The 121,896-nt window shown below is 35.5% G+C and overlaps 12 protein-coding genes across 19 annotated transcripts; 9 read left to right on the forward strand and 3 right to left on the reverse strand.

The window, feature by feature from the left end:
- Positions 1 to 8,551: 8,551 nt before the first annotated feature.
- On the reverse strand, positions 8,552 to 10,270 carry LOC135843511 (uncharacterized). Its single transcript, XM_065361429.1, has 4 exons — positions 10,045 to 10,270; positions 9,627 to 9,847; positions 8,819 to 9,551; positions 8,552 to 8,689 (listed from the first exon to the last, which is right to left on the reverse strand). The coding sequence occupies exons 1-4, from the start codon at positions 10,073 to 10,075 to the stop codon at positions 8,616 to 8,618; spliced, it is 1,059 nt and encodes a 352-aa protein (XP_065217501.1). The 5' UTR covers positions 10,076 to 10,270; the 3' UTR covers positions 8,552 to 8,615.
- Positions 10,271 to 27,287: 17,017 nt separating this feature from the next.
- On the reverse strand, positions 27,288 to 32,283 carry LOC135842872 (uncharacterized). Its single transcript, XM_065360538.1, has 2 exons — positions 30,368 to 32,283; positions 27,288 to 27,557 (listed from the first exon to the last, which is right to left on the reverse strand). The coding sequence occupies exons 1-2, from the start codon at positions 31,971 to 31,973 to the stop codon at positions 27,547 to 27,549; spliced, it is 1,617 nt and encodes a 538-aa protein (XP_065216610.1). The 5' UTR covers positions 31,974 to 32,283; the 3' UTR covers positions 27,288 to 27,546.
- A 6,751-nt stretch (positions 32,284 to 39,034) lies between these two features.
- Positions 39,035 to 48,670, forward strand: LOC135844608 (uncharacterized). The gene is made up of 5 exons (XM_065362846.1): positions 39,035 to 39,120; positions 39,868 to 40,694; positions 40,793 to 41,011; positions 44,102 to 44,297; positions 48,580 to 48,670. Exons 2-4 carry the CDS (start codon positions 40,196 to 40,198, stop codon positions 44,281 to 44,283), a joined length of 900 nt encoding a protein of 299 aa, XP_065218918.1. The 5' UTR covers positions 39,035 to 39,120; positions 39,868 to 40,195; the 3' UTR covers positions 44,284 to 44,297; positions 48,580 to 48,670.
- Positions 48,671 to 53,471: 4,801 nt separating this feature from the next.
- Positions 53,472 to 60,202, forward strand: LOC135843506 (uncharacterized). Of its 2 annotated transcripts, XR_010558328.1 has the most exons (6): positions 53,472 to 53,550; positions 54,289 to 55,121; positions 55,232 to 55,453; positions 57,265 to 57,458; positions 59,239 to 59,411; positions 59,511 to 60,202. XR_010558328.1 is itself a non-coding variant. In XM_065361424.1 (5 exons), the coding sequence occupies exons 2-4, from the start codon at positions 54,623 to 54,625 to the stop codon at positions 57,426 to 57,428; spliced, it is 885 nt and encodes a 294-aa protein (XP_065217496.1). In that variant the 5' UTR covers positions 53,472 to 53,550; positions 54,289 to 54,622; the 3' UTR covers positions 57,429 to 57,458; positions 59,239 to 60,202. The 2 variants fall into 2 exon arrangements, 1 of the variants encoding a protein (XP_065217496.1); XM_065361424.1 differs by having other exon boundaries at positions 59,239 to 60,202.
- On the forward strand, positions 60,197 to 69,399 carry LOC135843504 (uncharacterized). Its single transcript, XM_065361422.1, has 8 exons — positions 60,197 to 60,443; positions 60,515 to 60,670; positions 63,149 to 63,351; positions 65,349 to 65,515; positions 65,613 to 66,201; positions 66,309 to 66,560; positions 66,632 to 66,788; positions 69,266 to 69,399. Exons 3-7 carry the CDS (start codon positions 63,336 to 63,338, stop codon positions 66,733 to 66,735), a joined length of 1,128 nt encoding a protein of 375 aa, XP_065217494.1. The 5' UTR covers positions 60,197 to 60,443; positions 60,515 to 60,670; positions 63,149 to 63,335; the 3' UTR covers positions 66,736 to 66,788; positions 69,266 to 69,399.
- LOC135843505 (uncharacterized) lies at positions 69,330 to 77,941 on the forward strand. 2 transcript variants are annotated; one of them, XR_010558327.1, is made up of 8 exons: positions 69,330 to 69,465; positions 71,047 to 71,213; positions 71,310 to 71,892; positions 71,990 to 72,241; positions 72,313 to 72,468; positions 73,566 to 73,766; positions 73,852 to 74,094; positions 76,565 to 76,703. XR_010558327.1 is itself a non-coding variant. In XM_065361423.1 (6 exons), the coding sequence occupies exons 3-6, from the start codon at positions 76,699 to 76,701 to the stop codon at positions 77,871 to 77,873; spliced, it is 897 nt and encodes a 298-aa protein (XP_065217495.1). In that variant the 5' UTR covers positions 73,574 to 73,766; positions 73,852 to 74,094; positions 76,565 to 76,698; the 3' UTR covers positions 77,874 to 77,941. The 2 variants fall into 2 exon arrangements, 1 of the variants encoding a protein (XP_065217495.1); XM_065361423.1 differs by lacking the exons at positions 69,330 to 69,465; positions 71,047 to 71,213; positions 71,310 to 71,892; positions 71,990 to 72,241; positions 72,313 to 72,468 and adding exons at positions 76,829 to 77,390; positions 77,470 to 77,670; positions 77,761 to 77,941 and having other exon boundaries at positions 73,574 to 73,766; positions 76,565 to 76,719.
- Positions 77,942 to 78,753: 812 nt separating this feature from the next.
- Positions 78,754 to 91,190, forward strand: LOC135843503 (coagulation factor XI-like). Of its 2 annotated transcripts, XM_065361421.1 has the most exons (13): positions 78,754 to 78,887; positions 80,378 to 80,511; positions 80,595 to 80,902; positions 81,069 to 81,216; positions 81,298 to 82,501; positions 82,804 to 82,921; positions 86,517 to 86,600; positions 86,696 to 86,805; positions 86,889 to 87,001; positions 87,072 to 87,319; positions 87,397 to 87,572; positions 87,864 to 87,982; positions 89,987 to 91,190. In XM_065361421.1, exons 5-13 carry the CDS (start codon positions 82,403 to 82,405, stop codon positions 89,988 to 89,990), a joined length of 1,071 nt encoding a protein of 356 aa, XP_065217493.1. In that variant the 5' UTR covers positions 78,754 to 78,887; positions 80,378 to 80,511; positions 80,595 to 80,902; positions 81,069 to 81,216; positions 81,298 to 82,402; the 3' UTR covers positions 89,991 to 91,190. The 2 variants fall into 2 exon arrangements, with proteins under 2 accessions (XP_065217493.1, XP_065217492.1); XM_065361420.1 differs by lacking the exon at positions 89,987 to 91,190 and having other exon boundaries at positions 87,864 to 88,074.
- Positions 91,191 to 94,372: 3,182 nt separating this feature from the next.
- Clbn (Nuclear export mediator factor NEMF homolog Clbn) lies at positions 94,373 to 100,915 on the forward strand. Its single transcript, XM_065363396.1, has 16 exons — positions 94,373 to 94,593; positions 94,680 to 94,851; positions 94,937 to 95,139; positions 95,221 to 95,357; positions 95,438 to 95,595; positions 95,673 to 95,867; positions 95,938 to 96,224; positions 96,297 to 96,395; positions 96,461 to 96,657; positions 96,752 to 97,127; positions 97,232 to 97,341; positions 99,424 to 99,529; positions 99,604 to 99,800; positions 99,893 to 100,032; positions 100,113 to 100,426; positions 100,507 to 100,915. The coding sequence occupies exons 1-16, from the start codon at positions 94,538 to 94,540 to the stop codon at positions 100,700 to 100,702; spliced, it is 2,943 nt and encodes a 980-aa protein (XP_065219468.1). The 5' UTR covers positions 94,373 to 94,537; the 3' UTR covers positions 100,703 to 100,915.
- A 418-nt stretch (positions 100,916 to 101,333) lies between these two features.
- Positions 101,334 to 108,301, forward strand: P5CDh1 (delta-1-Pyrroline-5-carboxylate dehydrogenase 1). 2 transcript variants are annotated; one of them, XM_065363399.1, is made up of 13 exons: positions 101,334 to 101,579; positions 101,656 to 101,723; positions 101,850 to 101,932; positions 102,247 to 102,386; positions 102,468 to 102,515; positions 102,602 to 102,816; positions 102,888 to 103,059; positions 103,150 to 103,337; positions 103,756 to 103,978; positions 104,170 to 104,348; positions 104,426 to 104,614; positions 107,122 to 107,240; positions 107,317 to 108,301. In XM_065363399.1, exons 2-13 carry the CDS (start codon positions 101,668 to 101,670, stop codon positions 107,412 to 107,414), a joined length of 1,710 nt encoding a protein of 569 aa, XP_065219471.1. In that variant the 5' UTR covers positions 101,334 to 101,579; positions 101,656 to 101,667; the 3' UTR covers positions 107,415 to 108,301. The 2 variants fall into 2 exon arrangements, with proteins under 2 accessions (XP_065219471.1, XP_065219472.1); XM_065363400.1 differs by having other exon boundaries at positions 101,661 to 101,723.
- Positions 108,302 to 108,454: 153 nt separating this feature from the next.
- Positions 108,455 to 110,590, forward strand: LOC135844983 (TAR DNA-binding protein 43-like). Of its 3 annotated transcripts, none has more exons than XM_065363402.1 (5): positions 108,455 to 108,706; positions 108,814 to 109,121; positions 109,199 to 109,365; positions 109,435 to 109,575; positions 109,658 to 110,590. In XM_065363402.1, exons 2-5 carry the CDS (start codon positions 108,887 to 108,889, stop codon positions 110,147 to 110,149), a joined length of 1,035 nt encoding a protein of 344 aa, XP_065219474.1. In that variant the 5' UTR covers positions 108,455 to 108,706; positions 108,814 to 108,886; the 3' UTR covers positions 110,150 to 110,590. The 3 variants fall into 3 exon arrangements, with proteins under 3 accessions (XP_065219474.1, XP_065219473.1, XP_065219475.1); XM_065363401.1 differs by having other exon boundaries at positions 108,455 to 108,693; XM_065363403.1 differs by lacking the exon at positions 108,455 to 108,706 and having other exon boundaries at positions 108,746 to 109,121.
- A 54-nt stretch (positions 110,591 to 110,644) lies between these two features.
- LOC135844981 (zinc finger protein ZFP2-like) lies at positions 110,645 to 118,033 on the forward strand. 2 transcript variants are annotated; one of them, XM_065363397.1, is made up of 8 exons: positions 110,645 to 110,784; positions 111,067 to 111,789; positions 111,860 to 112,038; positions 112,128 to 112,388; positions 112,519 to 112,989; positions 113,064 to 113,386; positions 113,491 to 113,738; positions 117,369 to 118,033. In XM_065363397.1, exons 2-8 carry the CDS (start codon positions 111,537 to 111,539, stop codon positions 117,377 to 117,379), a joined length of 1,746 nt encoding a protein of 581 aa, XP_065219469.1. In that variant the 5' UTR covers positions 110,645 to 110,784; positions 111,067 to 111,536; the 3' UTR covers positions 117,380 to 118,033. The 2 variants fall into 2 exon arrangements, with proteins under 2 accessions (XP_065219469.1, XP_065219470.1); XM_065363398.1 differs by having other exon boundaries at positions 113,070 to 113,386.
- Positions 118,034 to 119,395: 1,362 nt separating this feature from the next.
- On the reverse strand, positions 119,396 to 121,655 carry Syx16 (syntaxin 16). Its single transcript, XM_065361577.1, has 4 exons — positions 121,076 to 121,655; positions 120,826 to 120,988; positions 120,454 to 120,734; positions 119,396 to 120,381 (listed from the first exon to the last, which is right to left on the reverse strand). Exons 1-4 carry the CDS (start codon positions 121,391 to 121,393, stop codon positions 120,199 to 120,201), a joined length of 945 nt encoding a protein of 314 aa, XP_065217649.1. The 5' UTR covers positions 121,394 to 121,655; the 3' UTR covers positions 119,396 to 120,198.
- Positions 121,656 to 121,896: the final 241 nt, after the last annotated feature.

Genomic DNA, 121,896 nt, shown 5'->3' on the forward strand with positions numbered 1-121,896 from the left:
CCGCTGTAAGCGAGTCCCGTTTTCAGCTCTAATACATACATTTAATTAAGTACCACCTAACATCAAACTTTGATGAGGATCCTGCCATGGCCGATAGCTGGAACCAAGTGATGGTAGTAGCTATGTACTTCTGGTCTTTGGCGTGTGCCGCATCGACTTTCAACTTTCAATACATCCTCCATCACACCCTATATGATTTCCCACATTACCTGACGTAAAGATGCATTATTTGAATAACTACCTAAGCGGTGAAGGCATATTGCACCATATCACTCTTGTTTTTTTTTTTGGAATGATTTTATTTGAATTGTGTAATTTTACCAAATTTATATGATTTTGATTGGTTTTTCAAACACCAAATCTCACTTCACACATGTGTACTTGCATTTCTTTCAAAAGTCATTTTTATAGATATTATTTTGATAAATATGATATTTGGTCAATTTTTTGTAATTTTTAATTTATGTTTTGGTATTTTGGATATTTTTTTGAAAGATTTTGGTCAAATTTTCTAATTTTCTATGTAATTTTTGCCTTTTTTTTGTTTAGTTTTTCAGCACTTAAGCAGTTTTTACATAGTTTTGCTCTATTTGGTTGATTTTTCATCACTTTTTTGTCGTTTTTAGACATTTTTTGATGATTTTACTGTTTCTTTTTTAAATGTTAGCTCAAGTATGCTACTTTTTAGGAGCTTAAAATTTGTTGTAAATAACATTTGTTCAATTTTCTACTTTTTTTTGTTGAATACGTGAGCTACATATTTATGTACCTATTTCAGTGATTTTTACAAAAAAAAATTATACAATTCATAGGATGTTGCATAAACTTTAGCTCTGTTAGAATGTCAATATCAATTGTGATGATATTTATCATTTTTCAGGGTGTCTAACGGTCCTTCCGGTCCTTCCAGGTCAGTAAAAGTCCTTCTTTTTGCCTATTGGTCCTTCTTTTTCAAAAAGTCCTTCAAAAGTCCTTCTTTTTGCCCGAAGGTCCTTCTTTTTTCTGAATTTTCCAATAATTCTGTCATTTAATAAAAATGATTAATGGTGTTCTTTCACGTCTCATATTGTATCAATTTTCCACAGCTTTCGCCCTCGCTTCGCTCGGGCTAGATAATTTTTCTTTTCTTTTCTCTGACCGAAGTTAAAGGGTAGAAAAATACCTATGACTCCTCAAATTAAAAATAATGCTGTTTTACTACTCAGGAATTGTAAATTTTCGAAAGCTTTTGCCCTCGTTTCGCTCGGGCGTTTATTCATATTTTTAACTATGATAAATACTTACCTATAAAATTTTCTAAAAACTTTTAAAATTTATAAATTTTGAAGCTATGAAAATCAACTTTTTGCATAAAAAATGATGTTTACATTTTTAATTATCAATTTTTCACAGCTTTCACCCTCGCTTCGCTCGGTCAGATTGCAATTCTGCTACAACAATTTTCAAACATTTCCTAGAATGAAAAAATCAACTCGAGAAATTCCAAAAACATAATCAAATCAATGAAAAATTCAAATAAATTTTTTATTCGACATTTTTGTTTCCAACTTCCCTTTCTAAAAAATGGTTCGAACCACATCTGGGCAATTCATTGGAAAAAATCTTGGTGTGGAGGGGGGAGGGGGAGTTTGGAGTAAAAAAATTGGGAAAATCTAGCGAGAAAAATTGAAAGAATGTCTCAGTCTCGCCCCCTCTGCATCTCCCACCGCACATCGTTTCGGCACGCCTTTGAAAATAAAATGTAATGTTTTGTGTGAAAAGTTTTTTGCTCAGCTCCTTTTTATTACATTAGAAATTTTTTTAGTCACTTTTTTGATTACTTTTTGGTACTAAAGTTATTTTTTTGAGAAAAATTTGAGTACCATCCCTGATATTAAAATTGTTCATCAAAGTAGTTTCCCTTACTCAATTTTGATGTCTAAAAAGTAAGCAAGGGTACGTGAAGAGTGAGAAAGTATAACTTGAAAATATGTCGTACCTATGAAAAAAAAATGAAAAAAATAGGAAAAAAGTACGAAATTTTGTTTTTTGGATTTGGTAGTCATCAGACATGGAATTTATCAGGTCTATTTTGAATACATATTTTTAATTTTTTTGTTTCTTTTGAAAATTATAAATTTTCGAAGTTTTTTTTGGCAATTTTGTAAAAATGAATGAGGGGGGGGGGGTCAGTAGGTGCATTTTCAATTTTAAAAATGTCCTTCCAAAAGGTCCTTCCAAGGTCCTTCAAAAGTCCTTCTTTTTAGTTTTCAGATTTTGTTAGACACCCTGTTTTTTAAAAACAATTTTCAATCATACCTAAGTGTATCGTTTGCCCGATTCCTCAAAAAAATTTAAATGAATTTTCACGATGTTTTATGCAATTTTTGATAAGTTTAGTCAATTCTACTAAAACTTCATTCATTTTTGATCATTTTCCATTATCTTTAGGTTGATTTTTTGTCCAAAACTATATTTTTTGTAACTTTTGTAAAATTTTGTGGTGATGCATATTTCAAGATTTTCAACAATATTTCTTGGCATTTCAGACAATTTTTACATGTATACCAATTTTATGTGTACAATGCATCAACTTTCAACTTTTTGTGACGTTTTAATGAGTTTTTGAGCGATTTTTGCGACAGCAATTTGGCATTATACAACTGTAGTCTAATTTTTCTTCAATTTTTCATTTATTTCATTTTTAAAATTCAATTAATGGTTTTTTTAGGCTAGCTTTTTATGTTTTTCTTTTTTTAATAGAATTGTGGTATTATTCAATTTTGATAACATTTTAATAATTTTTATCCTGTTTCAAATGATCTTTTTTTTTTTTGCAAGATTTTGTTGAAATGATACAAGGTAGGTACACTTTTCCTCACATGATCAGAATCTATTATGTTCTTCTGTGCATATTTTAAAGATAAACATCATGTTTCATTTTCCGATTGAGGCGAAATGAACAGTCGTATTTAATGTGTAAGGAAAGATTTCATAGAAAATACAAATGTGCAGCAAAAGTTGGCACAATTTGTGCACCCATTTCGACGAATCATTTTAGAGCAATATTCTAACAGATAGTACTTTTAACACCATAGGTACACCATTCCTCTCAAGTTAGACCCTTTTCACTTAATTGATTTAAAATGATAATTGATTTTTTGAGGTACATCGCTTGGTGGTAACGGTTCTTCTTCTTCCGGCGTGGTCTCTCTGCTGGATGGGCATTTGCCTTCCCGTGATGAATTTCTGAAGAAAAATTGTATATTTTTTAGGAAGTAATCGAACATAATTCTTCTTGAAATTTCCAGAACAAGGCTATTGTATCAACTTCATCCATATCTGCTTTTCTTTGTAACGAACCATAGATGTAGGCGAAAAAAAGCAGCAACAGTAGAACGATGGTGGTCAAAATTTGCATCTGACGAAAGAAAAATATCATTAGTAAATGAAAAAAATAAATCAAAAGTCCTTTAGTTGTCTTATTCCGGTTTTTCTTTTCGAACCAAACTGGGACACCCTGTACTTTCGTAATTACAAATTTCAGGACTACTTTTCGTTACTTTTACAAAATCAGTATAAATGTCCCACCCCCCTTTTTTTAGTGTAAAGCATAAATTGCAAAAAATGGGTTCATTTTGAATTTTCAAAAATTTGCAAAAAACCAAAAAATCAATTTGGGCAGCTGAAATTTTGATTATTATGGGGTTTCAGACCACGTTCTTTCAAAAAATCGTGGTCCCGCTGGAATCGGAGACGGACACCTCATAGTGTTCCCTTGTCAGACCCTTCAGTGCAATTTTCTCTTGCAATTTTCGATCTGAAGCATTTTTGGCCTTGTGGCTGGAGTGAAGCAGGACTCCTTACTCCTCAACTATTTCTTAGATCAATTTTAAACAAAATGATCGATTTATGTGGCGTAAAATATCCAACAACATTTTATTCAATAACAATACCATTTTGTAACAACATTCATTCGACAATTTTCAGTCAGTTGATGTCTTCTCTTCATTTGCAATTTCATCGTCGGGTGTGGCTTCTTCTTCTCCCGTTTCTTCTTTAACTGGCTTTTGGACCTCTACGTGACCGTCCACGTATTCTATTGAACCAACAAAACATCATAAATTTTACTGGGTCCATTTTCACATTTCTAAAAAAGACGAAATAAAAAAAAATGGGAATGCGATTTTCCTTACTTATTCCTTCTACCTCTTCTTGCTTGATCAGTTTCTGATGCAAATAAGTAGCCAAACCAAGTACCAAGAGCAGAAGCAAAACTGCACCAGCGATAATAAGATAGAGCGTCGTGTGTGAATCTTTTGCCAAACATGCATCGCGATTTTTAATACTCGCTTGGGAAAATTCCAACGAACATTTATTATCAGGTTTACAATTTGGCGGATGCGTCACTTTAATGTTATACTTTTTTGTCCATTCCATTAACTGAAGGCATTTACAATTATCGTTTCCCAGCGACATTTCATGCGTGCTTATTTCTTCAATATGACAGTACTTTGCGAATTCGTCCAACTTGAAGTTAATCATATTCACGTGATCGAGTACTACCAGCTTGATCGGTGCTAAATCATGCAGTTTGGGAAAATTTTGCAAAGGGGTAAAAGTTACATCCAGTATTTGTAACAAATGTAAGTGCTCCAAATTCAGTGCACTTAAACTGACGTTGGTGTAGTCCAAGATTCGTACGGATTTGGGCACTTTGTATTCCGTGTCCTGTATTATGTTCGTGTAGGAAAGATTCAAGTATTGTAAATTAGTTAGCATTTCGAAAATATCAGTCCCTGTGTCAAAACTAAATCCATCTCTTATCATGTGTAAATCCGTCAGATCTGGGTAATCTTTGAACATTGTTTTATCATATTTTCCCACAAATAATAAATTTTTCATATACAGACACTATAAAATTACATATTATAGATCCGGTTAATCATTTGCCTGAGTTTATAAACATACATTAAATAGGAATAATCTTACCCTAAGTGTTGTTTCTAGGCCAACTGGCACTGATTTTACTTCAATTTGAACGTTTCCCGGAACTACCGAGCTACAATCCATGCATTTCGTGTCTCTGATCGTTCTCTCTGTGCAATCTTTTTTTTCAATTGTATACTCGTTACCATCTTTAATGAACGCATAATTTCCAAATTCAAATAGCACGAGTACTAACCAACCTGTCAACATGAGCGAAAATCAGTGATTGCTAGTAGAAGATACATTAAATAAGCTGCTGAGCTTTTTGCTACAAGGATTAAAATAAATTCGATTGTTGATAAAAATCAAAAAGTTGAGCTATTATCATCCTTTTCTTCGAAAAGTGCACCAAATAGATGGAGATGATGTATGAAATACATATGCTAAAAATATTGCAGAACACTTACATTTTTTCCAAATAATGCCAGTACGTAACATACTTCGATATCCTTTCCCTTGAAACGATTTTCATTTCAATAAACCACTTGTAGGTACTCGTAATATGTTTAAGGACGAGGATTTGAAAATTATGATGCATCGAACTGATTAAATATTTTTTTTTCGATTTCGACAATTTTCTTTCAAAATAAACTTTTTTTTGGGTTCGTTGATATGCTTTGTTTACGTCTTAAATTTCAGTAATTCTACAAAATATTGGCTGGTTGGCAGATTTTTCTAAATCATCTTGTTGTTTCACATAATATTTTTATGAATTTCTGGTTGCCCATTACGCTTACTGGGTCAAGATTTTTTGATTCATTTATTTCTTGAATTTCTATAAGTACTTATGTACCATTTTTTAAAAGTTTTTAAACTCTTTTATGCTCTTTTCATAAATTTCAACAATGATTCATTATGCAATTTTCGCTCATTTTACTCATTTTTACTCATTTTTTCTGAGATTTCATCAATTTTTTGTATTATATTGTGATTTATGTACCGATTTGAAATTTTTAAGGCTACTTTTGGTACTTTTTTAAAAATTTCATTGTAGGTATTTTTGCTATATCATCTAATTTTCATTTTATCTGGGGAAAACTTTTGATTTACATTTTAGGAATTATTTGAGAGATGATTGAATTTTGTGATTAAAACACCAAATTGTGATCTTCAACTTTTTTTCTCTTTTGAAAAATTTTCTAACATTATTGCAGATTTTTCTCTGAATTTTGTAGATTGTTCACTTATTTTTATTTATTTTCATGGGCATTTTAGAGTTTTTTATGACGATTTTGATGATATTTCATCAAGTTTTATTTTTCCCATCCTTATTACAATTTACCTGGTACAAAATTTATTCGGTGATATTTAATCTATTTTTCGTCATTGATTATCTACCTACAACACTATTTTGTTTTTGTTTTTTTTTGGTTGATTTTGTTTGAAATTTGTACCTAATTTAATCATAACTGTTTTTTTCTTTTTCAACAATTTTTCTTTAGCATTTTTTTGCAGAATTTTGTTCAATTTTGTTCTTTTATCATCATCTATCAGTCATTTTTATAGTAATTTTCAAGTTTTTACGATGCTTTGCATTTTTTTAAATTTATTATTATATCGTGATAAAAATTATATTTGATTTATTTTTTGTAATTTTTAATTCGTGTTTTGGTATTTGGGTGTTTTTTTTGAAAGATTTTGGTCAAATTTTCTCATTTTGTATCAAACTTTTGTCTTTTTTTGATTATTTTTTTTTAGCAGTTTTCACAAAGTTTCGTTCGATTATACTGATTTTTCATAACTTTTTTGTAGTTTTCAGTCGGTTTTTAATGATTTTATTGTGTCTTGTTTGTTTTTTTCAATGTTAGTTCAAGGTATGAAATTTTCAGCGAGGTAAAAATTTGTTTCAATGAGTACAAATAACATTACTTTCCATTTTTTTTTCTTTTGTTCAACTCGTGGGCTATCTATTTTAGGGATTTTTACACAAAATAAACTTTTATTGTTGTAAATCTGTCAACATAGGTACGTATTTTATGATTTCATAACAAATTTGAACCAATTTGTGAGCAATACATATGCTCAAATTAAGAAATAGCGGGTGCATCAGTTTAACAATTTTTCTGACACTTTGTGAATTTTGTCAGTTTTATTCAATTTCGATGGTATTTCATCTTTTTCTTTTGTCAATTCTCAATCTCACGATTTCTGCAAATTTTCATGTTTTTTATGCAATTTTTGCAAAATTTAACCAATTCTACTAAAATTTTATCAGTTTTTGATGATTTTTCATGATTTCTATCCAGACGATATTTTTGTATGTAACTTTTGCAAAACTTTGAGGTATTATTTCAAAATGTTGGTCAATTTTTTGAGAGATTTTATTTGAATTTTGCGATTTTTCACCATTTTTAACTGATGTATTAAAATTTTTCAGCTCTTATTTTGACGAAATTTCACTCAATTTCGTCGATTCTGAGTTTTTACTGTTATTATACCGATTTTACAATGCACTAACTTTCAAATTTTTTAAACTGCTTTTATGACGTTTTAATAGTTTTTGAGCGATTTTTTTTGCTTTGGCAATTTTGCGTTAGGTATTCAACACTGTAATCTTTTTTTTAAAAAATAATTTTTCAGGTTTTTCAAAATTTAATTGATGGTTTTATTTTCAAGCTTGCTTCTTATGTTTCTTCATAGAATTTTGGCATTAAGTATTCAATTTTGATAACATTTTAATAATTTTCATCCAATTTCAAATGATATTTTTTTGTAAGATTTTAGTGAAATGATACTTATTATATTTTTAAGAACTTTTTAACCATGTTTTATGCAATTTCTTTAAATTTTCATTAATTTTTGGACACTTGCGATTTTTACGCACCATATTCAGATTTTTCTTTAAGAATTGTCAAATTGTTTTGTTTTTATTAAATGTTCTACTTTTCGTATGGTGTTGGTTCTTCTAAAGAAGATGAAAATCGTGCTGGAGGTTTCAGAACAGCTCGGATCGGGTGAAATTGGGATTCACGAGATCAGTTATAATAAGTTGAGCAATTCTAGCAAATTTCAAAAAGTTCTCGGTAAACAGAAAAGTTTTGAATTTTGAAATTTTTTTCCTCATAAATAGAGGCGTTGGTCCGAAAATAAAAACACAATCTAAATATCCGCCAGTAAATTGGCTCAAATGTGAATTAAACTCTTCAAATCCATTTTCAGCTGCCCGAATTGGTTTCCACACGTTCTGGAGAAAACGCTCTGGGGCCTCCAGAATGGCCATGAAATGGTGAAATTTGTTTCGGGAGGAAGCAATATCAATTTCAGAACTAATTTTCAGGTTTTTTTTTGTATGAAGCATAAATTGCTAAAAATGTGTTACTTTTTAATTTTCAAAAATTCACAAAAAATCGAAAAATCAATCTGGGCAGCTGAAATTTGGATTTGGAGTTTCAGACCATAGACTTTGTGAAAATCGCTGTCCCACTCTTATCGGATACGATCAACTCAAATATGGTTCCCTTGCCAGACCCTTCAGTATACAATATTCCCTTGGTTTGGCTTTGTGGCTGGAGTGAAGCAGGAATCCTCACTCATCAACCATTTCATAAATCAATTTTAAACAAAATGATCAATTTATGCTCAATAAATATTCAACGAAATTTTATTCAAATAACAATAACATCGTAACAACATTCATTTGAAAATTTTCATTTATTTACAATTTCGTCGTCTGGTGCGGCTTCTTCCTCTACGGTTTCTTCTTTAACTGGCTCCTTGACTTCTACGCGACCGTCCGCAAATATTATTGAACCAATAAAAAATCATAAATTTTATGTATTAGGTACGTACTTATCTCACATCTCTAAAAAAGAAGTGAAAAAAAAATGGAAATGCGAGTTTCCTTACTTACCTATTCCTTCTTCTATTTCTCGCTTCATCAGTTTCGGGTACAGTAAATAAGTAGCCAAACCAATTATTGCAAGTACGATCAAGAGGAGAAGCAAAACTGCACCAGCGATAATAAGATAGAGCGTCTTGTGTGAATTTTTTGCCAAACATACTTCCCGATTTTTAAGACTCGCTTGGGAAAATTCCAACGAACATTTATTATCAGGTTGGCAATTTGGTGGATATTCCATTTTAATGCCATACTTTTTTACCCATTCTATTAACTGATGGCATGTACAACCATCGTTTCCCAGCGTCGTGTTATCCATGTTTATTTCTTCAATATTACAGTACTTTGCGAATTCGTCCAAAGTGAAGTTTATCATATTCATGCGCTTGAGTTCCACCAGCTGGATCGGTGCTAAATCATGCAGTTTAGGAAAATTTCGCAATCTGGTTTTACTTACAACCAGTTCTTCTAACATATGTAAGTGCTCCAAATTGAGTGTAGTTATATTGAGGTTGGTGTAGTCCAAGAATCGTACGGATTTGGGTACGTTGTATTCCCTGTTCGGTTTTATGCTCGTATCGAAAAGATCCAATCTTTCTAAATTAGTTAGCATTTCGAAAATATCAATCTCTGTTTCATCACTTAAAGAGTTTCTTATCATGTGTAAATGCGTCAGATGTGGGTAATCTTTGAACATTGTTTTATCATTTTTTTCGCCAAAGTTTAAATTTTTCATATACAGACACTATAAAATGACAAATTATAGATTCGGTTTAACATTTAAAGTGTTTAGTAATAAATTAAATAGGAATAATCTTACTTCAAGTTTTGTTTCTAACCCAACTGGCAACGAAAGTACTCGCATTCGTTTCTTTCCGAAGTTCGGTGTCGAGCTACAATTCATGCATTTTTTTGATTTCGTGCCTTTTTTGTATTCTAACGTTATCTCGGTGCAATCTGTTTTTTCAATGATAAACAACTCTGGAGTAGGTTCCTTGATCGCGTAATTTCCAAATTCAAATAGCACGAGTACTAACCAACCTGTCGACATGAGCGAAATCATTGATTGCTGGTAGAAGTAAGATAAATTGATTAAGCGGTTGAACTTTATGCTACGGGGATTGAAATGAATCAAAAAATTGACCTATTGTCGTCCTTTTCTAAGAAGAGTGCACCCAAATAGACGAAGATGATGTATAAAATATGTACATGTACCAAAAATATTGCAGAACACTTACATTTTTTCAAAATGATGCCAGTACGTAACATACTTCGATATCCTTTCCCTTGTAACGATTTTCATTTCAATGAACCACTTGAAGATATTATGTTTAAGGACGAGGATGTGAAAATTATGATGCATCGAAATGATAAAATATTTTCTTTTCGATTTCCACAGTTACTTTTTTTTTGGATTCATTGATATGCTTTGTTTACGTCTTGTATTCTAGTAATCCCACAAAATGTTGGCTGGTTGGCACGAGTATATCGTGATTTTTATGCCGATTTTAAAATTTTTATGGCTACTTCTGGTACTTTTTTCAACTTTTTATTGTACATATTATTTGAATCTTATTTCATCAAGTTTTCATTATTGCCTAGGTTGAACTTTTTTTCCTTTTTGTATTTTGGGAATTACTTGAGAGATGTTTGAATTTTGTAATCTAACGTGTGATCTGTCACGAGAAAACCAACCTAGTGTCCAAAACGTAAATTTTACAGGAAGGGCATTTGAAGTTTTGAGTCTATGTATCAGGCGATCTAAAATTTGTAGGTCCATGAAACTTGCACCACTTTTGGCCCCCATGAGCGCCAACATAACCTGATATTTTTTTTCAAAATCATCGCATTCAAGGTTGCCAAGACCAATAATCGAAATTTCTCAAAATCGATTTTTTCGATTTTTTTGAATTTTTTACCAAAAATGTTGCAAAAACTACCCGAGTATGAACAGGGTGTCTAACACTCCTATTTATCCTATATATCCTATAAAAGTCCTTTTATTTGCCTATGACACCTTTTTGTCCTTTTAGTGTCCTATTTTTCAACAATTTTATCCAAAAGTCCTATTTTTTTCCAATATGACTTTTTCAAATTTTCAATATTTCCCACTTTCTTTCCGGAATTTTGAACTTGTAGAAAAGAGCTGATTTGTCGACTTTTGTAGAACTTGAATCACACATTTTTGAGGGCTTCTGCCCTCGCTTCGCTCGGGCTATTTGCTTTTACTTTTCCCAATATGTAAATTATTGTTCAAATTCAACAAGAAATGTTCAAAGTTTGAATCAGAAAGATAAACTCCTCCTTCTTTACCAAATTACCGATTTCTTTTTACTTCTCAGCAAAACATGAATTTTTGAAAACTTTTAGCCTTGCTTCACTCGGGTTTGTTTGCTTTTCTTTTCTTTTTGTTGAATTGGGGTGTTGAATCATCATTTTTAAATTTTAAGATTTTGTAGCAAAATATAGGTAACTTATCACTCAAAAAAACATCGTTTTTATACCTCTCAAAATACTGAATTTCTAAAGCTTTTGCCCTCGCTTCGCTCGGGCCCGTTAGCTTTTCTTTTCCAATTTTAAATTTTCAAAAAAAATCATAATTTAAATTTCAAAATTTTGAAGCAAAACATTCGAAAAATTTGTGCTTTTTTCCAAATTTTCCATTAATTTTTTTACATTTTTTAAAAATTTGTTAGTTTGAAACAAGTTTTTTATTCACCAAATTTCATTACATTGACAAGAACCTAAATATGTACATCAAAAATTGTAATGATAAAATTACCTTTTCGACGTACGCTTGCTTGAAAATAATCTTGGGATGTTTGAAGCCATTGGATAAGCGAAAAATTTGAATGTAAAGTTTTGCCTCGCCCACTGCATGCCTCCCCCTCTTGAAAAATACCAAGTGTTCAAAAACTGTCCTGTTAAAAGTCCCGCTAAAATTCCTGTCGCCAAAAACTTGAATAAAAATTTTGACCCCCCCCCCCCCCAATACATTACAAAATTCCACAGTAATGCTGGAAAAATGACCTGCTGAAAGTCCTGCTAAAAGTCCTATAAAAGTCCTATTTTTTCATTTTGAAATTTTGTTAGACACCCTGATGAATTATTAATGAAAAATAAGTTATTATTATTAAATTTATCACGTTTTGTAACAAATTTTGTGAAAAGAGTTGATTTTTCCAGCTCAAGCCTTACTCAAATTCCAAAATATGGCACAAATCCTCCAAATGTGGGCCGATTGTTGTAAAAATCTGTATTTCGACTCCCCAGAACATACCTTTCAAGAAAATCAAAAAAAAATTTTTTCCAACTTTTACTGTAGTTGCTCTATTTTTTGACCTCAGATTTAGGGTCAAGAGAATCGTTCGCGAACGTTTCAACCCCCACAGTCGGATTCAGCACCCTAAGTACTACTAATATCCACCATAAAAAAGATATCGATTTTTTGGACACTAAGTTGGTTTTCTCGTGACAGATCACACGTTAGCTTCCTGTGATTTTCAATTTTTTTTCTCTTTTAAAAAAAATTTTCAGCATCCTTGCGGAATCTCTCTCAATTTTGTAGATTTTTCACCAATTTTTTAGTTTTTTATGACAATTTTTGTAATTTTTTCCGCCGAAGTTTCATTGTATGTATTTTGATGATATTTCATCACGTTTTATTTTTCCTAACTTTATTACCTACAATTTTTCTGTTAACAAATTTTGATTCGGTCATTTCTAAAGCCCCGTAAGAACAAAGCCCTAAATTTTTCAGGAGAGACAAAAAACTGTTTCAACCAAATTCTCATGCGTTAAAGTGAAAACCGATATCAAAAATGGAAAGGGCATACAAAAATACATATTTTGGGTCAAATTTGGATTTCAAAAATTTTTCCATCATCGCTATAATACGCCTTGAAGTGCGTGGACTTATGGGGGGGTCATTCCATGTCAACTCAACCAAAAAAATGCGATTTTGAAAGTCATGTCTTTCGATTTCGCTCAAATTTTTTTTACAATATCTACTCACCCAGTAAGTAAGAAAGCCGCAATCAGTTTGGTCCCAGCCCCTTCAGGGGGCGGGTGGGGGGGCTTCCATTATTTTTACATTGTCTCGAGGTACTCAACTTCAGCAGCCCATTCCTCCAAAACTATGATACTTCGATCAAAACTGACTTCACAGTTCGAAAGGGCATTGAATTTTGAACTTTCCAAATATTTTGAAATTTTCAAAAGTTGAAAGTTGAACTTTCAATTTGAAAGTTCAAAATTTCAAAATAACGCAGTAAGTGAGAGCTACCATTTAAAATTTTGAAAAAATTTCCATAGATGTACATTTTGATACTTTTTCGAAATCTTTAGGTTTCGAGATGGCACTCGTTGACGGAGGGGGAGCACCCCCACCCCCAATTTTGGGTGAAACTTTCGAAAGAAAATCTGGGGCATGTGATATATCGAATTGTATTTTTTCGGCAACGCTAAACACGAATTTGACTTCAGATTTTTAATTGGACCCCATCCACGGCCCCCGGTACCTCCCTAAAGGGGATAAAAATTCAAAAAAGTGTTTTGTTCGTACGACACAAGAAATAGTATGTTTTTTGTAACGCGCTAAATACGAATATGACGTCAGATTTTCGATTGGACCCATCCACGGCCCCCAGTACCTCCCCAAGGGAAGTTAAAGTCAAAAAAATGGTTTGATTCGTGTGACACATGAAATAGTATGTTTTCGATATCGCTGAACGCGAATATGGCCTTAGTTTTTCCAACTGACGATATTTTCTGTAACTTTTGCAAAATTTTGTGGCAATATTTCGGAATTTTCAACAATTTTTTGGCATTTCAGGCAACGTTTGAGGCTCAAAAATGGAAAATGACCATTTTCGTGTATTTTTACGTGTATCGCTTGAAATTTCATTTTTTTCTACAATTTTAACCTTGAAAGTTGTAACACACCAAAAATGACGAAAAACCACGTTTTTTGCTAGATTTTGATTTTTTTGAGCATGTTGCACCAATTTTTGAGCTCTACAAAAAATATATGTTGTATCTTTCAGGATGTAACTAAATTTCTGAACAAATTTCTCAGAGGGTGTCTTCTCCGTTTATTTCTACGAATTTTCAAAATTTTTAACCCCCTCCCCCCCTCCAAAAAACTCCTAATATGATATGACATTTTTTATATTTTTCTTATTGTATTGTTGGTTCGAAATTAACACTTATTCTTTTTTTTCCTCCAAAAATGTTTACACTTGTAAAACGATAGATAAAATTCTATTTTGGAAGTCAACTGCATCAAAATGAAAAGGGCCTAATTCAAGATATATTGTTCTTAGTTAATTTTAAGTAGGGCGAGGTGTTTATCCAAAGTATGCTTTCACTCATTCATTACATCGAATGAAACCACATCATAGGATCATACAGTTCCAAAATTGACCCAATAGGCTTAAGATTTTTTGCCTTTCTTGAATTTGGAGGATAATCGAATAAATAAGCACATCATTTCTGAAATGGTTTTAAGGGGCTGGGGGGCTAACGGTCAGTGAGTCAAAGTGAAACTTGTGTTGGTCTAATTCTAGGAAGCATTTTTTCATTGCATTTCAGGATTCACCAGGGGATTTCCTTGTTTTTATTGGTGTATATTATAAAGGTAATCATTAGGTATGTTTTATCTACCAATGGAGACAATTTTTCAAAAATAAAGTACCTATTCAATGTGTAAGGTAGCTTCTCATAGAAAATACAAAAAGTGCAGCAAAAAGTAGCACAATTTGTGCAACCATTTCGACGAATCATTTTACTACGTATAAAGCAATTCCAACAGTTTGTATCTTTATTACCTACTCCATTCTTCTCAAGTTAGGCCCTTTTCGCCGACCGTCCAAAAATGCATTCAGGTGATGATGATTCTATCATAAAATACTTTCGTTGATTTAAAATAATAATTGATTGGTATCCATTAGCTTATTCTTCTCAAAGTTTGAGACTGCGAGACTGCGACACATATCATCACGCATAGTACATAATATGAACTTTTCATGGATGAATCTGAAGAAAACTTTCTCCTCATTGATCTTGAGATTCTAATTCTTTTGAGGTTCGTCGCTTGATGGCGATGGTTCTTCTTCTTCCGGCGCGGTCTCTTCGGCTGGACTGGCATCTGCCTTCCCGTGTTGAATTTCTGAACAAAAATTATGTATGTATATTTTATTAGGTAATCGAAGATATTGCCCTTTGAAATCCCCAGATTAAAACCCCCGGCTCCTTCCAAAAAACAAATTGAAATTCGAACCCTCCCTACATCATTTTCAAGTCTATTGTATCGATTTGTTTGAAAATAAAAATTCGGTTACCTACAACTTCACCCATATCCGCTTTTTTTCGCAACGAACCATACATGTAAGCGAAAAGAACCAGCAGCAGTAGAACGATGGTGGTCAGAACAACTAGTAGTATGAGTAGTAAGAAGGAGGAAGGTGGCTTGCCTTTATCTAAACATTCTTGTCGTTTTCGTAATGCCTCTTCGTTGTTTGTATCCGGACATTTCGTATCTTTTGCGACTGGCGAAAAAAAAAATGTTAGTGCATATTATCTAGCTGAAGAAAATAAATCAGAAGTCTTTTAGTTGCCCCAATTCGATTTTTCAAGCCGAAGGCAACGTAGGCATAAAGCCATTGTGCTTAGGAACATACACTAGCCATGGTAATTTTAAAAACAGCTTTCTGAACTAAGCTGGGACACCTTGAAATTTGTAATTACGTACGTGAACTGCATGTAAAAGTACTGTCTCCGGTGAATACATTGGATTTTGTTACATATTTTTTCATCCATTCCAACATTTCTGTACATTTGCAATAACTTGTCTGCGTTAACAAAACAGATCTTCCAATTGGACTCAAATCGAGATGTGTGACCCTGCACACTCTGGCCAAACTCAGAACGTTTGCTTCGTCGAGTGGATTAAAGTTTAAGTTGACGTATTCGATTGGTGCGAGCGGGTTAATTACTGGTATATCTAGAAGTTCGTTGGATTCGGCGTTTAGAATTTTAAGTTTTTCGGCATTGTTCAGGTCGAGTTTCTTTGCGTAACATCCGATTATTTTTAGGATTCTAATGCTTTTGGGCCAGTAAAATGAACTGGAATCTATTAAATTTACAGCTTCAATGTGCACTTCTTGTAGTTTTTCCAGTGGTTTGAGTACGTATTTTTCCGAGATAGGGTTCGTTATTCTCGTCTGGTTGCATATTAAAATTTTCAGATTTTTGTACGGTTTGAATGAATTCTCGTCCATTTTGTCCAACCTCGCGAAGGATAAATCTAATTTCTGAAAAATAAATGTAGTGTGATTAACTTATGAATTATGAGAATGGAAACTGTAACGATGGGAAGCAAAAACTTTTTCGCCAGTTAGGACGTCTCCCCTGTAATTTTGTTTTCAAATTTTTCAACAATGGCGATCCGTGGTCGTAAATTTTAAAAATTGTTTCTTCGATTTCTTTGTTTATTCGTTTTCGAGCACATATAACGTTCTTGGTTACTGTCTATTATTTAAGAAAAAAAAATTAAAAGAAATGCTGTAAATCGTATGACTTGAGATCGACATTTTGGCAAAAAAATTCTTATCATGCGCACTAAATTTTTTTTGTAGTTTTTGTTTTTTACCGTAATTTCTTTATTGAGGTTAGAAGGAACCTCAGTAAAAGTTCGCTTGGTGCAATCGGCCTCAAGACCATCCGACGTGACTGTACACGGCTCTTTTTTCTGAAGGATGACACACTTTTCAAGCATCAAAATCACCATATAACCTAATGATGGGTAATTTAATCGATTTAAAAAATATTAATCAAGTACCTGTTAAGTGTAAAGTTATTTTATAAAAGTCAAAAACCATGCTGAAATTAGAATAATTTATCAAATTGTACGAAATTTTAAAAGATGAAAAGAGCATACCTATCCAAGAAAAATTTTAAGCTTTTCACGTATTCGATTTTTGCAAATTTTTGAATAATTTTGGTACATTTTTTGTTGGAATCCGAGAGTAAGGAGTTTTTTTTCAGCTTTGGCTCCTATTTCTCAATTTTTGATCAAAGTACTTTTGTCTAGCTCCGGCTTCAGAAAAGCTCAAAAAGTGCCTCTACGTTTATTTCTTTCAATAACTTCTCAAAAGTGCCTCCGAAAGCTGCAAGGATCTCCCGAAAATTTTATTCTGGATAATCTCCTGAAGTCTGTACCTGTAATTTCTCAACTTTTGATTGGACTGGCTGGGCTCCGATTCTACAATGTTTAATTCAAGTGCAGTGCCCCCGTACGTCTCCTGCTTCAAAGAGACTTGAGTGCCTTCACCTCCAAAGAAAAAAATTCCTCTTGTATGGGTAAGCCGTCTGGCCTTTCTGCACCCTAGAGCCTAGAGCTTGGTTACTAAAGTTACCTTTTTTCAATCTTTGAGAGGCTAATTTTTTCAAATTTCGCCCTATACTTCTTAAAAAAAAAAAAAAAAAATGAGAAAAAAGTTGAAATAGTCTCGTTTTTTGCTAAAAAATTCTGAAAAAATTTTAAAAGGTCATTTCTTTCCAAAATCTTGCTTTTTTGCCTAAAATATTGCCAAAAATTTCCAAAAACAGGAAAAATTATCGCCTTTTCAGCAAAAATTATCAATAATTGAGAAACATTTCATTCTTTATACAATTAATACAATTAAAATTGTAAAAAACTTGCTTTTGCCAAAAAAATAACTACCTCGCTTTTAGCAAAATTGCTTTCAAAAAAATGTCACTTTTTTTCTTAAAAATTGAAGGTAGACTACTTTTGAAACTTTTCATTCATTTTTCAAAAACTATCAAAATTCAAAATACGTCGCTGCTGTTTTTTTAAATAAAAGTTGCAGAATAATCTCAACTTTTTTGGCATAGATTATGAATTTGCCAATAATTGCTAAACAGTCTTATTTTTTGCTAAAATTGTCTATATGTTTTCAAATTTCACTTTTCTTCCAAAAGTAACCAAAGACTCGCTTTTACGCCAAAAATTGTCAGAAACTGAATAGGTCAGTTACCACCTTGAGAATCTAGACAGACGTGTTATTCATCTTGAACGGCTAAACAAGCAGAAAGACGACCTTAAGAATCCAGACAAACGGGTCATTGACCTTGATATGACAGTAGACAGACTCGTTATTGACCTTTAAGGCTAGACAAGAAGGCAGACGACCATGAGAATCCGGAGAGATGGGTCATTGACCTTGAGGAGACAGGCAGTCGACCTTGAGAGGACAGACAAATGGGTCATTGACCTTGAGAAGCCGGACGAACAGGTCATTGACCTTGAGATGACAGTAGACACTCGCTATTGACTTTGAAGGCTAGACAAGAAGACAGACGACCTTGAGAATCTGGAGATGTGGGTCATTGACAATTGAGAAGACAGACAATCGACCTTGAGAAGACAGGCAAACGGGCCATTGACCTTGGGATGCCAATAGACAAAACTCATTATTGACCTTAAAAGGCTAGACAAGAAGGCAGACGACCTTGAGAATCCGGAGAGATGGGTCATTGAACTTGAGGTGACAGTAGACGGACTCGTTATTAACCTTGAAAGGGCAGATGAGAATCCGGGCATGCGGGTCATTGACCTTAAAAATATGATCGAACTTGAGAAGTAAGAAAAGCTGATCATTGACCTTGAGATGACAGACAGACACACACGACCTTGAGAAGTAAGAAAAACAGGTCATTGACCTTGAGATGACAGACAGACTGGCACAAACGACCTTGAGAAGTAAGAAAAGCAGGTCATTGACCTTGAGATGACAGACAGACTGGCACAAACGACCTTGAGAATCCGGAGAGGTGGGTCATTGACCTTGAGAAGACAGACAAACAGACCATTGACCTTGAGAATCTGAAGAAATGGGTCATTGACCTTGAGAAGACAGACAAACGGGCCATTGACCTTGGGATGCCAATGCCAATAGACAAACTCATTATTGACCTTAAAAGGCTAGACAAGAAGGCAGACGACCTTGAGAATCCGGAGAGATGGGTCATTGAACTTGAGGTGACAGTAGACGAACTCGTTATTGACCTTGAAAGGGCAGATGAGAATCCGGGCAGGCGGGTCATTGACCTTAAAAATATGATCGAACTTGAGAAGTAAGAAAAGCTGATCATTGACCTTGAGATGACATACAGACTGACAGACGGATGGACAGACAATCTTGAAAGACTAGGGAGAAAAGTCAGTGACCTTGAGAGTCTAGACACATAGGTCAATGATCTTTAGAGGAAAGACAGACAACCTCGAAAGGCCAGGCAGGCGGACAGACAACCATAATTAAAGAGTTGGACATGTAGGTCAATGATCTTAAAGAGGCCAGATAGGCAGACAGCAGGCGAACCTTTGGAGGATGTACACTGTACAGATGGGTAAGTGACCTTGAGAGTTCAGACTCATAGCTCAATGACCTTGAGAGATAGTCAGGTAGACAGACAGACAGATGGATGAACGGACAGACGAGTCAATAGGCTGAAAACCTGATCGGGATGATCAGACCAGACTAGACTAGAATGAGATCGAATTTCAGCCAGGCTGCGGAAGATCTCAGCATAAAACTCAAGCTTGCTCAGTATCAGGCTGAGGACCTGGGTCCGGATACTATGGTTAAAAAACATTTCATTTTTTTGGAATTCACAAATTGATTGGAGATTTACCTACTTTTGAAGTGGCACTCCGGGAGTTTTTCAGAATTTACCTGAATGAATCGAGATTCGAGAGCATGCCCGATGAGCATCAAGCAATGTTACCGATTGCTCAAGTTCATTTCTGGTCTTTCCATGAGTGATTTGAAGTTTCTGGAGAAAAATGAAAAACAAATTTTGAAATTCAGATGTGAATCTTACTCAATGTGTAAAAATTTTAATCGTTGGAAGATCTAGGTAATGTCATTATGCTCTGTTCATCGATCCTTTCAAATTTCAAATACGTTACAATAATTCTAATTCTTATTTTACATAAAAAATTCTGTATACGAGTAGTCGATTACATTGATTTTCATAGTTACCGAATGCGAAGTGAATTAGTTTTTTCATGATCTTCGACGATTAGTTCTGGTTTGAAGTTCTTCTTGCATCCGGAAGCCAACCATTCGTGCGAAGTATCAGAAAAAATATCCATACATGACGAAAATCAGTCACTATTACAAACAGTTGAATTGTGTTTCAATAAATTTCCATTTTCAGATTTTTATGATAAAAATAATAACAACGCGAATGATAATATCCGAATATTCGAAATGATGTGCTGCTGAGAATTTCTCGATCGTTTGCGAAGTTAGAATGTTGAAAAATTTGATGAAGAAATATTCGGCCGTGGAGTGCGTTGTCAATGAAATTTGTAAATAACACAACGAACGAAAATAATGGACGAGATAAAAAAAATTGGGGTATTTGAACGATATTGACGCGAGTTACGATTAGATTTCTTCGTTTATCAATAGAATTCATTCGAAATGCGAAAACGTGATTGCTCGAGTGATGACTATAAGAATAATTAGATTGCTGGGAGGTTAGTATCTCTCCATCTGCTTGTATCATAAGCGCTCAGATATGTGCTTCGTGAGTATTTTTAAAAAATAAAATAACGTTTTATTCTCTCTCCAGGTTACACGTTAATTATGATATTGAATAGAAATCCGATGGTCAAGTCAGCAGATCATCAATGCACTCATGACAAATCGAAAGCATTGTGTATAAATCAAAATTTGACAGACGTACCCCAAGATTTAAACGTTGATATCGAAGTATGATCATCGATCAAGTACCCATTCAACTAGCCATTATTTTTATAAGTATAATTGGGTCTGAGGTGTATTAATTTATTGCAGCATTTATACCTGAACGGCTCGAGGATACGTACAGTGCTGAAAGGAACCACTTTCACTAGATACAAAAAACTGAAATCACTTACGCTTGTCAATTGCGTAATTAGGGCGGACAATCTGAATGAAAATACAAATACAGACGCGACCGTGTATCAATCGTTGGATAATCTAGAAGTATTGGATATGAGTGGACTGGATCAAAACGGGTTTCCTGAATACAAGTGGCCTCCGAATTTAAAAACTTTGAAACTCAAAGGTACTGCGATTGGAAACAAATTTGACGCTAGTAGTTTACTTAAATTGGAATATTTAGACCTCAGTGATACTGAATTATCATCTTTTCCCGAGTTGAACCCGCAAGCTCCGCTAAAAATATTAAAAATGGAATGTGTCCCTATAATGTTCACGGTCGAAGATCTCGCTTTGTACTGTCGTATTACGACCTTAATTATGACCTTCCATCCTAAAAGCGAATTGGGAAAACCGAAAAATTTCTGCGATTGTTCACGTGTTAGTACTTTCAAAACGAAAGTCCACATGGATGGACCGAATGTCGGATGTAAAAAAGGTGGGTAAGATGTTTTCATTGTTGGTAGGTATCGTTATGTAAGAAACCCGATTAGTGTACGACGTTCGATTACTAATTAAATTTCTCGGTCAAGATGAAACTTCTGCGCAAAACTGTGAGTTGAGCGATGCGAGTTTCTACGAATGTTTTCAAAGACGACGCAAATGTTTTGGAGAAGATATTAAAAGTAGCGGACCGCTGTTAATTTTTTCCGTCATATTTCTCGTGGTTTTAGTCCTGGTCACTTTAGCGTTGGCATATCGTTACGCTAGTCTTCGTTATCACGTCAAACCTATAAGTAATTGTTTGTTTATTTTTTGTATACATTTAGCCGGGTTTATCGCCTTCATCACCCCCCTATCTACTCCAAGTATACTTCTTTCCAAGTCACTAATCACTGAAATTATTGATATTATCAGCTCCTCCGAAAACCTTTTCAACCTAAGGTCACCTTAGTTTCATTTTTTCAATTTGGGGGTCTATTGTGGGGCTCGAGGACTTTTATCGAAAAGTAATTTCAATATTCGAATTATCAGAACCTTTACAAATCTAATATAGCGCAGCTCTCATCAACTTTTCTTTTGAAAATTTGTTTTTTGACAGCCTGCTATGGAGGCAAGAAACTGATATGAGAAAAATGAGTTTAAACTCAAAATCAGTACCTCTTATAAAACCTAACGAATCTCATGTCATGGGATTGTTCAGTTTTATGGTAAAATTTGAAACACATTATGGAGTTTGGGAAGCTCGTATCAAAAATGTACTTGGAAATTCGAAATCTGCACTATTGAAAACATAATAAACGATATGCCACATGATTTTTTCAAAATTTCAGCACCCCCCCCCACCCACCCGGTCAGTGGGGGCAAAATTGCAAAAATGGTCAAAGTTGTGCGATACATCGAATTATATGTTTTTGGAGGTGCTGAACACGAATATGACCCTATTTTTTTGATCCGATCCCTTGTATCCTCCTTAGCTCCTCAGTATTTATTTTAAAAGGTTTAGAGACTTTTGAGTGAAAATCTGATACAAGGTGAAAGGTCCACTTTTCACACCGAATACAAAAATCAAACGCTTTTATTCAAAAATCAAAAAAAAAAACAAAAACAAAAACATTGTCAGTGCCCTTTTTTGTCCCATTTTCTACCAAGTGGTTCTCAAAATGGCAACTTGAGACTCTCACAGGACATAGAGGTGCCCTATTTTGCTTAAAAATTCAAAAATAATAATAATAATAATAAAGTTTTTTTTTTTGGTTATTTGTCCGTTATCCCCTCTCTTTTTCTATCACATTAAAAACCTGGCTTTTCAGTATTTTTTCTTTTTCAAACACTGGTTGGATAATATGTAATTTTGCAGATGTCGAATACATCGATGAGACTGAAGAAGGATTAGAAGTAGAAGAAGAAGAAACGATTACGTAGCGAATGTGTTCTCGGAAGGAGAAATGGTCTAATCACGTGCAGTTCATTGCCTATAAAATGTTACTTCGGGTTGGAAAAAAATTCCAAGAAAAGGATAAAAAATTGTACATTAACGATGTACAAGCTTACATCGTAAGTTGTATCGTCTTTCGACGCTTGAAAAGTTATTGAATGTGTTTTTCAACAAGTTGAAAGATTGCTTTAGTCGAGATTGCTTGAAAAATTAGAGTAGAAGGTGAAATTGAAAACCGTGAATCGTTTTTTAATCTTTGAGGATCAATTTTGACCAGAAATAACTTTCTTTTTAAATGTGTGTGTTTGTTCATTCGGTGTGAGCCTGAGCGTTATTATTGTATGTACTTATGCTCTGTAGAGTTTAAAGTACCGAATTTTTTGTTAAGTTTGTATACCTATATACTTTGTGAGTCAATATATTTTTATTAATGTGTTATCGTGTTATTTTATTCAATTGCTGGGTTACGTAATCATTGCTTGTAGTTTTTTTTGTACGGAATTGAAGTGTTAGTATGAAATTTGGATAATATGAAAATGAAATTGGCGAAGAAAGAAGTAAAGAAATGATATGTGATATTGGATGATGAGAAATCGTAGAAGTATTTACATATAATGCCCTTTGGATACAATTTTAAACATACACCAAATTTTCTGGCTAAAAAAATCAAAAAAGCTTACAATAGAAAATTGATAAGGACAAGAATTTTCATGCTCGGGAAAATTTTCGTATTTTCAACAAGTTTTTGTACTTATTTTTGTTTTTTGAATTGAAAGCAAATTTATCAATGAAATATTGAGTATTATTAGTATCATCTAGCTAATGGAATGTTAATTTTTTTGTTTCAGGTGAATTCTCAATGACCTCGAGTGCTGCTTGTTTGGTAGGTAAGTTAATTACCTACATGTATACAGTAAAATTTGCTTAATGTTATAACGTTTGTCGCTGCCCAATTTAATAACATAAAGCAACTTGTAACACAAACCGATTGAAAAAAAGTGAATTTTTGTCAAAAATTTTTACATGATCAATTTTTTACTAGATAATGTATGTAGTTTCGCAAAAATTGTGAGAAAAGGTGTTGAAAATATGTTGAAACTTCAAAAATTAAAAAAAAATATATTAATGATGTAAATCAGAAAAAACTGAAATTTCAGAAAAAATAGGCAAAAACTGGATGAAAAAGTGTTGAAAAACATTTTAAAATTATATATAAAGATGCATCAAAATCATTTAAAAATGAACAATAGCACAGGGCTTCCTACCCGAATGTTTTCGGGTATGGCCCTACGGGTACAGAATTTTTCTTCTAGAGGAATGGGTACAGGTATTGGGTATACGGTATTCCAAAATTTTGTAGGTATGGGTTCAGGTACGGGTTTCCCATTCATTTTGAATTTTCTTCATTTTTTGCTATTTTAGACAAAATATGGACCACCAGTTATTAGCCGAGACTGCTAGTGAAGCTTGAAAATAAATTTCCATGAGATATGTAATCAACGCAATAGAGGCAAAACCAACATAAAAGATGTTAGCCCAAATACACAATTTTGCATACCTAAGGGTACGCATTGATTTGTACACTATACCACCTTGAGTGGTAATACAACTTGATGGGTTTGAGTACAGAAATTCATGAATTTTTGTTTGGGTATTCGGATATTTGGGTATGGGTTGGAAGCCCTGCAATATAGCCAATGGAATTTCTATGTAATGAGGTAAAAAAGTTTGGGACTGAACGATTTTAATAAGGTGCACCAGGGCAAGTCAGAATGCATTTCTTGCAATTTCAACTTTGACCAGCTGTTACTCCCCTTCTAGCTCACAATCAGAGCATCCTAGAAAAATTGCACATAAGTAAAATTGTAGTGAATTTAAGTCTCTTTGAGATTACTCTAACCAGATTTTCACTAGGACGCATAGTTTGTCCGCTATAATGCGAAAAACTAAGAGAATGAAAGTCTGTATTTGAAAATAAATTCAAAACAACAACAAAGTACGATTGAACCACAGACATCTAAAATGAAACTGGATCGTGAAGATTTTTACGCCATGATGAAGTAGGGGTAGCACCCTTAAGTCACCTTTAGTAGCACTTCACCAGATATAAACCTCTTGGCACTAGAGCAAGTTTTCTAATTTACCCCTATAGACACTGGACCTGCGTATAAGACAACCAACTGGCAGCCATCTTGACAAAATATCCTATTTACCCCTATAGACACTGGACCTGCGTATAAGACAACCAACTGGCAGCCATCTTGACAAAATATCCTAAGTAACGCCAATTTATCCCGCTGGGTGCTCTTGGCTGAGCTGTTGTCGAATTTTTGAACAAAATACATGCAAAATACAGCGCAGCCAAGAGCATCCAGCGGGAGAAATTGACACTACACAAAATATCACTACTGTCCCTTTTCCCCGTTGCCTGCAGATTGAAGTACAGCGCAGCCAAGAGCACCCAGCGGGATAAATTGGCGTTACTCAATTTTTCTTTACCATTTCAGTTCCCCTCAGCCTGCAGTTGGTTGTCTTATTCCGCAGGTCCAGTGTCTATACTTACCCCAAATTCTGACTTCCCCCGGTGCACCTCAACATTAATCCTTATGATGATATAAGCGACTACACTTACTGTACTCAATTATGATCTCAGCTTGATTGTTTCCCTGGTTGTTCCTCCCGTAACTGAAAGGGTGTCTTGTCTTATGTTTGTTCAACAAAGTTAATTCTTTTGAGGCTCAATTGCCTCTGTCAAGAACTATTCAAAAAAGTCAAAAATGCACTAAATTGATACAGGAAACAGGTGAAGAGGGATTGCAGGGCAAATAACCCCAAAAGCCATGAGATGACATTTTAGAATTGATGTGTGTTTATGTTCACAAGGTACCCGGTTCAAACCCAGTTATTAGCCGAGCTAACAGATCATGCACGCCATCTGTTAGCAGAATCAAATAGCTGAAACTGGCTCGAGCATCTATAGAGGTCAACACTGAGGAGCTTAGGTTCTCTAAACTACCCAGCTAGCTACCAAGGTGCTTGTGTAGATGTCACTAGTAAGCAAGCGGGAAACTACTAGTGGAAGCTCGAAAATAAATTTCCATGAAATACGTCATCAACGCAATAGAGGCAACACCAACATAAAGAATTGTTAGACTGTATACAAGCACGTAAGGTAATAGTGTTGAGGATGAGAAATACTCCTTAGCGGGTAAAAGATTACCAGTAGCCTTATACGGCTCTTTGTAATATCAAGAAGGAACTATTTGCACTTACCCCTTGCTAGCTCTGCGGCTACTACAATAGTGTCGGATTTGTCAACATAAATACCAACCAATGTATCAATTAGGCTCACTTACATGAAATAATAACACATTCGTTAGTTTCTCCAATGTAATCGGTGTAACAAATTACATTCTCTTAATTATAAGGTTTTCTTCAAATATATACATTCACCAATTTGTTCATTAACCAGATAGCGTAATTCGAACAGAGACACTATGCTCAACCGCCTAATCACGTCAAATTCACCACTAATTCACCAATGAAGACTTAATTAATCACAATGGCACAACAGAATCCTAAGATAAAGTGCTTGATTGCTCTTAATTAAGGTGCAGATTAACCGATCCCTAAAAAGGGCAAACAGGAGGAAAGAATACATTTTCAAACAATTAAGTTGAAGGAAAATGGACCAAGTGCTCAAGTCCACCAATTCATAGATCGCCTAAGTACTGGTCTGTACTACACTCACGTATCTACGACTCGACGAACGAACAAGAAGTGATTTCGAGATCGAACCTAGCTAAAGTTATACCTAAAGCACCTAAAAGTTCCTAAATCGATCTCGAAAGCTGATAAGCCCGCACTACTTTTACCAAAAGATGGGGGAAATATACTAACCAATCATAAAATAGATGTAATGATGCGAATTCTCCGCCCATGTGAATAATATTGGCGCGGACCCCCTGCTGTGATGGAATATTATCCGGAACCCCCTGCTAGTATTTGATAATATTCGAATTCGCAAGTACCTACACTTCACCTTAATAAATCAAACGATCCCTAAGTTGTCAAGACCTAAAGGATGGATTTACCAAGTTCTATAGGATCTTCCCCAACTTAAGAATCATTACGAGATGCACTGAGAGGACAGTGAGGCCATAATGCCACCTTACAGAATGTTAGCCCAAATACCTAATTCGGCATAAGGGTACTCATTGATTTCTACGCGATACCACCATGAGCAGTTATAAAGATTGTTCTTTCAAGTTATTTTTGGTAGTTTAGAATAACTTGTTCAATGAAGAATTCAATTTATTAAATTCAGCTTTGAATTTTTTTGTGCTAATTTCAAATCTATTTTATTGACTGATGGACAAATTAATTTTTTTTGAATGATTTCACGTGAATTTTTTGTGGTTTTTAGAATTAATTTTTTGATGTTTTTCTTGGCAATTTCAAATTGATTTTTTAGTGTTGATTTCTTAAGAAGATATTTTGAGTGCTGAAAAATGAATTTTTTCGGAATGATTTCAAGTGAATTAATTTGTGGCGATTTAGAATTTATGTAGGACTAATCGTATATTCGAATAATAATAAACACATCGAGAAATAAACGGAAATATATTCGTTATAAAAGTATAAAAAATATCATCAATCAAGAATATCATCGAAGTCGCGTCTATAAACTAAATCAACGAGGTAGTAAACAGGAGAGCACCCGGATAAGAAGAACAGCCAGGTAAGTATCGCATCGTAGCTGAGATTACTCCCAGTACTGCCAACGCCAACACACCCCTTTAATCTTAGCGGAGAGGCGGAGATCAATAACGTACATCGTAAACATAGGAACTATCGTCTTCGAATTAATAATGGCCTGAAATACAAAAATTATGTTACATATTGAGCAGACAGCTGCAATGTTCTTGAAATCGACCTGAGGCAAGAGCTTTCGTGAGGGCATCAGCCGGCTGATCTTCCGACTTAACGAATCTCAAAATAATCTTGTTACCCTTGACAAAATCTCTAACTATGTGATAATTGAGTTTAGCTATATGCCTGAGCTTGGGAGCTCCAGTTGTTTTAGCGATAGCGAGAGCAGGCTGACAATCACTATGAATGAGAGCTGGTCCATGTCTATTCTTCGTTAAACGTTCTAATAAATCTACCGTAATGACAGCATCCTTCGAACACATGGATAGAGCGAAATATTCCGCTTCAGCTGAGGAACCCGCTGGTACCGACTGTTTTCTCGTACGCCAAACAACCGGATCACCGTACGCTCGCACAAAATAGCCTGTAATAGAGCAACCTTCTTCTCCAGTCCCTAACGACGCATCGGTGTACGCATCTACAAATACACCTTCTTTCTTAATCACCCCTCTATAAGTTAGCCCTAGCTCTGCCGTTCCTTTCAGATACTGAAGAATTCTCTGAGCACGTTCCCAGTCTTCGGGCTGAGGATTACTTTGATGTTGACATAGCACATTCGTAGTGAACATAATATCTGGTCTAGTACCATTGGCTAGATGTAATAACGAGCCAGTAATTTCCCTAAACAAAGACTTGCCAGGCGTAGGCTTACCAGGATTCCATTCTGGTGTTTTCTTCTCTGACTTACTTTTCTTTTCACAATTTCGAGTTAAAGCTGGAGTATGAACAGCTGGCAAATTCAACGCGTTAAAGCGTTTCAACACACAATTAATAAAACTAGTTTGAGTCAAAGTCAACGTTTGATATTCTTCCGATCTAGCAATTTCCAAACCAAGAAACTTTTTAGGAGAACCTAACTCTTTTACTTGAAATTCCTCTTTTAAACGTCTAATCGTCTCAACAATCTTATCTTTACAATTACCTGTGATTAGGAAATCGTCTACATAAAGTACTAAAATTACCACCAAATGTTTCCTTCGCCAGATATACACGCATGGCTCATTTGGATGATTGGTAAACTGCATTTTCTTGGCTGCTTCATCGAACCTACGAAACCAAGTTAACGGACTAATCTTGAGCCCATACAAAGCACATTTTAAAGCACAAACCAGGCCTTCATCAACTTCCATTCCTTCAGGCGGATGCATATATACCGTAGTTTTCAATCTGCCATTAAGAAAGGCAGTAATAACATCTAATTGAATAATCGACCAACCTTCTTTATTTGCAAGCGCAAGAATTACCCTAACTGTGTGTTTACTAGCCACCGGAGAGTACACATCTCCTATATCGTACACTTCTCTATCTTTGAATCCACGTATAACCAAACGTGCCTTATATCGGTTTCAGTTTCGTCTGAACTAAAATCGAAAACAACATCTTTACTTTTCAATAAATCTCTATACGTAATATTTTCAATAAACTCAACATCTTTACGTTCTATAATTTTCCTCGAAGGTAACAAAATTCGATAACCACTTCTAGTATTGTTCAAAACTACACCTCTAATACCTCTTTCATCAAATTTCTCATAATCCTCTCTAGTTTTCTTCGGAATGGCCAGACAACCAAACCGGCGTATAAACGATAAATCAGGAGTTTCACCACAAAATACTTCATAAGGTGTCTTAAAACCGTTCGATTTGTGAGGAGTTCGATTGTAGATATAAACAGCCTGAGATATAGCATGGTCCCACAAGGACATTGGGATTCCCGAATCGCTCAGCATCGCTGTTGTCTTTTCGCGCAAAGTCCGATTGATTCTTTCTGCAACACCATTATGAGTTGGGGTATCCGGTTCAGCTACCTCTATCTCAATCTTCTCCTGTTTCAATAACCTTCCCATCTCACCTGAATATTCGGTACCTCCGTCCGTACGTAAGTACCGTACCTTAACATCTTTTCCCAACATTCTACGCATCTCATCTAAGTACTTTCTAAAGCAGTCAGCTGCATCACTTTTATAACACATCACAAATACCATTGCGAACCTCGAGAAATCATCTATAAATGTTATCACATACCTACGTTTACCTGGGAATGATAGAGGTGTTATAGGGCCCATCACGTCAGAATGAACTCGTTGTAAAGCTATCTTACTCCGCTGACGTTTCTTCTTCGAAGGGTTCCTGTGAACCTTAGCTAACGCACAAGGTTGACAATCCATAATATCCTTACCAAAAGTTACATTTTTCAAAATCGCCATCTTCGATTTATATAGTTCAAGATAACCTAGCGAAGCGTGCGCCAATCTCGTATGCCATAGAAGACCCAAGTTTTCACGAATCGTCGGAAGCGTTGGACTTGGACCTCCTCCATCAGCATTAGCTAACATAGCCACTTCATTTGGATTACGAACACGCAGATCACTGACCCAGAACGGAGATTGAAACTGAGCTCTAATAATTATGTCACCAGAATTTCCATCTCTGATATAAAAATATAGCGAACTTCCATCAAATGTCGCACCTTGTTGTACCAGCTGCCGTAAACTCAGCAGATTTTCAGAAACTTCTGAAGAATATAAGACATTTGTAAAAGTAATTGGCTTACCTAAAACAGTGTAAGTATGAAACTCACCTAACTCCTCTATACTCAGAACAGACTCCTGTCCTTTCTTAGCGCAATCTATTACCGCTGGTTTACTCAACTTTCTTACCTTGGAGAGAATTCGCCGCTCATTTGTCAAATGATAACTTGCCCCAGAGTCGATTATAAAATTGACTGACAGTACTGCTGTCATGAAACACTTACCCGCCGAGTTAAGGCAGTCGTCAGGATAATAATACTTCGAATTTAATTCGAAATTTCTATCGCCTCGGACCATCATAGATTTTCCACCGCTATCGCCTTTCCCTTGACCGGACCCAGATTTACCAGACTTTTCATCGGATTTACGCTCGGGGCAGTTCTTCGCAATATGATCGGTTACTTTTCTGCAGCAGTAGCAATAAGACCCATTCGTCTTGCAGTCTTTCATCGCATGACCTCTCATGTTACATTTTCGACACCTTCCATAATGGTTGCCTTCGGATGAGTTACGGTTCTGATAGGAATCTCTCGAGTCGTAATTGCGCTGATAGGAACCACGTTGATTGTCTTCACGTTCACGTCTCTCGCCACGTCGATCGTCGAATTGCTCACGTCTATCGCCACGTCGATCTCGATCATCGTATTGTTCACGTCGCTCCCCACGTCGATCGTTGTTTTGTTCACGTCTATCGCCACGTCGATTGTTTCGTAAATTTCTTCCTCTTCCATTCGAGTTCGAAGAATTGGCAGAGGCAAAATGAACCCCTGTTGAAGCCGCTGTTGAGGTTACTGCCTTGAGCTCCTTCTCAGTCGCCTCTTCGTCACATAGCCATTTTTTGATCATCTGGTAGTTGGTTTTACTCGTTCGGTTGGACATCGATATGTCGCTGCGCGCCTTCTTTATTTTATGTAACAGCATACTCTTTTTGAAATCGTCCGTCCACACCATGCCTGCTTCTTTACTTCGTTCGAATAAATCCTCCAATTGCCTGGTAAACTTCGACAGCTCGTCAATAAACGGTTCAAAACGTAAGTTCGTGATTTTCTGAAAGAGAGCTTCTCGTAAGTTCTCCGATATTGGCAGTTTCTCATTATCCAACCATTTTATGATTTCGGCCGGTTCCCTGATGTTTTCGACTAAACGCTGGTGGTGTTCGTCAAGGCGACCTACTATGAGTAAACGAGTAGTCGCTTTCCGAATGGAGTCATCGAATCTTGTATTCGGTCGCGGAACTGAAGCATCCACAATATCATTAAGTCTGCGTACTCTTAATTCGTCAAACAGCATCTGCCGCCAATTTCGGTAGCTACTTTTCTCCGTCAGCTTATAATCGATATTCGGGAACATAGAATTGAAGGTTAGCGGAGCACATCCAATATTTCCCACCGGTGGTGGCATCGGTACTGCGGAGGCACCCGTTGACATGATAGGTTGCCTTAAAGATGCGGATGTGGTGCTACTCGAAACCACATTTGCAGCAGTGGTATGTAAATTCACCAATTTATGAGCTGTCACATAACGACCAGCAGGTTTACTAAACGTTGTCACCGTAAGTCGCGGCATATCAGATGCGCTGGATGTAATTGATACTGATATCGGAACTGCCGAAGTCACCGGAACAGCAGATGTCACCGGAGGTGGTGGTGGTGGCGGCATGAAAAAGTAGTTTGGCAAATTGCCCACTAACGAAATCGGATTCGCATTCGAAATCGGATTAGAAATCTGATTACTTACTGAGCTGCTCACAGGAACACTGATTGTCGATCGCATAAAACTTTCCAGCTCAGCTTTGATACGATCCACTATAGGATTTATTATAGCCTCCATCTTGTCCGAATGAAGTTTACACAAGTACACAATCACTACCGAAATGTTAAAAAACAAGCAACGAATCGAAACCTACGCTTCTGTCTACCATGTAGGACTAATCGTATATTCGAATAATAATAAACACATCGAGAAATAAACGGAAATATATTCGTTATAAAAGTATAAAAAATATCATCAATCAAGAATATCATCGAAGTCGCGTCTATAAACTAAATCAACGAGGTAGTAAACAGGAGAGCACCCGGATAAGAAGAACAGCCAGGTAAGTATCGCATCGTAGCTGAGATTACTCCCAGTACTGCCAACGCCAACAATTTAATTTGGAATTTTTTTTGATTATTTCAAATGATTTTTTTTTTAGTAATTTTCAATACAATTTGTTGGTGATTTTTAGAATACTCCAATGATTTATGTAGAATTTAATTTTTCAAATTCAAATTCAGCGTAGAATTTGTTGTGGTCATTTCAGATTAATTTTCTAGTGTTGAATTGTGATGAATTTTTTTCAATAAGTATGACAACGATTATTTGGTTTTGAACTTGAAATTTTTTTTGTAGCAATTTAAATTTTTAGTGAACTTTTTTGGTGATTTTGAGAATGAATTTTCTTGTAACAAAACAGCCACGCGCACTGTGTGCAGCTGTCCAGATTCAAAAATTACTTCTGGGAAAATTTTGATTTTGAGGGGCACAAAAATATTTTGATGATACCGGTTCGAGTTTTTAGGTGCTGAATTTCTTTTTCATCCTGTTTACAGAGTTTTTTTTTCATGTTAGTACACAAACACATACCTACTTCAACTGAGTATTGTGATGAAGAATGAAATATGTAATAAATCTCCAGATACCTTCTCACACCTATGAAATATGATTTAGAAATTTGGCTATAGGTGAATATTTAAGAACAAAAATTATGCGAAATAAAGTTGATTTCATGGCTTCAAAAATTTATAATAAAATACCGCAGGAATTGAAAAATATAGCATCCAAAAAACTTTTTAAAAATAAACTCAGAAATTCGTTGCAGAGTTATTCGTTCTACAGTATTGAAGAAAATGTTGCAACTAGCGATTGATAAGTTCATTTTTTTCAAACTTTTCAAGTACATATAAAATATCCAAAAAATGGTTCCCACAAAACTAAGGGTACATGCAGCTTTCTAGGTCAATTTGGTAAAATTTTAATTTTTTCTATTTTTACCCAAAATTTGAATTTTTAAAAATGAACCGTCGTCGAGTCGAACACACCTATTTTTCAACGCCAAAAAAGCCGCGAAAATGAAAAGCCCAATGTGCTCAAAAGTAAAAAATTTATAAAAATTGTTGGCTGCGCAACGCTTTGTGCTCTCGAAATGATGTTATCATGTAATGCGATAAGAAAAATGAGAAAAAATTGAGATAATTCGTATCGAAAATACGAATAAAACAGAAATTTGCTCGGCATGGAATGAATTATTATTCGAGTTATGCATTTGAGAATAATCAGATTGCTGACAGGTTAGTAAATCGCTGATTTGATCAAAGTACTCGGTAGGTAGTTTGATTTTCACTCCCATATGAATGAATCTTAAGGATATGCTGATTCGTTCGTATGCTGTAAATGCCTGCAAAACACTTGAAATGATCATATTTTCTATTATATCAGCGTTTCTTGTCGGTTATTAATCGAGTATTTTTATTGCTATGTTTTAATTGAAAAATTGGCTCAAAAGGTTACATTTCAATTGTAATATTGACCAGAAACACGATGCTGAGTGTAGCTCATCCGTGTACCGTAGATTCGATCAATGGCACGTTGAGAGCCCTTTGCAATAACAAAGGATTACTAGAAGTTCCTCAAGATTTGAATGATACCATTCAGGTAAAGTATTAATGTTTTGAAATCGTATTTCGTGTATTTGAGAAAAAAAATCATGGAATGTATTTTTTCGAATCGATTCCAGCACCTGGATTTGTCAGGTAACAGCAAAATGCAGACCTTGACTGCGGACTCGTTGAAAAAATTCAAAAGCCTGACGTATTTATCTTTAAAAAACTGCAACATCAGTTCTGATATAGGAGCACCTTTTACCGGATTCAAACCTTTAGACAAGTTGGAAGAGCTCGACATCGGTAGATTACACCACGAAGGCGCCACGAAACAGTACGATTTGCCGAATAGTTTGAAAATCTTGAAAATGGATTACACCGATATCGGCGACTTGGTGGTGCCAGATTTGTTGAAATTGGATTACGTCGACTTGAGTGGTAATCTGCAAATGTCGAATTTCCCACTTTTTCACGCAAAGGCCCGAGTGCAAACGTTGATAATGCTCAATGTGAACGTGCCCGATTTAACTGTAATGAAGATCGCGGAAATTTGCTACCTGAAAAAATTAGACTTGAGTATAGCTTTTTTAGGCGGTAGCCGCTTACTTGAACCGAATAGATATTGCATATGTATCTTCATACATCGTTGGATAAAACAATTCAATATAGAGTCAAATCTGAGGAACAACCCAGACGATATGAAATGTCGTAAGCCAGGTTAGTAGGTCGTAGATGAAGTTACGTGATGTGAAAATATTTAAGAGTGTACTAGAGACTTATTACTCGATGAATTATTATCTTGCAGAAGCAGACTCGCAAAAAAGCGACCTGGAAATTTGTCCGAAAGACGATGCTTATCACCAAGCGCAGATAAGACGCGACCAGTGTTTGAATGTAGCCCAAGAAGGTATCAGTTGGTTATGGATTTTCGGCGGTGTACTTATTTTGCTTTTGCTTGGCATGATTATTGTGATGTTTATTCTGGATATAAGGATAGCCGCCCATATTCGATATGCTCATTCGGGTGATGATGAAATTTTAATACTATTTTACTAGGTACCTATTACTATTGTTTTGTCGAAGGAGGTTAATTTTAATGACTGGGTACTTTCTGCAGTATTGATGGGTAAAAACAAAGAAAACGATGATGATGAAGAAGCGCCGTCGGAAGATCAACCTTCGCAAGATGAACAAGTCCAACCTGAAGAGCAGAAAGAATAAAGCATCGTGGAAATACGAGTATGAATCTGCATCAGGGATTCTGTGAACTTCTGGTCTTCGAGCTGTCCACGTGATTTGAAAATTAGTGGAAATTGTGTGGACGACGGGAAAATATCGAATATGGATGCAATGATAGTGATGAGGGTTCCTTTGACACTTCACTATGGTCCTACTGAAGGGTTATGCAGGTGTTTTTAGACCTGAAGAACATTTATACTGGTTTTATACGTTGCAATCCGTGGCCAGCAGCGGTTTACTTACTCAAAAGTGAAATGTCGACTTGCAGAAGTTATTTCAAAACGTTTTATGATTGGCTTTGGTGATGAGTTGCGATTTTGGCATGTTGCTGTTTATCGAATTTTTTAATTTTTTAATCGATATGTCCATTCTGTATGTATGTCTCAGGGAATCTGAAAGTTTTTAATAGTTAGTTGATTTGGAAATATAAAGTCAATTAATTAATTCATTAGTTATTATATTCGAATTGCAAGCAAATTCCAAAAACATTTTATGACTGACAAGTTGTATCAAAACAGAAAATTGTCAAGTCATTCTTTAACTTTAAAATTTGACAAATTCGTGTTAATCGCTTATCTCGACAGGGATTAGACGATAATTTGCTTAATGAAATTTATCAAATGCTGTGTAAATGTTCAGTTTTAAAATAAATAATCGTCGTCGCCGTCGTTTCCTTATAAGCGGTAGGCCTGTTGGCCTGTCTGCTGCGGTGTGGAACCTGTTAAGGATGAGCCTGAGGTATCCGTGAGTTTCCTCCTTGGTCTCCCTCTGCTTCTCTTCCCCGTTGGTGTATATTGGAGGACCTGTTTTGGTGATCTTGTTTCCTCCATCCTTTTGACATGATTTCTCCAATCTTTCCTATACTGTTTTATCTTCTTCATGACTGGCTTCACTCCGAGATCTGCTGTTATTTTCTCAGATGGGACTCTGTCTCTGAGAGTCACCCCTGCCGTTCTCCTCATGAACTTCATCTCTGCTGCCGTTATTCTTCTTTTATCAGATTTCTTCAGTGCCCATACCTCGCTTCCATAAGTCATCATTGGTATTGCTAGGGTATCGTACCCCTTCAATCTTGTTTCTTTTCGCACCTTACTGCTTCTCAGGGTTCTATTTATCAGTCCTGTGACTCTCAGGAACTTTGCAATCTTTCCACCAACATCTACTTCTCCCTGGTATGATATCGTGTTTCCCAGGTATTTGAAATTACTGACCTGTTCAATGATTTTTCCATTTATTACAATCTTGCTTCTTACTGGCTCCTTTCCTTTGAAGGCCATTGTTTTTGTTTTCTCTGATGATATTCTCATATCATACTTTTCTGATGTCTTTGTTAAATTATATGTACATTGATCTCTGTAGGTCATCTTCTGTTTAGGCTAGTACTGCTTGATCATCTGCGAATAATACTGTTGATATTTCTTGCCTTCTGTCTGTCTTGATTCCTTTTGGCTTCATTTTCTGTCATTCTTTTATCATGTGATCCATGTACATGTTGAATAAAACACAAGGCAGTGAACATCCCTGATGAACTCCTCTGTTTATTTCTGCTTGTTCTGAGAGTTTATTTCCAATTCGTACTCTTATTCTAGTGTTCTTATATATGCTGTTTATAACCTTTCGCATTTTATATGTTATATCTTCATCTTTTAGGACTTCAAACAGTTTTTTTCTATTAACCCTATCATATGCTTTTTCCGTGTTTGAAAATGTTCATTTTTGTCAGTCAAAATGGATTTATGATCTAAACAAAACTGAAAAAATTTCAAATTTTTAGGTCAATGTTTAATCTCCCTGGCGAGGGCTTAACGTCTAAAAATCTGAAAATTTCAACTATATAATTTACGTTCATACGTGATGGCAAACTTCAAAACGATTACCTGAACTGGAGAAAAATTGAAATTTTTCGCGCTCTGGAGGTGAAGTGAGCTAGACAGTAGACATTCATCTGAAAATTTGTAATTTTTTCCACGTTTTGTTGAGATCACTTGCCCAATTTTTTTCTCTTTTTGCTGGTCCCGATTGAATTTCAATAAAAATTGAAAAACGATGGACCCTTGCGCCCCACTTATTGTGGTACCAACAGAAATCGCGATTGTGCGGAGTTTTCAACCTATTACGAGACTGAGATCGGTCATATCTGCGACCAGGTGTCTGAGATCGTGAACGATGTTCGTTGGTCAGCTGGTTGACAGATCTCGTAACTGCGGCAAGCTGAGATTGGAGCTGCTGCAACTCGTCGTTGGTAGTAGCACCAACGTTGCTCGAACTTGCGCCGGCAGCTGGTGACATAGCGACTGCGCAAAACACTCTGCTAGCGTACGTAAGGCATAGCTGCGTCTGCTGCCTTGGCCATTTTATCAGGGTCATTAATTTCACCTGCGGCCAACACCAACTGGACAGGTTCAGGTAAGCGACGTTTAAACAGCTCACTCAAGGTCGAATCTGTGAGCCTATTTTTAGCAGGCTCACGCATTTTGCGTAACATTTGTGAAGGTTTACAATCACCTAAATGGCAACCTTCAAGGAGCTTAGTCACCTGTTTGGAATCTGTCGGTTCATATTCCTTGTATAGGCGATCTTGGAGAACATCCAAGGGATCTACGTCAGGTGGCTTGTAAAGCAGGTCACCATCACGTGCTGCGACAGTAGGTGGTAGAGAGGCAGCTACGGCAAGGAATTTTGTCTTTTGGGTAGTGTACTGACCCAAGGGGGGTAATTCTATTCGAAAATTGACAGCATATACCTGAGGACTAGGCTGAACTGGCTGCTCATTTTTCTTCTCAGCATCATCATTCGGATTGGTCATTTTCACACACGAAAAAAACGAAAATTTCACAAAAAAAAATCGCTTGGAACATGTACAAACGCGAAAACAATCGAATGTAATTGCTACGACTTGAATAAATAAATAGTCAACAGACAGGCGGGTGTCAAGCGTTTATTAGAGGAACATAAAAACGTACGTAGTAATCGCGCGCGAGATATAAACAGATTGATTAATAGGTGAACTGTGTCTGTGGCTAGAGGTACAATGCCTCCCACTACGTCACAGTGAGCTGCGCGCGCAGATGCGCTTGGCAGACTGGCAGACGTGTGCCAGTTGACGCGTGCCAGTTGACGCCACAGTGAATATGGGACAATCTTCAAAAACCATATGAAAATCTTGACAAATTTTGGGCCCCTTGAAAATGTTTTGATAGAAATTTTTGATTTTCAACTGAAATAGTACCTAACCCATTTTAATGGATCTGATGACACCTTTTTTGAAAATTCCAAAAATCATAACCAAAATTTTAGGCTCAAAATTCTTCAAAAATTTTAAAAACACATTCATCCAAAATCCAAAATTGAACTTCTGGCCCGTGAAATTTTGAGTACGGGGTTTTTAGGGCATACTCCCACCTTATTGTTACGTTGGTTTTGTTAAAATAAGATTCTGATTTCTTTCTCGGATTTCGACCTCCCGCCCCTCCGCCCCTTCGTCCCTCTCTTCGACAGTGCTTTGTAAGTTTACAAGTAAATTTCAAGATCATATTTTTTGAGGTAGAAAAATTTGAAAAAATTCGGAGTCTGTGCCCACTAATACGTACCCGGTATCTCTATCTTCATTATCAAGTTTCAAGTAATTCAGTTGAAACCAGAGAGTCTGGATGGAAAATTGTTGCGCTCAAAAATCATAATTCAGTATAGAAATTACATGAAAAATCAAAATCTGGGTCAAAGGTCAAATCCACCAACTATTCAGAACTTTTGAGAAACAATTGGCTACCGAATAGTATTGTTTAAATAGCTTGAAAATAAATTCACAAACATGATGCGAATCTATTATCAACAATCAGTTTTGTGATAGTAAATTGATCTATCAATGATGAACATTATGAAATGAGTAACAAATTCTTTTCGCTTATTTATGATGGTGAGGTTGAGGTGCTTCACTACTCGTTTATGACTTTGTATTCAAGTATATTATTGGATTTATCGATGATTTTTTTTTTTTTAGGTTGCAGGCGTTTTGCTTCTCATGTTCTGCGGGTTTCAGAGCCACATTACAAAAGAAAGAATGGGCTCGAATCAACGAAGCGTAGTGACCGTACTGGGTATGTTGCATTTGATTTAAATACCTACATTAGCTATATGGAATCTTTTAGTTTGTCTTGAGTCGACTCAAAACCATATCCGAGTCGAGTGTTTTTTCACTTGTGTAAATTCTGCTATACAGGTTGTTCGGGGAGTGGTGGCACAAATTTCAGATTTGGATGTAACCGGGTACGCTCGATTGAAAAAAACGATATTTTGGAAATTGAAAGGGCAAAATACATTTTCAAAATCCAAGAGCCAAAATACAATTTTGACCTTTTTCTTATTCCAAAATTTAAGATGTTTTTGAAGATCTGAAATTGTAAATTTATTGACATTTTTAGCAAATCGAATCTTAGGTACTTACTCTTTTTAAGAAGTTTTTGGAGCTCGAAAATTGTTGAGCTTCAATACAAATTTTTTAAATTTTAGAGTGAGAAAAAAAGTGATCAAAGGTAACAAAATTTGTATATTTTTTGACATGGTTTTCATTTCCACATTCATTTTTTTCATCGCGATTTTTTGAAATTAAAAATCATTTGTAGCCCCTTCGATTTGCAAGTTAGGTAAAAAGGTCAAAATTGGGTTTTAGCTCTTAGATTTTGAAAACGCATTCTACCCATTCAATTTTCAAAATAGGCAATTTGTTTATCTTATGTTTTTTTTATTTTACTCATACACTGTAATATCCAAGTCTGAAGTTTGTACCACCACCACTCCCCGGACATCCTGTTTAAGTAATTTTGAATTCTAATTTGTGATTAAAGGGATAGCATCGAGTGAAGCCACCGCTGAAACACCTAATGAAAGCATGCCGATGGTATCCGGTACAGAGGTTTGTAAGTTTTGTTCCCAGAAGAAACACGAAGGAAACACAGTGGTGGATTGTACACAAAAAAGAAGTCCATTCTTTATTTTTCCTCTAGATGACTGTCCTAAAGACATGCATGTGAGTGGCGTATTACATGTATTCGTGTTTATCCATGATAGTTTCATTGACTGATCAGTTTCGTTTACTAATTTCACCCTATCTAGACGCTTATTCTTGATAAAGCGGAATTTAAATCACAAATTCAACCTTACGATGTCAGATATATGAATTACAGCAAGTTGGTCAATTTATACATGAGATCAGTAAAATCTGTATTTAATTTCACCGATCATTTTTTTGATTCGTTTGTCAATCTGGAAGAACTCGACCTATCTCAGACTAAGGTTGGAGTTCCCTCTAAGGATTTCAAATGGCCTCCATCTTTGAAAAAATTATTCGTCAACCATTGTTCGTTGGATTTGTTGCCGGGTATCGGAACTCTGCAAAAGCTCGAAGAATTACACGCAAATGGAAATCATCTTAGAGCTTTGCCAAAAATTAATCGAAATGCTTCCATAACGTTTATTGAACTTCGCGACAATCCATTAGATACGGTCGATGTATCCATATTGGCTCCTCTTTGTAAATTGGAATATTTAGGTATTAAAGTTTCAAACAGTGGAACACTGAATCAACCGGAGCGATTTTGTCATTGTGCCAGATTGAAAAAGTGGATTAAAATGACGTCACTTCGAGGCGAAGAAAAGTTGATATGCAATTCAGGTATAAAAATACCTTACCCATTTGATGAATACCTAGCCGTACACAGTGGATTGGATTATGTTTTGATGCAATGTAGGCCTATCTATTTTGATTTATAGGTAATCAAAACCGTGAAGAGGAATCTTGTGAGGAAGAACTCATATTCAGCGCTGATATATTGAACGATCATAACCAGTGTTTGAGTAGAGAACCGCCTCCTTCGTTATGGGAATTGTTGCTGTTCGCTTTGTTTTTCTCTATTCTGTTCCCCATCATTTATTTTGCGTATGAGGCGTATAATAGGTTCAATGCCGCCCATGAAGCACGTAGATCTGTTGGTGAGTAACTTTGGTGCTTCTGATATCCTAATTTCTGTAGAATAGCGTAGGATTATGTTGTACTATATATGTAGTTGGATCAAAAAAAAAAACAAGTTTTTGACCTTTTACATTCTATATTTGTATTCACCAAGTTGAAGTCGAATCGTTCAAAAATTGAGAATGCCAGTTCGTTTGAAAACTAAAAAATCATCTTAAATCAGGTAGGTAGGTAGCCAGAGTCCTGCACGGTATAGTTGAATCAACTAGTTATCTGTCGAAGCATTCGAATAAATCCAACTATGAGTTGCCAACTGGATAACTGTTAGCGGCGCGCGCATCAGATAGTTACTAACTATTCCTAACTGCGGTTACTTTGTGCGGTATGGTTAACTAACTAGTTGATCCAACTATTTCTCGTTGTGTTAGGAGTACATAGGCAAGGGGTGACGAGCATACCTATTTCCGTTAAGATTTCGGATAAATATGCTATAGGTGGGGATAATTCAACTAGTTGGAATAGTTATTCCAACTAGTTGAATAGTTATCTGAATAACCGTCCGACGATTATGTTAGTTATCTGCGCGTCAACTATAACAACTACCCTTGGACAGGTTAACGATTGCCTACGATGAGTCACCTCTATAGTTAACCGTAGTTAGCGTTGCCATTCAACTAGTTGTAACTATTAACTATACCGTGCAGGACTCTGAGGTACATGAATTATCAGGCGACGCGGTAGTGTTGCCCCCCCCGCCCTCCCACGGTTTTCGTAAAGCTCTTTAATACAAGTATGGAAATAGATTATACTCTTAAGAAAGTCATAGGATTTTACGTAAGTTTTACGTACTGCGCAGTGCGCGAGCACGCATCAAATCAGCTGATTGATTGCTCCACCGTGTGACGACACCAACCTGCCATGCGCAGTAGGTACGTAACACATACGTAAAATGCTATGACTTTCTTAAGAGCATACTCTATTTCCATACTTGTATTAAAGAGCTTTAGGTTTTCGAACCGTAGGTGGCAGTAAGGCAACACCGCGGAGTAATATTCTCAAACTATTTTGGACAGTTTTGGACACCACGCCAATGCAATTTTCTCGACAAATATGAACTTATTTAAAAAAGTAAGAAGACCAATGTTTTTATTTTTTAAGAACCTTTCAGAAAATATATATATATAACAATTGTTATACGACATACAGTTGCAAAGTGTCAAGCAGCATTTTCGCTGTTTTTTTGGTAATTTTCTTCGTACACACTTAACTCAATACCGAGAGATTGGTCGAACCAAATTTTATAAAATTTGAAATGTAGACTCCATTCATCATCTGTTATACAGTATAACAAAAAAATTGTCAAAATATTGAAAATTCAACCTTCACTCGCTCATTTGGCCCACTATAAATGTTAAAAATGTGTTGAAAATATCAAAAGGAGCTAGCTCTATCTTCAAAGCATATATATTTAAAATTTCAGCTTTTTCTGATTTGTAGTTTTTGCTGTAGCCTTGTCAAAAGATTCAATATTTCATGTATTGAATCATGAAATCAGTGTTGTCTCATATTGAACCAAAAAACATTGAACTGCTAGCTGAATACATTTATATTGCTAGGCATTTTATTTGGAATACCGGGTTTCTTCCAGATGAAGAATTTTTTTTTAATTTTTGTATTAGAAAATATAAAAAGTCATCATTATCACCTCTAATTTAATAAAAAAATTGAATATAAATAAATTTTAAAAAAATTAGACGGAAGTATTGAAAAGCGACCAACATTGATTTAACATATTTTTAACATATCAAAAATATATGTTACAATAGGTTTACAATTTCATTTTTGGTAACCATAAGTCTGCATTATCTCATGAATACGAAAAAAAATTGTATGATATCCCCAAAAAAATCTTTTAAAAGAATTCTTACCCTCGCCCGTGGCACTTGAGGGATATTCATGACCTTAAAAATTAACAGAAAACATTTCTGTAAATACCTTTCTTCAAAAAAAAAAAAAAAAAAAAAATTGAAAAAAGATAAAAATTTCAATATAAAATTTACTGATATAAAGAGAGTGTGACCCCGCCATTTAAGGCATTACAAAATTATTTAATTATGAATATTTATTTTAATAATGTAATTCAGTAAAATAATGACTGCATAAATGATGAATTTAATGTCAAAGAAAATAAAACAATTTTTATAATTTGATTGATAAATATATATGATTCAAATTTGTTATGTGTAGAAAAATCTACATTAATATTTTTCTAATAAAAAAAATAAAATTAAAAAAAGGGCGGACAAAAGCCTTAACAGTTTATTATAACTTAATTCATGAGACAAAATAATAAAATTCAATCTAATAGGTATACAGGTATAAAAAATGAGGAATCGGCTTTTGTCCAACCTTTTTTTAATTTTATTTTTTTTATTAGAAAATATTAATGTAGATTTTTCTACACATAACAAATTTGAATCATATATATTTATCAATCAAATTATAAAAATTGTTTTATTTTCTTTGACATTAAATTCATCATTTATGCAGTCATTATTGTACTGAATTACATTATTAAAATAAATATTCATAATTAAATAATTTTGTAATGCCTTAAATGGCGGGGTCACACTCTCTTTATATCAGTAAATTTTATATTGAAATTTTTATCTTTTTTCAATTTTTTTTTTTTTTTTTTTTTTTGAAGAAAGGTATTTACTGAAATGTTTTCTGTTAATTTTTAAGGTCATGAATATCCCTCAAGTGGGTGGGCGGGGGTAAGAATTCTTTTAAAAGATTTTTTTGGGGATTCGATTTTTTAGAAATTGCGTTGATTATAATGAGGTTTAGACATCTTTAATAAAAAAAAAGAGTCCAAATTCGAAATTAGCTCATTTGAAACCCCAACAAACCATCGATCACTGAAATTTACTGTTAGTGTACTCTTAATTCGTCGTGAGATAATAGAAGACGGGCTTTGAATTTTTTTAATTTTAAAGTGAAGGTCAGAAACTTGGTTCAAATGGCGTGGTATGACACAATTGCGCGTATAAGTAGCAAAATTCCAAGTAGGTATTGAAAATATTGCTTTAATTTCGTTTGCTTTTTAGCAAAAGCACGACCGCATTATCCCGGATCCCCCATCGGATCCAGTCGGTACAGTTCGGAACTTGAAGAAGAATATGAAAGCAATCACGAAAGTCAAGAAAACGAGGAAAACAAAAGTTACGAGTCGTTGTACATGAGTGATGATGGAGTCGAGCATTTGGAGAGTAATCGTGATCGAAGCTGAGCTAAATATGTTTGGTAAGTTTTTTTGTGTTGGAAATTTTGAAAATCGATAAAGAATTCGTCCACGAAGTGGATATTTTGCGCTTGAGGCTTGAGGCTGCACTCCTTCTTCAACTCCCCGCCGACCATACTTTTCAATTTTGCAGTAGAAAAACTCCAAGTTTTCAATGATGAGAAAAAAATGCTATGTATGTACTTAATCATGTTCCGGTTGATGTTTTTTCTTGACATTCGAAACCAGTTGAGCAGCACTGTTTTATATGTACTCGTATCTACATAAGTGTAAGAGGAGGTGGAAGGTTGTTTATATCGCCATTTTTTCAAGTTATTAAACCCTGGCATAAAAAAAATGTTCCAATCAGCACAAAATTTTTTGAACAGGACTAAGGAGAATCGAAAAAAGACTTTGACAATTATCATTAGCATAAATTTCAGACGTTGGAATTAATTTTTCGTTTTTGGTGAATTTTTGAAAATTTTTATTTGACTTATTTCTAATGAAAAAAATTAAATTGGCATCAAAAGTTAAAATTTTATTTGTTCCCTGTTTTCGACGTCCCAAGTCAATTTTTGATGGTTTCGAACCGTTCTGGACCCTCCAACAGATTTTCGGATTCTTCAGTTTTCGAAAAAACATCACTGTAAGTAGAGTAAAAACAAATTCTGCACCAATGAACTCGAATTTTCGATCTTTGAGACTTTTTCGATCAATTTAGGCACATGTCATAGTTTCAAAATATTGCTGTGCCACTTCGAATCCAAAATTTTCGCAGAAATTATTTTTGGAAAAAAAAAATGAAAAATTTGTCGTTTTTCTATTCTCAAACCAAAAAAGATGGAATTTGGTCTTTTTTTACCCATTTTGATTGGTCAATGACTCTTTTTCTAAAATGCAAGAAAACGTGATACAATTTCGTGCTGATTGGTAATCCTTCAAAACTGCTCAAAGAAGTATATTGATACATATAAATGATTCTAACTCATTTTGAAGGGTGCCATAGTACATTCTTCAGAATCCAATAAAATGTTGACTAATTTTGGGCTCGAAATGTTTTGAAACGACTCAAAGAAGTTCTGATGGGAATTTTTGATTTTCAGTTGCAATTTTAATTCATCCTGATAGGTCGTCGTCGTCGTCGCACTCCTTTACAGGAGATAGCGTATACTTCCATCTATATTAGCCGGTTTGTAGCCTATCTGATAGTTTCTTTCAGGGTCTTACAGAAAGAGTTCTCCGGTGAGTTTGTTGTTAGCAGCTCCAATCGTTTCCTACCTCTTGTCGTTCTTCCTTGAATTTTCCCCTGTACTGCTAGCATGAAAATACCGTTTTCTCATATTTTATGTGCTAAATACTTTAGCTTTCTGTTCTTGATATCTTCTACCACGACTTTCCGCTCCTCTCCTATTCTTGCTAATACTTCCTTGTTGGTAATAAAGTCCTTCCAGGAGATCCGTAGTAGCCTTCAATAGCACCACATCTCAAAAGCAGATACTTTCTTCTCGCATTCTGCACTCATGGTCCATGTTTCGCAGGAATACTTCAGAACAGTCCATACGTAGCATCTCATAATTCTCTTTCTCAGACCTAGACTCATCGTTCGATTTCCCAGCACATTGGCTAGGTTACTGACAGCACTTTTTTGCCATTCCAATCAGTGATTTAATTTCTTTATGATCTCTACCAGGGTTGGGCATCTATGCGTAGAATAGCCTATTCCACATTTTGGTGTAGAATACGTAAAATTTGATGTAGAATGTGTAGAATGCGAAAAATACGGTGTAAAATGCGTAGAATGCAGCAAAATCACCCATCTTAAAGCCAAAAAATTGTTTATTTAGCAAAAATGCGCTTTGAAAAATTAAAGTTCAACTTTTTTGTTCAGCAAATTAAATGTGAATTTGGATTTTTTAAAAATTATTTAAACTGATTATAAATTAAATGATGGAAAAAATAAAAGTTTTTTGAAAAAAAATTGTCTACACATTCATTCTATGCATTCTACACATTCTACGCATTTTTTCCAGGCTATTCTACGGGTAGAATGTCCATGTATTCTACATGGTGTATTCTACAGCACAACCCTTATCATGATTTCTACCATTGTTGTTAATCATCGCTCCAAGGTATCTGAATTGGTTTACATTTTCAATTTCTTGAGTTCTGATGTTGATTTTGACCTCTTTATTGTCTCCTTCTGTAAATCTCATAACCTTGGTCTTTCCTGCGATTATTTTCATTCTATATTTTAATCTAGCACTGTTGATTTGGTTGATCATTTTCTGCATCTGCGCTTCTGTCCCAGCAAGGATCACTTTGTCGTCTTTCTTTTGCCGTTGATCTTGAATCCCAATTGTTCGATTCACACTTCTCTCATTATTTCTTCTGCGTATGCGATTGAAGAACATAGGTGACAGGGAGCATCTTTGTCTCGCAACTCTATACCACATCCGTTCTCCAAGTACTCAGTTCCAATCTTTAATGTTTGCACTCTGCTCCCAGTACAGGTTCTTGATTATTCGCAGGTCTTTTTGTCATCGATATTGTATTTCTTCAGGATCTCCAACGTCCTCTCATGGTTAACACGATAAAATGCTTTCTCATAATCAACGAAGCAAGCAATGATTTCCCTGTTTGCATTCAGTGCTCTTCGAATGATCACTTTCAGCAGAGCAATTGCATCTCTCGTCCCTTTTTTTCACCCTACAAAGCTATAATTGTGTTTCGCTTAGATTTTCATCTGTCTTCTTTTCAATTCTGGCATTTATGATGGTGAGTAGTACCAGTGTGTCAGCAGAGCCAGACCCAAGAGCAAGTGGCCCACCTAGATATCCCATTTTAGCGGCCCTTATTTTGGGCTCCTCCATTAATCGGCCAAATGTTTTTCTCCTAATTTTTAAAGTGCAGTACACTGAGCATAGAAACTCATTCAGAAATTTTTTAAGCGGCCCAGTTTTTACCTAATCGGCCCAAATACGTTGCGGCCCACCAAGATTTTCTCGGTAACTTGGTAGGTGGGTCCGGGCCTGAGTGTGTGGCTCATTAATGCGATGGTTCTATATTCAGAGCATTTTTACGAGTTGTTCTTCTTTGGTATTGGTACAAAGTTTACCGCTTTGAAGTCCTTAGGCAGCATACCTTCATCATATATTTCATTTATTATCTTCAGCAGCTCCTTTTCATGCTCTGGTGTTAGATGTTTAATCAAGTCTACTGGTATGAGATCTTCCCCCACTGCTTTGTGGTTTCTGGCTCTCTTCACCGCGTTCCTCAGCTCCGCCCCCACATTTCAATTTGTGGTGCCTCCTCCATGGATGAAACTTGCATTTGAGCCAGACATGTGTCATCTCCATACAGTTCTTGTATGTAGACATTTTTTGAGGATGTCAAAAATCATGACCCAATAATTTGGACTTGGAGCTCACAATTATTCAAAAATGTTCAAAATACATTTTCATTTAAATAATATGTATTTTAATTTTTAATACCTTGCAAAATTTTCACCAACTTCTTCGATTAGTCTCGTGGCACTTTTTCAAAAATACCAGAATTCATACCTCAATTTTGACCTTCAAATTGTTCAAAAATGCTCAAAAAACATTTCAGCCAATGTTGGCAGATCACAAGTAATTATTTATAACTTCCAAAAATCATCTCATTTTTACCTCATAATTCTTCAAAACTGTTTGAAATAAGTATTGGTAAACAATTTTAGTTTTCTTCGGAAATTTTAATCCATTTCACTCGTAAAAGGAGGACAAATGACACATTCATCAGAAACTCTGCGATAATCTTGGCCCATTTTTACCATTGAAATTCTTTAAAACAGCACAAGATTTCGATTTTTTCTCGGATTTTGACCTTCTTCCCCCCCCCCACCCCGCTCCATCCTCCCACTTCGCGGACGAAAAATTTTGAAAAAATTCAGAGTGGTTGCTCACCTAATCTATCTCTATTTTCATTATCAAGTTTCAAGTAATAGAATCTGAATGGAAAATTTTGGGTCAAAGGTCAAATCCGCCAACCGTTCAGAACTTTTGAGAAACAATTGGCTACCGAATATGTCACGAACATGTGTATATCGACTCAATATTTATCAACAATAAGTTTTGTGATAGTAAATTTGACCTATCAGTGATAAAGATTACGATATGAGTAACAAATTCTTTTCACTTACTTACGATGGTGAGGTTGAGGTGCTTTACTGCTCGTTTGTGAATTTATTAGGTAGGTATGTATTTGTTCAAGTATCTTTTGAATTACCTAATCGATGGATTTTTTCTTCTTTAAATGTTGCAGGCGTTTTGCTTCTTATGTTCTGCGGGATTCAGAGCCACATTTTAGAAGAAAAAGTTAGCTCGAATCAACCAAATGTGACGACCATACTGGGTATGTTGCGCATTTGATTTAAATACATATGTATGTACATTAGCGATGGTATCTTTGTTTGTCTCGAGTCGACTCAGAACCATATCCGAGTGGAGTGTTTTTTCACTTGGATAACGTTCTGCTGAACAGTTCTTAATTCCAATTTGTGATTAAAGGGATAGTGTCGAGTGAAGCCACCCCTGAGGTGCCACTCTATACACCACCGGAAATTTGTCGGCTTTGCTCCTCGAAGAAAAGCCAAGCAAATGTCGTCGTGGTGAATTGTTCGAATAAAAGCCGCATTTTACAATTTCCTGTAGACTGCCCTAAAGATATGCATGTGAGTAGCTTATATGTAAATGTAGGCATTCGTGTTTATCCAATGATAGTTTCACAGACTGATCGGGGTTTCGTGTTACTAATTCCATCTTTTCTAGACGTTTCATATTGATCACACGAGCTTTTTATTCCGTGACATGCGACCAGACGACGTCAAATATATGAATTACAGCAAGCTGGTCAACTTGTACATGAGATCGGCTCAGAAAAAATCTCATTTTGAATTTCCTGAAAATTTTTTTCGAACCTTTGTCAGTCTGGAAGAGCTCGACCTATCCCAGACTGAGTATATGAAAGCAATAACGAAAGTCAAGAAAACGAGGAAAACAAAAGTTACGAGTCGTACATGAGTGATGATGGAGTCGAGCATTCGGAGAGTAATCGTGATCGAAACTGAGCTAAATATGTTTGGTAAGTTTTTTTGAGTTGGAAATTTTATAAATCTATAAAAAAAATCGTCTACGAAGTGGTTATTTTGCACTTGAGGCTGCGATCCGTCCTCCCTTCCGACGATCATGCCTTTAAGTATGAAAAAACTCCAAGTCTTCAATGATGAAAAAAAATGGCACTTAACCATGTTTTGATTGATGTGTTTTTTTTTTGCATTTGAAACCAGTTGAGCAACACTGTTTTGAATGAATAAGTAAGAGGAGGTGGAGGGTCGTGTGTATCGCCATTTTTTCAAACTATTAAAACCTGACTTAAAGGGAAATATCCCAAGCAGAGATAACATTTTTGAACCGAGCAAAGGAGGATCTAAGATAAGTATGGTGAATTTGCCCCCGAGAGCTTCCGGGCTGATATTTGCATGGAAGGTTTGTACCCTTGAGCACCTTCCGTCAGGAAAGTTTCAGACCCCCAGAACCTCCCCTTTTTGAGAAACCCCCTTTTTTATGAAATTAAAATTTGAAAAAATTCTCAGTAGAGGTGAACCGATTTTTGAAATTTTTTAGTATGCTGTAAACATCCACAAGAGGTAACCCCACAAACATTTTTACCCCCCTTCCCATATTTTCCCCTCAAAATGGCGTTTTTTAGCTTTGTTTATCTGTTTTAGCGATGAACATGATTTGGCACAAAAATGGGAATAGCATTTTTAGGTGTCTTTTTGACCCCTAGAAAACATATACCTACTTATTTTTTTCAAAAATAATTTAAGGTGGGCTGTGGTCAAAAATTGAAAAAACTTACAGAGGAGGTAAAAATGGATTTTGGTGTAAATTATTGTTTTTTGGTAAACGAGGTGTCCTTTCCATAAGAATCGAACCCCCGAACACGAATATGACGTCCAATTTTATATTACCATCGTCCACACCCCTCCAGTGCCTCTGCCCCCACCTCAATTTTTTTACTATATTAACAGTTGAGCTATTTTCATAATGTTGGTGTCATTTTCATATGACTCAAACACCCCGAACACGAATATGAAGTCCAATTTAATGCTACCCTCATACACACCCCTCCAGTGCCTATGCCCCCACTTCAAATTTCACTATATTATTCGTGTTCGGGGTGTTTGAGTCATATGAAAATGACACCAACATTATGAAAATAGCTCAACTGTTAATATAGGTATGTTGTAAAAATCGAGGTGAGGACAGAGGCACTGGAGGGGTGTGGACGATGGTAATATAAAATTGGACGTCATATTAGTGTTCGGAGGTTCGATTCATATGGAAACGACACCTCGTTTACCAAAAACAATAATTTACACCAAAATCCATTTTTACCTCCTCTGTAAGTTTTTTCAATTTTTGACCACAGCATGCCTCAAATTTTTTTTTTGAATAAAATATATGTTTTCTAGGGGTTAAAAACACATTTGAAAATGCGATTCCCATTTTTGTGCCAAATGCCTAGATCCAGCCTGCTGTCTGATTAGCCCCTCATCTATGCAGTCAGCCATGCGATTTAAAACGACTCTTTCAAAAATCTTGTATAGATAACACCACAGGGAGATAGGCCGGTAACTCTTTGGGTCATTTGCATCTTTGCCTGGTTTCTGTAATGCAATAACATGTGCCTGTCCCCATAGTCTTGGCATTTTTGAGGTTTCTATTCAAGTCTCTTCAACAGTTGTCATGCTCTTCAGCTATCTTTGCAGAAATCCAGATTTTCCACTAATTCCTGCCATTTTTTCTGTCTAGATTCTGCTATATCACTTGCTAATTGATTTCCTAGTTCAATGGTTTCCTCACTGAAGGGATTTTCATTAAATTTTTTAACGTACTCCTTGTATTGTGTCATGAGGTGCAGCTCCATTCCAGAGATATACTCCTTTCTTGCTCCCCTTGGAATATAATATTTTGAGGCTTTCTTAGTGGTTTCATTGAAGAGTTCATAAGGTGCACCGGGGCAAGTCAGAATGATTTTTCGCAATTTCAACTTTGACCAGCTGTTACTCCCCTTCTAATGAACCAATATGGATCAAATTTATTATGTAGGTTCCCATAAGGGTTCTTAACCTATGGTAAAAATTTGAGCGTGATTGACACAGTAGCTTTCGCTCAGTGGAATAAAATATAAACTGTCCTGACTTACCCCAATTGGGGGAAGTCAGAACAGGCTAAACTTTGCAGAAGCGTAGATCACAAACGAAGCGTCCTAGAAAAATTGCATAGAAACAAAATTGTAGAGAATTTAATTCTCTTTGAGATCACTCTCATCAGATTTTCACTAGGACGCACGGTTCGTCCGCTATATGTGAAAAACTAAGAAATAGAAAGTCTGTATTTTAGACCAAATTCAAAATAAGTTCAAAACAACAACAAAATACAATTGAACCAAAGACATCTAAAATGAAACTGAATCGCGAAAATTTTTATGCCGTGATGAAGTAGGGGTAGTACCCTCAAGTCACCTTTAGTGGCACTTCGCCAGATATAAACCTCTAGGCACTAGAGCAAGTTTTCTAACTTACCCCGAATTCCAACTTCCCCCAGTGCACCTTAATTTTCTGGTATTGGCAGTAAGTCGTCTATCTTTTCTTCAATTGCCTGTTTAAAAGATTCGCAATAGGGATTCGACAAGACAACTGTCACACTCTAGGAAATGGTAGTCAAAAACACCGGAACTAACGAAAGGTCCCGTTATTATCAGCAATTTTCAACAATTTTCTTTCAATTTTCACAACATTACATTCCAATGTTTATACTGGGACCTTTCATCAGCCAATCATAAATAAGGCGACACTAGCGCGGCACACCTCTGTCAAGTTCCTATTTGCCTTTTTAAAATTGAATCTTGGAGGTGGGTTTTCACATTTAATTGCGTGGCTAATGATCGCCTTAATTTCGCATATAATTGGCCTGTGTTGGGTTTGGGGAATTGGATTTGCTACTTGTTTGTGACATAGACTTGAGATTCGCTCCAAAACAAAAATGTTATCTATTTTCAGCATATCCCCAGCTTACACTATGGCTGTTGAAGTCTCCAACTATTATTCTCATTTTTGTGGGTGGGACATTGCTATTTTCTGTCCATGTAAATTCTATGTTTGGTGGTTTGTAAACTGATGAGATTGAACAGTCTCCCATGTCAATTGTTAAAATCTCGACATTATTTTCATCACAGTGAAGTTCTTATTACCTCCATGTTTAACTTAACTAGTATGGCACTTCCATATTTCTCATGGGGTCTATCAATAATAAGTTTCATTCCTTCAATTTTTGTCTTCCAGCTTTCTCTGCACCTGTGTGTTTCTTGAATGGCAATCACGTCTATGTTCAGGTTCTTGACCATTTCAGCTAGTATAACTTCCTTTGGCCCTGACAGGCCCTCTATGTTTATGGACATGATCCTTAAGGGAGGTGTCCTTGTCGGAGGTCCTAAGAAGAGCCGTTTCAACCCGGGTGTAGGGTGCATGATCAACGGGTGATGGGATGATTGGCTGGTAGTTGAACTACTGTTTCCAGGGGGTGCCAGCTTATCCAGAAAATTTATTCACAGTTCTTAAAAAAAGCATTCGCGGAGGCTCATCCCTTGCCCCCCCACTTTGACAGTGCTTTGTAAGTTAACAAGTAAATTTCAAAATTAGAATCGGTGCTCACCAATACGTATTTTTATCTTCATTGTCAAGTTTTATACATGAAAACCTTAGAATCTGGATGGAAAATTTTTTGAGCTCAAAAATCATAATTCAGTTGAAATGACACGAAAAACCAAATTTCGAACGAAAGATCAAATTTACCAACTGTTCAGAGTTTTACAGAAACAATTGGCTACCAAATAGTATTGTTAAATAGCTTGAAAATAAATACACAAACATGTGCATATCACTATTATCAACAATCAGTTTTGTGATAGTAAATGGACCTATCAGTGATGAAGATTATGAAATGAGTAACAAATTTTTTTCACTTATTTATGATGGTGAGGTTGAGGTGCTTCACTACTCGTTTGTGAATTTATATGTATGTATTATTCAATTATATTCGAATTAATCAAAGAATTTTTTTTCTCATAATGTTGCAGGCGTTTTGCTTCTTATGTTCTGCGGGTTTCAGAGCCACATCACAGAAGAAAGAGTGGGCTCGAATCAACCAAGCGTGGCGACCGTACCGGGTATGTTGCATATGGAATCTTTAGTTTGTCTCGAGTCGAATCAAAACCATATCCGAATCGAGTGTTTTTTCACTTGGATAAGTACTGTAATACCGGGTGTCCTGGGGAAGTGTTGGCACAAACTTCAGATTCGGATACAACCTAGTACGAGTGAAGAAAACGTAAGATGAACAAGTAGCCTATTTTGAAAATTGAAAGGGCAAAATACTTTTTCAAAATCTACGAGCCGAAATGCAATTTTGACCTTTTTCTTAATCTAAAATTATTTAAGATGTTTTTGAAGCTCAAAATTAGTAAATTTATTGAAATTTCTTGCAAATTGAAGATTGTTGAGCTTCAAAAACTTTTTACATTTAAGAGCGAGAAAAAAAATGTTCGTAACAAAATTTGTTCATTTTTTGATGTAGTATTACGTTCCACATTCAATTTTTTCATCGTGATTTTTTGATATTAAAAATCATTTGTAGTCCATTCAATTTGTAAGTTGGGCAAAAAATCATAATTAGAGTCTAGTTTTCTTAATTATTCAAAGTAATACCGATCCCTATGGTCAAAATTAGATTTTGGCTCTTAGATTTTGAAAAAGCATTCTACGCCTTCAATTTTCAAAATAGACAATTTGTTTATCTTATGTTTTTGTTCACTCATACCCTGTAATATCCAAATCTGAAGTTTGTACCATCACCAGTCTCTGGACATCCTGTTCAAGTAGTTTTTAATTCCAATTTGTGATTGAAGGGATAGTATCGAGTGAAGCTACCACTCAAACATCTAATGAGACCACGAAGATGGTATACTACGTTATACCAGTTTGCCAGTATTGCCCGCAGAAGAAACACGAAGGAAACACTATGGTGGACTGTTCAAACAAATCCGGAACCATAGCCATCCGTAGTTTTCCTCTAGACTGTCCTAAAGACGTGCATGTGAGTCGCATATTACATGTATTCGAGTTTATCCATGATAGTTTCATTGACTGATCAGTTTCGTTTACGAATTTCACCCTATCTAGACGCTTACGCTCGATGGAAGGACAATAGTACAACAAATTAAACCTGACCAGGTCAAAGAAATGAATTACAGCAAGTTGGCTAATTTATACATGAGATTTTTAAAACCTATATTTTATTTTCCTGAATATTTTTTTGATTCCTTTGTCAATCTGGAAGAACTCGACCTAACTCAGTCTATGTTTAATGTCTCATCTAAGGATTTCAAATGGCCTTCATCATTGAAAAAATTAATCGTCAACCGTTGTTCGTTGCTTGAGTTGCGGGGTATCGCAGCTTTGCAAAATCTAGAAGAATTACACGCGAATGGAAATTATCTTCGAGCTTTGCCGAAAATTAATCGAAATGCTTCCATAACGTATATTGAACTACGTGAAAATCCATTAGATACGGTCGATGTATCTATATTGGCTCCTCTCTGTAAATTGGATTATTTAGGTATTAAAGTTTCGAAATTTGGCAAGCTGAATAAACCGGAACGATTTTGTCACTGTGCCAGATTGAAAAAGTGGATAAAAATGGCGTCACTTCGAGGCGAAGAAATGTTGATATGCGATTCGGGTAAAATTACCTATGCTGATAAATAAGAATTTGATGAATACCTACCTGTCTACAGAGTTGATTGGATTGTGTTTTGATGCAATGTAGGCCATATCTATTTTGATTTATAGGTAATCGTAGTATCCGTGAGGAGGAATTTTGTGAGGAAGAACTCATATTCAGTGCTGATATATTGAACGATTATAACCAGTGTTTCACTAGGGAACCGCCTACTTCGTTATGGGAATTGTTGCTCTACGCTTTGTTTTTCTCTATTCTATTTCCCATCATTTATTTTGCGTATGAGGCGTATAATAAATTCAATTCCGCCTATGAAGAACGTAGATCTATTGGTGAGTGAATTTGATGATTCAGATATCCTTAATTTTTGTAGAATAGCGTAGGATTTTTTTTACTAGTTAGACCGAAAAAAAAAACAAGTTTTTGACCTTTTACATTCTATTTTGTATTCACAAGGTTTAAGTTGAATCATTCAAAAATTGAGAATGCCAGTTCGTTTGAAAATTGGACAATCCATACCTATGAATAATTATAGAATTTATCGATTTTTTAAAAATTTGCGTGGCTTATCGTGAGATGTAGAAGGCATGAATCAGAAAAATAAGTCCAAATTCAAAATTAGTTATTTTGAAACCCTAACAAACCATAGAGCAACACAATTTATCTATTAATTTTTTTGAAATTTGTGGGATTATTGTATGATAAGTTATAGAAGGCTCGTATCAAAAAATTAATTGAAAATTCGAAATCAGCGCTATTGAAAACATAACAAACGATATACCGCATAATTTTTCATTTTTTTGAAATTTGGGTGACCCCCCCCCCACCCCTCATGTGGGAAAAAATCGTAAAAATCGTGTGATACACCGAATAGTAGGTTATTGAAGGTGCTGGAAACGAATATGAGCTTATTTTTTCGATCCGACGTTTTCCATATCTCTCAGCCCCTGCCCCTGCCCCCACTCCACAATTTTTACAGCGCTATTTCTTGGATGAAACTGACACCGAAAGTGAAATTTGGTTCATGGCTTATTTTTGATCTTCGAAATAAATAGATGACCTTTTTGAGTTGTTTTGGAGCCTGTAGCAGATTTTCAGATTTTTCGGTTTTTAAAAAAAGTGATTCGAATATTTTGTATTTATGTTGGCCGCAGTGTTTTTTGGAAATTTGTGCCAAAACCGATCAGAAAAATCACAAATATTGTATATTTTGTGTTCTTTCAGTATTGAGTAACTTTTTGATCATTTTTATGACAATTTTTCCAGAATTGAAATATCCTCTGACTGATGAAAGCTCCACAACGTCTCGTAATCGCTATCAACTTATTTTAAAGGTCAAAAATAGGGTATCAAGTCAGTTTCAGCTTTTTACGTTTACGTCTTTGTAAACGTGAAATTTTTCATTTTTTTTTTGTTCTAAAAATAGCTGCAGAAAGTTTTGGATTTTTGAACCTGTCGATATGGGTTTCGGGAATTTGATTGGATAATTCAGAAATCCACTGGAGGCTTCAGGACGACTTGAAATTCCCGTTTAGCGATTTAGGAGATCAAAAAATAAGGAAACCGGATCATTCTAATTATTGAATGTTATCAAATTTCGAAGTGAGGCTGTGGATCTTCAAATTGTTTGAGGGGGGGGGGAGTAAACTATCGAATGACACTTTTCTAAGGAAAGCGAACTTGATCCTAAAATCAGAAGAAATAAGTAGGTATTAAAATTTTCATTTTCTGGGGTTTTCTTTTTTTTGGACCAAGAGGTCCGGGGGGAGGGGACTTGGCACGATTCCGTTTCAAGTTGAAGGGCTGAAATTGTCTAGCTTTTGTTTCATTTAAACCAACATCTTGAAAGAGTTGAAGGAAAAGAACAAAAAGTCGTGAAAAAAATTGCAAAAAAGTTCCTCACAGGTACATAATAATAAATATCACCCTTGGGGTCCTAAGAGCTCTTTATGTAGATAGTCTCCATATTCTAGTGCTCTCTTAATTCTTCGTTAGATAATTGAAGACGAGCTTTGATTTTTTTTTCATTTCAAGTGAAGGTCAAAAACTTAGTTCAAATGGTGAAGAATGACACAAAATTGTAGGTACAAGTAGCAAAATTCCAAGGTATTAAAAATTGTTTTTATTTCGATTGCCTTCGTAGCAAAATCACGACCGCATTATCCTGAATCGCCCATCGGATCCAGTCGGTACAGTTCAGAACTTGAGGAAGAATATGAAAGCAATGACGAAAGTCAAGTAAACGAGGAAAACAAAAGTTATGTGTACATGAATGATGATGGAGTCGAGCATTTGGAGAGCACCTAATCGTGATCGAAGCTAAGATGAAGATGTTTGGTAAGTTTGAGTTTAAAATTTTAAAAATCGAGTCTACGAAGTGAATATTTTGCGCTTGAGGCTGCACTCCTTCCTCCCCTCCCTATGACCATGCATATAAATTTTGCATCAGGTACAGAAAAACTCCAAGCCTCAAAAAACTCCATCGGTGTGAATTTCAGACGCTGAAATTAATTTTTCGTTTTTTTGACTAATTTTTGAAAATTCAATTTGGCTTATTTCTAATGAAAAAAAAATCGAAATTGATCAAATTGGCATTAAAGGCTAAAATTTGATTTGTATCCTATTTTCTACGTCCCAAGTCAATTGGTAATGATTTCGAACAATTCTGAAGGCTCCAGCAGATTTTCGGATTTTTTAGTTTTCAAAAAAACATCACTGTAAGTAAAAGAAAATGAAATTCAGCACCTATGAAACCAGATTTACAATCTTTGAGGCGCTTTCGATCGATTTAACCACATGTTTTCAAAATTTTCTTGTGCCGGTTCAAATCCAAAATTTTCTCCTGCAATTATTTTTGAAAAATGAAAAATTCATCGTTAGTAAATAATTCGTTAACGAAAAAAGTTAAAATGTGGCCTATATTCTACTTTTGACCTCTTGAATCGATTCGTGCATGGGTTTGAATCGTTCTGGAGCCTCCATCGGATTTCCTGAGTCTCCTGTTTTCGAAAAAATGTTGTAATTAGAGTGAAAATGAAATCCAGCGTCTATGAATTAGAATTTACCATCTTTGTGGCTTTTTCGATCGATTTTGGCATACATTTTTAGAATATTTTCGTGCTGGTTTGAATCCATTCATTTTCACCATGTTTCCAGCATCTTTTCGAAAACTGGAGAATTTGAAAATCCGCTGGAGGCGTCAGAACGGTCTGAAACCATCACCAATCGACTCGGTGGGTCGAAAACAGAATACAAAACCAAATTTTTGCCTTTGATGTCAATTTGATCGAATTTTGTTTTTTTTTGTAAGAAATGGGCCAAATTTAAATTTTAAAAAAGTTGTAAAAATCGAAAAATGAATTTCAGCTCTTGAAAATTTTGCTGATGGTGCATTTTCGGGCCCTCTTTCGATTACCTTTCGTCCGGTTCAAGAATCGTTGTGATGTTTGAAATTACTACTTTTTACTTGTGAAGGTTGCCCCAAACCATCACCAATAGTTTAAAGTGAGATTTGAAGAGGGGAAAAAAGTCCAGAATTCCGCTCACTTTTTTCAATAATGCATCTTATTCGAAACAAAATTCAGTGTTCTTAAAGTTTTATCACTCTATTTTTTTTTGAATTCGTCGTGAGAAGAATGTTTTTTTTTTTTTTTAAATTGAAATATTTTATTTTGAAAAATATTTGGCTATCAGTGATTCAAAAACATGTTACCTTTGTGAGTGAGCAGTTATCAATGCAAAGTTGTGATATTTCGATATTAACCGAATCAATATGTGTAAAAGATTGATGTAAATGTAGAATTATATTAAAGATACGTATTGAATATAGCTCCAACGATATGAAAGTCTTGATATGGGCAGTAAATCAATAGCATGTATTGCAGGTAAATATACATAAATACCTGTCTTACTCTCTTGTCGTGAAAATGTTCATAAATCGTCACCCTTCGTGACTGATTATTTTACAAATTGGCCTATAATTGTAATTTGTCAATAATGAAACTTCTACGATGCTTCATTTGCCATTCATCTTTACTTACCCGCATCCTTTTTAACAAATATATGTATAATTTTTATTGTGCATAAATAATAGTTTGTTGTTCTGCTCTGTGTCAAGGTACTATGTTTCTGGCGACATTTTGGATAGAGATGCGATGTATAGATGAACCAGGACCGATGTGTGAAGTTAAACATATGAAGCATCATGATCATACTCATCTTCTGGCAAACTGTTCAAATAAGTACAGTGGAATCTCTAGAGTTCCGCGAGATTTAAGCTCTGAAATAGAAGTTGGTGTAGTTTATTTGAGTGATTCTTATCTCAATTCTTCAAAATTTTTTGTAAATGTGTATTACTAACATGTTAATCATTTTTACTCTGTACTGAAGTGGATGACAATGTCGGGTCTGATTTTAAACGAGTCAGAAATCTCAAACGATTTATTCAAACACTACGTAAAATTGAAGAGACTTGAAATACGCGATATAGAAAATTGGGAAAATCCGATGGTGTTTCACGAGGATGCATTTTCGAAACTCGAGAAGTTAGAGAAGCTAACCATACATGACACCGTATTCGACAAAAATCCGGATTATATATTGCCTCTAACTTTAAAAAGATTGGAATTGACTAAAGTAGGATTAGAGCAACTCGTCAATACCAAATCATTGACCAACTTGGAGTGTCTAGATTTATCGAATAATCGAATAGAGCAATTTCCAAAGCTGAATGAAAAAGCTTATAAGCTAAATACTGTTATCTTGAAGGATAATCCTATTGCTATGATCACAGTGGAACAAGTGGCGCCCTATTGTTTGCTAACCACTTTGGATCTGGCATTAACGAAAGATGCCAATTTTACCAAAACTGGTGTAGATTTTTGCCCCTGTTTAAGACTTCTCAATTGGATGAAAAAAAAGGTGCCCTCGGGTGAAGGCATCAAACTGGAATGCGGATCGATTGGTAGGTAAGTTTTGATGATAACTCGTATTTTACGAATATGTTTGTTTTAGTCAGACGGTCAGATTGAAATTATTATTCTGATTGTTGGTTCGCGTGTTTTACTCAAGGTAGCGGTGCAAATGCCATACAACTTGGGAACAGTCAATGCCCGAACTCGACCACTTTCACCGAGAAGGAATTGAAATTATACTCGGATTGTACAGGTACATCCGTTAACCCGGCCGATTCGCCGTTATGGGAGCTGTTACTTTACGCGGTGCTTTTCTCGGTCCTTTTTCCTATTGGGTATTTTGCCAACGAAGCATATAATCGTTACTCTGCGCGGTCGGAGGAAGCTTCTCATGTTTCGCACAATACTGGTGAACTGTTTTTTATTTTGGAAAAAAATTGCGCCGAAGAATTTTTGTAGTTGATTCGAATGATTTTCTAGGTAAACGACTCAAACGTCGATTAGCAGCTCACTGCAAGGAAAGTTACGAATGTGAAACCGATTGCGAAGAGGACTGCGTGGAAACTGAACAAGATGAAACTTGAAACGCACAAGTGATGCTGCCTTGAGATGATGAACATCAGCTGTGCTCGCTTGGTGAGTTGCAGTGTCGTATTTAGTGTGTTTTTGACGTGGTGCTGTACCCTTGGTAGGTGGTGATTTGAGTTTTTTTTCCTTGAAAGTGAACAAAAACGATGTAGAATGATTTTTCGTTTGTTGATCTCCATAGCTAATTTTTTTAAAATTTGTGGAATCGCTGCATTTTTTAGATTTTTTGGATTCAAGTAGATGATTGCAATTTAGATTTTTTGGATTAAAGTCGATGATTGCAATTGAACGAACGTGACAAATTATGATTTTTCATTTCGTCATTTGATTACAAAAGTATCAAAATTTTTCAAAAATTTGTGAAACCACTGCAAGTTTTGGATTATTTATATTGAAATTCTATTTTTTCATTAAAATCAAACAAACACGACGGGGGTGATTTTTTGTTCTTTAATTTTATTTTTTACCAAAAATTGAATTTTGGGATTAAATTTGGACAAGCATGACTAGAGATAATTTTTCATTTGTCTATTTTTTTTTTTTTTTTTACTAAAATGTGAGAGTAGCAGGAGTAGGTAGAGGTGCCCAATTTTTTGACAAATTATAGAACCACTGAATTTTATTGATTTTTTTGTTTATTTTTTGACGTAGTATTTCTTTCCGCATTCAATTGAAAATCATTTGTAGTCCTTTCAATAGTACTACCGACCCCTATGGTCAAAATTAGATTTAGGCTCTTAGATTTGGAAAACGCATTCTAACCCTTCAATTTTCAAAATAGGTCATTAGTTTATCTTATGTTTTTGTTTACTCATACCCTGTAATATCCAACTCTGAAATTTTTACCACCAACCGCCACTCTCCGGACATCCTGTTCAAGTAGTTTTTAATTCCAATTTGTGATTAAAGGGATGGCATCGAGTGAAGCTACCATTGAATCATCTAATGAAACCACGAAGATGGTATACTATCGTAGAGAAAGAATTATCAATTTTTTTGAAATTTGAGGGATTATTGTATGAGTTAGAAGGCTCGTATCAGAAAAGTAATCGAAAATTCGAAATCAGCGCTATTGAAAACATAACAAACGATATACTGCATAATTTTTAATTTTTTGAAATTTTGGTGACCCCCCCCCCCCCCCTCATATGGGGCCTAAATGAGAAGAAATCGTAAAAATCGTGTGATACATGGAATAATAGGTTATCGAAGATGCTGGAAACGAATATGACCTCATTTTTTCGATCCGATGCTTTCTATATCTCTCAGCCTCTCCCCCCACTCCAAAATTTTCTACATCGCAATTTTTTGGATGAAAACTGGATCCGAAATTTAAATTTGGTTCATGGCTTATGTTTGATCTTCGATGTTGATAAGTGGCCTTTTTGAGTTGTTTTGGAACCTCTAGCAGTTTTTCAGATTTTTCGATTTTTAAAAAAAGCGATTCGAATATTTTGTATTTGTGTTGGCGGCAGTGTTTTTTGGAAATAAATCGATGAAAAGAATCACAAATTTGGTATATTTTGGTTATTTCAGTGCTGAGTAACTTTTTGATCATTTTTATGGCAATTTTTCCAGAATCGAAAAATCCTCTGATGAAAGCTCCAGAACCCAGAACGACTCGTAATCGATATCAATTTATTTTAAAGGTCAGAAACAGGGTATCAAGTCAATTTCTGCTTCTTACGTTTACGTGTTAGTAAACGAAAAATTTTTCATTTCTTTTTCAAAAAATTGCCGGAGAAAGTTTTGGATTTTTGAACCAGGCGATATGGATTTCGAAAATTTGCCAGCCTGAGTGGATTGAAGGTATCACTGACTTAAAGACAGTGTATCTGAGTTGATGAATAATAGTGGGAGCCGCCCCTCTTGGAAAAATCAAAATCGTCCAATTTATTATACATTTTTTGTATTTCGAATTTTCTGTTTCAGAATTGTTGTAATTAATCCTCTTTTAAAGAAATTTTCATTATTTGAGGGGGGCGGGCAAACTATGGAATGGCATTTTTATGATGAATGTCAACTACGAGTAAGTCCTAAAATTAGAAGAAATATTCCTGTTTTCATTTTCTCGATAGGTAATTAGGTACATATTTCTTTTCTTCGATCTGGAGGGGGGGGGGGGCTCGGTACGATTTAGTTTCAAGTTGGACTGTTGGAGGTCTGAAAAAGTTTTTGTTTTATATGGACCAACAACGTTGAAAGAGTTGTAGGAAAAGAAAAAAAAATCGCGAAAAAAATTGCAAACAATTTTCTCACAGGTACCTACTACCTACTACCTTCTACCTATATAATACATATAATAAACGCCACCATTGGGGATTGGGGTCTTGAGAGCTCCTTGGATAGTCTTCCTATTCTAATGCCCTCTTAATCCGTCGTGAGAGATTGAAGACGAGCTTTGATTTTTTTTTCATTTCAAGTGAAGGTCAAAAACTTGGTCCAAATGGTGAAGAATGACACAAAATTGTAGGTAGCGAAATTCCAAGGTATTAAAAATTGTTTTTATTTCGATTGCCTTCGTAGCAAAATCACAACCGCATTATCCCGATTCGCCCATCGGATCCAGTCGGTACAGTTCAGAACTTGAGGAAGAATATGAAAGCAATTACGAAAGTCAAGAAAACTAGGAAAACAGAAGTTACGAGTCGTTGTACATGAGTGATGATGGAGTCGGGCGTTTGGAGAGGACCTAATCGTGATCGAAGCTGAGATGAATATATTATTTGGTAAGTTTTTTTGAGTTGGAAAGAAAGAGGGTCATTATGGCCATTTTCGTGCCCCTCGCTACTTCGAGACTTGAATGGCCTTTTCTTATAAGGGATGGTCCCTATTATTAATATCGGGTGATATTTTCCCAGGGGAACCCATAAGGGGGCTGTGGGGTGGCCCCAAAGTCGAAAATTTCAAAAAAATGTCAGAACCACTGCTCGAAATTGTAAAAAATTAAAAGTAGCGAATATATGTTGCTTTAAGGGTAAGCAATGCAGCACGTAACGCTTTTTTCATTTTTGACTTTTTTGGGGGTTGTGGTGGGGGTATTTCTATTTTTGAAAATTTTGGAACCCCCTTTTTTGACCCTTCCTGTCGAGCCCCGCTAATGCCCTTTTCATGGTTTATTGCTACTAGTAGTAAGTTCAATTGATATCATTTGCAACCCCCTCAACAACTTGGCTCATATCGAAAAATTCAATTTTTGACTTTTTTTGACGTCCACATTTTGGGAAACCATGAAAAACTATCGAGGTCCGGTTTGCGGCAAAGATGTTGCTTTTTACTTCTTAATCGACTGGCATGCTTGAATTTTTATTTCAAGTCAATTTTTGACTTCATCTTTGCAAATCACTTTTGGGGGTGGCGAACTTTGAGAACCCCTGAAAAAAGTTTCAAAGTCAATTTTTTCAAACTTTGAGCTGAAATGGTCTTAAATACATGTGTTTAACCAATATAATATGCGAATGCGATACTTTCATTCAATTTAGACATTTTGGCTGATTTTATAAAAAAAAAAAGCAGCGTTGTTAAATCGCCATTTTTTAAAATAAAATCAGCCAAAATGACTAAATTGAATGGAAGTATCGCATTCGCATCTTGTGCCGGTTCAAATTCAAAATTTTCTCCAGCAATTATTTTTTAAAAAAATGAAGAATTCATCGTTAGTAAATTCGTAAACGAAAAGAGCTAAAATTTGGCCAATATTCTACTTTTGACCTCTTGAATCGATTCCGTTCGTGCATGGTTTTGAATCTTTCTGGAGGCTCCATCGGATTTCCGGATTCTCCTGTTATCGAAAAAATGTTGTAATTAGAGTGAAAATGAAATCCAGCGCCTACGAATTGAAATTTATGATCTTAGTGGCTTTTTCGATCGATTTACGCATACATTTTTAGAATGTTTTTGTGCTGTTTCAATTCCATTCATTTTCACCATATTTGCAGCATCTTTTTGAAAACTGGAGAATTTGAAAATCCGCTGGAGGCGTCAGAACGGTTCGAAACCATTACTAATCGACTCGGTGGGTCGAAAATAGAATACTAACCTAATTTTAGCATTTGATGTAATTTTGATCAAATTTTGATTTTTTTCGTGAGAAATGGGCGAAATTTAAATGTTGACAAATTTGTGTAAAAATCAAAAAATGAATGTCAGATTTTGAAGTTTTTTCTGATGGTTACAAAATTCAATGTTCTCAAAGTTTCATCACTTTAATTTTTTTTAAATTCGTTGTGAGAATGTTTTTTTTTTTTTTTTGAAAAAATTGAAATATTTTGTTTTGAAAAATATTTGGCCATCAGTAAAGTGATTAAAACACACGTTATCTTTATGAGTGAGCAGTTATCAATGCAAAGTTGTGATATTTCGATGTTAACCGAATCAATTAATGTGTGAAAGATTGGTGTAGATGTAGAATTATATTAAAAATACGTAGGTATTTAATACAGTTCCAACGATATGAAAGTCTTGATATGGGCTGTAAATCAATAGCATGTATTGCAGGTAAATATAGATATACCTGTCTTACTATCTTGTCGTGTAAAATGTACATAAATCGTCACCCTTCGTTCCTGATTATTTTACAAATTGACCTATAATAGTAATTTGTCCATAACGAAACTTCTACGATGCTGCATTTGTCATTCAAATTTACTTACCCGCATCCTCTTTAATAAATATATAATTTTTATTGTGTAATAAATAATAGTTTGTTGTTCTGTTCTGTGTCAAGGTACTATGTTTCTGGCGACATTTTGGATAGAGATGCAGTGTCTACCAAAAGATCCTAATCCGATGTGTGATGTTAAACAAACGAAGCATCATACTCTTCTGGCAAACTGTTCACTTTTGACTACTGACGTGAACATCGTTCCGCGAGATTTAAGCTCTGAAATAGAAGTTGGTGTCGTTTTTTCGAATGATTCTTGTCTCAATTCTTCAAAATACTTCGTAAATACTATACTAACATGTTAATTATTTTTACTCTGTACTGAAGGAAATGATAATATCGACTCAGTATATAAACGCGTCAGAAATCTCGAACGATTTATTCAAACACTACGTAAAATTGAAGAGACTCGAATTAAGCGATATCTGGGGAAAACGTGACAACCAGTCATCGTTGCTTATGGTGTTTCACGAGGATGCATTTTCGAAACTCGAGAAGTTAGAGAAGCTAACCATACATAAGGTCAAATTTGACAAAAATGCGGATTTTATATGGCCTCCAAATTTAAAAAGATTGGAATTGACCATAGTAGAATTACAGCAACTCGTCAATACCAAATCATTGACCAACTTGGAGTATCTAGATTTATCGAATAATAAACTAGAGCAATTTCCAAAGCTGAATGAAAAAGCTTATAAGCTAGATACTATTATCTTGAAGGATAATCCTATTGCTATGATCACAGTGGAACAAGTGGCGCCCTATTGTTTGCTAACCACTTTGGATCTCGCATTAACGAAAGAGGCCAATTTTACCAAAACCGGTGTAGATTTTTGCCCCTGTCTGAGACTTCTCAATTGGCTGAAGAAAAAAGTCCCCTCGAGTGAAGGCATCAAACTGGAATGCGGATCGATTGGTAGGTAAGTTTTGATGATAACTCGTATTTTACGAATATGTTTGTTTTAGTCAGACGGTCAGATTGAAATTATTATTCTGATTGTTGGTTCGCGTGTTTTACTCAAGGTAGCGGTGCAAATGCCATACAACTTGGGAACAGTCAATGCCCGAATTCGACCACTTTCACCGAGAAGGAATTGAAATTATACTCGGATTGTACAAGTACATCCGGTAACCCGGCCGATTCGCCGTTATGGGAGCTGTTACTTTACGCGGTGCTTTTCTCGGTCCTTTTTCCTATTGGGTATTTTGCCAACGAAGCTTATAATCGTTATTCTGCGCGGTCGGAGGACGCTTCTCATGTTTCGCACAATACTGGTGAACTGTTTTTTATTTTGGGCAAAAATTGCGCCGAAGAATTTTTGTAGTTAATTCGAGTGATTTTTTAGGTAAACGACTCAAACGTCGATTAGCAGCTCACTGCAAGGAAAGTTATGAATGTGAAACCGAATGCGAAGAGGACTGCGTGGAAACTGAACAAGATGAAACTTGAAACGCACAAGATGATGCTGTCTTGAGATGATGAACATCAGCTGTGCTCGCTTGGTGAGTTGCGATGTCGTATTTAGTGTGATTTTGACGTGGTGCTGTACCCTTGGTAGGTGGTGATTCGAGTTTTTTTTCCCTTGAAAGTAAACAAAAACGATGTAGAATGATTTTTCGTTTGTTGATCTCCATAGCTAATTTTTTAAAAATTTGCGGAATCGCTGCATTTTTTAGATTTTTTGGATTCAAGTAGATGATTGCAATTGAACGAACGTGACAAATTATAATTTTTCATTTCGTCATTTGATTACAAAAATATCAAAATTTTTCAAAAATTTGTGAAACCACTGCAAGTTTTGGATTATTTATATTGAAATTCTATTTTTGGTAGTAGTGTAATACTTAACTACCACTTTTTTTTGCAAAAATCCTCATAATTCATCGTATATTATTACCCCCCTTGAAGCTTTTTTCGAAATTCCGAGGGCAGGTTGAAACGAAAAAAGCTTCAAGGGGGTAATAATATACGATGAATTATGAGGATTTTTGCAAAAAAAAAGTGGTAGTTAAGTATTACACTACTACCCTATTGTTTCATTAAAATCAAACAAACACGACGGGGGTGAATTTTTGTTCTTTAATTTTATTTTTTACCAAAAATTAAATTTTGGGATTAAATTTGGACATGCATGACTAGAAATAATTTTTCATTTGTCTATTTTTTTTTTTTTACTAAAATGTGAGAGTAGCAGGAGTAGGTAGAGGTGCCCAATTTTTTGACAAATTATAGAACCACTGAATTTTATTGATTTTTTTGTTTATTTTTTGACGTAGTATTCCTTTCCGCATTCAATTAAAAATCATTTGTAGTACTTTCAATAGTACTACCGACCCCTATGGTCAAAATTAGATTTAGGCTCTTACTCTCCGGACATCCTGTTCGAGTAGTTTTTAATTCCAGTTTGTGATTAAAGGGATAGCATCGAGTGAGCTACCACTGAAACACCTAATGAAACCACGAAGATGGTATACTATCGTAGAGAAAGAATTTATCTATTTTTTTGAAATTTGAGGGATTATTGTATGAGTTAGAAGGCTCGTATCAAAAATGTAATTGAAAATTCGAAATCAGCGCTATTGAAAACATAACAAACGATATACCGCATAATTTTTCATTTTTTTTGACATTTTGGAGACCCCCCCTTCCCCTCATATGGGTGCTAAATGAGAAAAAATCGTAAAAATCGTGTGATACATCGAATAATAGGTTATCGAAGGTGCTGGAAACGAATAAGACATTATTTTTTCGATCCGATGCTTTCTATATCTCTCAGCCCCTCCCCCCACTCCAAAATTTTCTACATCGCAATTTTTTGGATGAAAACTGGATCCGAAATTGAAATTTGGTTCATGACTTATGATTGATCTTCGATGTCGATAAGTGGTCTTTTTGAGTTGTTTTGGAACCTCTAGCAGTTTTTCAGATTTTTCGGTTTTTAAAAAAAGCGATTCGAATATTTTGTATTTGTGTTGGCAGCAGTGATTTTTGGAAATTTGTGCCTAAATCGATGAGAAGAATCACAAATTTGGTATATTTTGGTTATTTCAGTGCTGAGTAACGTTTTGATCATTTTTATGGCAATTTTTCCAGAATCGAAAAATCCTCTGATGAAAGCTCCAGAACGACTCGTAATCGCTATCAACTTATTTTAAAGGTCAAAAGTAGGGTATCGAGTCAATTTCAACTTTTTACGTTTACGTGTTTGTAAACGAGAAATTTTTCATTTTTTTTTCAAAAAATTGCAGTAGAAAGTTTTGGATTTTTGAACCTGCCGATATGGGTTTCGAGAATTTGCCAGCATGATTGGATTGAAAGTAGGTATCACTCATTGAAAGACAGTGTATCTGAGTTGATGAATAATAATGGGAGCCGCCCCCCTCCCTTGAAAAAATTGAAATCATCCAATTTTTTCAAATGTTTTTGTTTTTCAAATTTTGTGTTTCAGAATTATTTCTAAGTAACCCTCTTTTGAAGAAATTTTCAATATTTGAGGGCGGCGAACTACATATCAAATGGTAGTTTTATGATGAATATCAACTAAATCCTAAAAGTAGAAGAAATGTTCATGTTTTCATTTGGAGTGAGGGGGGAGGGGTTTCGGTACGATTTAGTTTCAAGTTGGAGGGCTGAAATTTTCAAGTTTTTGTTTCATATGAACAAACAACTGTGAATGAATTGACGCCAAAGAAAAAAAAATCGCGAAATTTGCAAAAAAGTTTCTCACGGTATAAAATCAACGCCACCATTAGGGTCTGGTGAGCTCCTTTGATAGTCTTCCTAAATTCTAGTGCCCTCTTAATTCGTCGTGAGATGATTTAAGACGAGCATTGAATTTTTTTCTTTTCAAGCGAAGGTCGAAGGTCAAAAACTTGATGCAAATGATAATGAATGATTAATGAATGACACAAATTGTGCGTACAAGTAGCGAAATTCCAAGGTATTAAAAATTGTTTTTATTTCGATTGCCTTCGTATAGCAAAATCACGACCGCATTATCCTGAATCGCCCATTGGATCCAGTCGGTACAGTTCAGAACTTGAGGAAGAATATGAAAGCAATAACGAAAGTCAAGAAAACGAGGAAAACAAAAGTTACGAGTCGCTGTACATGAGTGATGATGGAGTCGAGCATTTGGAGAGCACCTAATCGTGATCGAAGCTAAGATGAATATTTTTGGTAAGTTTGAATTGAAAATTTGCAAAATCGAGTCTACGAAGTGGATATTTTGCGCTTGATGCTGCACTCCTTCCTCCCCTCCCTATGTCCATGCATATACATTTTACATTAGGTACAGAAAAACTCTAACATCAAAATAAGTGCAAAGAAGAATCGAAACAGGACTTCGAAAAACTCCATCAGCGTAAATTTCAGGTGCTGAAATTAATTTTTCGTTTTTTGGCGAATTTTTGAAAATTCAATTTGGTTTATTTCTAATGAAAAAAATCGAAATTAGATTAAATTGGCATCAAAGGCTAAAATTTGATTTGTACCCTATTTCTACGTCCCAAGTGAATTGGTGATGGTTTCGAATCGTTCTGGAGGCTCCAGCAGATTTTCGGATTTTTCAGTTTTCGAAAAACATCACTGTAAGCAAAAGAAAATGAAATTCAGCACCTATGAACCCAGATTTACAATCTTTGAGGCGCTTTCGATCGATTTAAGCGCATATTTTCAAAATTTGCTCGTGCCGGTTCAAATCCAAAATTTTCTCCAGCAAATATTTTTTTAAAAAATGAAAAAATAATCGTTAGCAAGTTCGTAAACGAAAAAAGCTGAAATTTGGCCCATATTCTACTTTTGACCTGTTGACTCGATTCGTGCATGGTTTCGAATCGTTCTGGGGCCTCTAGCGGATTTCCGGATTCTCCTGTTATCGAAAAAATGTTGTAATTAGAGTGAAATGTGCTGTTTCGATTCTATACATTTTCACCATATTTGCAGCATCTTTTTGAAAACTGGAGAATTTGAAAATCCGCTGGAGGTGTCAGAACAGTTCGAAACCATTACCAATCGACTCGGTGGGTCGAAAATAGAATACAAACCAAATGTTAGCATTTTGTGTCAATTTGATCAAATTTTGTTTTTTTTTTTCGGGAGAAATGGACCAAATTTAAATTTTGAAAAAATTTGTGTAAAAATCAAAAAATGAATTTCAGCTATTGAAGTTTTTTCTGATGGTAACAAAATTCAATGTTCTCAAAGTTTTATCACTCTATTTTTTTTTTTTAAATTCATGTGGGAAGAACTTTTTTTTTTTTTTTTTTTTTTTATTTGAAAAAATTGCAATAGGTAATTTTTGTTTTGAAAAATATTTGGCTATCTGTAAAGTGATTCAAAAACACGTTATCTTTGTGAGTGAGTAGTTATCAATGCAAAGTTGTGATATTTTGATATTAACCGAATCAATATGTGTGAAAGATTGGTGTAGGTGTAGAATTATATTAAAAATACGTAGGTATTTAATACAGTTCCAACGATATGAAAGTCTTGATATGGGCAGTAAATCAATAGCATGTATTGCAGGTAAATATAGATATACCTGTCCTACTATTTTTTCGTGTAAAATGTACATAAATCGCCACCGTTGGTCCCTGATTATTTTACAAATTGACCTATAATAGTAATTTGTCAATAATGAAACTTCTACGATGCTTCATTTGCCATTCACCTGTACTTACCCGCATCTTTTTTTAAACAAATATATAATTTTTATTGTGCATAGCTAAATAATAGTTTCTTGTTCTGCTCTGTGTCAAGGTACCATGTTTCTGGCGACATGTTGGTTAGAGATACAATGTCAACTTAAAAAACTTGAGGCGATGTGTGATGTTGAACAAACGAAGCATCATCATACTCTTGTGGCGAACTGTTCAAATTTTGGCGGTGGACCTATAGTTCCGCGAAATTTAAGCTCTGAAATAGAAGTTGGTGTAGTTCATTTGAATGATTCTTGTCTCAATTCTTCAAAATGCTTTGTAAATGTGTATTACTAACGTGTTGATTTTTACTCTGTACTGAAGGCGATGATAATGTCGGTTCTGTTTTTAAACGCGTCAGAAATCTCGAACGATTTATTCAAACACTACGTAAAATTGAAGAGACTCGAATTACTCCATATCTCAGAAGAATCCGAACCTTCGCAGACGATGGTGTTTCACGAGGATGCATTTTCGAAACTCGAGAAGTTAGAGAAGCTAACCATCCATCACACCAGATTCGACAAAAATCCGGATTATATATGGCCTCCAACTTTGAAAAGATTGGAATTGACAGACGTGGAATTAAAGCAACTCGTCAATACCAAATCATTGACCAACTTGGAGTATCTAGATTTATCAAAAAATCAACTGGAGCAATTTCCAAAGCTGAATGAAAAAGCTTATAAGCTAGATACTATTATCTTGAAGGATAATCCTATTGCTATGATCACAGTGGAACAAGTGGCGCCCTATTGTTTACTAACCACTTTGGATCTTGCATTAACGAAAGATGCTAATTTTACCAAAACCGGTGTAGATTTTTGCCCCTGTTTGAGACTTCTCAATTGGATGAAGAAGAAGGTGCCCACGGGTGATGGCATCAAACTGGATTGCGGATCGATTGGTAAGTTTTGACGATATTTTACGAATATGTTTTTTTTTAATCAGACGATCAGATTAAAATTGTTACTCTGATTGTTGGTTCGCGTGTTTTACTCAAGGTAGCGGTGCAAATGCCATACAACTTGGGAACAGTCAATGCCCGAACTCGTCCACTTTCACCGAGAAGGAATTGAAATTATACTCGGATTGTACAAGTACATCCGGTAACCCGGCCGATTCGCCGTTATGGGAGCTGTTACTTTACGCGGTGCTTTTCTCGGTGCTTTTTCCTATTGGGTATTTTGCCAACGAAGCTTATAATCGTTACTCTGCGCGGTCGGAGGAAGCTTCTCGTGTTTCACACGATACTGGTGAACTGTTTTTCATTTTGGAAAAAAATTGCCTGGAAGAATGTTTGTAGGTAATTCGAATGATTTTTTAGGTAAACGACTCCATCGTCGAATAGGAACTCACTGCAAGGAAAGTTACGAATGTGAAACCGATTGCGAAGAGGACTGCGTGGAAACTGAACAAGATGAAACTTGAAACGCAGAAGTGATGCTGCCTTGAGATGATGAACATCAGCTGTGCTCGCTTGGTGAGTTGCAATGTCGTATTTAGTGTGTTTTTTTTTGTGGTGCTGTACTCTTGGTGGGTGGTGATTCGAGTTTTTCTCGTGAAATTGAACAAAAACGATGTAAAATAATTTTGTGATCATTGATTTTCATAGATAATTTTTCAAAAATTTGTGGAACCAGTGCATTAGGTACTTGAATTTTTTTATGATTTTTGTCATTTGATTATGAGAGTATCAAAATCTTTTCAAAAATTCGTGTATCCACTGCAAGTTTTAGATTTTTGGGATTCTAGTTTTAACAAACATGGCGGAGATGATTTTTTGCCTTTTTTTTTATTTTTACCATAACTGGAACTTTGGAATTAAAATTGGACAAACATGACAAGATATTATTTTTAATTTGTCAATTTTTTTAAAACTAAAATGTGAGAGTAGCATGAGTAGGTAGAGGTGCCCAATTTTTTGAAAAAATAAAAAACCACTGAATTTTATTGATTTTTTGGGATTTGAGTTATTTAGTAAAATTGAACGACAAGTGGAAAAGTATTTTTTGTTCATTTTTTCCCTTCAAAAACGGACCTGTCCCATCCAATATTTTGAAAATTTGTGAAACCACTTTAGAAGCTAGAAAGATAGAAAAACGACCTTGAGAAGCCATACTGAGGGGTCATTAACCTGAAAGGGCTAGATGGGCCGACAGATAGGACAGACGATCTTGGAAAGCCAGATAGGTACGCAGACAGCCTTGAGAGACAAGATACGTGAGTCAGTGACCTTGAGAGACCTGGCAAGTAGACAGACGACCTTGAAAGACCGGCCAGACGGGTCAATGACCTTAAACGGTCAGACCGGCAGATTCGGTTTTTGGAGGCCAGACTGATAACCTTGAGAGGCTAGAGAGATAGGTCAGTGACCTTGAGACGCCAAATATATGGGTCAACAACCTTGTAAAGGACAGATAGACGACCTTTGGGAGCCATACCGACGAGTCAATGACCTTAAGAAGTTAGACGGGCAGACTGAGTGGGCAGATGACGTTAGGAAACCAAACAGGCCCGTGTTAACTTGTTTGATCTGAGTAGATGTTTTTATCGGGATTATAATGATTTTTTTTTCAGCCGAAGCTTTGAAAAATATAACTTTTCCTGCCGAAGCTGAAAAAGCCTATAATGAGTACATGGCTCTATTACCTTCGACGTCGATCTTTGAGCTTCTTCTGTACGATGTTTTTTTCGCCGTCTTGTTTCCATTGTTGTATTTCGGCAACGAAGCTTGGAATAAGTATAAATCGAAGAAAATGGCACCTCCGCCTACACCGGGTGAGTAACTAAATACGATAGCTATGGTCACGTCTGATTTACCATCGATTCAATTTTTATTACCAATTTTTGTTTTTGTCGCCAGTGAAACGAAGACGCAAAAAACGCAGAATTATTACAACTGCGTCTACAACTACCACCACCGTACCTTCAACAGTTGATATCGAAGCTGGCCAATCGGATCAAGTCGATGATACGGAGCGGGAAGGAAGCCAGGAGTAAATGATCCGTTTTAAGAGCATTTTTGAAACAACTAGTGGAATTGAGTAGCGCTTAATGGATGCTAGAAATGGTGCTGATTCGTCATTTTAATTCAGCTTACATTGAGGTAAGGCATTTTTTCCTGCAATTACCGAAAAGTCTGTTATTACTAATCAACATAATGAAAAGTTGCAAAATGTCTCGCTTTTTTTGCAAAAATTTCGAAAAAATATCATTTTAGAAGTCCTGCTTTTTGCTAAAATTCTCACAGTCTTGTTTTTCAACAACAATTCTGGCTTTTTGGCAAAATTGCTTAAGGATGTCAGTTTTTTTTCAGAAATTACTCAAAATCTCCCTGTTTTGCGGGAAATTGCCAAAAAGTATCACTTTTTGACAGTACCTAAATCTCAAAAAGTACTGCTTTTTGATAAAAATTCCAAAAAGTGTCATCTTCCTCAAAAAATTTTCCAAAAATGTCGCTTTCTTGATGAAAATAATTGCGAAAAAGTTTTCTTTTTGCCAATGATTTAACCAAAATTGTCCCAAGTTTTTTTTCAAAAATTGGCAAAAACTCTCGTTTTCTGAAAAATTGCTGAAAAATTTCAACTGTTCCCCAACATTTCCAAGAAGTCTTTGTCCAAAAATGTAGCTTATTCGCCAAAAATTGCCAAAACAAGCCCTTTGCTTTTGCTAAAATTGTTAAAGTCTTGCTTTTTTCTAAAAAATGTCAAAACTTGTCGCTTTTTTAGCATGAAGTTGACAAAAATATATTTTTTTTGCTGATTACTTTACCATTGAAACATCCTGCTTTTTGCTAAAATTGACAAAGTCACGCTTTTTCCAAAAATTTTTCTCAAATTCTGGCTTTTTGAATACCCAATAAAAAAGTCTGGTAGCCTAGTTAGCAAAATGGCTCAAAGTTTTTGCTTTTTTGCAAATAATTCCTGAAAATCTCACTTTTTTCAAGTCTTACATTTTGTCAAAAATTAACAAAAAATTTTGCTTTTTTGCGAAATTGCCAATAAATTTTACTTTTTTCCAAAAATTACTCAAAAATGTCATTTCTTGTCCGAAATTCCCAAACTATAAAGTCTTGTTTTTTATCAAGAAGTTTTGAAAAAATGTTTCGCTGTTATGCCAGTCTTTGCTTTCTTTCCCAAAATCGTTAAAAATTCTCACTTTTTAAATAATTGACAGAACTTTTCCTTTACTAGCCGTATTGCTGAAAAAATGTCACTTTCTTTTTTGCAAAAAATTCCAGAAAGTGTTACTTTTTTCTAAAAATTGAACTAGAGTCTTGCATAAAATTTTCCGAAAATCCTCTCGCTTTTTTTTCAAAAAAATTGAGTTTTGCTTCTTGCAAAAATGGTCAAAAATTATATACAGTAAACTTGTTATCATTTTTTTGCCGAAAAAAGTCAGATTTTTGCAAAAATTTCCAGTCCTAGTTTTTTCTAAAAATTGTTCAAAATTCTGAGTTTTTCAAAATATTGCCAAAGTTTGCTTTCTGCCAATTTTGAAAAAAATTTCTTTAATGCCAAAAATTTTTAAAAACGTGCCCTTTTTTGTCAAAACTTTGCGAAATTGTTCAACGTTTGAGATCAAAAAACCAGAACAAAGCATCTCAATCTGTAATGTAGTGATTGGATCGCAAAAATAAGTTCATATTCATGCTCAGCGCCTTTAAAAACATAGTATTCGATATATCACTCGATTTTGATATTTTTTCGAGTTTGATCCAAAATGGAGAGGAGGGGGAGGGGGGAATTTTGGTCAAATTTTGAAGAAAAAAAATTAAAAATCGTGTGACACATCGTTTGTCATATTTTTTCAGCGTTGATTTCGAATTTCTACTTACTTTTTTGTTTCGAGTCACCTAAGCCCGACAAATAGCTTTAAATCGCAAAAAAAGTTGAAAAAATTCGTGTGGCATAAATGGCGCGTTGTTTTTTTTTTTTAGAAGCGTTGGCTTCAAATTTCAAATTCCATAATTGTACGAATAATTATGATGCCTCTTCCTCTATTGAGCTTAAAATTTGTAAATATAGACGGAATTGCGGATTTCAGATTCTGTTAAATTTATTTCGATAGACATACGAGTAGTTAGTTTTGAAGTTCGACATTCATTTTTAAAATTAAATAAACCGTTCATTTTTCGAGTGAGATCAAATCGACGATTCAGCAAAAAAAAAAAAAAAAAATGGTCGAACAATGACAAAGTGGCCATATATTTTTATATTTCGACTCTTTAAAAATATTAGAAATATGCGACCGCCAATCAAGCGACAACAGTACGAATCAAACTGCATGTTTGGGAAAAAGTATTATCAAATTTGATTCGATGTTTTGAATTCGAGTATTTCTTTGAAGATAATTCATTTTTTAATTTTAATTTTAATTATTCTAATCGCAGAAAATATTAATTTTGACATGACATATAAATGGATCATTATTGCAGGTGCAGTATTCTTTCAAATACTTCTCGCAGTCATTCGTTTTTTTATACTCTTAAACTTCAGTTGTAGTACTTGAGTAGGCCTGTAGGTAATCAAGAATACGAACGATTCGCGATTCAAACGAGGATATTTCATTTGCAGAGTTGTTATCGTGGACAGTGACTCCCAGAGGGGCTGCAGTATATTTGAATTGTTCGGTTATAGAGAGAAAAGCAGTTTGCACGAATCACGATGGTAGTAATGCAGATGTCTTCTATGACGGGTTTCCAGATGATATGAAAACTGATCAATGGGAGGTAGATGAAAATTTTATTCGGAAATGAATAACTATACCTATGTACGTAATTTTATCCGTGTTCAATGTACCCTACCTACTAAATAAATTTCATGTTTTTTCCCCCTTAGTCTTTAGATATATCAAACAGCAGGATTAAAAACGTGTCATTCGACAAATTCGGTGCTCTGACGTCTCTTTACATGAGATATGTGAGTTTGGGACAGGAATTACAAGCGACTCTTTCAAAAAATTGGTTCGCCAAATTGGGGTCGTTGGATATCCTGGACATGAGCTGGACGTCGTTTAGAAAGAAAGAATTGGATTTCAAGTGGCCAAAAAAATTGACGAGATTGACTTTGAGCAGTATGGGATTAACCAAAGTAATCGGTCTCGAAGCGTTAGGCAGTCTTGAAGCGTTAGATTTAAGCAATAATAGTTTATCAGGATTACCGTTGTTGAGCAAAACTGCTCCGATAACTGTTATTAATCTGAAGGTGAATCCGATATTGGATATCTCCGTCGAGGAAGTGGCTCCGTTTTGCAGTTTGACTGCGTTTTCGTTGGAAGTCACGAAACATGATAATGGGTTGAATACTAAGATGAAATATAACGAATGCATCCATCTGGATCAATGGTTCACGAAAAACCAGCCTGATATAAATACCGGATTGACGTGCTATTATCCACCTCGTAAGAAACGATCTTTGCGATGAGCATTTTTTCGTGGTTGTGTCGTGAATACCTATTTATTGTTTTTTTTTTTGTTTAGCTTCTCCCGTCAATGTATCATTTTCCGATAAAGCGCAGAAACTTCGAAAGGATTGCCTGAATAATTCAGCATCGACTTCAGTTCTGGAACTACTGCTGTACGCTGTCTTCTTTTCTATACTATTCCCATTGTTGTACTTCGGTAACGAAGCTTATAATAGATATCAGGCGAGACAGGCTGCTAATTCTGTTACTACGCCTTGTGAGTGATCTTGAATCATTTTTAAAAACGTTATGGTTTCAAAATGGCCGCTGATGAATTGTGTGTGTGTTTTTTTTTTTTGTTCCTCAGTGAAACGAAGAAAACGTCGTGTTACTACTACAACGACCCCACCAGAGGTTGACACTGAAGGTGGCCAACATGAAGATGTGATTGACCCGGAGAATGGTGAAGGAGAGGGCTGAATTTAATACGAAGCTGACCCTCGATATGTTGTTCATCTGCAGTTTGATTGCAGTTTCGAGTCGATGAGGTGAGTTTGATGAGAAATGATGATTGATTTTTCATTTGGTGGAATTCGTGAGTTTTGAAATTGTTTTAGATCTGCTAATTTTTTTTCTTCTGACCGTAGTCCCCTTCCCCCCTCCCTCCGAACAGTTTGTTTAGAGCTTTAGTCATGGTACAAAAAAATCACTGAAAGCTCAAGAATGGCTAAAACTACTTGAACAGCTTTTTTGAATTTTTTAAATTTTTACAAATTGACAAAAAAATTCAAAAATTACATTTCGGACCTGAAATTTTGGTTTTAGCGGTTTTAGAACATACGTTTTCGATCTAGCTTGGTTTCGTTCAAATTGAACAAAGTTAGTTCGAAAGATTTACTGGTAAGATTTTTGAAAAAAGAGCTATCAATAAAAAAAAACACCAGAAAAAAATTTCTGAGCAGCCTTATTAGTAAGTAAATGGAAAATTGGCATAATACTTCGAACTTCGGAATTTTCTACTCTAAGATATCATCAAATTTAAAAAAAATTGAATTCAAAATAACATTTTAAATTAGATATTGTGAGATGACTCGAATAGTTTGTGGGAAATTTTGCCACAAAATCGAAAGATGTTGGCGATTTTAATGTTTTTTAAGATCTAAAATAGAATTGGAGTAAATACCTCCATTTTGGATTAAAATATCAAAATTTTTTTAAAAGTTTTGTGGAAAATAATTTTTTTTTTTTGAATACTTACTGATGACCTTCAAAAACTTATAAATTGATATTTTTCCAAAATTTAATAGAAAGTTGATTTTTTCAGCAGTAAGTAAAGTTTTCTTGTTTTGTTTCAGAAAAAAAAAGATCGACAAGCCCTGAATATAGAAAGGGTTCTGAAAAGGCAGACGATTCCGAAAGTTTCTATGATGAACATTCCAGTGAAAAGTACTCAACTGAAAATGAGTTTAAACTGACGACTGAGTTCGTTTAAAAGTGGGTTTTTTCGTTAAACGTAAGCAACATAATAATTGATGAGAGCTTGACAAATGTATGTGTATTTTTAAATATGGGAAGTTGAATGCGCCAAAATTTTGAAAATCAGTAATTTCCTTCATTTTCGTATATTTTGCTACTATGTCAACTTTTCAAGTTCTTTCCAGAATTGTTAAAATCTGTGAAAATTCGCTTAGAGGTGTCTTAATATCCCTAATTTTTTTCAGCGATTTACTTGAACATAATTTCTTTTAATAATTTATCTAAATTTAAATTCGTGCTTTGAAAATTTTTAATTTTAAAATTAGTAGTGTCGAAGAGGACGAATAATTGAACTCTATCTTCGAATTAGGTAACAACAATCGATACAATGCTAAAATAATTTTGAATTTTGATGAAAATTGAACGGTTTTTCTTCTTCCTTCAGGGAGAGGGGAGCATTGAAAATTCATTTTCCTATCTAGGGGTGAAAAGTACTACTTTTCCAACCTCGCGAGAATCGCTCGGATGTAAAAATAAGTACTTTCCACCCTCGTTCAGGAAAAATTACTTCACTAAACTCGGAGAAAAAGTGATTTTGAACTCGTGTGAGTTGTTCCCCTCACTTCGTTCGGGTCACAAACCTCACCCTCGTCAAAAATCACTTTTTCGGCCCTCGTTGTGTAATATACTATTTGAAAACAGTTCGCCGAAAAAAAGTGAAAGAAATGATCTTCGCTGTAATTTTTTTTTAAATTTTGAATGGTGGCTAAATTTTTCTACTTTGAATGATTGATAAGTTGAGCTTTCAGCTTGAAGCTCTATTTCAGGTTTTTTCAGATTCTTGTGAAACAGATTTTCTGAACTTTGTATCTTCAAAATGCCTACAATCCGTGGGAAAACAGATGTTTCAAAACAATGCAGTGGTGTTAGTAGAGTTGCATACTCGGTTCACCGTAAATAATGTCCATGCTGTATTTACGGCGAACTGAGTATGCAATTTTATTAACACCATCGGATTTTCTTTGAAACCTGCTTCGAATACTTTAACTGGAATCAAAGAACAATCCTCGGATGCTCAGATTTCTTTTACTGGTTTATTAGCAGTTTTCGATAATCCCCCAGAATTATATTCATAATCTTTCTTCAGAGGTAAGGAGGAGGAGGGGGGGGCTTTTTTTCACGAAACTGCTGAATTTTAAAGGTTGATAATTAATCAATGATTGAAAATTTGAATTTTTTTTCAATTTAAAAGTGAAACAGCAATTTGATTGTCGTTAATTTAAACCCGCTCTCTGCTCTTTATAGTGACCTTGAACATGCTCAAAACGTCAATTTCAAAAAAATTCGAGGAAAGATAATTTTTTGTGAGCGATCTTCTTACAGTTAGAATCATTCTAAAGTAATTTGGGAATTTTAGCTCCTCAAATTAATTTTTTAATAATTATGTACCTTGACTCAAGAATGAGGTTTTCTGTTTTTTATAATAAATATATATATATATTTTTTAGTGAAAATGATGCAAGTTTTGGAGCTAACTTTGAAACTCCTAAACAGCTGAAACTCTCGGCAAAAAATCGCCGTATTGAGTTTGACATTCAGGAGGGATTTTAATGTCCATGTCCGATTCAGACGCCATAAACCGGTGAGAGTGCATACATATCGTACATGATTTAGTTAAAAATCAGGTTTAAAATGGTGGTTGGTTTTTTCATTCCTTTGTTTCAGATGAAAGTGACCTATCCCGGAAAGAACCTGTGGTGTAATTTGAATTTCGATGGCGAGATGAAGAAAAAGAAGTGTACTACAATTTGTGCGAATCAATGCCTCAGGATCCGACGATAAACTTTATGTCAAAACTGTTGAACCTGATTACTTGATTGAGGAGCATGAAGCTCCGCAGAGAGTTCGACGAATGCACTCGATGAAACATATGGATCTAAAAATATGAAAAAATGAAATATTCTCTTGAATAGGATGGATGTTTACTGTTGGTGTTACTTTCGATTGAAAGAAGAGACTTACTGAAAAATCAGGTACCTACATTAAGTATGTCTTATGCAGTGAATTTAGTAGATAATTGGCTCAAGTTTTCAACCTATTTGAGAAACATATTACCTATTCTGTTTTATGACACAGTGAATTGAATGAATTTTTATATTCATCGCTTTAATTAATAACTGAATCTTTTTTTAATTCAAGTGAACGAATAAATCAATCTATAGAGTGGGATGAAAATAAGTTCGAATATGTTTTGTCAATATTCCCTCATCGATTGCTTTGGAACTTGACTGCAAGTTGTGAACCTCTTCAAAAAGCTCGTTTCGTAGATAATGAATTTACGTATAAAGTGAGCATTTATTTTAATCGTTTTACATCCAAGTTCGCTAATTTCTGAAAAAACTTGTTCATTGTTGATTTCGATTTTCAGAAGATTGTATACAAGCAGCCTAAATGAACGGTGATGATTACCTGAGATCATTTTCGGTTTCATATTTTGAGATCAACGTATAATGCAGAAAACAATCAATGAAAGATAGCCCATAAATCTGCGAAAAATTGAAAAATAAATTGAATTACCTATTTGGGCTAAAAATCTTTTTTTTTTTGACAAAATCATAATTAGGTATATCTGCACGTTGAAATTGTGTGGTGGTGTGGTTGAGGAGGGGGACTGTCCTTATTTTGAAAATAATTCCGTATTTTTAGTTCAAAATAACAAAAAACCGAAAAAATGAATTTTTTTTAAAACATAGATATTGTACCGGAATTCTTCTTAATACCCCCCTCCCTTCCCTCTTCTTGAGAAAACAGTAAACATTTCACAACATGTAGAGTCCAATGAGGGGCGTCAAAATAGGACCTCAAAATACATCAGCAGTGAAAACTTCAGGCACTGAAAATCATAACGATTATTTGCAAATTTTTAGAAATTTAAATTTGGCCCATTTCCCATGAAAAAAAATCAAAATTTATAATCAAATCGACATAAACACTTTATTGGACCATTGGTTTCGAGCTGTTCTGGAGCCTCCAGCGGATTTTCAAATTCTCCGGTTTTCGAAAAAAGAAATGCTGTAAAAATGGGGTAAAAATGAAATTTAACACCTACGCGAATAAAAACCTTACTGACTTTGTTTTCAATACTTTTTCGAGGATGGAAGAATCTGAAAATTTACTGGAGACTCTGGAATGGTTTAATATCATCGTAAATCGACTCAAGTGCTCAAAAACAGGGTACAGACGAACCGTTTCTCTTTTTTTGTTTTTTAACATCTGCCTTTTTAAAAGTACCTAGTAGCTACATTTTTAAAAATAATGTTTTACTGGAAATTACGAATCTTCGACTGCCAAACGAAAATTACGCAGTTTTGATCATTTTCATATAAATATTCGGCTACTGTTCCTCGATTTTAAGTTTCCTTTTCAAACTTCAACTTTGTTTATTATTGAGATAATAATGATAACTAACACACGAATATGTAACAGACGTAGTTACTAATGAAAAAAAAAAGAGGGAAAGTATTTCTAAAATAATGAGCGACGACGAAGAGAAGGAACAAACTAATCAAGAAAATACGGAACCTGAGACTGATTCAACTTTCGACACAGAAGCCGACGAGTCGGCTGAAAAAGTGAGTTATCAGAATTTATTTGAAAATACGAGAATACTGAAATATGCTCGAAATGCTTTGGCGATTCAACGCTCTTTATTCGACCATCAGATCAGATCATATTCGTATTTTCCTCATTCTTTTTCCTCGAATATGATATAGGTAATGTTCCAGTGTTACATACCTTATCATTTCTATAAGCAAAAACTTCGCTCACGAGCCTTTAGAATCCGTTTCAATTTATTGAACTCGATTTTTATCGTTTTACGATGATAAATTTAATCTACTATTAAAGTGTAGACGTGTGTTCTTATCTGCAATAGACTACAGATGAGACGACCAACCCGAAACGGAGGCTGTTTGGACTACACATAAGTAATAAAATGATTGTGATCATAGCTGCGACAATTCTCATCAGTTTACTCTTCATCATCATAATAAGTACGTATAGTTTGGTTGAATTTAAATAATCTGCTTTGACGTAAGAACGCTTCGATATTTGAATTTCAAACTAAATCCTCTACGAAATTGTCATTTGTCATCTAAACATTTTCATTAATTTAAAAAAAGAATTTTATTGGCAAAGTAAGCCCCTACCCCTTTACTAAAACCTATGCAAAAATATGAAAATTTCAGCGTACTTATTCAAGTATTTTGTACAGCATATCAGAAAGAGACTACTAGGTAGGTATTCATCAGAGGATGAAAACAAGTCGTCGTCGTCGTCGTTATTCCTTATAAGCAGTAGGCCTATTGGCCTGTCTGCTGTGGTGTGGAACCTGTTGAGGATGAGCCTGAGGTATCAGTGAGTTTCCTCTTTGGTCTCCCTCTGCTTCTTTTCCCCGTTGGTGTATATTGGAGGACCTGTTTTGGTGATCTTGTTTCCTCCATCCTTTTGACATGATTTCTCGAATCTTTCCTATACTTTTTTATCTTTTTCATGACTGGCATCACTCCGAGATCTGCTGTTATTTTCTCAGATGGGACTCTGTCTCTGAGAGTCACCCCTGCCGTTCTCCTCATGAACTTCATCTCAGCTGCCGTTATTCTTCTTTTATCAGATTTCTTCAGTGCCCAAACCTCGCTTCCATAAGTCATCATTGGTATTGCTAGGGTATTGTACACCTTCAATCTTGTTTCTTTTCGCACCTTACTGCTTCTCAGGGTCCTATTTATTAAGGAACTAAATACCAGGTATGGAAATACGCCATCTTTGGATATAGAAAAAAAATTTTAAGGACTCAATTTATTAATAATACCGCCAATTTACATTATTTTTTTACTTCATATTCATTTTAATACACAAAATAAACATTTTCCCACCATTTTTTTGATTTCATTTCTTTATATGACTGAAATGAAAAAATCACATCACCGTCAAAACTACGAAATCTATATCCAAAGATGGCGTATTTCCATACCTGGTATTTAGTTCCTTACTATTTATCAGTCCTGTGACTCTCAGGAACTTTGCAATCTTTCCACCAACATCTACTTCTCCCTGGTATGATATCGTGTTTCCCAGGTGTTTGAAATTATTGACCTGTTCAATGATTTTTCCGTTTATTACAATCTTGCTTCTTACTGGTTCCTTTCCTTTGAAGGCCATTGTTTTTGTTTTCTCTGATGATATTCTCATATCATACTTTTCTGATGTCTTTGTTAGATTGTACATTGATCTCTGTAGGTCATCTTCTGTTTTGGCTAGTACCGCTTGATCATCTGCGAAAAGTACTGTTGATATTTCCTGCCTTCTGTCTGTCTTGATTCCTTTTGGTTTCATTTTCTGCCATTCTTTCACCATGTGATCCATGTACATGTTGAATAAAACACAAGACAGTGGGCATCCCTGGCAAACTCCCCCGCTTATTTCTGCTTGTTCTGAGAGTTTATTTCCAATTCATACTCTTATTCTAGTGTTCTTATAAATGCTGTTTATTACCTTTCGCATTTTATATGTTATCTCTTGATCTTTTAGCACTTCAAACAGTTTTTTTCTATTGACCCTATCATATGCTTTTTCCAGGTCTATAAAGCACATGTGTGTTTCTAGGTTGTATTCGATCCTTTTTTCCATCAGTAGTTTTACTGTAAAACTTGAATCAGTGCATGATCTTCCTTTTCTGAATCCGTTTTGACTTTCTGACATCTTTTCTTCTGCATGGTCTGCCAGTCGTTTTGCCAGTATTTTTGCATATATCTTGTAGCAGGTATTGAGTAGACTTATTCCTCAGTAGTTTTTCAGGTTTGACATATCACCTTTCTTGAACAGTGGTATTACAATTGCTGTTTTGAATTCTTCAGGTACCTTTTCTTCTTGGTACATCCTATTTAGGAATTCCAGCAGTCTTCTTTTGAATTCACCACTTGCGTATTTGTACAATTCTGTTGGTATGCCATCTTCTCCTGGAGCTTTTGCATTTTTTGCTGTTTTCAAAGCCTCTTGTAGCTCTCTAAATGAAATTCTGTCTTCTGGTTCTCCAATTTCTTCTTCTATCTTTATGTCTTGTGCGTTTTCACCACTCCAGAGTTCTTCAAAATATTCCTTTGCATCATTGATTTTTATTTTTGGCAAACCCACTCTTTCATTAAAATTTGTGTCAATTCTCCTTATGATCTTATACACCTTTGGCCGTAACTTGTATGTGTCATGCTCCAGGAACGTGATGAAATTTTCCCAGCTCTCTCTCTGTAATTTCCTGGACTTTCTCTTGACTTTTGCCGACTGTTTTCGATATTCTTCACCATCAACCTCACTTTTTGAGCTCATGAATTTTCTAAATGCCTGTCTTTTCTTTTGAATGAGTTCTTGGATTTCGTTGTCCCAATTCTTTATTTGCTTTGCCCCGATTCTGCATGGAACCATTCCTAAGCTTTCTTTTGCCGCTTTTGTTACAATGGATTTGATATTTTTCCATTCTTCTTCTATGCCCTGGCTTTTTGGTATTTCTTCACTTATGATGTTCATCTGTCTTTGGTACAGCCATTGGTTGGTTGGGTCATCCAGGGCTCTTGTGTTGATTTTCTTTTCATTTTTCCTAGCTGGTATTCTTGTTGTTTCCATTCTCATTACTCCTTGAACAAAATGATGGTCAGTGCCTATTTCTAGACCCCTGTATGTTCTGTTCTTACATCCAAGAATTTCTTAGCGGCGTTTTTGTTGGCTATAAAATGGTCGATCATTGAGCTTTGTCCTCTTGTATTGCTCCATGTCATCTTGTGATCTTTTTTGTGTTGGTAGAATGTATTCATGATTCTCAGTCCGTTGAAAGTGCAAAAATCTATCAGTCTCTTCCCATTTGTATTCATTCCTTCTGTTCCATACATACCAGTTACTGTCTTTACACGCCTATCTCCTACCTGAGCATTCAAGTCTCCTGCTATTATCAATTTATCTTCTGGATTTACTGCTTGTACTGCCTTCTGTAGTTGCTCGTAGAACTCTTCGCTTTGTTCCTCTCTTCCCTCTTCTGGTGCATATATACTCCGATTATTGGAAGAAAGTCTTTTTTCAATCTCATCCTTGCTGATACAATTCTTTCATGCCATATGTTGTATGAGTCGAATGAATATTATTTTCATGGGGTAAATACAAATAGGTACATACCTACATCTTTGATAAATACTTATATGAAAAAAAATGTTCAAATTCATTTCTATTTGTGATTGAAGCATTTTTCCCTAAACAGGTTGAGTAGCATCATTTATGACTTATGAGTAACTTTCAACTCAATAAAGGTCTCTGCTGACTTGGGTCAAAATTCGCCTATTTTTTGGGGGGGGAGGGGGTGGCGATTCACACTAATAACCATCCAATTCTTCAGTCCAACCTTTTTGGCATGAGAATGTTTGAAATACATCCGCCGCGCCGCGCTGTGCTTCTTCGGAACATCGAAGGGTTTATTTTTTCCACACTCCTAATTTACTTTGTCAACTTGTTAAGCATTTTATATTTTTTCAATTTTCTTATAATAGCCTACGACATACTCGAATACCTAATAAATAAATACTTACTCGCATCGATATCTCATTTCAGTAATCGTTTTTTCGATCGTAAGAAAGAAAGATGATTCAGAACCAGAACTGGATTTAAAAAAATCTATCGCAAAAGTTAAAGCAAGTAAAGTCCGCTCATTTTTTCTCATTAATTTGAATCAATTATATCGTCGATATTCTAATAATTCGAACACACAGTAAAATTCTGCGCATTTACAGAATGCGAGGAATACACACAACTCCTCGAGTGCCTACCAGAATCACCCAAAAGGCAATTGGGGCCTAACAATGAGAATTTGGCTATTACTGATGAAATAAATCCCTACATGGTAAATATATTTCAATTTCTATGGTTAGGTACACGTGTAGATACTTATACAGCAAGGAAGTGTAATGTCATTATTTGTTCAAGGTGTACCTGTTGGTTTTCCATAAAACCGAAGGAAGCCAAAGCGATTGTACCGGTACGCTGATTAGCGAATATTTCGTGCTTACCGTAGCTAGCTGCTTTAAGGAACGCGACCCGTAAGTGATGGACCTATTCAATCATCAATGATTTCATTTCTGCGTATTATTTGCTAAATTTAATCCGTAGAACGACTCGAGTACATGTGTACCTTGGAATAAAGGACAACGAACTTCTACCATCATTCAGCTTTTTTTCTACAGAAATCTACATTCACGAGAAGTATGGTACAAGTGATATAGTGGGAGACATCGCTCTAGTGAGAATGTCTGAAAAAGTTCTTTTCACCAACCTTGTCAGACCAATATGTTTGAACACGACACTCGAAAACACTGCGGCTGATTTAATTTTTGCGGAATACGGCATAGCTAAACTGCGTAACTCATCTCTTTTTTGAAATCCGAATCCATAAAAGATCATGTCATCTGAAACTAACAAATGAATATTTTTTCAGCCGACCTTGACGATAAGTTCAGCAAAATCGGAATAACAACAAAGATAACAATGGATGAAGAAGTGCAAAAAAAATGTCTGGAAGAAATAACTGCAGCAGGCGTCAATCGCGTCGATTTCACGAAAAAAATGTTTTGCCGCGACGCCACCCGCGAGGAACTCCCCGACGAAATTGTTGTACGAATGTTGTAACACACTATATAACACAGCAACAGTGCTTTTGCATTACCTCCCATACTGAATTATTTTGACGATTAAGCCCCGCAAGTTTTGGTTTAATTGCAATTTTAAAATTTACATTATTGTCAATCTAAAAACTCCACTCGAAACATGCAAATCCAAAAAGGTGTCTAAAGCTCGAAAAGACCCACGCTTTTGGCAAAAAAAAAATCAGTACAGGGATTCTCCTCCTTTATCGTTACAACGCATCGATAATGAATATTTTTTTCATTTAACTTTCTCACACAGGATACTGTTGGAGGACCGTTGATGTATCGTATGAAACACAAGTGTCTAATGCACGGCGAAATTGCTTTCTTGTCAAAATCAAAGGTTTCTAACACACGAGGGTCAACAGTGATTCATTGGTACGTCAAAGTAGAATACTATATTTCTTGGATTGCACATATCGTTTGGCCAGACCCAAAACCATAGGAATCAAACAAGACGACATGACATTTTCATCGTTATTCTGATAATAGGTAGTACCTACCTACCAAGATAATGTAGTTTGCAAATACATAAGTATTGTGTTTTATTGATCATATTACAAAAATATTGAAAAGAAATACTCATTAGAAGATGATTGACGAAATGATGAGGGAGGATTAAAAATATTCTGAAGACAGCTGACTGAAAAGTATCTTGAAAATAGTCAACTTTAAGAGAATCTACCATTTAAAAAGGTTTAAAAAATGAATTTTTACATTCTCGAAATACGATTTCAAAATCGCTGAAGAAGGACGAGGGGCTCCCGACTTCGGTCAATCGGTCATCATCATTAAATGTTGGCTTGGTAGACAATTCAACATTTTTGGAGGTCCCAATTGTGGCCACCACTTTTTTAAAAATCGCTCAAATTTGGTATGTAGGTGAATTTGAGAGATTTGAGTGAGGATCAAAATACATATCTATATGCTCTTAGGGTGGAAGAATTTGTCAGTGGTAATGTACTATTGGCTATTCATCAATATTGTAGGTACTGGTCTTTTTTTTTTGAAATCCTTATCTAAATTTCTGAACAACTTCTAGGCACAACTTACAAATTTTTGGACGCAGCTTCTCAAAGCGAACAAAAAATGCTCTTAATTACATAATGATCTACCTATCTCTAAAATTGAAGGTGGTATGGGCAAATGAAGTTCTAAGTTCATTCCAGCTTCTTATAAATTTCGAAATTCGGCGATACAATTCAACGTCAAGAAAATTTCATGTACTTAAATGGAAAATTGTTATTTAGCACATGAAACATTATTTGGAATAGTCTTGGGAAGAGGCGTCTAAATATCCCAAATTTCTTTCAACGGTTCATTTGAAATATATTCTTTTACTTTTATTAATTAATTTAAATTCAAGCTTTGGTTCAAAAATTTCCAATTTTGAAATTAGTAATGTCGAAGAGAGCGAATAATATTGAACTCTTGTCTTCGAATTAACAACAATCGATGCAATGTTGAAATAATTTTGAATTTTTATTAAAACTGAACGGTTTTTCTCCTCCCTTCTGAGGGGTATTGCGAAATCCCATTTTGAAAATAGGTATCAAAAAAAAAAAAGTATAAAGAAATGATCTTGATTTTTTAAAAAATGATTGATAAGTTGAGATTTCACCTTAAAAGCACCAGATGACTGAATTTTCCGATCTGAGTTTCTTCTAGTGCAACTAGTCTTGACGTTTATTTCTTTAAAAATGCTAAACAATTTCGTAGGAAAATAGATGTTTCGAAACAATCCGATGGCGTTAATAGAGTTGCATACTCGGTTTACCGTAAATAATGCCCGTGCTGTATTTACGGCGAACTGAGTATGTAATTTTATTAACACCATCGGATATTATACTCCTAATCCTTCTTCAGAGATGAAGAGAAGGGGGAGCCTTTTTTCACGAAACTGCTGAACTTTGAAGGCTCATATCTCTCGAGACTGGTTGGCCTCGGGGAAAATTTTTCTGCGATGTATTAAGGAAGGAATGTAAAAAATTTGAAATCATAATTATAGTAATTGAAAATTTGAAAACTCAAATTTGAACGTTCAAAAAATCCTTCTGTTCTCATTTCACTTTTTTTTTCAATTCGAAAGTGAAGTAGCAAATTCATTGTCGTTAATTTAAGTTAATTTAAACCCGATCTCTGCTCTTTAGTGCCCTTGAACATACTCAAAACGTCAAATTTCAAAAAAAATTACTGAAAGAGAATTTTTTTGAGTGATCTTCTTACAAGTAGAATCATTCTAATGCCATTTGGAATTTTTGAAGGATGGTCTGAAACCGCCATAACCAAAATTTCAGCTCCTCAAATTATTTTTTTGATAATTATGTATGTATCTTGACTTAAAAATAAGATTTTCTGTTTTTTCTTTTTTTTTTTTTTTAGTTAAAATGATGGAAACGAGTTCTGGAGCTGAAGTCGACTTCACCAAACAGCTGAAACCTTCGGCAAAAATCATCCGATTGAGTGATGCATAACACTTTACGAGGACTTTTACTGTTCGTGATTCAGATGCCATAAACCGGCGAGAGCGCGTATACGTATCGTACACGATTTTGTTAAAAAATCAGGTTTAAGATCAAAGATGGCGGTTGGTTTTTTTATTCCTTTGTTTTAGATGAAAATTACATATACCGGCAAGAACCTGTGGTGTAATTTGAATTTCGAAGCCAATGATGAAGTAAACAAAGTGTACCGAAATTGTGCGAATCGATGCAGAATCCGGTGATAAACCTCATGTCAAAACTGTTGAACCAAAGTGATTGAAGAGCATGAAGATCACAAAGAGTTCGACGAATGAATACACTCGTTGAAACATGGATCTAAAATAAAAGAATGAGATATTCGTTCGAATGGGATTTTGAATTTTGATTTTAAAAAAAAACTCCATCGAACGACGTACGACGTAGGTCTCCTTGTTTGGACTCTTTTCTAAAAAGAAATATGTTAGGTACTGATGTGGGTGAATATTTTCTAAAAAAAATTCTGGATCAGGAAAATGATATTTTGTGATTTTTCTTGATGGATTACCAATTATTTAATGTTCTGACATCTACACACCTTTTATGCTGAAGAATGTCCCCTTATTTGGAAAAAAGTGATGGAAGGGGCGAAGTTTTCAGCAGAAATGAGAAAATTCATATTATTGAGAATTATTCTTGAAGTAAGATTGATGGAATCAGTTTCCGCTTTCCAATTTCCATGTTTTCAATTCAATTTAACAATTTTCAAAGCCCAATAAATTTCCGAAAATGTGTGATTGGATATCTGGTTGGGGAGGGGAAGGAGGGGAAGAGAATAAAAAAGGTCTACAAGGACCTCTTTTAGACCTAAAGCCTGGGACAAAAAAGATCAATCGTGAAAAAAAATTAAAATAATATATTTTGAATTTTTGAACGTTTTGTTTTAGTGAGGTTGCAACTTTTGGAACTAAAAATACTGATAAGAGTGATAACAACTGAAATAGGGGTCTAATGCATTGGATTATATGGGAAAATGTCGAATTATTGCATTTTTTTATAACTGAAAGAAGTAAAGACTTTTTTAAATGTAAGTATCTTTAGTAGAATTTCACGCTCTTTCATAAAATGTCAACAGAAAAATTCTACGTGCAATAATTTCGGAGATATTTAATTTCAAAGAGTGTTGAAATTGAATTTCAACACTCTTTGAAATTAAATATCTCCGAAACAGAGATGGCGCGATTCCGATTTTTTTAAGGAGTCGTGAGAATCGCATGAATCCGATTCCGGAATCGGATTCCATTTTCGATTCACCTGACAGATGAATCGAAAAATGTGAAATCTGACTCTTTTCAAGCAGGAATCGCAAATGTAATATGATTCGCGATTCCGGTAATTTGATTCTCGCGACTCCGATATTTCGATTCTCGCGACTCCGATATTTCGATTCTCGCGACTCCGATATTTCGATTCTCGCGACTCCTCATTATGATTCTCACGACTCCTCATTACGATTCTCTAGACTCTTGGCTTTAAAAGTTTGAATTCTAAAAAAATTGAGCGGTCATGGAACACTCCGGACTTGGACGCAAATGAATTAGCCGAATTATCGTTGCCAATTCGATCAAGAAGTGAAAGGAGGGTGGCAAAAACCGTACTTGGAATTGAAATTACTCCCATTTACACCAACTGGGGCCACAATACAATTTTCGAAAGCTTTTGCCTGGATTTTGGCAGAAAATTTTGAAAATTTGTTGTTCTGCAGAGCTACTCAAAATGGTTCGACGTTTTAGTTTTTCTTTAAAAAATCAAATTTCCATAAAATTTTACAAAGCAGAGTTGGAGTCAAAACAAACGCCGTTCGCGTTCGCGATTTTTTTCTTAAAATCAAATTATTGAGAAAATCGAATTGAAATTTTCCAGATTTTGAAAACTGAACTCTCAAAAAATGCGGGGGAAATTTACACGTTTGTTGGGATGAAAGATGAAGGAATTTTTAGCAACAGAATTACTTTTTTCCAAAAATTCTCCAAAATTTCTACTAGTTACGATGGCACGCGGGTATGCTCAAATAGTTGGGATTTCTCCTTATTTTTCTGGGCGCTTTACAAAAAAAAAGCGTTATGTGAAAATTTTTTAAACCAGAAAGGACCCATGATTCATATTCCAATTGTTCTGCAAGTCAAAATTCTGGTTCATAATCAGATGCAGAGCTTCCCAAAAACCTCCCACCGTACCTACGCCCTATTTTCAAAATCGCGACTTTTTTTTCAGAGAAAATGTTTCGTTTAACCGTGATGTAGCAATAAGTAGTGGGGGGGGGGGTTTGGCAATTTTTTGTGGAGATGGAAAGCTGAAATTTACTCTACACTCCAATTTTAACACCCTCTGAAAACGACTTCAGGTGGGTTCAAGTCATTTTAGGGCCTCGAGCGACTTTTATGAAAATTACTTGAGCCTCCAGTAGATTTTTGAAACTTGAAATGTCTCCAACATTAATTTATCAAATGGAGTTGGCAAGCTGAAATTTACTTCGCAGACTACATGGTGGTTTCAAATGGTTTTGAAGCTTCCAGCTACTTTTAGGAAATTTCACTTTTCCAAAAAAACGTCATACAACCTTTCAAAAAGTTGCAGAAGGCTCCAAAACAACTTGAAATTCACCATCAGTCAACTTCGTAGCGTATTAAAATCAGTTTGCAGAATGAATTTCGACTGTCCATCTTGGTTTGATGAAATTTTGGAGAAATTTCAAGTTTAAAAAATCTACTGGAGGCTCCAATAATTTTCAAAAAATGCGTTGGAGGCTCTAAAATGACTTGAAATTTACCTGCAGTACTTCGTAGCGTATTGAAATTAGTTTTTAGAATAAATTTTAGCTTTTCAACTCCAATTTGATGGAATTTTGTGAGAATTTCGAGCAGGGCTGTTAATACGAAACGAAACGAAACGAAAGACACGAAACGAAACGGTAATTTTTTCCTTTGGACACGAAACGAGACACGAAACAAAACGAATCAAAAAAAATTACACAAAACGCAACGTTATAACGAAACAAATCATTTCTGTTTCTGCAATTTTCGGATTTTCATGGCAAGTTTTTTTTGTAAATTTTGACCAAATTTTGTCAAATTCACTCAAATTTTATCCATTTAGAGCCTTTAGGGGGGTTCTCTTCTGCATTTACTACTAAAAATGTCCGCTTTTCTCACTTTTTTTGGCTGGAAGGAAACGAAACGAAACGACACGAAACGGCACGAAACGATATGGCACGAAACGAAATGATACCACTTTTATGGAATGAAACGAAACGGGATAACGAAACAGTTTGGTTCAAAGAGCTCAACCGAAACGAAACGACACGTTTACGTTTCGTGTCTAACAGCCCTGATTTCGAGTTTAAAAAATCGGCTGGAGGCTCCAGAATTGCTCAAAACGGGTTGAAACCGTTTCCAATCGATTTGTTTTTTTTGGGGGGGAGGGGGGGATTCTTCAACAAATAATGTGAATGAAAAAAGCATCATTTTTTCGAATATGTATGAAACTGCTGAATTGAAAAATCAGTGCCTCAGTGGAATAAGTAGAATTTATTTCTATCTTACATTTACAGATATTATTTGTAATATTCCTGAATTCATTGAAAAACAAAATACAGCTACAGAACAACAGAATGTATTTTCATTTTTCAATTTATTTTATTTCTTGCTTTTTAATTAGGTACCAGTACGGACGAGCCTTTATATTTATTTACTAATGTTTGTTAGAATGTTCATTTTCATTTCATCTTCAATGCTTCATTTTTATGAAATTTAAGGAGTTGTGATGGGAATCTGGCTGGAGTCGTGAGAGGAATCTGGTTGGAGTCGTGAGAGGATCCTAAGATGAGTCGTGAGTGGAATCTGAATCGGAGTCGCGAAAGGAATCGGAATCGAAAATTACGATTCGGATTCGGATTCCTATATCTGGCGAATCTGATGAGCGGAATCGGGACTCAAAATTTTGTGGAATCACACCATTTGGAATCCGATTCTCAAGCTCCTGGAATCGCGCCAACTCTGCTCCGAAATTATTGCACGTAGAATTTTTCTGTTGACATTTTATGAAAGAGCGTGAAATTCTACTAAAGATGCTTACATTTAAATAAGTCTTTACTTCTTTCAGTTATAAAATAATGCAATAATTCGAAATTTTCCCATATAATCCAATACATCAGACCCCTATTTCAACTGTTATCACTAATAGCGACACTAGCGCTGCACCATGGGTTGCAGCCTCAATTGTGATTGAATAAATCGATATCGAAACGTTCGTTGTTTTGCATGAATTGATAACAGGAACATTCATAACTTCGTGTTGCAGAATTCACCGCAATAATTACGATAATCCGTTTAATTCCACGTAATTGAAGTATTTAATGTTTTAATAATTCAATTAATGGTATAAAACACGTGTTTGTAAGTCGCCGAATTCCAAAATGAAGAACAGATTCAACACGTACGATCTAATCTGCTCCGTCGTTGAGCTCCAAAGGTAACACTATAATTCATTCGCATATTGCAACATTTACATGGATTACAATATCGTTCATTAATCTGTAAATTTATTCGATTGAACAGATTGATCGGTATGCGTGTGAATCAAGTCTACGACATAGACAACAAAACGTACCTGATTAGATTACAACAAGGTGAAAATAAAGCTGTGCTTTTGATGGAAGCTGGTACTCGAATTCATACTACGTCGTTCGAATGGCCGAAGAATATGGCTCCTTCGGGTTTCAGTATGAAAGTAATATCATCTCAATGTTATATATTGATTGATCTTGGGTATCTAACTATCTACTATACTGTAATATTTCTGATTTATTACTCAGTTGAGGAAACATATTCGTAACAAGAGATTGGAGAAGTTGGTTCAGCTCGGTATAGATCGTATCGTTGATTTACAATTTGGTTCTGGTGAAGCGGCGTATCATGTTATTTTAGAATTATACGACAGAGGAAACATTATTTTTACCGATCACGAACACATTATTTTGAATATATTGAGACCTCATACAGAAGGAGAAGATGTCAAGTGAGTTTTTCTTCGGTGATAATTAGTCAATTACCGTAATATTCGAGTTCGTGAGTTGATATCGATTCGATTCGGTTTTAGGTTCATGGTACGTGAGCAATATCCTTCTGATAGAGGTAAAACTCGCCCACTACCTCCTTCGGAAGATCAGCTAAAAGAAATTATTGCCGGAGCTAAACCCGACGATACGTTGAAGAAATTACTGAATCCGCATTTGAGTTAGTTTTCGTATCGAGTATCGATATAGTTTTATTGTTGCAACGAATGATTAATTCTTACGTTCGATTTGCTATTTCAGTCTATGGTCCTGCTGTTATCGAACATATGTTGCTAAAAGTTGGTCTACCACCTTCTACCAAAGTGAAGAGTTTCAACGTGGAGGATATTTCTAAAATCATCGAAGCTTTCGGTATAGCTGAGGCGATCATCGATGCGGCGTTTACTCCTGATCATAAAGTAATCGTCGAATCATATTCTTAGACACAAATACAACCTTTTAGAATAGGTGAACTATAATCGAGCATTTTACGCAGGGGTACATCATTCAGAAGAAAGAAAAAGGAATCAAGGATGGTCAAGATTTCTTCAGTAATCAAGAATTTCATCCGATGATATTCGAGCAAAGTAAAAATGCCCCTTACATCGAGTACGATTCGTTCGATAAATCGGTCGATGAATTTTTCTCCAACATGGAGAGTCAAAAAATCGATATGAAAGGAGTTCAACAAGTATGTAATCTATGCTCGGTTACTTTAAAACGAGATATTTTACATTCGATTTCATGGACTATTGATTTAGGAAATGTCAGCATTGAAAAAACTGGATAATGTTCGTAAAGATCACGAAAAAAGAATAATGCAGTTGGAAAAATCCCAAGTTGAAGATACGAAGAAAGCAGAGCTAATCACACGTAATCAGGAACTAGTCGACGATGCTATTTTAGCCATTAGAAAGGCTATAGCTAATCAGATGCCTTGGTCTGATATTAAAAATCTCGTCAAGGAAGCTACCAATTGCGGTGATTCGGTGGCATGTGTGATTAAAGAATTGAAATTGCATATTAACAATATTACTTTGTTATTAACGTAAGGTTTTGGAATTTATTCGTTGAAATGGTTTCATTTCACGGTGTATTAATTTACTGAGTTTTAATTTAGCGATCCTTACGAGGAATACGATGAAACCGGTGAAGTTCTGTTCAAACCATCGTTGGTTGATATCGATTTAGATTTGTCAGCTCACGCTAATGCTAAAAGGTTGGTTTTTTAATACCATAAAATATGTATTTTGTACGGTGTTAATAACTTGATTGTGTTATTAGGTATTATGAAAAACGTCGTCAAGCTGCTACTAAACAAAAGAAAACAATCGAATCGCAAGACAAAGCGTTCAAATCGGCCGAGAAGAAAACCAAAATGACGTTAAAAGAGGTCAAAACCAGCGTCAGCATTAGTAAAGCTCGTAAAGTATACTGGTTCGAAAAATTCTTCTGGTTTATCTCGTCAGAAAATTATCTAGGTACTTGACTCCATCCTTGCTCGATTTCAATCCATGTTCTGCTCTTTCGTATAACGTTTAATACTCCAATATTTTATTTTTTTTGCCATTTTAGTAATCGGCGGCCGAGACCAACAACAAAACGAGTTAATCGTCAAGAGATACCTGAAGAAAAACGACATCTACGTACACGCAGGTATCGTCGGTGCCAGTAGTATCGTTATCAAGAACCCTAAATCCGATCCAGTGCCTCCTAAAACGCTCATCGAAGCTGGTACCATGGCTATGTGCTACAGTACAGCTTGGGAAGCTAAAGTGGTCACCAGTGCATGGTGGGTGTACGCGAATCAAGTCTCGAAAACTGCTCCAACCGGAGAATACCTTGCTACGGGTAGTTTCATGATACGTGGCAAGAAGAATTTCCTTCCTCAGTGTCATCTTATTATGGGATTCACGTTTATGTTCAAATTAGACGATGGGTCGTTAGAAAGGTACACGTTTGATGAGTAAATCTACGACAAATTCTGTCGAGTTTGATTGATTTTTCAAATTGGGAAATTTTGGTGATACAATTAATGATGTTTTATTTTCGTAGGCATTTGAATGAACGTAAGAAGAGGGAGATAGACGATGGTCAGAATGAAGCAAACGATGTGCAGAACGAGCCCTTGGAAGAGATCGAACTCGAGGGAGAATCCAGCGATGGTAAATTTGAATTTTTAGCTTGGAAACATATGAAATTTCTCCATCTCGTTTGGTCAAACATTTGCGATGGGTTTTCCAATCATTTTATTTTGTAGTTGAAATCAATGAAGGAATTGCCTCTCGACTTCTCCTTTCTTTTAAAAGCTTCGTATCATAATTTTCGAAAGCTACACAAATTTCAGAGATATAATTTAAAAATTTGAAGAAAATTTAGGAAGCACACAGTCTTATAATATTTATAATGAGATTTTCAAAATGGGGGGGGGGCGGGGGGTACGAAGACTCATAATATCAAATATCGTAAGACATATCGTTTCATATGTTTTCAAGAGCGCTAAATACAAATATAAATTCATTTTTTTGATTCGACCTCTCCAACGCCCCCCCCCCCGGTTGCTTCCTCCTCCAAAATTGGCTTATATTCGGGAAGCCCACTTAAGGATTAAGGATAAATTGCACCCCCCCCCCACCGGTCGATCCTCCGGGGCAACTTTTTTCTTAGAGGGGGTGTCCTAAGGAATATTTCTAGCCCTTGTACTCAAAAAAAACAGTGGCCCTACTTACAAAATGGCGGCCATTTTGGTTGACAGGTAAGCCGAAATCGCAGATTTTGCGTTCCAACATAGGACTTGCACAACATTTTTCAAACTGTACAAAGGTAGATCGAAAGATCAAGCAAAAATTCATCACCAGTCAAAATTTCAAATGCTAAAGTGCGTTTTTCGATTTTTGGTGAATTTTTGAAAATCAAATTTAGGTCAAAAATGAGGGAAAAAAATCAAAATTTTACCAAATTGACCAAGAACGCTGAAATTTGAGAAACACCCTGTTTTTGACATGACAAATCGATTGGAAACTGTTTCAAACCGTTTTGAGCAGTTCTGGAGCCTCCAGCAGATTTTTGAAACTCGAAATTCCCACAAAATTTCACCAAAATGGAGTTGGAAAGCTGAAATTTATTCTGCAAACTAATTTCAATGCGCTACGAAGTACTGCAGGTGAATTTCAAGTCGTTTTGTAGCCTCCGGTGACTTTTTGATAATTCCTGGAGCCTCCAGGAGATTTTTGAAACTTTGAATTTCCTTAAAATTTCATCAAATGGCGATGGAAAGCTGAAATTTACTCTACACTCCAATTTTAACATCCTCTGAAGACGACTTCAAGTGGGTTCAAATCTTTTTGGAGCCTCCAGCGACTTTTTGAAAATTACTGGAGCCACCAGTAGATTTTTGAAACTTGAAATTCCCGCAACATTACCAAATGGAGTAGGCAAGCTGAAATTTACTTCGCAAACTAATTTCAATACGATATGAAGTCGACTACATGGTGGTTTCAAATGGTTTTAAATAATTTTGAAGCTTCCAGCTACTTTTTGGAAATTTCAATTTTCCAAAAAATACCACATGACCTTTCCAAAAGTCGCTGGAGGCTCCAAAACGACTTGAAATCCACCAGCAGACGACTTCGTAGCGTATTGAAATTAGTTTGCAGAATGAATTTTGACTTTCCATCTCCGTTTAATGAAATTTTAAGGAAATTCAAAGTTTCAAAAATCTCCTGGAGGCTCCAGTAATTTTCAAAAAATCGCTGGATGCTCCAAAACAACTTGAAATCCCCCTGCAGTTGACTTCGTAGCGTATTGAAATTAGTTTGCAGAGTAAAAATGGCTTTGTAATGAGTACAAGGGCTAGAAATGTTCCTTAGGACTCCCCCCCCTGAAAGAAAAAAGTTGCTCCGTAGGATCGACCGGGGGGGCTGCAATTTATTCTTAAGTGGGCTCCCCGACTATTATTAGTTTTTTTTATTAGGTTTTCGGATGCGCTGTATTCTAATTTCGATTCACTTTTTTAATTTTGCTCCTCGAACGCCTCCCTTCATAACTAAAATTTCTTCAAAATCGAAATACATAATACCCAAAATTTGTCTATTTTGACCTAGAATTACTTGACATGACTTTTCCCCTCTTTTCTGCCAAATTTTGGAAATAATTATTGTAAAAGTCAAAATCCAGTATCAAAATCCCACCTAATGGTCAAAAAATTCACCTCGAGTAATGAAAAAATTTCCTGTTTTCATATTTAGAAGAAGATAACGCGACTGCAGAAGGAAATACCGAATCGACTTCGAATGAAGATTCTGCTTCAGCTTATCCAGATACCGAAGTAGTTGTAGTTCCTCAATCCGATAAGTTAGTGTCTAATTCTAATCTTTTTGAACTTCAGTTCTAGTTTTATGACTTATTAAACTCAATTCTTTCTTCAGTAATCAATACAGTATCGAAGTGAAGGTTCCAACGTTGGAAAAACCTGTTAAAAAAGAAGAAAGAAAATCGGTCAGCAGCGAACACGACGAAGATTACGTTATTTATCTAGGCGACGATAAACCGATCGTTATTAAACCAAAAGAAGCGAAGAAAAACGATAAGAAAGTCTCGTTTAGCAGACAGATTAGCGAAAAAGGTAATCAAAGTTACCTTCGTTCAGCTTTTTTACAAATTATAAAAATATTGAAATAATATTTACCAAATTGTTTATCTTGTTTTGACCCGCAGAAGAAACTAAAGATACCGTAAAAGTCGAACAAAAAGAAAGTAAACCGAAAAGAGGTCAGAAAAGCAAGTTGAAAAAAATCAAAGAAAAATACAAAGATCAAGACGAAGAAGAACGTGAAATGAGAATGAAAATTCTCCAAGTACGTGGACATAATAGTTTCAAATTCACTGTTGTTCCTGCCTCCTCGATGCTCAACTCGCGAGTATTTTCTCATTTTAGGGATCATCCGATAAAAAAGAAGATAAAAAGAAGAAGAAAAACAAGAAATCAACCCCGGTAGTCGTTAGCAAAAAAGAACCCCAGCCGAAAAAAGCACCCGCACCTGTGCAGCTTCTATCAGCAGCCGACGAAGAGGTACAAAAAGCATACGCGACCGAAAACGAAGAAGATGACGAAGACAAAGAAGTCAACGAGTTGACTACAGCTAACGATATCGATATGTTGGATTCGTTGACAGGGCAACCAGTCGCCGAAGACGAACTTCTATTCGCAGTTCCTGTGATCGCTCCTTATAACGCTATTGTTAATTATAAGTAAGTGTATATCGATGATCGTCACTATCGCGATAAGATCATTGAACTTCGAATAAACGAAATTTCAAATCTTGTTTCAGGTATAAAGTAAAATTAACCCCAGGTACGGGTAAACGAGGTAAAACTGCGAAGACTGCTTTGAACGTCTTCCTGAAAGATCGAGCAGCTTCAACTCGAGAAAAAGATTTACTCAAGTTCGTCAAAGATCAAGATTTAGCTAGAAACTTCCCCGGTAAAGTTAAACTTTCCGCGCCTCAACTTACCAAGCATAAGTAAAGTACGAGTAATGGTCTTGATTGTGATATTGAGTGTTTCCTTGTGTTTCCCTTATTCTTTGATTTAGTGCGTTTTTTTTTTTTTTTTTAACACTTATTTGTTCGTTTTACTTTGTTTAAGCTGTGAAAATATTACGTAATAAGCAGCGAGATAATTTTCTGCGCTGGAAACTACAACATTTTACTAGTAATACATGTTATTTTCAAGTTTGAACGTTGATTTATTCGAAGAAATTAGGTTCTGCGGTTGCTGTCTCAAAGAATCTATTCGACTATGTGTTTTATTACGCTGAAAAGTCAATATTTTTTCAGCTGTGATCGAAAGAAAGGGTGGAGAGAGATGGAAAATCTCTTTGAAGTCGTTCGGAGCATCGTTAGATTTACAACGTTGTAAAATTTTTCCACTGATAAGGATTTTATTCCTTGCTAACGTGTTGTTTAGTGAACAATTGCAATTCTAATTTGAGTTTCTTCATTCTTGAGTGATTTGTTCGATTTTCAGCTGCAGTTTTCAAGTTCCAACGTGCAAGAAGAAGATTTTCCCCCATTTTCCAGTTCATTTACCGTAATTACCGGTAAAAGAAAAATTCGCAAATTTGCAAAACAAAACCGTTGCCTATCCTCCAGAAATAGGTCTCTGGCGATGACGTCATTTGTTATTGAATGATCGTGTGTTTACGATGGAAAATTATTATTAGCGAAGTTTGTTAAAAATCTTGATTGATTTTTCTAATCCCTTTATTCCTTTTCCAAATTTGTAGTGCGGTTACCCCCCTTAGTTTGAGCACCTTCCTCTTTAGCGTCCAAATTCCATAACCGTTCCAGCCCGAACTCAACGGTCTACGTCTACGAATGCTTTGAACTTGAAGGATATCAAGGTAAGAAAACATCTCATCAATACGCTTCGATTACTAATACGTTCGATAATAGACGATTAATTAATTATGTAATCAGTTTAGGTAATTAATGATAGCGAAAAAAATGTTTCGACTTCAAATCATTCCAACCGGTAACGTACAAAGGTAATTGGAGATAATATTCGATAAGAGCTTGCTATAACCACTCGAGACGAACGTTCGCCTAAATGCTTCCGCATACATTGTCGGCTCTTCTGTTGGTGTTATCTTGTGTAAATAATTGTTTTACAGAATATATCAACGATATGCTAGCTCGGTCGTATCGAGGGCTTCCCCTTCGGATTATTTCACCGTCAAAAACGAACCTATATTGGGTAAGTATGGGTTACGACGGTTACACACTCTAGAGAGATAAGATAATGAATTTAATCGAATTGATTCGATAACCTTTTGTAAATATGTGAGAAATTTTTGCGAATGTGATTTGTATCTGGAACACGTACGTACGTCGAGTGTACGAATGCATATCATTATCGATTTTATATTTACTCGAGGCCATCGGTTTATTTTTATACGCGTCGTACGTACGTAAACGAAAACAAACACTTTGGCACTAGAACCGAAAAGTATTTTCCATTAGGCTTTAGTTACTACGAAGGATGAAAGTAATGAGATATTGTATTCGTAGATTACTCAGATCCGTCGACAGCCGATGAACAAAATAGATTGAAGAGTGCGTTAAAACATGTGTACGAAAATGTCGAAGAAGTACCTATTGTCATTGGTAACGAGAAGTTCACCACTTCTGATGTCAGATATCAAACGATGGTAAATATTTACCAATGTATGACCGTAGATTATGTTTCGAGTAAAGAAATCTTATCTTTCGAGTGTTTTATCTCTATATAGCCTCACGATCATCAGAAGAAAATCGCCAAGTTTTATTACGCTACTCCGGTAAGTTACCTCAACACACTGAAGTGTTTACTCAAAGATAACCGATCTCGAAGCATTTTACCTGATTGATTTTTTGTTCTCGAAAGGATTTGGTGAAAAAAGCAATCGACGTTGCGACCAAAGCGCAATTAGAATGGGACCGGGTACCTTTACGCGAGAAAGTCTCGATATGGAGAAAAGCAGCCGATCTGATGGCTACGAAATATCGATCAGCTTTGAACGCGACGACGATGGCAGGCCAAAGTAAAACCGTCATTCAGGCGGAAATCGACGCAGCTTGCGAACTGATTGATTTCGTCAGGTAATTAAAAATCGACTTATAGCCTAAAATTAGCATAATTTTGATCGGATTATAATTACGTGACGTTTCAGGTTCAACGCTTTCTTCGCGACTGAACTAACGAAATACCAGCCTATCAGCGAAGAACCCCAAGTTACCTTGAATTCGTTGCGATATCGTGGTCTAGACGGATTCGTAGCTGCCGTATCTCCATTCAACTTCACTGCCATCGGAGGCAACTTATCGTACACTCCTGCCTTAATGGTAAATTTGGAAACGGATTTAGAGTTTTTAGGCTAACGTAAACCTAAGTGAATTACGCGCGTGATACTTACGAGAATATAATATAAATAGGGATGCGCAGTGCTATGGAAACCATCAGACACTGCGTTACTTTCTAATTGGACTATATTCAAAGTGATGACTGAAGCAGGAGTACCTGCCGGTGTTGTGAATTTTGTACCCGCCGATGGTCCCGTATTCGGTGATACGATTACCGCCTCGCCCTATTTAGCCGGTATTAATTTCACCGGATCTGTCCCGTAAGTTATTCCGAGATGTGGTCTGATTACATGAATGGTCTGGAAATCGATTCTGCTTAGCGGGATTTTTAATTTCTAGACCATTCATATTGGCGAGAATGCGTAGAAATTCGTAGTTGTGTTGTTGGTGTAATATGGTTGTGTAATTTTGTCACATTTTTTTGTGTATTCGGGAAGGTTTGAGTGATTGAGAAGAGATAGGCGTAAATTAAAGTTCTAAAAATGATATCCAAGGTAAATCCAAGGAAAGCAACTACATCAAAAAACTGCTTTAAAAATCGAACTATTATCTGAGTTTTCTCTTCTGTCTGCTTCCTTTTCAATCATTCAAACGCCTGTGTAATTGCTTTACTAATTCACAAAATGCTCGATAAAAGTCTAGACTGGTTTTACTCACTCGAATTTATTTATTTTACAGAACTTTCAATAGATTATGGACTCAAGTCGGCCAAAATATCAACAATTATCGCAACTTTCCTCGTCTGATAGGCGAATGCGGTGGCAAAAATTACCATTTCGTGCATCCTTCGGCCGATGTTGACTCGGTGATCAATGGAACTATACGATCTGCCTTCGAATACTGCGGTCAAAAGTGCTCAGCTTGTTCGAGAATATATGTTCCAGAATCGTTATGGCCCAAGGTACGATTCGTAGATTCCGTGGAATAAATTAATCCGGTGGAAATTTTGACTTAGCTCGATGCCAAGTCCAACTACAAGATGTTCAAAAAATTATAGAATGTTTTTTTTTTTTGAATTTTTGCAAATATTATCCGGTTAAAGAATTTATTATTGTATGTATCAATTTTTCTAAACTATTGGTCGATTTCCAGATCAAAGAGGGCTTATTACAAGTCAGAAGCACACTGAAAACCGGCGACGTTTCCGATTTCTCCTCCTTCACCTCGGCTGTCATTGATAAGAAAGCTTTCGATCGGATAAAAAGCTACATCGAGTACGCCAAGCAGTCTCCCGAACTTGAAATCATTGGCGGAGGAACTTACGACGATAAGTAAGCGAAAACATCTTCCCTAAACATGATCATATTGTCATCTATTCTTCTTACCAATCCATATCGATTTATTCCAGAGTCGGCTACTACGTTCAACCGACGATCATTCAAACGAAAAATCCAACCAATAAGATCATGTTCGAGGAAATCTTCGGACCTGTGTTGACCGTTTACGTGTACAAAGATAACGACGTCGAGAATACGCTGAAATTAATCGAAACTACTACTCCTTACGCGTTAACCGGATCTGTATTCGCTCAAAACGAGTAAGTTCCTCAAACACGTGGTTGTCTCGAATATGTACTCACAATAAGTGAGAATTTTTGGGACAGAGCAACGCCCCTCTCCCTCTCTCTATTGTAAAAATATGTGAATGAGTATGTTTTTACATTATGTATTTTAGTATTCCTTAACTTTCCTGAAATCCGCCCAAAAATTCAACCCTCCCCCCACTGATAGCTCAATTTGGTGGAAAAAATGTTAATGCGGAGTGACATATCGTTTGTTTGTGTTTTTCGGGCGCTGAGACCGAATATGCACTTAGTTTTTCAATTTAAACGTCCACCCCCCCCAGCAACACTTGGTTGTCCAGGTTGTCCTGATGATGAAAAAAAAAAGTTGATATCGAGTAGCATATCGTTTGTTTGGGTTCTTCAGGGGGCTGAGACCGAATATCCACTTGGTTTTTCAATTTAACCGTCCCAACCCCCCCCCACTCCCACAAGCAACACTTAGTTGTCCTGATGATGGAAAAAAAAGTTGAAATTGAGTGACATATCGTTTGTTCGTGTTTTTCGGGTGCTGAGACCGAACATCCACTTCGTTTTACCGTCCCCAACCCCCCTCCCCCCTTCACAAGCAACCCTTGTTTGTGCAGAGGATGAAAAAAAAAATTGTTAATATCGAGAGACATGTCGTTTATTGAGGTTCTTCGAGTGCTGAGGCCGAATGTCCACTTATTTTTTCAATCTGACTTTTACAACTCCCACCCCCACCACAAGCAGTCCTAGTAGACTAGTTGGGTTCGAACTTTCGAGGATGAGAAAAATGTTGATGCCGAGTGACATATCGTTTATTTGGGCTTTTAGGGTGCTAAAACCGAATATCCACGTGGTTTTTTGATCTGACCGTCGCAACTCCCTCTACGGACACCCCAATTCGGTCAAAGATGACAAAAGTGATAATGTCGAATGACATGTCGTTTGTTTGGGTTTTTAGGGTACTAAAACCGAATATCTACATGGTTTTTTGATCTAACAATCGCAACCCCCTCTACGGACACCCCAGTTCGGTCAAAGATGACAAAAGTGATAATGTCGAGTGAGGAGTGACATATCGTTTGTTTGGGTTTTTAGGATGGTAGAACCGAATATCCACTTGATTTTTTGATCTGACCTTCGCAACCCCCTCTACGGACACCCCAATTCGGTCAAAGAGTTCAAAGATGATAAAAGTGATAATGTCGAGTGACATATCGTTTGTTTGGGTTTTTAGGGCGCTAAAACCGAATATCCGCTTGGTTTTTTGATCTGGTCTTCGCAACCCCCTCTACGGACGCCCCAATTCGGTCAAAGATAACAAAAGTAATAATGTCGAATGACATATCGTTTGTTTGGGTTTTTAGGGTGCCAAGACCGAATATCCACCTAATTTCTGATCTTGAGCTATCACCCCCTCCCCCGACTTCCGCATGCAGCCTTGTGAATATTCAAAAGTGTTTATTTTTTGTCAAAAAAATCTTGCTTTTTTTCAAGTCTTTTATTGTTAAAGTTATCAGAAAAATTTCTGCTTTTTGTCAAAATTGTCAGAAAGTGTCATTTTTTTCCTACAATTGTCAAAAAATTCCAAATTTTCCCGAAATTGCTAAGAAATGCCTGCTTTTTTGCCCAAACATCCAAACAATATTGATTTTTGCGCCAGATGTTTAAAAAGTCCTGTTTTTCCCTTGAATTGATAATTGAAAATCCTGTTTTTGGTGCGAATTTCCAAAAAAAGTTTTATTTAAAAATCAATTTTTTTTTGCCAACATTGGAGGAAAAAACTCGATTTTTTAAAAAATCGTCAAAAAGTTCCACTTTGTCCGCAAAATAAAAATTATAGATTTTTATCTTGTTTAAATTCTCAGACAGTCCTAACTTTAACCAAAAGTGTCAAAGTATCAATTTTTGTTGAAATTCTTGAAAAATTTGTACTCATTTGTCAATTTTTTTTTGTTTTTCAAATGTCCTTTTTTGTCAAAATTGCTAAAAAAAGTCCAGGTTTCTCACTATAATTGCAGAAAGTTCTTTCTTTATTCAAAATTGACAAGAAGTCTTAATTTTTTGTTTAAATTATCGTTAAGCCCTAATTTTTGCCAAAATTGTCATGCAATCCTAATTTTTGTGAAAAACTCGAAATTGTCAACTCATTAATTTTCTCCAAAATTGCCAAAAAGTTACAAAATTGTCAAAAAAATTTATTTTTAGCAAAAAAAGATTCTGCGTTTTCTTATCAGCCCTTTTTGGCCAAAATTTCCAAAAATGCCCCTTTCTTCGCCCAAATTGCATAGACTTATGTTTTTTTTTTTAAATAATCAAAAAGTCTCATGTTTTACCAGAATTGTCAATAGGATCCAATTTTTGCCAAAATTGTCCAAAAATCCTGCTATTTTCGAATCTTTTTTTTGCCAAAATTGCCACAAACCATACTTGAAGGGGCCATTTTTTTTACCAAAATAGCCTGTATTAATGTACTAAACACGTTTCGCCATTTAATGTATATTTCTTCTGCGCAGACAATTCCTCAAAGAGTCCCTAGATAAACTGAAGTACACCGCTGGTAATTTCTACGTAAATGACAAAAGCACCGGATCTGTCGTCGGTCAGCAACCATTCGGTGGAAGCCGTATGTCTGGTGAGTGTTCAAACCTTCCAGATAAACCTGTGCAACGAGATAATCCGACGATTAACATCACGATTTCCATTTTCAGGTACTAACGATAAAGCAGGCGGTCCTCATTACGTATTGAAATGGACATCACCTCAATCCATCAAAGAAACATTCGTTCCCTTACCCACTGTCAAGTAATCTGCCACCAGTATCAAATACCTACCTTCGTAGATAAACAACGAAATATTTAAACAAACAAAAAAAAATAGTTTTTATTCCAAAGCTGTAGTCCATAGGATGCTTTTTTCGCTTCGGTGTTTTAAAAAAAATTTTAAACGTTTTTTAAACCAAAAACCAAAAAAAAAAAATTAAAAAATTGGTATCTCAGGAAAAATGGACATTAAAATATTATGAGATTATTTGTGGTTGACTATTTTTACTTTTTTGTTTTTCTCTTTATTTTTTTTTCCTTTCCTTTTTCGTATAATTATACGACAGTATTAAAAAATGTATATATAAATAATGTGGTGTGCAATGATACTTTAAAAAAAGAAAACAAAAAACACAAACAAAGGGAATTTCTCAGTCAATATTTATAATTTATTATAATGTACAAAGTGTTGATTATTTTTAATATTATGTAATTGGAAAATTCGTTATTATGTTGTTTTTCCATGTGATCGAAAACTGTCGATCGATAAGTAATTACGACAATATTATTGGTTACTGCATTTTTTGTGTGCTTAAAAAAGCTTTTTGCATTCATCTCGAATAATTGTAATCGTTTTTCATATTCGCGTGAATTTCTCGTTAGTATTGTATAAGCGTATGTGTACTTCTCAGAGCACCGTGTATTTTCAGGTAATATTTCTTTAGTGTTGGATTGTTTGGTTAGTATAGATAGAGAACGAGTGTATCATACATATCGAAAGTTTCGCTTATGTTGTGTCAATGTAGTCTGGTGTTTTTTTTCTCTCCATGTTGCAGGAAACGAAACGTAGAAATTGCTTGAAATTTCACCGTGTAATTTTTACAATGTTCGTCGTCTATGTTTTTCTGTTGATAATAAAGAAATTTGCCAGTGAGGTGTGTTTAATTCGGTCTCGGTGAAAATTGAAAGGTACGTAGTGTTTGGTTTAATAATATTACGATGTTTATTATTTTTTAATCGAGTTTATAGCAGCTTAGGCCTAGCCTAGGTGGTAGAAGAATGATGAATAGTTTTCGAATTTCGATAGGCTTCGAAGATCGAAGACAACGAAGATTAGATTTCTTAGAGTAATAGCTTAAAATGTTGTTTACTTTAGGGAAAAATGCGTTAAAATTCGTTATAGAGAGGTTGTCTCTGTTTTTCTAGCTCATTAGTGCTTGAAGAATTTCAAATCGAAGCAAGAAAGACGAAAATTTTGAAATTTTCATTTCTCTTGTAAAGAGTTATGAAAAAAACTGGATAGCAAAACCGACGTATTCAAAATAAGTAGGTTGATTAAGTAGGTAATTGATAAGCCACCATCCAGTTATGTTTATAAATCAGTTGAAAAATCAAATTATCCGGTTATCATCGCGAATCATGGAATTTATTATTTTTCTAAAACAGGAAATTCTGGTGTAAATGAACGACGTTGTAAATATTTACGATCGCGTAGACATAATAGTTTAATTTTATTGCAATGAGTTCAAATTATGTACGAGTCAGCGAAGATACCGGCGAAGAACCGATCGAGCTGCCAGTCGAACAAGATGATACATTGCTGCTGTCTACGGTATCAGCTCAATTTCCCTGCGTTTCGGGATTAAAATACGCTGTCGAGAATTACTACAGAGGAGTTAAGCTCTGCGAAGGACGTCTTTATCCTCCGGATGGATATTGGGGTAAAACGGTGTACTACTGTGTGTTCCCTAAAGGTAATTTGTTCATCTTCTTAATAGATCTCTGATTGAAACTGAATCGTAATCTGATCTGATTATCGTTTTATGTACAGAGAATAAAAGGAAATGCAACGATAGCCCGTCTAATTTTCAAATCAAAACGAAACGATTCGAAGCGAACTCTTCGATTGATCTGATAGTCTTAGGTTTACCTTGGCAGTTGACTGAAATACAATTGAGAGAATATTTTCAAACGTATGGTAGCGTTAAGATGGCTATGGTGAGAATCTTTCCAATAATTTAGAGACAGAATTACTTTTCAAATGATACGACGTATGTTTACGAATAGATAAAACGCGATCAAGTTACCGGGCGATCGAAAGGATTCGGATTTATCAGATTCGATCATTACGACAGCCAAGTGAAAGTTTTATCGAAGAGACATTTCATATCGGGACGTTGGTGCGATGTTAAAATACCCGACTCCAAAGTACGTAATTAATATTCTCTCGATCTCGATTAGTATCATAAACGTGGTAATTTAACTCGTTTTCTCTCTCCTCATCGTACAGGAAGGATCAGACGTACATATCCCGTGTAAAATATTCGTCGGCCGAATCAGCGAGAATTTAACGGTGGACGATTTACGGGCTTATTTTAGTCAATTCGGCGAAGTAACCGATGTTTACATACCAAAGCCATTCAGATCTTTCGCATTCGTCACGTTCGACAGTCCAGACACAGCTCAACATTTAATCGGCGAAGATCACGTAATCAAAGGCGTATCGGTACACGTCTCCGAGGCATCGCCCAGGTACTCCAACTCGAGAACCCAACGTCAACGTAATCCTTTCTGGCAATCGACCAAGTCTACCAATAAACACCAGCCTCCGGTAGACTCGAACGCGGTCGCTTTGCTTTCAGCTATAGCTGGTAACCCATCTGTGCTCGCAGCTGTCAATCAAATGGGCCTAAATTGCAATAAAATGCCCGCTAATAATCCTAGAAACCAAAAATGTGAACAGTACGGATACGCGGAACCGTCGCATTTCATGTACCAATAATTTATTTAATTTTTTAAATGGCGATGTCGAGGGAGTTTTTTTTCTTATTGGTTTTTTTAATTCGTATACCAATGTACCTATTTGTGATAGTGTATTTTTTCTGTTAGCCGAAGTGTTTTTAAAACATCACATTATTTTACAGGTGTTATTTCGATGTACGTCTTTTTTTTTGTTTATTGTTTTTTTTTTCTGTTCCAAAGGGGCTCGTACGAAGGATAAAATTTCAATTTACGTACTGCCAGTTCTTATGTATGATTTTTTTTCTCTGTTTATTTTTACATTTATACGTCTTATTATGCTTTACGATGAGAGGAACGTGCGAGCATTTTTTTCAAGTTGCTCTGCGATTTCCTCGTCCTTTGTTTCTACGTTTTTTTTCCTGTTATTTTACGCTAGAGTGTGTATTAATTTTAAGGCGAATATATATCTCGAAAGGTTTAACGAGACGAGTTTTTCTTTTTAAATGACTGATAGGTGATTGTAAATATGTGGATGTTACGATTCTATATAATGATTTTTATTCATCTGTGTTTCCTTCATTTTACAGGGTGTCCTATGAGTGATGTTATTTCGATTTCGAAGATGAGCAAAGAAGAATTAGTGGTTTTTGGCATCATAATTCATATTCTATCAAAGTAAGCAATTTTTGATGTCCTTACTTTCGAATAATTACAAGTTGATGTTGTCTGACAGAAAATTTATCAAGTTGAAACTGTTGAAAGAATGTCTCAGCTGTCTCAGGGATGTTTTACGGTAGCCCTAGTAATAGATTTGACCTTTTGTTTTTCAAATTAAATTCTCTGCATTCTTTTTGAGCTCGAATCAAATTTCCAGATGAAAATGAAATTCAACACTATCACTCGTTTTCACTTTTCTTATTAATATTTTGTGTAATTTTGTGCTTCTTTGAATTTGAGGTGACGCTGACGCTATGGGACACCCTGTAGAAGATTAGAAACTGTGCTGAAATCATGTTGAGAACATTATTTCTCAAAATTCTAGTGAAAACGAAAAACGAAAAGGAAAACACGAAGAATGCTGAATGCAATAAAAAAGGAAAAACTTGAAAAGAGCTGAAATAGTCGTCATTAAGCGCTCCTACCGTCAAAACTACGTACTAAATTATCCGGAACGCCGAAAATAACCAGGCCCAGTACATTAAAAATGACATGTGGCGTTCGAATTAGCCCAATTCCAAGATTATCCAATTCATTAGTTTACAAAAACAAAAATGTCGAGATAATAGCGTAAATTTTAATTATTTTTTCTTTTAGTTTGCTCTATCTCTACCCTAGGTAGACCTTGAAAATTCCAGTTATTATAATGACGTTTCTATCAGTATCAACGTAGAATTCGGAGTGCATTCGGTGTAAATTTCATTTGTACGATGGCCATGGCGATGAACAACAAAATAATTAAAATCTGCGAAGATGAGGGGACTCAGCCCATAGTACTCCCTGTGGACGAAGCTGACGGTTCGTTGCCATTATCAGGTTTGAAAAAAGTCGTCCCCAAAGCTATCGGATTATGGTACTACACGGAAAGCGATTCGATCCGAGGAGTGAAAATGACCAATGGCAAATTCTATCCACCGTTCAACGGATGGGGTAACGCAATCTATTATTGTGCAACTCTATCGGGTAAGTTTCTCTACGATCTGTTCGAGTTATCGATCTTGGTGTCATTGATTCGTATAATATACCTGTTTAGAAACCAATGCTGACGATAATGAAGCCGACGATTCGGAAGATATGGGCATCGTAAGCATCGATAATGTTCGAATACCTGAAAAAAATGATGATACTCAGTCAGTCGATCAAAACATATTACGAGGTATCAAGAAGGCTGTTAATTCATCTTCGTTTACTAGTTTCGCCGATGATGATAAAGTAAGCGGTGTTTTATGACGATTTTGACCTCGTGTCGGAGATGATCGAATGTGTAATATTGAATTATAATTATTATTATCGCTGCGTAGAAAATACCCACTGCCCGACGGCCCCACCGTTGTGATATTTGCGGAACTTGTTTTACACAACAGTCTCATATGCTGCGTCATCGGCGGATACATACCGGAGAAAAGCCTTTCGCTTGCGATACCTGCAGCGAGCGTTTTTCTAGATCTGACAAGTTAAAATTGCATATAGACAGATGCCACATGGCTCCTATAGCAATGCTGGATCCACCTCAGAACGAATCCGCTTCGCCTATCAAAGAGAAACGAGAGAAGAAACCGAGGGTAAGATATCCTTTCCTTACGTCAACAGCTCATGTTCTTTTTTTCTAATAATTCGAATATCTTCCGACAATATTTTCTGCTAAATTTCCTTCATAGGTATTCTTAATTAATAAATTCGTTCGTTTTTCAGATCCTGGACGATGCATACGACTGGTCCATCCGAGCACCTTCAGCCAGCTCTAGCACTTCTCCAAATAAGACGAAACACCTCACCGTACGTTTCAAGAAAACTGCCAAAATTGACTTAGATAACGGCCACGATGGCTATTATTCCGTCGTGAACATGGCAGAGGTGGAAATGGAAGACGACGAACCCGTCTCCATAGTTCCAGTCGCGTTGGCCGAGATAAAGTCCGAACCGGAGGAATCAGTGCATCTGCAGGAGCCCGAATTCATCGACACTTCAGAAACGGCCTCCGACGAAAAGCCTTTTAGATGTGAAGAATGCTGCAAACCGTTCGCTAAAAAGAATCAATTACATAGGCACATGCGGATCCATACCGGCGAACGTCCGTTTCAATGCGAGATTTGTATGAAATCTTTCACTCGTGTAGACGCGTTGAAAAGGCATATGGCTTCGATGGGTCATCAAAAGCAGAAAGTGAGTATCTTGATTTGTTTCTTGCCTACTCTCCTCCGTATTATCGTCTAATATGAGTGATTTTTTTCCCGCAGGAACAGTCGGACGTTGATGTCGAAGCTGTTACTGAGATTTTAATCGATACTTATCCGGATATCTTACCCAATGGTATGGAAATCGATCCTTTGATCGACGAGAGCTCCGATCATCAAGAGGTCGAAATCGTCGAGGAAGATATCGATAGTGAAACGCATTGCGACGTTGCCAGTTTCGCCCAAGTCACCTATTCTAATTTGGAGTCTGCGAATAGCGTCAAGCAAGAACCCGCCGATGAGACGACGACCAAAACCAATTGCAAGAAAGTCAGCCAAGGCAAAGAGAACTATTGCCAACAATGCAATCACGCCTTTACGAATAAGTAAGTCCTCCCCCCTTCTCGCTGCAATACGAAGTTTAATCCTTTTATTCGAGTAGGTATTCGGTAATTCGATATGTTTTTTTTTGTGTTTTTGATCGACGCAGGTTTAATTACAATCTGCATATGGAGTCGCACAAAAAGGTAGCTAGAACGTACAAATGCACATATTGCGAGTATGTGTTTAGAAGGCAATCCCACTTGACCAGACATATTCTCATCCATACCGGAGAAAAACCATTCAGGTGTCACTTGTGTGAGGAGCGATTTTCTCGCTCCGATAAGCTCAAGTTACACGTCAAAAGGACGCATCCCGGCTGCTTTGGAAATTCTGTGAAACCGACTATTGAAATCGGTAAGTGACTGCTAACGTTTTCTTAAAGTATAATTTCCCTGTTATAGGGTGGCTCTTGTTTCAATAATTTGGATAGTTGCTTAGCAGGGTGGTTGGGATGTCTCAGAAATTGAAGTTTATTAATTCGAGGTCGCCGAATCCGAATCTGGTACCCATTTGTGTCGTAGGACGCTGCTCCGATGAGAAATTGCGACTATTTTGCAAAATACGAGTCCGATCGCGAAAAGAACGACATTTTTGAGTTCGAAGACCTCGAATTAGTCAGAAAACGTCATTAAAAATTCATAATTGGACAACTTTTTTCTAGCTAATTGATGAGCTCAAAAATGTCGTCATTCCTGAGGGAACAGTGGACTTTGGTGAAAATCTGACGCCGGAAATGAATTCGTCGTCCCAAAAAACCTCCCTAGCCCGATTTTCAATTCGATTGGGGACTAAAAGTTTTTTTGCCCAAAAAAATGTATGAACTAACCCCTTTGGATTTTTTGGATTTTTTTGATTTTCAAAAAAATCGAGCAAAGGGTCGTTTTTGACTAATTTGAGGTCACTGAGTCCGAATCAGCTATCAGATTTGATCGATCTCCTCTTCTTCGTGGAAAACGAGCGCTTATCTCGGAATCAGAAAAGTCAGCATCAATTTTGACGTCATATTCGAAATCAGCGACCTCAAATTAGTCAGAATCCGCCATAAAAAATTCAAAATTCCAAAACTTTTTTTAGGTCATTTTTGAGCTCAAAAAAAGGCTGTTTCTGAAAGAATGGAGCGCTCTGGTGAAAATCTGACGCCGGAAATGGATTCCCCGTCCCAAAAAACCCCCCTAACCCAATTTTCAGCTCGATCCGAGACAAAAAGTTTTTTTACCCAAAAAAATGTATGAACTAACCCCTTTGGATTTTTTGGATTTTTTTTTATTTTCAAAAAAATCGAGTAAAGGGTCGTTTTCGACTAATTTGAGGTCGCTGAGTCCAAATCTGGTGTCAGATTTGATCGATCACCTCTGCTTCTTAAAAAACGGACGCTTATCTCGCGATCTAAACATCTTGCATCAGTTTTGACGTTATATTCGAAATCAGCGACCTCGATTTAGTAAGAATCCGTCATAAAAAATTCAAAATTTGACAACTTTTTTTAGGTCATTTTTGAGCTCAAAAAAGCCTGTTTCTGAGAGAATGGTGCACTCTGGTGAAAATCTGACGCCGGAAATGGATTCCCCGTCCCAAAAAACCCCCCTAACCCAATTTTCAGCTCGATCCGAGACAAAAACTTTTTTTACCCAAAAAAATGTATGAACTAACCCTTTGGATTTTTTGATTTTTTTTGATTTTCAAAAAAATCGAGCAAAGGGTCGTTTTTGACTAATTCGAGGTCACTGAGTCCGAATCAGCTATCAGATTTGATCGATCTCCTCTTCTTCGTGGAAAACGAGCGCTTATCTCGGAATCAGAAAAGTTAGCATCAATTTTGACGTCATATTCGAAATCAGCGACCTCAAATTAGTCAGAATCCGCCATAAAAAATTCAAAATTCCAAAACTTTTTTTAGGTCATTTTTAAGCTCAAAAAAAGGCTGTTTCTGAAAGAATGGAGCGCTCTGGTGAAAATCTGACGCCGGAAATGGATTCCCCGTCCCAAAAAACCCCCCTAACCCAATTTTCAGCTCGATCCGAGACAAAAAGTTTTTTTACCCAAAAAAATGTATGAACTAACCCCTTTGGATTTTTTGGATTTTTTTTTATTTTCAAAAAAATCGAGTAAAGGGTCGTTTTCGACTAATTTGAGGTCGCTGAGTCCAAATCTGGTGTCAGATTTGATCGATCACCTCTGCTTCTTAAAAAACGGACGCTTATCTCGCGATCTAAACATCTTGCATCAGTTTTGACGTTATATTCGAAATCAGCGACCTCGATTTAGTAAGAATCCGTCATAAAAAATTCAAAATTTGACAACTTTTTTTAGGTCATTTTTGAGCTCAAAAAAGCCTGTTTCTGAGAGAATGGTGCACTCTGGTGAAAATCTGACGCCGGAAATGGATTCCCCGTCCCAAAAAACCCCCCTAACCCAATTTTCAGCTCGATCCGAGACAAAAACTTTTTTTACCCAAAAAAATGTATGAACTAACCCTTTGGATTTTTTGATTTTTTTTGATTTTCAAAAAAATCGAGCAAAGGGTCGTTTTTGACTAATTCGAGGTCACTGAGTCCGAATCAGCTATCAGATTTGATCGATCTCCTCTTCTTCGTGGAAAACGAGCGCTTATCTCGGAATCAGAAAAGTTAGCATCAATTTTGACGTCATATTCGAAATCAGCGACCTCAAATTAGTCAGAATCCGCCATAAAAAATTCAAAATTCCAAAACTTTTTTTAGGTCATTTTTAAGCTCAAAAAAAGGCTGTTTCTGAAAGAATGGAGCGCTCTGGTGAAAATCTGACGCCGGAAATGGATTCCCCGTCCCAAAAAACCCCCCTAACCCAATTTTCAGCTCGATCCGAGACAAAAAGTTTTTTTACCCAAAAAAATGTATGAACTAACCCCTTTGGATTTTTTGGATTTTTTTTTATTTTCAAAAAAATCGAGTAAAGGGTCGTTTTCGACTAATTTGAGGTCGCTGAGTCCAAATCTGGTGTCAGATTTGATCGATCACCTCTGCTTCTTAAAAAACGGACGCTTATCTCGCGATCTAAACATCTTGCATCAGTTTTGACGTTATATTCGAAATCAGCGACCTCGATTTAGTAAGAATCCGTCATAAAAAATTCAAAATTTGACAACTTTTTTTAGGTCATTTTTGAGCTCAAAAAAGCCTGTTTCTGAGAGAATGGTGCACTCTGGTGAAAATCTGACGCCGGAAATGAATTCGCCGCACCAAAAAACCCCCCTAACCCAATTTTCAATTCGATTGGGGACTAAAAGTTTTTTTGCCCAAAAAAATGTATGAACCCCTTTGGATTTTTTGGATTTTTTTGAATTTCAAAAAAATCGAGCAAAGGGTCGTTTTCGACTAATTCGAGGTCGCCGAATCAGAATCTGGTGTTCATTTTCGTTTACGGACCCTGCTTCAGTGAGAAATTGCGGCTATTTCGTCGAATACGAGTCCGATCGCAAAACAAACGCCATTTTTGGATTCAGCGTGCTCAAATTAGTCAGGAAACGTCATTAAAAATGCAAAATTTGACAACTTTTTTTAGGTCATTTTTGAGCTCAAAAAAGTGTGTTTCTGAGAGAATGGTGCACTCTGGTGAAAATCTGACGCCGGAAATGAATTCGCCGTACCGAAAAACCCCCCTAACCCAATTTTCAGCTCGATCCGAGACAAAAAGTTTTTTTACCCAAAAAAATGTATGACTAACCCCTTTGCATTTTTTGGATTTTTTTGAATTTCAAAAAAATCGAGTAAAGGGTCGCTTTCGACTAATTCGAGGTCGCTGAGTCCGAATCTGGTGTCAGTTTTTCGCCCTGGTCATTCCTTTTTTGAAAAAATACGATTTTCTTCCCGAATTTTTCACATATTATTATGCTTAATTTAAAGTTCATTTTAGTGCTCAACAACCACCCAACAGTCGATTACTCTAAATAAACTACTTCTTCTGTTTATCGTATTAATTAATTTTCTTGCTTTTTTATGTTCGCAGAGCACAGCTGAAACTATCGAAAAATAGTCACGCTACCTGTTGATAAAATCCAAAAAGACGAATTATTATCGTGTATTTTATTTTAAAAAAAACAAAGACTATTTAATTTTACCTCACGTTAAAGTGAATTGTTTCTCTTCTTATCATGTTGTGTAATGGCACGTATGACTCGTGTAAAAATGTTTACATAAAGTATTTGTTCTCTTTTTTTAAAAAAAAATTGTATTACGTTTGTATTTTTAATTTGGACATTGGAATCGGAAGAGGGGGTATTAGATTTGTGTTCAAATTTATATTATTTGTACTATTTATCGGTATTTGACCAAAAGTATTTTAGTATGTATCGTTTTAGATTACGTTTTTAATAATTTAAAATGTACTATTATGTAAGCGTGTATCTACTTGGTTCATTTATTTTTTGATTTCCAGATTTTTTTTTAAATTATTATTTTTTTTTTCGATATTCGGAATGGCTTTGCGAAACATACAAAACCTATATTGTATCGTTGTTAATTTATTTAATTTATTTCCAGCGAGCGGGACGAATTTACTCGCTGATTTGTTATAGCGCTTGTAGAAAATTAACATCACTTTTTATATAATATTTTACTGTGTAAAATCACTGTATATTTTTATATAAATGAATTATAAAGTTTTCAAATGTGTCGATTTTGATTTAATTTCAGTCTTCGAGAAGCTAAAAAGCTTTAATCGAAGGTCATTTATCATCGATGTGCAATATTTCTGTATTTTATCGATAAAATATCAATTTCCAGTGCCAAAACAACGAGCTGGAACTTAAAATTTGAATTTTTGCATCGAAATATTCGATAAATTACGAAAATAACCATCGCATCGAATTCCTCGTACCATGAAACCCCCACTTCGACCTCTCGTTGGATTAATTTCGCTTTAATTACGAGGAAATAATTAATTTGCAAACTTACGAAAAATAAAACTGAGAAAAAAACGCGAAACCGGAACTTAAAATGGCGATTTCTTCGAGAAATATGCATTAAAATGCGAAAATAATCATTCCATTGGATTCCTCGTTTCGAGAAACCCCCATTTTGACCCCTCGTTCGATTAAATTCGCTTTAATTAACGATTTTAATTAAGCAGGTTCAAAAAAAATCGAGGTTTCATAAAATTCCGACTGAAATCTAGATATGCGCGTGGCGCTATCTCTCGGAATATTTCGGAACTACGTCGAAAAAGTGCATCAACATTTACTTTTCTGGACGTAGTTCCGAAATATTCCGAGAGATAGCGCCACGCGCATATCTAGATTTCAATCGAAATTTTATGAAACCTCAGATTTTTTCGAACCCGATTAATTAAAATCGTTAATTAAAGCGAATTTAATCGAACGAAGGGTCAAAATGGGGGTTTCTCGATATGGGGAATCCAATGGAATGATTATTTTTGCATTATAATGCATATTTCTCGACGAAATCGCAGTTTTGAGTTTCAATTTCGCATTTTTTTCTCAATTTAATTTTTAGAAAGTTTGGAAATTAATTATTTCACACTAATTACAGCGAATTTAAGCGAACAAAGGGTCTAGATGGGGGGTTTTCAACACGGGGAATCCAATGGAATGATTATTTTTGCGATATAATGAATATTTCTCGAAGGAATCGCCATTCTAAGTTCTGATTTCACGTTTTTTTCTCAATTTTATTTTTCGTCAGTTTGGAAATTAATTATTTCACCGTAATTCGTGATGAAATTTATTCAGAATTGATGATTTCTCACTAATTTGAGATCGCTGATCACGATTTTGATGTAATTATCGTATTTTAATGAGGTCTTCAGCTCATTAGAGGTCCTTGATTACGAATTTGAGGTAATTAGTATACTTTAATGATGGGAAAGTTATTAAAATGAGTTCAAATATCAGGTGAGGTTTCAAATATAATTTTTTAAACCTCCCAATAATTGCGAATTTTAAATTATTTCAGCCCCAAAACGATGAGGAGAGGGAGAGGCAAAATTTGAAAATTACTCTAATTAAATCTACTCCCTGAAATACAAATAATTTATTAAAATATTAACGTAATAACAATAATTAAAAACTCGGCATCTCTTAGACGCCGCCATACAATATATGATTACAAAACGTATCCGAATACAATAATAAATTAATAATAGATTAACAATTCGAAGAAACCATGAAAAAAACAAACGAAAGAAAAAAAATGAAAAATGACAAAATAAATTAAGATAAAGCTAAGTAAAGAAGAGGGAAGGAGAGAAAAAAAACAAACACGGGGAGAAATCACTCGAAAAAACGAACCCTTAACGTACATATCACAAATTGGAATAATAACCAAAAAGAAAAAAAAAGAGAAAAAAAACATACAACGTAACGTTAATATGCGATAAATATGATTAATAAAGGGATCGTAGTAAAATAATTCGTAAATATTACAAAAAAATAGAACAACGAACAGAGAAAAAAAAGCTAAAAACAAAAAATACATAATAATGGGCGCGACTCAGTCATTAAAATTGTTCGTTTCGCGAGGGGGATCATCGATAATACCAAGATGCGAGGCAAGGTACATAATATATCGATGTTTTAGGCCAAGATGTACACACAGAGTGCCCAGAAATATCGAGCACCCCAAATAAAGTTTTTCATTAAAAATATAGGTTGGCAATGTGAAATAGATGCATAAATGATTGGTGGACTGTCATCTCTCCAGTCCAACAACCAATCATGTGCTATCATTATTATCATTCACTGTGACCAACCAAAGTATTTTAGTAGAAAACTTTTTTAGGGGTGTTCGATATTTCTGGGCACCCTGTATTTCCATCACGTTTAGAATTTCACCGCGATCAGTAGTAGAAATAAAATAACGGTGGCTGGTGCGAGAATAAGGATACACTGCATTTTACGATTCTTTCTCTGGTAACGATCTGCTCTGGCAAGCTCTTGATACGCGTGCCTGACTTGGGTCTGCGTTTGTTCGATGTTATAATCTATACGATCTAGAACTGTACCCTGCAAAATGACCAAAACTCATTAAGAATCGAGTCGAGTTCCAGCGAAATTAATTCTGTCAATGTATTTTACCTGTTCGGCGACCATTCTGCCTAAATCTTTGAAAATGTAATTCAAATCGGCGATCGAGCTGACAATCTGGTTAACTTCTTGTTTACGTTGCGCAGCCATTCGAGCGTTATCTTCTTCAAACAACAGCTGCTGTTTTTGCTGTTCGGTGAACCGAGGTCCGAGTTCGAATTCACGGTCTACCTTGAGTTCGCCTTCGTTCAACGACTCGAACGGGTCGTTATCGTCGTAGAAAACGTCGTCTTGAAAAAATACGTTCGATCTTTCTTCTCTAGATTTGAGTTCTACGTTCAAAAAACACATTAGAATTAGAATATTTCGTTCCAATCCAATTCACCATCGTCAACACATAGATCATACAATATATGTACTTACTATTGAGATAGGAACTTTGTAAATTTCTAAACTGAAACGATAAGTTTTGCAGTGTTGTGCATAACGAACTGGTTACGTTCTTCGAGAGCTTCCTTTCTTGCGTAGAACCATCCATACTTTGTTCTTCGATTTGATGTATTAGCTTCTGGGTGATGCTGAAAAGCTGCAAAAATAATACACCATCGAAATGAACTCTCTCTTTTCCGATCATAATTCTATACATTATTAATTCGAACAATGATTTACATACCTTGGTAACCTCCTGCGACAAATGCTCGATATGAGTCTCCTGCTCGGTCGAATCATCCAGCGTCGGTTTCGACAGAAAGCTTTGTTGCTGAGTCGACAAATCGTTCAACTTCTTCTGTATACGAGATATTTGGAACTGAGCTTCTTCCAAGATATTGATCCACGAAGGTGGCAGAGCTGTTCTGGACATATCCATACCTTCGCCCGATTCCACCAACGCCATCCGGTCGCTGATGATCTGTTCGCTGAGAATATTGCGATTATGGTTGGCATTGTTTCGCATCAGCGTGAATACATCCGTTAATTGTCTGGTCACCATTTCAACAGCTGGTTGGGTTCAGTTCAGTCGAAGATACACAACATATGGATTTATGGATATGGCATTTCGTTCGAAAGTCAAACGCTGCAGAATGTACGGGTATCAAATAATACACATACCGATGTCTGGATACACGATTTATCTGAAAAACAACGCGAATAATCGATTAGTAACGTTCGATAATGATTAATTCGTTTCAAATTCGAATTAAAATGAATTATTTTTCGAAAAAAAATGATAAGTTGAAGTTTTGTTTACATTTAAAATTTCGTTCGGTCGAAATTCGATTCGTTTGCGTATATTCAATTTGCGCATAAGTTGTTTCGTACAAAAAGAACGATATTGTTCATACGCAATTTCGATGACGTAGCGATCAGATCTTATTTTGTCTCTTCGCAGGTGGAAGTGGTGGACAAACTTCAAAGTTTGTTTTTTTTCTCAACATTAAATTTTTTCAAATTCATTTTTGCTCGTTTGATTTTTGTTTTAATTTTTATTTTATT

Source organism: Planococcus citri, chromosome 4 (assembly GCF_950023065.1).
Source record: "Planococcus citri chromosome 4, ihPlaCitr1.1, whole genome shotgun sequence".
Classification (NCBI taxonomy): Eukaryota; Metazoa; Arthropoda; class Insecta; order Hemiptera; family Pseudococcidae; genus Planococcus; species Planococcus citri.

What these genes read in the sequence shown, in the direction of transcription:
- Syx16 (XM_065361577.1), bottom strand. Translation starts at nt 121,393, where the DNA reads ATGGTGACCAGACAATTAACGGATGTATTCACGCTGATGCGAAACAAT. An exon ending in ACAAAGTTCCTATCTCAATA is followed by an intron (nt 120,735 to 120,825) that starts GTAAGTACATAT and finishes TTTTGAACGTAG; the next exon opens with AACTCAAATCTAGAGAAGAA. An exon ending in GCAGAATGGTCGCCGAACAG is followed by an intron (nt 120,382 to 120,453) that starts GTAAAATACATT and finishes GTCATTTTGCAG; the next exon opens with GGTACAGTTCTAGATCGTAT.
- LOC135843506 (XM_065361424.1), top strand. Translation starts at nt 54,623, where the DNA reads ATGAATTACAGCAAGTTGGCTAATTTATACATGAGATTTTTAAAACCT. An exon ending in AATGTTGATATGCGATTCGG is followed by an intron (nt 55,122 to 55,231) that starts GTAAAATTACCT and finishes TTTGATTTATAG; the next exon opens with GTAATCGTAGTATCCGTGAG. An exon ending in TGAAGAACGTAGATCTATTG is followed by an intron (nt 55,454 to 57,264) that starts GTGAGTGAATTT and finishes TTGCCTTCGTAG; the next exon opens with CAAAATCACGACCGCATTAT.
- LOC135844981 (XM_065363397.1), top strand. Translation starts at nt 111,537, where the DNA reads ATGGCCATGGCGATGAACAACAAAATAATTAAAATCTGCGAAGATGAG. An exon ending in GTTTCGCCGATGATGATAAA is followed by an intron (nt 112,039 to 112,127) that starts GTAAGCGGTGTT and finishes ATCGCTGCGTAG; the next exon opens with AAAATACCCACTGCCCGACG. An exon ending in TGGGTCATCAAAAGCAGAAA is followed by an intron (nt 112,990 to 113,063) that starts GTGAGTATCTTG and finishes TTTTTCCCGCAG; the next exon opens with GAACAGTCGGACGTTGATGT.
- LOC135843511 (XM_065361429.1), bottom strand. Translation starts at nt 10,075, where the DNA reads ATGTTACGTACTGGCATCATTTTGAAAAAAT. An exon ending in GGTTAGAAACAAAACTTGAA is followed by an intron (nt 9,552 to 9,626) that starts GTAAGATTATTC and finishes GTCATTTTATAG; the next exon opens with TGTCTGTATATGAAAAATTT. An exon ending in AGAAATAGAAGAAGGAATAG is followed by an intron (nt 8,690 to 8,818) that starts GTAAGTAAGGAA and finishes ACGGTCGCGTAG; the next exon opens with AAGTCAAGGAGCCAGTTAAA.
- Clbn (XM_065363396.1), top strand. Translation starts at nt 94,538, where the DNA reads ATGAAGAACAGATTCAACACGTACGATCTAATCTGCTCCGTCGTTGAG. An exon ending in CTTCGGGTTTCAGTATGAAA is followed by an intron (nt 94,852 to 94,936) that starts GTAATATCATCT and finishes TTTATTACTCAG; the next exon opens with TTGAGGAAACATATTCGTAA. An exon ending in AATATTACTTTGTTATTAAC is followed by an intron (nt 96,225 to 96,296) that starts GTAAGGTTTTGG and finishes GTTTTAATTTAG; the next exon opens with CGATCCTTACGAGGAATACG.
- P5CDh1 (XM_065363399.1), top strand. Translation starts at nt 101,668, where the DNA reads ATGATAGCGAAAAAAATGTTTCGACTTCAAATCATTCCAACCGGTAAC. An exon ending in CAGAATCGTTATGGCCCAAG is followed by an intron (nt 103,979 to 104,169) that starts GTACGATTCGTA and finishes GTCGATTTCCAG; the next exon opens with ATCAAAGAGGGCTTATTACA. An exon ending in TCTGTATTCGCTCAAAACGA is followed by an intron (nt 104,615 to 107,121) that starts GTAAGTTCCTCA and finishes TCTTCTGCGCAG; the next exon opens with ACAATTCCTCAAAGAGTCCC.
- LOC135843503 (XM_065361420.1), top strand. Translation starts at nt 82,403, where the DNA reads ATGAGCGACGACGAAGAGAAGGAACAAACTAATCAAGAAAATACGGAA. An exon ending in ATGAAATAAATCCCTACATG is followed by an intron (nt 86,806 to 86,888) that starts GTAAATATATTT and finishes TATTTGTTCAAG; the next exon opens with GTGTACCTGTTGGTTTTCCA. An exon ending in AACTCCCCGACGAAATTGTT is followed by an intron (nt 87,573 to 87,863) that starts GTACGAATGTTG and finishes TTTCTCACACAG; the next exon opens with GATACTGTTGGAGGACCGTT.
- LOC135844983 (XM_065363402.1), top strand. Translation starts at nt 108,887, where the DNA reads ATGAGTTCAAATTATGTACGAGTCAGCGAAGATACCGGCGAAGAACCG. An exon ending in CTACTGTGTGTTCCCTAAAG is followed by an intron (nt 109,122 to 109,198) that starts GTAATTTGTTCA and finishes TTTTATGTACAG; the next exon opens with AGAATAAAAGGAAATGCAAC. An exon ending in TTAAAATACCCGACTCCAAA is followed by an intron (nt 109,576 to 109,657) that starts GTACGTAATTAA and finishes CTCATCGTACAG; the next exon opens with GAAGGATCAGACGTACATAT.
- LOC135842872 (XM_065360538.1), bottom strand. Translation starts at nt 31,973, where the DNA reads ATGGAGGCTATAATAAATCCTATAGTGGATCGTATCAAAGCTGAGCTG.
- LOC135844608 (XM_065362846.1), top strand. Translation starts at nt 40,196, where the DNA reads ATGAATTACAGCAAGTTGGTCAATTTATACATGAGATCAGTAAAATCT. An exon ending in AAAGTTGATATGCAATTCAG is followed by an intron (nt 40,695 to 40,792) that starts GTATAAAAATAC and finishes TTTGATTTATAG; the next exon opens with GTAATCAAAACCGTGAAGAG. An exon ending in TGAAGCACGTAGATCTGTTG is followed by an intron (nt 41,012 to 44,101) that starts GTGAGTAACTTT and finishes TTTGCTTTTTAG; the next exon opens with CAAAAGCACGACCGCATTAT.
- LOC135843504 (XM_065361422.1), top strand. An exon ending in ATTTAAGCTCTGAAATAGAA is followed by an intron (nt 65,516 to 65,612) that starts GTTGGTGTCGTT and finishes TCTGTACTGAAG; the next exon opens with GAAATGATAATATCGACTCA. An exon ending in ACTGGAATGCGGATCGATTG is followed by an intron (nt 66,202 to 66,308) that starts GTAGGTAAGTTT and finishes GTTTTACTCAAG; the next exon opens with GTAGCGGTGCAAATGCCATA.
- LOC135843505 (XM_065361423.1), top strand. Translation starts at nt 76,699, where the DNA reads ATGAAAACTGATCAATGGGAG. An exon ending in GACGTGCTATTATCCACCTC is followed by an intron (nt 77,391 to 77,469) that starts GTAAGAAACGAT and finishes TTTTTTGTTTAG; the next exon opens with CTTCTCCCGTCAATGTATCA. An exon ending in TAATTCTGTTACTACGCCTT is followed by an intron (nt 77,671 to 77,760) that starts GTGAGTGATCTT and finishes TTTGTTCCTCAG; the next exon opens with TGAAACGAAGAAAACGTCGT.